Source organism: Megalops cyprinoides, chromosome 1, assembly GCF_013368585.1.
Source record: "Megalops cyprinoides isolate fMegCyp1 chromosome 1, fMegCyp1.pri, whole genome shotgun sequence".
Classification (NCBI taxonomy): Eukaryota; Metazoa; Chordata; class Actinopteri; order Elopiformes; family Megalopidae; genus Megalops; species Megalops cyprinoides.
The window spans coordinates 54,316,811-54,459,176 of NC_050583.1; the positions used below are offsets into that span (position 1 = coordinate 54,316,811).

Sequence of the window (142,366 nt, forward strand, 5' to 3'; positions counted from 1 at the left end):
GCCTGTATTTAGCTCAGCAGTATACATTTTATTTTGCATTGTTAAAGAGTCAGAGACTTATTAAAAGTTCTAGTGATTATCCCATGGTTCCACAGAGTCATTTCAATTCTCCACATGAGCCCTATGGCTTAAAAAAGGGGAGAGCTCTTTCCCCTGGAACATCTCGCTCATGGTTCAATTCACCTTCACGAACCACAGGACGACCGACGTCAAAGCCAAAGCAAACAAAACAGCTCGAAAAATGAGGGCGCCACCCATCCCCGGGCTGTTTTATTATTTTTTCCTCTCCCTCCTTTTGAAGATGACAGGGCAGCCGTGATTGGTGGAGCCGGCGGTATAGCAGTCAGTCAGGCCCGGCAAAGTGAAAAGATGGCAAGCTTCAAACGGACTGCTCCCCTTGTGGCAGCTGAGCCCTCCATGTCCCCTTGGTAACGGCTGGGGGCCTCCTGAATGAAGTCACAGCTCAGGGTCTAATATGATTTTTTACTTGTCCGCCGCGGAACACGTTTCAGAACCGCGGAGGAGAATCAAATCTTTGCCCGTGTCCTCGGTTGCCTCCCCAGACCTCTCTACAATTGCCTCCAGCGGAAACTAAGCACCAACCGTCTACCTGGCAGTGTCTTTAAACGAATCGGCGCAAAAAAAAACCTGTCACCTGGCGTGCCACCGCTATTTCAGACCGAGCTGCTTTGTCCAAATCGCACAAGAAAAAGGCCGATGGTGTAGTCTTTTCTCACTGTACACAGAGAAGAAAAAAAAACATCACATTTTCAACAGACAATGTAAAAGAAAGACATTGTAGACTTGCAACTTTGTAGAGAAGAATCAGGCAAAAATAACATACTTGGCCATTGATTTTCAAAGCTGTAGATGGCAAAGAGATTTGTAGACGATTGCAGGTTAGCTTGGGAAGAAAATACAGATATATGGGCAAATGCAGTAAAATCTGCTATTTTTCTTGATACGAATTGTTATAGCAGAAAACAGAAATGAACAAGATTGCCTGAAACACGTGTACAGAAAGTGACAGGTAAAGGCCCTTTTGTCCTGACACTAAACACCTGCCTGATCAGTAGCTGTGGGTTTGTCCTGTGGGTCCCCCCTTTGTGGTGCCTTCACTTAGAGGGATTGTTAGAAAATCCATTTGCCAGCTGAACAAGGGGAAGAGCTCACTTCAATTGCTGATTGGCCTATTCTAACCAAAGACCTTGTGAATGTGTCTGTTACAGTTCATTTTTTCAAAAGATGGCCACTGGGAGTGCCTGTGTGTGTCTGGGATGTGTGTGTGTGTTTATACCTCTGTATATAAACATTTCATTTCTTCTTTTCTATAATGTATTCATTGTTCCTGTTTTGGCTGAGCAACAATCCCCTCTCCCATCTAAGTACTGTAACACAGGAATGAAATAGTCACACAAACATTAATATTCCTCATCTTTTTCCCCAATGGATGACATGCAAATGTCACAAATATATATGGACAGCCAAAGTCTTTTCAAACAATGGTTCATTAAATAGTTATGAAAAGAAAGGGTAAGATTCTCTGTTATTCTTAAAAAACTAAGAGCAACACATTCCAGGATTAACTGTCAGCTTCTTTGTCTCTTTTGTAGAAGGAATGTATTGTAGAAAAGGGATTCACTATTGAACTGTTTTTCTTATCTGGCTATTTATCAATGTTGTGGTACTTACAAATAAGCACCACAGAGCAAGACGGTCAATATCCACATCCTGTGTGCAAATGTAAAATGAAACACTCAGGGATGAGCTCAGATGCAACAGCGCCCCCTGTGGTCAGGTCAGCCTCCATCAGTGCGACAACCCACCGCAGCAAGCCTGCTGACTGGAGGTCAAAGGGGAAACTGAGCTAATGGAGAGACTCAGTGACCTCTCACAAAAAGGGTGTCCCAGTAGCCCAGGGCAGTCCGCAGTGAGATGTTGCCACCCTGCAGGGGTGAAGGCAGTGAGAGATGGATTAGCCTAGTACAACTCTGCAAATAACATCCATTCCCTGTCCACAGGAATATATAGTCAACAGACGTGATGACTAGCTATATTCATTTATGGCCCTCTCTTGAACTGCTGAATGATGTCATCCCCCCAGCCTTATCACCTGGGTTACATGCTTATTGCAACGGTTTGATTTTCCTTCCCTAGGTTACCATTCATTCACCTCAGCTCTTTGTATTGAAATTCTGGCAAAGGCAAAAGGCAAGGGCAAGCAAAGGGCTCCCATCAAAATCACCTCAACAATCAAAAACCTGGGCACTGATGTTGGAGAGACGATATCAAAGAAAAAAAATGGAAAGAGATATTCGTTAATAAAGGTGAAAAAAAATGTTGTCCTAACTGGCACTGGCAGTGGATTCTAGTCACGTTCAGATTAACACATCAAAACTCCATTACCAGTAATCTAAAGCAAGCCATCTTCTGTTTACCTATTACTGCCAGAGTGGCCTTTATTAGTAATCGAAATGGGTTTTTAATGTAAGGGAAAACAAAGTCCGGGGGTCTCGCTCCGTCTGAGGAGAGGGGGCCCCTCGCCCGTGGCGATCAGCGAGCCGGTTCATTAAAAGTGACAGGTCCTCCTCAGGCTGGCCCGCAGCCGGCTGGCTCTGACGTCAGGGCCGTCCAGGGGCCTCTGGTGCGTCCCCTCAGCCTGACATACTGCCTTGCGTGGGTATCAGATTCGGCTTCATTAAGGGGGCTGGGCCCACCCCCACACCCCCAGTCCCCCCCCCCCACAGCCCCCCACCCGGGCAGCGCCTGGACAGGATTAGGCTGCTATGCTGGGAGAACCCCCACCCGTGGAGAGCTGAATCTTGGCCTTGTGATAAGGAGCCCAGCGGGCACCTGGCACAGCTTCCTGCTCCGCACGCACCCGCTCCCCATCCCGGCCGAGCCGCAGGGGCCGCAGCGCCGAAGCTCATGACGGCTGCTCCGGTCAAACACGCCCTGGCACTCCGAACAGCTCGATGGGTCCCAGCACAGCCAAGTGGAGTGCTAATTAAATACATTACGTTACATTACATTACTGTCATTTAGCAGACACTCTTATCCAGAGCGACTTACATGGGATACAGATTTCACGTTATCCGTACAGTACCAGTCAAGTTTGGACACACTTTTCTTTATTTTTATTTTTTCCACATTCTAGAATTATAGTAAAAACATCAAAACTATGAAATAACACAAATGGAATTATGCAGTGACCAAAACAAATAAACAAATTAAAAAACAAATCTTATTAGATATATTACATATTATTATTTTAGATTCTTCAAAGTACCCAAAAATATTTTTTAAAGTTAAACATGTTTTTGGAAAGAAATTCATACATAGACATAAATAGTAATTTTGATGCCTAAGACACAAATTAGAAGCATTTAAGCATGTCTTTTGATCCAGATCCAGACTTCATGTTTCCCATTGTCTTAATCATGTGTGTCCAAACTTTTGTGTGGTACTGTATATACAGCTGGATATTTGCTGCTCTTTACCACTATGTTACTCTGCTTCCCAACACACCACTCAAGTGTCGACTGAATGCAAAAGAAGGAGGCTGACGCAGCACTTTGGTGCAGTCTTTATTTAGTCTCTCCAACACATCGTCTCAACATGAACCAAACATACAGGGGGGGGAAGAAGACCGGATAAAAACAAAAACCAGAATCCAACGCCGTTTCTTTTCACTCCAGCTCCCAATAACATCAGTTAAAGTGCATTTCTGAGATGTTTTTTTTTTTTTGTACAAGTTTACAACTTAGTGACAATTATTACATATATAGTGTTGACAATATACATTTATAATTATATAGACAATGGGTTTCTTCCAGTATTGCACAAAACATAAATTAACAGGGATGTACAGGAGAACGCAGCAGGACAAGGCTGTGGCTTTGAAATGATCAGGTGGGACAATGTGTTTCTGTTTAACTCAGCAATACAATCCCCTAACACATCATGGTCTTTGTAAGCTGTCAGAGAGTTTCCTGCACATTTGGACTCTCCTGCCCTCAAAATGAGCATTTACGCAGCTCAGATTAGTGCAAGTGTGGCACTTACAGAGCACATCAGTCCTGGGGCCCATACAATACTGACAGACTGGATGCATTCACAAAGCTTAGGCACAGCCAGAGTGGTACAGAAACACGCCGCGGGCCAGGCCCATGTCCGACCTGTGCAGGACGGAACTGTCCAGACCCACAGGACGCACCCCAGAACTCTCCTTGTGCACCATCTTCACCTGGGCCTCCCAAAATCCTCTCCCTCTCCCAGTTTGTGCAAGCATTCTGTGCGTTTCTTGTGTACATTATAAAGTTCGTAACGGCTGTGTACCACCCCATCTCTTCTCCTAAGGCTGACAACAAACTTACAGTGTTCCCACCTCTTACTTCAGAGGCACACCTGACCAAGCAGGGTGTGGACAGTGGCGAAGTGATTGACAGGTCGAGGGGAGGGGCCTGCCTCCCACATCACACTACACCGTGGAAGAGCAAGGGGAAGTGTAAATAAGGCTCTAATGAGACAATGAGCATCAAGGCGGCACATGATAATGAGGAGCAAACATCTCCCGCTGCTTTAGCTGTTATTTTCTAAATTGGACCGTTCACCATTTCAAGCTCAAGCTCTTTTAAATAACCACCGAGGAAATTAATGGCGAACCTCTGACTGGGATTCTTCTCTTAGGCGAGAGGCCCAGTCACGGAGGCCAGCAGCATCTTCATACACAGGCACAGACACATACATACAGACATAGACGCATGCACACACACCCACACACATACCCACAGACACACCCACAATGCAGACATTTGTGGCGTATGAGGGCTCAGACGTATGGTGCAGTGCCTGCAACTTTTCGGAGAGCATCGTATAACTTCGCTGCTCTGGGCTTCAGTCCTCCAAGCGCATGTTCTTCATTCGAAACTCAGCATGCTGCTTAACAGATCTAAAGCCTCACAAAACCGTATAAATAAATCCTGATCCTCTCAAAGTCAGGAGCATGTTTTCTTCTTATTTATTATTTATTCCTCTATTGTTTTTATTCTTCTTTTTTTGGTGGGGGGGGGTTCTAAGGGACATCCCTCCTGAAAAATTATCAAGATTCAATACAGTCAGAGCAAGACTGCAGATCCAGAGCCCTCTGTTCAGCACTCTGCATTAGAGATCTAATTAATGGCTTAATTCATTAAGACTTAATTAAGACTTAAATAAGGAGGACAATATCCCCGCGATGCATCGGCGTACTTTGACAGGCTAGCACCTTCACACCGCAGCAGGGAACCCGGCATTTAGAAAGGGAGTAAATGCGGTACGGGGAAGGTAACGGGAAGGAACAGTAGGGCTGTGGCGGGAAGGAAGCACTTTAGAGCAGAAGTGTTGTTAAACCCGGTTGCAGGGATTATCGCGTGGCGGGGGTCTCCATCTCATCAGCGGGCGTCGGGGGGAAGCTAACGAGCTCCGTCCTGCCCCCCCCCGTCGCTAATCACTGTCGATGATAACTGCGGGTCTCACGGGAGACGGAGCCGGAGGTGGAGGCGGAGACGACCCGCACCGTTTCCTGCTCGAGTGGCGCAGACAGATGAGGAAACGCCACAGAGCTCGGACTCAGCCCTCAGCCACGGGCCCCCGCGTAGTCAGGGAGGCTTTTAAAGGAAGTGTACGCATATAACCATGAGTAGCAGTTGGGGGGGGTTTTTACCATCGCTGTAAAACAGCGGTCCACCACTAATTGCACTCGGCAGCCTTTTAAGACCGCAGCACCTGCTAAGGGGGGGCGGGAGGCAATCAGGCCTAGCAGAGCGGAGTGAGGCCCTGATTATCCCTCCAATCGCAGGGGCGCTGCGCTGCATTTGTTATGAGCCCGCTCGAGAGGGCATGGACCGGGGGGTGGATGTGCAGCCTCAGTCAGGAGCTGTGGCAGGGAATGGCAGTTACCTTGAGGCTAACTGTGGTGTCATCATCCCTGCAGAAGAGGGCAGGGGATGTTTAAAACCATAACGGCCTGCCTTCATCACCCTCACCCGCCGGTCCCTTTGCATACCTTTACATTGCATAGAAAAAAAGCTTTAATAGAATCGTCACCAAAAACCATCTGCCCTCGTAAGTCTCTGACAGGAAGCTGGCAATCAAATACCTTGAACAACTGCCCTCTAAATGCGCTCGTCAGTGCCTGCTTTGGAGTGCCCCTTCCCTTAAACCAGTGCAGTCTGAGAAGCGTGGAGTACCTCCAGTCTCGCAATGCAGGCACACGTGCGCGCAGGCACAGGTCTGGGGTCAGCGTCTAGCGACTCGGAAAAACCAGAGACGCGCGGCCCCGCCCCGCAGTTAAAAAAGCTGAGTCTGTGGCAACGGCGTCATAAAAAGCACCGCCCCCGGCAGCACACCAAACGGGGTTCGCTGGCCTCGCGCTCTGCCCCATGATGCCGGGGACAATGCAGCTGGATTAAGGGAAAAGGAAGGCGGCGAAAGGAAGTGATTACAAAATATGCTTGTGTTCACGCTGCCGGGGGGGAAGACAATGAGCGCATGGGTAATCCTGTGACGTTCCAGCTGCTTCCACGCTCCACCGCCTCCCCACCACCTCTCTGGAAACAATAAGTGGGGGGGGGGTTAGGGGGTGGGGTCAGCCACGTGGCGGTGAGGCTCAGTGTTGGGTAAGAGGGGAGTTTTTTTAAAGCATGACTATTTAAGGCTCCTGCCGCTTCCTCTCTCTCTCTTTCTCTCTCTCTCTCGCTCTCTCATCTCGGAGAGGACCTACACATGGGCGGCCGCGGTGCAAAGGCCAAGGCTCTTGAAAAGCAGGAGAGCTCGCCCGCCTCTCGGGGGGAGAAGGCCGACAGCGCACAGGCCTCCTCGGGGAGAGGTGAGTCACGGCCGCCTGGCGAGCCGCCACCGCCGGAGCACTCGGGCCACACGCTGACACGCCGGTGGTCCACAGAAGAACGCACTAGAGAGAGGCACAATGAAAAATAAAGAAAAAAGAAAACGCGCAGATGTTAGAAATTGCTTGACCCCTGCAGTAGCATTGCACATGCACGGATTCTCAAGAGAGCCAGATCCCTGAACTCACGAGCTGCGGCAGAGATCTCACAGACACAAAAAGAGAGAGAAAGAGAGAGAGAGAAACTGCATTTCACATCACACAGCTTCTGCTTGGGGAAATGTATCCGAGTGTACCGAATTAGACAAGTTTCCGCACTTTCAGAAAAGCTCTTTATAAGACCACCTTTGGGAGCGCATTAAGAGGTTTAATTCCTCCAAGGCTTACAACACGCTTTTACAATGTTATCTTGATCGGCCCCTCCTCCCCGCAACACGGCCGCGCTAAGCTCGCAGAAAGCCCGTCCCCGCGGTTTCGCCCGGAACACGTATGTGAAATGAATGCGTTCCGGCGCAAAAGCAATCGTGGCGGAGTTATGGCTGACTAGGGCATGCCCCGGGGGTCATCTCAACGCCCGCAGCTTGGCCCGAAAAGAAGCTCTGAACCCCCCCTGACAACAGCATGGAGTTTGTAAAGCGCCCTCGGGGTTTACGGATTGCGACCGCCCACGCCTGTCGTCAGACCACGGCCCAAGGGCAGCCCCCCCCGCCTCCTCTTGCGGGACAGGCGCTGCTTTTGGGGCGTCTGACACAGACAAATAGGCTGGCTCTCAAAACTCTTCCAACCCCACGGATCCGGGGGCTTCCTTAATGACCCCCCCGTGAAAAACACTTCACAGTAAACATTCACGGAGACAGGCAGGCGCTTTCAGGCATAGCATTAATTGCATACGCGACTAAGACAAATAATATTTCCTTACTCCTTTCTCCCGCTCAGGACAAAATCGCACTTGCTTTCCACAGTGACAGCTAGATTGGGCAGTAATGCACTGTTTGTGTATTCTGCATTGAGTTATGTTCATCCTTCAAGGGAAGACACAACCATATACAGTGCTCGGCACCGGGCGCTGTCTCCTTTTCAAAAGATATGTCTTGTTTACAGATTTATGCAGCCAATTTTACTGGTGGCATTGAATGCGTGTTATTCTAAGAATCCGATTTTCTACTCAGTTAAGCAATAGATTAAAGTCTAAATAAGAGGTGTAGGAACACGTTTCGTTCCCCCTGCAAGCAGCCAAAAGCAGCCAAATTGCTCTGGGGGAGCTGGGAGTACGCTGGGTCACCTAGGATTTTTGGGGCGCGTTGCGTGCCTGTAAGGAGAGTCAGTGGATCTTTGGTTTGGGGAGACGTGAGTGATTGGGAGGGATAAGACCTCCGGCTTTGGGTAAACCGTTCTCCGGTTCTCTGAGGCCCAGGGTTCGAGGCGGGGCGAGCAGGGTCGGGGCCCGGGCCAAGCCCGAGGCCTGGGACGCCGAGCTGAAGCTGGGCAGTCCCCGGGACGGAGGCGGCAACTGCCTCTTCTTCAGCAGCGCGGCGGAGCCCGGCATGGGGTTGGCCCTGCCTTCCACGGCCCTCTCTCCGGGAAATCCACCCGCAGCGAGGGGGCCGGCGCCCTCTTGGGGCAGGGTGGGGACGGACACCTTCTTGTGGAGGCGGAGGGACTGCAGGATGCGGGGCCGGCCCTGGGCGTGGTCTCTGTCCGGAGGAGGGGCAGTCGTGGGGGGCCTGGGCTGGGCCCCAGGGTGACGGACGCCCTCCTCGCCCTCTCCGAGCCTGAGGTGCGAGCGGAGGAGCAGGCTGACGGAGGCGTCCGGGCAGGAGACGGGGCGGGGACGCTCGCCCCCGGTGGGGGCGCGGGCGCGGGCGCGCTCACTGGGGTCCGCGGTGGGGGCTGTTCTTGCTAGTCTTCCCTGGGTGAGGCATTCGCTGGGCCAGGGGCTGGGAGGCTGTAGTACCTGAGGCTACAGAGGAAAGAGGGACACGGAAAACAAGTTTCAAAACACTGCAACTACAACCAACTCCTTACTGTTGCCAGCACCACTACTACTACTGACAGTAATAACAAGCATAATGATAAGAGCCAATTAAGAGCTCTGATGAGGGCTCAGATAGGGCTGGCAGAGTAGCATGTCGCCATGCCGAAGGCTCTCATCATATGAGAGGCCCAGGAGTGAGCCGCGGAGTGACAGCGCCGGCAGAAGGGCCCTAACGAGCCGTCCCCGTGCGTCCACAAAGCAGCGTGTCTTCGGCTCCGGAAAGGTTAAACCCTACAGTGGGGTCCTCAGGGTAATTAACATTTAACGCTGCTTGTTAGGTGAAAAACAGAGCACTCCACCACCTCCACCCCGGCCACCCCCCCCTTCCCGGCCACCCCCCCCTTCCCGACCCCCCCCCACCCCACCCTCCACACACACACCCCCCACCCCAACCTGTCAGTCACACGCACAAAGCCCGGGGCGGCTCAAAGAGAATAATTCTGTCAGATAATTCCTCATTTTCTTTGAGGGCCTCCAGGCACGCCGGACCGGCAGAAGACGGCCGGCTCGGCCATTGTGAGGGGGCCGTCTTTGAAGTTCACTGTGCAGTCTGGCCGCTGATTGAGCGCAGGGATGTGGAGGGAGAGGCGCGTCACGCACTCACCCCGCTGCACCGCGCCGTTTTCCTGCCGAGGGTCTGAGGGCAGACATCCCAACGACTCCCAAACACATCCCTGCCAATGAGGACTCTGCTTTGGAAGGGGAAGTCAGTACGTGGGAAAACCAGGTTTCATGATTTAGAAGAAAAATTGGATTTTTTTCAGGAAAACACATTCGAATGCAATGGACAGGAATTTTATCAGTTCCAGACTGAGCACATCCACGGTGCCTGCTCTGACTCTGTTTGGTATGTGTACGACAGGAATTAGAGCTGCAAGGTAGAGAGCCCTGCATGTCAACCCTGGCAGACTTAGACTGGATTAGACCGGATCTTTGTGCCTCGGAAATTAAAGCGTGGCCGTAGCATGTCGGCCATTTAATGCCCTCATCCGCGACACACAAATCTATGTACATAAACATCCACGGTGCGATCAGCTTCGGAGCTTAATGTCACGGCAAAAACAGACCGCAGTCCAGTCTGATTACTACAGTGAGCCGGCACTGGGCAGGATTTACTGGTCCACAGCACCACCTACTGGTGGCCACTTTGTACTGCAGCGCTCCGTTCCCCCCGTGCAGAGCAGGCCCAGAGGTAGCTTGGCTCAATGAAGCCTTCTTCATCGTTCGGGCCGATCGCTTCCTGCCGCTTTTGCCCGCGGCCTTGGCCTCTCCTTCCTGCTAGAGAGTCGGCACTGAGGAGAGAGGGCGTGGAAGGGAGGGATGGCTGGGAGGAGCCAGCAGCCAAGCAGTGGGCCGGGACTGGCCCCGCTCCTCTTCCGCAACTCCAGGTCCTTCTGGGTACTTTTGAAAGTACAGGGGAAGGGAGGGGAAAGGAGGGGAGGGGAGCGGAGGCGGAGCGCTGGCCTTTGGCAGGGACCTCATGAATAATTCAAGGCGACTCGCGGGGATTAGGAAGCGCCAGCTGACAAAAGGTGACACGGCGCTTTGCTGCGCCGACCAGAGAGCGAAGCCTTGTAAAATCCAGCCGCGGTCTCAAGGAGGAAGTCACCTTGCACGGCGCAAGAGCTCCTCCCTACCCACACCCCCCCACCACCCGCCGCCCATCCGCGGAGCGCCATGTCCCCACGGGCCAGACGCTGCGCCCACACACTCACGCCCCCTTCCAAATTCAACGCACCACCTCCCCTCCAACTGCTGACTCCCAAAAACCGCTGCCCGTTATACTCTATTTACAATGACCCCAAAACACATCTGAATAATAATAACAGGTACAACTGGACGTCCACAAGCACACAGAACAAACATTGGCATGTTTAAGAATATTCAAAGTAATAATGAAGATACAAAAACAATATCGAATGGAGGGGATAAAAAATGTTTTCTCAGTCAGGGGTGGATGCAGGAGAGACGGAAGGAAACGCTGAACATCATTAATATGTGGACTCCCCACAAACCCAAGGCAAAGACAGGGAAGCATAAAACTCAGAGGACGATACCGATGAGGAGAGAAGCCGGCAGTACTAAGGCATGTGAGGACTGTGTTCGTGTCTCCAGCTGAAATCACATTGCGGGGGCCCTGGGAGAGTGCGGCAGTCATCTGAAAACTCTTTTTTGAGTGGGAATAGGGCCACCGAACCCACTCGAGACGGCCATTTTCTTCCACGCTAATTGATTTCATTACAGCATGGAGCTAGATTTTCAAAGATACTGGCAAATGCACAAGAGAAATTAAAAGTTTTTTTATTCCCAGCAATAGTGCTGATTACATGTTTCTGGAAAGTTCTAAAGACTGTTAGCCATAAGTGCTACTTTAGCTGCTGAAGTTTAAGGGCACCGTGCGAGTACCTTCAGTGTCATAACACAATCAGCGTAATGGGATTTGTATCGGTAGATGGAAAAGGCAACCTGACGCAGTTTGCCTGAACAGCGATGGCAGTGCCATTTCCTCTCATAACCTCTGGCGGCGCATATGGTGCACAGCAGCGGGAGCGCATTTGATGCCGACGCACATTTCTCTCCATCCTAACGACGGGGTTCTGTGGGGGATGGAAGCCACTCGAGTCTCAGTGCAGCACTAACCAGCAGAGCACTGACGCCCGAGCACGAGAGAGGGAGACACTGATGGACACTCTGAGGGAGCAAACGTATGCACTGCACTCCATGAGCAGAGAGAGAGAGAGAGAGAGAGAGAGAGAGGGAGAGAGAGAGAAAGGGAGAGGGAGAGAGAGAGAGAGGGAGAGAGAGACAGGGAGAGAGAGGGAGAGAGGGAGAGAGAGAGGGAGAGAGGGAGAGAGGGAGAGAGGGAGAGCTAGCAGCAGAGATACATGGGAAGAAGCAGGGAGGAGGGGTTGAGATAGCGCAGCACATGGGCAGCTCTGGAGGGGAATGAGGAGGTGGGCTGCAGCAGGAGAAGATAGGCTGGAGAGGAGAGAAAGAGGAGGAGGAGGAGGAGGAAGAGAGGGGATGAATGCATGCTCATGTAGCGCACGTGTAAGCACCATCACAAGAGCAGCAAGGGTGGCACAGCATGCATGTGGAGGGGGGGTTGTATAAATCTGAAACGGTACTGTACCACGCTTTATCACTGAAGTAATGAACTAGCTGCTCCACTCCTTGACCAAGGCATTATGGGAGAGGCAACGGGGAGAGAGACGAGAAGGAGAATGTGATCACACACGCGCACAGAGGGCAGGAAGGCAGTAAGAGTAGCGTGCGTACACACACGCGCACGCGCGCGCACACACACACACTCACACACTCACACTTGTGTACACACACGCACACACATAAGGAGGGTATTAAGAGGAGGGGAGTTCTGGGAACAATTTATCCAGGACAAAAGCATGCTCTCACACATACACAGACACACACACACGGCCAAGCAGTACACACACTGTTGTTTAAGGGCTGCATTCTTGGTCTTCTATGCAGTGTGCAGGCATTCGAAACATAAACACAAGTGCAAAGCTTCCCAGCTGGATTAGAAGGCATGTACACAAAAGCCAACATCATATCAGATCATCTGAAAGCAGTTACAGGGGACTTCTAAAGAATTCTCTCCCCACCCCCACCCCACTCCCCCTCCTGTTCACCCTGAAACAGCACAGAAGATCGCTGTCCATCGTACACAACGTCGCCCTCTTCAGGCATGTTGATGTTGTGCATCGCAAACAGAGTTAACATTAAGAAAAAGCAATAGCGCACATCACAATGCGCTGCAATCCAAAAATGTTTAAAAAGTCACAGTTGCAAAAAGAAGTCACGCTGCATGCTGAAATTGAAATGTTCTCAGGTCATGGTCTCTTGTTATCATCATCCTCAAACAGGCTTCTGTGTAAGATCAGTGGGATCAGGGCCCGGCGGCCCGGATTTGCCAAGCGTGACAACGCGCCGCCGGCAGACAACAAGGAAAGCGGCAAAGCTTGAAAGGCGAGCACACCCCAGGTTCCGCCCTGGAGAATGGGAGAGCGCCCCCTGCTGCGCCGGCATGGCAGGCAGCGAGACCGCGGAGGGGGATCAAAAGACGGGAGAGACGAATCACAGGCTCACTCCGTGTCCCCCGGCTCCTTTTCATGGCATTACTAGTGCTAATTATTCACGCGGGGGTTCGGAGGGTTTGAACGCACCTAACGCTCACTTGCTTTTAATGTGTGATGCTATGAGATCTTACATAAGGTGCTCAAATTCAGAAACTCAAACATTGCTCCTGACGGGTATAATTTTACCGCCGCTGCTCTGACACGACATGAGAAGACAAAAAAAATAACGCGTGAGAGAAGACTAAAAAAAGATGGTTTCCAAGAATGGACCGACGTGAATTCGCAACAGAGGAAAAGCAAATCAAAAAGAATATGTGATTTCGTCTACCGCTGGCTGCCTGGCCAGAGAAACAGAGCTGCCCAGTAGCAAGTCATTCACTTTCAATTACAGACGGTCCAAGACGAACAGCAGCGTGTATGACGCACAGGGAAGGGGGAAAGGCAGCAGCCCTGCTTACAGCGGTGAGGAATGGAGCCGCTGTGAGGAATGGCACTGTTCTATGGCTGATATTGCAGACTGAACTGCCGAACACATTGTATTTTGCTCAAGAGTGGTGCAAATTGCTCTTTATAAAATCACTGGGTAATCACCGCTGCTTTTTTAAGGGTGCCTTTGGAACACAGTAGCATTTTCCACTGAATGTTTTTCTCCCTTTGCTTATAAGGGACCATCCTCACCAGCATCTAGGATAGCAGGTCACTGGGCGTTAGGATGGCAGGCCATTGGGAGTCAGTTGCTTGGAGGGAAGTTCTGTTATACACACATACACACCCAGGTATACACATGCAGTGTGCTAGCTAGAGGCTGTGTGAAATCTCTAGCATTGTGCTACCCAGCTGGGGCATAATTCATGCGCGACCAAACGCAGTCGCGTTGGCCGACTGAGTGCCTCTCTGGTTCCTTGCCCCTCCGGACCTGCAGAGGTCCCACACCATGGGGGGCATAACAGAGGTGGAGGGGCGTTATGGCAGGCACAGCAGAATTCGGGAGGTGTGGGCAGTGGAGCAGGAACAACCCAAGCCTATCGGCAGTGGCTCAGACGGGAGAGGCTGCAGAGACTCGCAGTTGGCCATTCAAAAACCATCGAAATGCACAACACGGTAATTACCGCTATCAGACAAGCACCACTTTACGACTTTATGAAAAGGCTAGTTTAAGAAGCAAGATTCTGTATCCAGATTACACAGCTATCCCCAGTACAGCACATGTTATCCCGGAACCAATATTTTCTTTTTTCGAATGATCAAAATGCAGCGTGGCAGGAGCAGGAGGACTCGAAAAACCATGTTCGGATTCACAAAAAGAATGTTGACTTTGGATGCATCCCACCTGCAGGCTGTTCCCCAAACTGGCGTGATGAGACTGAGAACAGCAATGGAGGGGGTGGGAACGGGGCAGGCTGGGAGCGAAGAGGGGAGCAGAGGAGGGGAACGTGGGGGGGGGGGGGGGTGTGAGAAGGGCCGGCGTGCTGGTGCTGGGGGATGGTGGGGGGCAGGGGGTTGTGTTAGCGACTCACTCTGTCTGTGATGGGGCGCGCTTGCCCTGGGGGTCCCTGGGTACGAGCGCTGGCAGGGAGAGAAGGAAGGAGCAGGCGACACACCCTGTGCAGAGAGAACACAAAGGAAAGGGAGGGGCGTGACACACACCTGAGCACGGAGCACCCGCAGCCACGCCCCCCTCCCCCCCACTCAGCCCCTGAGTTAGAGAGAGCAGACCCTGTCCAGAGCCAGCCCGCAGCATCCACACAGAGACACACACACACACACACACACACGCACAGGTTACCACAGCCATGAAACAATACACACACACACACACACACACACACGCACGCACGCACAGGTTACCACAGCCATGAAACAATACACACACACACGCACGCACGCATGGACTACTACAGTCATGAAACAAACACACACACACACACTTATTACTACAGCCATGAAACAATACACACACACACACAGACACGCACACACGCACAGGTTACCACAGCCATGAAACAATACACACACACACACACACACACACTTATTACTACAGCCATGAAACACACACACACACACACACACACACACTTTGAAATAAGCACACAGAGAGAAGGGATGGAACCTGTTACACCCAGAGCAGCCACACCCAGCGCAGTCCTTAAAGCAGGGTGTACGGTGTTAGCGAATGTATGCTAAAATACAAGCAAATGCTCCCATTAAGACAGGGGTCGGCAGCCTGCGTTTCTGAAGCCACATGCGACTCCCCTGCAGCTCTGAGGCGATCTATAAAAATGAGCAACTAGCACTCCTACACAATTGGCCTATTATCAGACTTTCAAAATAACCTCTTAATTCACATTTGAACAGCTGAATTAACAGAACAACAATAATAGAAAAATAATCGAAGTTGGCTACACATCCCTCGTTTAATTACGTGAGATTTTAATTTAGATTTGTCGCCAGGAACGCACCATCTTTTCCATCCTACAGGTTAAATTGCATAAGGTACCGTCCATATGCTGTTTATAAGGGGTGTGGCCCAAGCTCATCAATTCCTGTTGTAATCATAAACAACACAATGTCGGATAGTAAGTGTCAATATTTAGAAACGCACTGGTACTTTCACGTTTTATAATGCTTTGTTCACCACAAATGTTAGCACTACAAAATGTTTGATACTTTGCAGAAAACTGCGTCGGCCACTATACCGCATGCATATCTTGACCATATTTCATTTCGTTTATTTTAGTTTAAAATATAATTTAACTAGGTAGCAACTGAGGATGACAAGAATTCTGAACTATATGAGAAAAAGCAGAGCTGACAAATTCGTTTATCTGTAGCAAGGTGAAATGGAAAACGGATCTTTTAGCATTCATATAACCAATAATGTAACTATATCATTTTTTGGGGTTTGACAAGGCTAATTTCCAGTGTTTCCACAGATCCCTAAACTAACCAAAATTCCTGTGCTTCCACTCCCTGGCCGTCCTTGATGTCATCTTCCTAGCTGCTCTGGAGCACCTGTTGCCGTTAAACCTCAATAAAAAGTTCCGTATATCCACTTACAGAAACACAGAATTGTGATTGTGCTTGCTAGCAAGTTGTGTAGATCACCAACACTGAATCGTGGTAGCAAAACGATTCACAGCAGTTAACGTTAGCTTAGCAAACTCACTACGTTTGTTGATAATGTTGTATGACTACATGTAATGGCTTCCAAAACTTAATTTTCTCCTGAGTTATGTGGGTGGGTCTGGAACTTAGTATATAAGTTGCATATGAGTCTATCACGTCAGCTAAGACCATATATGCTACCTAGTCTGCCAGCAAGCCGGTGTGATTAGTTAACTTGCAGCTGCGTTACGACTGATACATCTTGCAAGCTAACTCACGTTTTGGTTAACTTACCAAATTGCTCCTACTAAAATAATCATTTTAGGTAGTTAACAAGTACATGTGTTGCATAACCAAAAACATCAGTAACGTTGGCAATTTTGTTCAACGTTAACTGGCGTTCAATTTGTCTTCTGCAACTTGTTGACCTGTTGATTTTGAGCGACTGAAATGCAGCATGCATCTCTCTGCGACATGGGAGCAAGGCTGACAGGGAGATATCACAATTTTTGCATTTTCTGTCATAAGAAAAAAAAAAAAAAAAACTTGTGTTTCGGCTTCTTTTCTCCCTTTCTTATGTGTGTGAGAAAAAAGTATCTTCCTGTCATTTGGGTTGCCGACCCCTGCACTAAGACAAGTACATACAGGCAAGCACGCTCAGCCCAGTGGAAATGTAATCTGCACACTTAACGCAAGAATGAAAGGAAGCTCTGTCTGTCTCCTTCATTTGGTCTGTGCACAAAGTGTGTGAGAGCAACAACAGAAGGCAAACGGCCGCCCTCTCAGAGAAGGCCTTTCCAACACGTCGCTCGGAGCCTGCGGGGGAGATAAACGCACAGGCTTTGCTCACCGATTTCACAGACACGGGCGGAGCGCCCCCTACAGGGCTGGAACAGGTGCCGCTCAGGCGTCTCCCATGAGGAGATGAATTTCAGTATCGTCCAGCGGGCGGCCCCACTTTCCCCACCCGCTGGCTTCATGTTGAGCCCTCCCTCTCACGCCCCCCCACCTCGCCACCCAGACTCCCTCTCCCCCACTGGCAGCGTTATTGGAAAACGGGCTTGTTTGTGAGTGTTTGCGAGCGCCAGCACTTGCCACTGATAATTGGGCGGTGGCGAGAAAGAGTCCTGAGCGGGGGGCCTCCAAGATTAGAGCATCATGGGCGAAGCGTGGGACGCCGGTGACAGTCGCAGGTAATCTCCTCTCGGGGTGTTTTTGTCAGCACCTTAAATTGAGCGGATCCGCTCCGGAGCAGGAGAGCCAGGGCCCCCGGGGCTCCCCGGAGACACCGGCCTATTTCCTGTACCCCTGGCTGCGGAGTGGCGGCCCATCGCGGCCCATTCAGGGGAGCGGAGTGATTCTGATAACCCCCCCCTCCAAACCCTCCCGAAATCCACCTCCCCCGGCACCGCAATAACACTTCCTTCCCCTCCTCACAGCAACCTGCCACGGCTTCATTTGCAGGGGGGAAGAACTGAAATGAAAAGAGAGTCCCTCTACAGCTCGTCCTCCCTGTCACACTCAGTGTGACAATGACAGGCACCTCGATCAGGCTTGTCTCCGGTACCTCCGCATCTACTCACCCACAGCCTGTTTGTGCAAATCTACATAGGGGCACCATTGTCACTCGGTTCAATTCCTATTAATACAATCTTTATCGCTGTGACTAATTTGTCTTGGAGTGTTTCACTGTCACTATCACCATCCCCCCAATTACCAGCCATGTTCTCATTATGTTTGCTTTTCACACAGTCCTGGCCACACTGTGACTTCTACCCCGACATTTTCAGTAATTAAGATATTTTAACATAGGGAAATAATATAGCCCCTTCTCACTGTTAGCTCTGTAATTAGACCAAAGGCGGCATGCTGAGTCGGTGTTGTGGCAGGGCTGCCATAAAGTCAAAGGTCATCCTGTGAGATACAACTTTGTTCACCAGCCAATCCTCACCAGAGCACCTCTGGACATCTCTGAGCCAGGCCTATGAGTGGTCCCTCGCTGTGATGCTCAATTACAGACCTCTGCTTGTGAGGTCGTCTTCAAGTTTCACACAACTATTTCAGACTATTTCTTTGAAGGGGGGATTACAACACATTTCATTACAAAGTGCAGAAATAACCTCATTTCAGTATTGTTAAACTGGAAGTGCTCAGCATAATCACAACGTATGTAATGCATGCCATGTGAGGTGTCATCATTCTTAGATCAAAGCAACAGCGCTTCAGCATCCGTGATATGTAGGCGCACGACACGTCCCGAGGGGGGGCTTGCCGAGGATTCAAGTAGGTCTGCATGATGCCGCCAATTTCCATGGAAAATGATACCGCTTCGCCTGTGATGGTGAATTCCCCTCAGTGTTAATGTGGTTTTCGAGAGATATGATGAGAAACGGCGGTCTGCCTCTGCAAAAGGGGTAGCTGCATACTGCACAATTTACTGGCCCGAACTGGAGTGCTGTTTGTCACATGAGCTCCGCTACGGCCTCTGTTCAGAAATGAATAACACTAGATAAGTGTTGCCGCAGCGGTGGTGCATATAGTGGCTCTGTTCTGGCAGGGCTGGGGGGTGGGTTTCATCCGCCAGTGCCACACTGCTCAACAGCGCCCTCTAGCAACTCATCGGGCACCTATGACTTCATCATGTGATATCACTGGGGAGTCAGGCCCTCCTGTTGTGCACCCTGAGCCGCAGCGTATAAAAACAGCCGCTGGCAGCGTACGGGTATGCCGAGGGACCACATTCGTAACGCCTCAGCGCTCATGCGTGGCTACAGGGGGTGTCGCAGGTCAGACGAGCTAAATGTGTGTACACTTGGCGATTCCTAAGCCTGAGAAGGGGGCAGAAGAGTGCCTCCATGAGAAAATAAAACTCAACAAAGGGATTTGCTGGATGTATAAGTTATTTATAAAATCACTTGTGGTGGCTTGGTGTGCTCAATTCTAGGTACACCGCCTGTGGTTCATTTGCAAAAACTTCTAGAAAATTCCATAATGTTCAGAGATTTGTATGTCAACAGACACACACATTACAGCACAAAGTAAATGGCTGCTGATTTTACTGGTAACAGCCAGAGATGCCCTTTAACATTGCGTGACCAGGAGGGCTCTTTGGCTCACCTTCAGTCAATACTCTGATAATCATATGAAATCAAAGAGGGTTTTACGCACTGCATCCCTTTTCTTGAACAGTGGTTAGGAGATTGGCCTAGCCATACTGTCAAGTTAGCACTCACACACCCCGCCACGCAATGCACATGGTGACGACGCCACTGATGTTTCAAGATGCACTCTCTCCCCCATCCCCTTGATCACCAGTCTCCAGGAGCGCAACCGCGGTCTGTTCCGGATGAAACGTGGCGTGAGTCAGCTAAGCAGCAGCAGGCGGAGATCAGAGAGCACTGGAGGTGATCTAGAGGTGCTCCACCCGCGGAGGCGGGGGGATAGCGGGTTCGCTCAGGCGCAGTGACAGACAGAATGGCGGCGAGCGGGGCGGCGATCTTCCCGCAGCTGTCATACCTTTCCCCTGTTTGTTTACTGCTTGGCCCGCTTTCTTCCCTTATCTAAGACAGACGCGAAATGATATTACTGTTTCCGCCCTAACCTTTCGGAGCAATCGCGCGCGGCTCGGCAAAATGAAATGTCAAAGCTATCACGCGCCACGTTTTTGGCGTCTGTTCACAAAGTCGGGGATGGGGGGGGGGAGGGAGAAAGGAAAAGGAAAGAAAAGGGAAAAAGAGCGAGAGAGAAGCGCTTTAATTTCACTTCACCTGACTTATCTTGTGTGTGCGCCACCGGGAGCCCCGCGTGTCTGGGCGGCGAGAAATTCAATTAGAGGGATGTTGCGCCCGGCCGCGGGGGCCTCGGGGCTGTAGTGCGCTATTACAAGCGAGGCCTTATCTGCTGCTCCCCGGCGTGCTTGCATCCCGGAAACCCCCCCCACACAATCCCAGAGAACTTTATCGTCCCGCTCAGGTGTGCAGCAAACGAGGCTGCAAATCTTAGCCCTGGAGCAAGAATCACCAATGCCCCAAAAACCCAGTATCGCACCAAGGCCCAATAAAATTAAGAGGTAAATAAAAACAACCGTGTAACAACACAAAAATAAGTAAGAGGTGCTCACCCCGCTCAACCCTGTTAACGATTAAGGGTCACAGTCGCCCTCTTGATTTGGTGCGGGCGGTGCGCCGTTTTCCTGGAACGGCCCATGAACTTTTCCCAATGCAAGGAATTAATGCCGGCCCTCTCGTGGGACATACATCAAGCGGAGGCCTCTTTTTAAAATCTAATCAGGCGGCGGTTTCCTCGCTGAGCACCTCGGTCCATCACGGCGGAGGCCGGGGGAGAGAAGGCATGGCAAGTCAATTTTCCCTGTTATTGCCGGCGGAGAGCTTGTCACAACTCTCAACGCCTGCTCTATCCGTGATCCCTGAACAAAGGCGACTCGTCCACACGGATTTATCCTCGTTTGTCATTCAGTCCTATTTCTGTGGTTGATAGTGCCCGCGGGGTGCCTGCAGCCTGCATGGGGTTTGATCTGCGGGCACCCACACCAGCTGAGCGCCCCTGGGGGGGGGGGGGGGGGGGGGGGGGGGGGGGGGGAGCGTAGCAGGGGGTTCTGGGAGGGGTGGCGGTTTAGGTGCCCGTTAGCAGCCAGCTTGGCAGGCGGCAGTGGCACACGGGACCCATCCCGCCTGGCGCATGCCGCCCACACTGCTTTGCTCCGACGCCATGCTCTGTCAGCCATGCGACGGGGGTTCAGGACCCGCCGGCTCAGGCACAGCGCTGCGCTTCTGGAGGGCGGCTGGAGAGACGGGAAGTGGAACTCACCGCGTGTCCTCGCCAGGGCGTCTGGGTGGCCTTGTCGTGGTGGCTGCGCCTCTCCCCTCGGGCCTCCGGCCTCCTGTGCTGGCACTGGCAGGTGGGGGGTGGTGTGGGAATGGCCTGCGGAGAGAGAAGCAGACGCTGTGGGTCTGTGCGCGCCAGAGAAACAGGACGACTCTGGAAGAGCGTGAGTGAGTGTGCATGTGAAAACTGTCTGTGTATTACCGGGGTGGGTTTGGCAGTATGGCATTATTCAGTAGTATATACTTTTGTAGCAGGGAAAGAATTAATTACATGCTGGAGAAAGGCAACATATGGAGGTGGTTGTGTGTGTGTGTGTGTGTGTGTGTGTGTGTGTGTGTGTGTGTGTGTGTGTGTGTGTGTACGTGCTCATTCCTCAAATTGTACTGTTGAGCTGTGCTTCCAGCAGGGGGAAGGGATCGTGGTTTCACAGGGACAGCACAGGAGAAATCACCCCAACTATTAGCCTCCCAATTAGGGCTGCCGGGAGACATTGATGTGTTATTATTTCAAGAGGCCGCAGTATACTGTAAAGATGAAAGGGTCTGTTAAAGCGTAACAAGGCCACAGACAGAGGGACGCAATCAGCCGCGGTCCATACGGTCACCGCGCAGGCTCTCCGACTGGGCCACCCCCACTACACACATACACCGGGCTAATGACACACTCTGTGCGTGCACCTTTAACTGCCGGTCCCAACTTCCAGCACATCCTACCGGAGAAGGCACAGAACCAGCGATGATGAACACACTCACAGCCCACCAACCTGGGCAGCTCCAACTCACGCCGTCGCGAGCTTAAAGTGGGCAGAGAGAAAAGCCTACAGTCTGCTCTGGGAGAGGCAGGAGTCCCTTGCGCTTCAGATGAGCGCAGCCCTCAGAGATTTCCCATGATGCACCACCATCTCCCACCGGCCATATGGAGAGAGCGGTAAGGACGCTGAATGAAAGCCTCCTTTGACACCATAAATATACCAAGGGCTCGCACAGTACACAGAACAACAGACCACCTCTCCCACGAATCCCAGAGCCCATTCCGGAGAGAGAGAGAGAGACACGCATCTCCACAAAACACTCTCCCTTCAGGAGGGGAAGAAAGATACCGTGACCGTGAGCTGTGGGTGATGAGAACGCCTACAGCAAACGCGTATATGGTTCTCGTGTTTATTTTAAATTCCTCCAAGTTCACATATATTACCCTGCGGTTTTTCCATTCAGTCTACAAAAATGGTCATTCAGACACTGGCGATACAAATAAAAAGCTGAGAACAAGAGTTAAAATGCAAAGAAATCTATTCTTAGGTTAGGCTGTATATCGAGGCAATAGATGTTTAATGATGTATGTTACCAGTTCATATAGTAAATGTTAGTGTACTAATTATACATATACAAACTTTTCATCACAACCTTGACATGGTTAATGTAGAGATTTGCTAGAAAATGCACATTCCTCCAATCCTAAAGGATGTCAGGTTAGTATTGATATAACATTGGTAATTTGGTTCAGGGCTGGTGTGCCATGTACATTTGTACATTTTGAAAGTGTGGTGTCCACTTGTTTTTTTTTACAATAAAACACAAATAAACAAGCACACCTAAAGTCACACTGGTGGATGGAAGAAAAAAATAAAAGCAAACAGACACTCAGATGCTGAGCTGGGCCATGACGCTTTCAAGAGCCACGCCACCAAAATTGAGCCGGCGCTACAAAACCACCATGTCTAAAGAATTACAGTACATGGAGAAAACAAGAGTGATGTTCAGAGAAGAAAACACCCTTACAACAACAGTGAATAAACTGCACTGTCTGAGTGCTACCCACCATACAAAATGGAAGACAACTGAATTGTTTTACTTCATTAGTGCTTGTACTCCGCACCGAAGCATAATCCTCTATCAAATGTTATACTTAACATGTGTTATATTTAAGCCTACTACATAATCCGTGACATTTTGGCTGGTTAAATATATATATATATCATATAAACTACATATTATTTATTACATATATTTATATATTTTACATATATATATACAGTATGTATGTGGTGTAATCGAAATAGCCTTATAATTCAAACTCATTTATGTTTTAAAGGACCAGGTGAAAAAAAACCAATAAGCAAACAAATTGAACAATTTACAACATGCTGGCTGATTAAATAAAAGCGCTAAAGTGGGAAGTTAAAATCAATACTAAATTTAAGTTGGCCTGATTTGTTTTTTTGTCTTAGATAAGCCATTTTTCATTTTAGCGTGCTCATTCCATTTTCCTCTGTTGGTCAGGGAGGAGGGATCAGAGAGATGGGGGGGTTGGGCCAGAGGCATGGCGAACGGCCGGGGGGATATTTCGCATAGTACAAGCCGAGTCCCAGTATAAGACAGCCAACTGTTAAGAGGTTTGATAATGACAGCTCAACTCCCAATCCACCTTGTAGGGATAGCTGGGGGGAGCGCGCTGAACGGGCCCCAGTGGTGCCCCCGTGCCCCTCCGAACCGGGCCTCAGATTCCGCGGCAACACAGCAGGGGGGAGGAGCCAGCACGCGCCAGACGGAAGGACGCCATTCGCTAATCACTGCTACGCGGACTCCATCGCAAAGTGTGCGGCGTCTCCTGGCAAAGGAAATAAAGAGAGGGGGCAGGACGCTGACATGTCCTGGGGACAGAATGAGCTGATGGGGGGCTTCTGGGGAGTGAGGTGTAAGTCCCCAATGAGAGGGCTTGAGCCTCTTTTCAATTTTGTTTCCTGAAGCCAGAGGCAAACTGCTGTGCTCGTGAAACGTGGCAAAAAGTGGATTGCTAAAGAACCACCTCTTTAAGTAGTCCTATGACCTGTCCAACTGTGTCATGGTGAGCTTGATGGATCTGATGTCATGTACACAAGATAAATAATCCCCTCATAACTGCTTTCTATCAGGTCATGTGTCACTTACGATTTCAACAGCATTGACAGCAAATTGGGACCTACTATCTGGTAACCATGGATACAACAACAGCTCTGCTGTCTGATGAGAAGCCCTTCGCCCTCACTGGATGAAGGGGTGAAAGAAAAATATTGGCAAGGTGCTGACAACAACAGGTATGTGCAAAACTCAGCTCAACTAAAATTCGATTTTCACTTTAACCTGCAGAGCCAACCAGCTAATAACTTCAGCTGTTTACTTCAGCAGAAGGTATAGCTTGTCAGCAGAAGGGACAGCTTGTCAGTTAGCTAGTTAGCCTGCCCGCCTAGGCATTTGTGTTAACCAGTTTGTTAGCTAGCTAGAACAAGGGGTGAAGGAATTTCCCAGAAAGCTAATATAACCAAATTCAAGGAAATAGAAGGGGTGACAGACTTGGGATGCCAGCAGCTTAGCCATAAAGAATAGGTTCCCATCTTTCCAGATGACCTTTTAATAGCCATCTTCCAACTATACATTTAATTACTATCAAACAGCATATTGCTAACGAGCAACTAAGTCAGTATATTTGAAGGCTAGGAAAAAACTACCTAATATTTTGATATGAGCCAACTGTCAAGACTGGTAATAATTTATCTGGTGAGATTTGTGTACAGAACACTTTTCTGTGGCACCTTCCTTTGCTTTGGCCCTAGAAACGGCCCCTGAAGGTAGCAGAAGCCTGTTTCAAAGAAGAGGACGTCCGACCAAGAACCCCTTGAAAACCGGGGCTGTGAGGACTGCCTTCATCCCCAGCTCTGCCCCTGTCACCCAGACACCTGAGGGCACTCACCAGCTGCTGGGTCAGATGACTGATGGTCTTCTCTTTATCCCTCAGCTCCTGCCTCAGCTCCTGCACCTCCTTCAACAGCTCCTCCACCTGCGAGACAAACAGCGCTCATCACTGGCGGAGATCACAGGGCCCTCAACAGGTCCCTCCCCACCCCCCATCCTTGTCGTCCAATCTCCCACAATCCTTTTCAGCTACTGACAGTCACACGGCGAGGACGTGGGGATGAGGAGAAATTTACCGACAACTGGAGAGGGAGGAGGAGGATGAGACCAAGGAAGGGACGGAGAGAGCATGCTTGGAGGAGGGGGGGAGCGGGGGGTCATTAACCGGACCTGTGTTTCTTTGCCGCAGCACGGCCTAGGAGCAGGAGGTACCTGCACCGCAGAACCCAAACTGAGATGTGCAGACAAGTGAAGGGCAGCACGTCTGAGCCGTTCCGGCAGGCCTGCCCATGCAGTTTTAATAAAGCCGAGCCGAACGCGGCGTGCTCTGCCCGTGGGGCAGGGGTGGTGTGGGGGAGGGCTGGGGCGGCGATGCGGGTGGAATTCTGATTCGCTCCAACCCAGCGAGGGACCCTGCCCGTCGGCGCGGCGGGCGCTTCATTACACGGCTCCTCCCGCTCTAATCTCGGGCCCCCGCCGAGGCGCAACGCTGCCTGTAAGTCGGAGGGGGTGAGGGCTTCCTGTTAAAAATTCATCCTGGCCTCTGCTCTCTCTCTCGGTGCACGGCTCTCCTGTCAGAGCGTGCGGAGGAATGCTTAACTCCAGTCACTCTGGGTGCCGGGGGCGCATCGTTAGCGCCCCTCTATCCCGACGTAGTCATACACAGGTTGTACCAGAAACAGTCAGTTGATTATCTTAGGGGAGAAGGTATCAGAACGTCCATAGTGAGTGTATCTCTGGCACAAACACACACACACACACACACGCGCAAGTACACAAACCCCACTGCCCCGCAAGTGCGTGGGAGGGCCCTTCCTTTGGTTGTCACATCTTGAGAAGGGAGCATGAGTGAATCCCATAACCATATGCCGTTAATCACTTGCTCTTCTGAATAAATCAGCTAAACAAAAGGCTCTACTCTTCACAGCGAAAACACTGCCACTGGGTCAGATCAGTGAGCCGTTCATCACACACGGCAGCTTCACCCCATCTGGGATTAGAGCAGCCTGACTCTCCCAACGCTAAGCTCAGTATGGACAGACTTCATGTGCAATAACTCCGCAGAGCGAGGTGCCATGACAACTGCCTCTCCTCCGGCCGCAGCCAATCAGGATCAGTTACGCACTGCGTGACCACGCGCAGGCAGTGTGACAGAGGTCAGCGGGGATCCCAGTGCCAGGCTGGGACTAGCAGAGGTCTCAGCGGGGCAACAGATTGGCTTGAGTTTACAGCAGATTCATTGTGCTGTGTACCGAGAGGGGAGGAAAGAGCTTCCTGTTTGCCCTAAAGGAAGTTAAAAGAAAACTGCCCTTATTCTCATTCAAATGCAGGGGTGTATACACACAGACACACACACACAGGGCAGAGCCAGTGTTTTCAGCCATGACCAGCTGGACCACAGCATTCCATTGGGGGCTCACCTGCAGGGCAGCGCTGGGGTCTTCCCTGGGTTCCGGACTCAAGACTCCCAATTCCAGAGCATCCTGGATCGTACCTCCATCCTCCATCTACAAGGAAACCAGGAGACAGATCAGATCAGATCCCGCCTGAAAACCTCACCAGTTCCTCCGAACCCCAACCCTGTATGCCGCCTCCTCTTTCAGAGGGAGAACATATATCTTCCACATATCTTAATGTTTTTCTGTACCCTGCTGGTTTGAAAGTACAGCACATCCCTCTTCTCTCTCCCCCCTTCCCCCGTCATCAGCACGCAGCCGAGTAAATAACGATAAAAACAAATCCATTTTCAGCCCTTCATTTACAGCACAACACTGCAGTTAAACAAATTGACATTAATGGTCTGGGGGGTTTGTAGCAGTAAGCAGCTCTTATAATTATAACATACAAAAAAAAGCACAGTCACTGTTTACTAATTAAGCCCTGACATCCATAATAAAGGGATGCGTCTGCGCCGCAGCGCTTGACATCAGCGCCCGGGGATGCGGAGGCAGCAGTCCGAGAGGGGGCCGCAGGCATTACCGCTGGCGGGAGGAAGGCCCCGGGCCCATCTCTACTCGGGACGGGGTGTCGAGACGGGCAAAAAACATGACCAATCACATCAAGTGACACCCTTTTAAAACACAGAAGATGCACACAATTACAGTCAGTCACTCTCTGACAAGCATGCATGCACTCTCAGGCACTTACACACACACTCACACACACACATACACACACACATACACACTCACTTACTGGACACATATAGAGACAAGCACAAACACACAAACACACACAGACACACAGAGACACACAAACACAGACGGACATTCATTGTCACCGCATCCTACCCACCGCTCCGACTGCCTGGTGTCATTAGTCCCTTTGAGAGCCTTAATGTCACCATCATCAACCGCAACACCGCGATGCGTCCCTGTCATGCGCGCCGAAAGGCGGCCAGCCGGGGGGACATTATGTGCAATTTACGTAAACAACGCACAGCATGGCAATTTAGGAAGGGGGCGATCACCACATTCAAGGGGACGGGGACGGGGGGGGGGGGGGGGGGGGGGGGAGGCATGCGGTGACTGGCGGCAAAAGGAACAGGGCTGTGAAATTATTCCCATTGATCAAGAAGTCCTGTCCGTTCCCGTCACCACACATCCCCCTTCAGTTAGGCCACGGCCGCGGAGCTGCAATCCATTTCTTTTCAGCCAGGGTTACCATGATGGATGGCATTCCGGCCCAGGACTGAGCAACACCGCACTTAATAAGAACAACAAAAAAAAAAAACAGACTCTGCACTTTTTTATTTTTCCGACCGAGGAGACGCACGTCGTGTTTAAGGACTCTGCCGAGGGTCTGCCACAGGTCTGAAATGCACAAGCAGCTGTTTGCTGTTTCCTGTAAGTCCTTAAGTATAACCATAATCCCTTCTAATTATGGTCTACTGTATGATACAATACTGTCCACAGCGGAAAAACGTTAATATTTTAATAATTATCTTCCAGCTGTACTGAACATGTTCATGGCTGCCTACGTCCAATCCATTTTAAAACTGAGGAGTGGGAAGATGTGGTGTGGTAAAGTTTGGGGAGGGAGGGGGGTCACAGGAGAAAGGAGGCCTGTGACTTCATATGAAACTTTATTCGCACATCTGCATCACCACCTACTCTCATGATGTGGGTGAGAGTGACAGACTAGAAAACCACCTTCCAAAATTCCTGGAAGACGGTGAACAATCCCTGTGAGGTTGCCAGGCAACAAAGGTCTGATTGGTTACACGTAGCGGGTGTCATGGCGCCGGGTGGGGAGGGAGGCGGCAGAAAAAAAAAGGTGAAGCAGTTTGCTTCTCAACGCTTGGCTGTTGTGCTGTGTGCGCAGCAGACTGCCTAAAAAAATGACAGTTCCTGCCTGTACTTTGGCCTTTTATCAGCGATAGCGCGAAAGACCTGTTTACAAGCGATGTATTCCACGCTTGTATTCCATGTATCGGTGTCATATCTGACAGGGCCTGATGCAAGGGAGATGTCTGACCCCGAGATCGCACACCCCGCGTGCGCACGTGTGTGTGTTTGTCGGACTGTCAGTATTACAAGCAGGATAAGCCGAGAGGGGTCTGGGGGGATTGCCATGGCATTCTCCCTGGATCTCCTCCATCAGCACAGTGTTGCCTCTCTCCCTCTCCCTCTCTCTCTCTCTCTCTCTCTCTCTCTCCCTCCCTTCCTCTCTCTCTCTATCTGGGCTCTTCCTCGGCTCAGCTTCTCCCCCGGGACACCACACTCATGTCGGTTTACCGGCACACAATTACCCATAATTCCAGAGCTGCACCAGTTTCAATCCCTGCCACTGCATTCACAGAGAAAAAAATATGTTGGAATTTGTGGTGGTGGTGGTGGTGGGGGGGGGTTAGACTGTTTCTCCACTCATTTTGTCTGAGTTCCTCAGCCATTCCCTCCAAATAAACTAAACTATCCACATTACCCCCACCCCCCCCCCCACCCCCAACACCCATCTCGATGACACCACTATCCGCCCACCCTGACCGCTGCCACTGCCAAGAGGAGCATCACCACCTCGTCCCTGCACATGCTCCAAGCCTACGCCGCTGCGCTAATCATTTCCGCCAGCTGGCAGCCAGGTTGCCGGTTAATTAGCCAATCTGAGATGTGAGAGCTTCACAAACAGGTGTCACGTGTGACTTTTTTCATAAAAGGCGTTAATTAGGCACGAGGTGAGAAGGGAGTGCAAACACCATGATGGCTGCCAGAAATAAAATGTGGGGCAAAAGAGGATTAGCAAGGTGTGGTCAGAGAGGTTAGAGGTCAGAGAGAAGGGCTGTCAAAAACACAGGGACACAGTGACAGAATTGGAGAGGAATGGAAGAGTGTCCTGGACGTCGAACAATGTGGTTTCAATCAAGTGGTTCCTGCCATGGCAGGAAAGAGAAAGACAGAGAAGACGAGAGAGAAAGAGAGAAAGAGAAAGCCCTGACACCCATAATAAAGTGACAAGTGAAAGAGAGAGAAAGGGAGCGCCCAGAAACCAGAACTCCGAGGATCAGCCCCGGCTCCAGTTCCAGCAGCACCGCTTTCATTGAGCCGCGGAGCGGACAAATTCTCATTAGGACGCGGCGTGCGGGACACACTCAAGCGGAAGCCAAACAATGCGCCCCGCTCCCGTATCCAGGCCTATCAATATTTAGCTTCCTGCTGCTCCTAGCCAAACACTTCCATGCACAGGAAAAAAGAAAAGCCTGCAGTGAACCAATAAAACGTCTGCAATCAAAGGGCTCCCAGAGCGTGCACATTAATCTCGGCAATGAGTCCTGCCTTTGACAAAGACGAATCAGGCCCCCGAGCCCAACCGTCTCACAGCCAGAGATATTTGTTGCCGTGTAAAGAAATCTGCAGTCTCCATTTTGATATAGATTTTGCACCAAGTGTGAATAATGATGGAGGACAGATCCTGTGATGTCTTGCGTGTGCGAATTCGCCATTTGGAGCGCGGGAGTGGAAGTGAACACTTCCGTGCCTCCTCCCCCCATGCTGGGTCCTGTGGTGCTGGGTAAGTATTCAGCTGGTGATATTACGTCCAATAGAATGCTGGGAAGCACATCACAGCACTTCCTTCCTGTTTACTTGGCTATGTAGCACGTGGCTGCTGCCTGGTTTCGAATTTCAAACGAAATCGTTTTAGAGAGACAGCCTGATTGAATGGCAAATCTTTCCGCAATCTGGCGTGAGCAATACCCTTGATTTGAGAGATGCCTTGCCTAGATAATCAGGGAAGTAAATATACTGATGTCACAGTGTATCAACCATATGCCAGATCTTACTAGCACATCAAAAGAACAGGAGCTCTTAAAAACCTTTCTCTGCAACAGCAACACTTATATGTTAATTTGTTGACACTGACAAATATCTATTAAGAGATTATAGATTCAGCCAGCAGAGTTGAATCTCATAGTGGCAGGAGTCTGCTGGAATATAGCCCTAGGCTCAAGAGCAGGCTCTGTGTGAATTACACGAAAAAGAAGCTTAAATAAGAAGTGCTAAAACACAATAATTAAAGCACAGTTCCTCTAATTGCCCCGTACATCAGATTCACTGTTCAAACTTTAATTAAGAAAGGCCTTCATTTCAATCTGAGGTACCGACCACAGCACGTCATGTACTTTTCCTAAACACGTGAAGACAGTAAGCCTCAAGCCATTAAGCTTTCACACTCTCACCTTTGACACGTCCCTCTCAGCCCCATCCTCGGCTCACCAGTTAGTCCTGTGCCGAATGGAACAAATTCTTGGCAGTAATATTATTCCTCTTGTCAGTAAAGGGGGAGGGTGGGGCTCAAGAATTCAGTCCCCTTGACTTCTGTAATTTGTCCTGAGGTGACTGCATTTGGGCAAATGCTAACACATGTAAATGTGATAAGGCTTTTGATCTGCCAGCAATTCACACTAGCATTTTCTTTGTTGTTGCTGAGCTCAGGTGTCAATCAAAAATTTCCAATACATATACCCGCAAAAGAGAAAAAAAAAATCCCACAGGGTTCCTGCTTTCGCAGAGCTATTCTCCTGCAGATTTAAAGACAGCTCCACCGAGCCCCCCTGCTAGGTGAGGAGAGGGTGCTTGTGGGAAAGCACAGGAAATCAATGGGAAGCTGTCTGAAAGCAGCACCCGCTATCGAGCATTGCTCCATTTCACCAGACTGCTCTGGGCCTGTATTAAGGGGAGGACATGCAGCTGGTCTGGCACCTCCGGAAGAGAGCCACTGATCCAAAATCCTAGCCTCTCTGAGTTCAATAGTTCTACTGTGAAGCCACAACAGTCTTCAGACATTATATAAAGCATACACTGCTGAAAATAGCATGATCTGTCCCAACGGCCACATCATGCCACACTCCAGAAGAACTCCTTGCCTGCCATGGTAACTCCTTATGGACAGAGACAACCAACACACAACGACAAGCGCCACACAAATGAGACGCTATATGAGCCACACCAATATATGCAGCTGTCCACAAAAAGTGAAGAAGATACCAATGAAACATACTGGGGCATCAGTTGCTATCCCTGTTATTAGCCCCGGGGGACACCTCATAATTAAACCGATACAAAAGTTTCCACAGCTAATTAAAAGGAGGCAGCATGTACCTCACTGACTGCTGTCACCGGGCCTACTGGAGATATAGTCAGAGTTAGCAGGGTGTGTGTGCATGACACATACAGTACCAAAAGTAATCAAAAGTTTTAACACACCTACCCATAAAGGGGTTTTCTTATATTTTTACTATTTTCCACATTTTAGAATAGTAGTAAAGATATCAAAATGTCTGAAATAACACAAATTCAATTATACCATCGCCAAAAAAGTGTTAAACAAAATCTTGTATTTTAGATTCTTCAAAGTAGCCAAAAACGTTTTTTAAAAATAATTTTTGCTTTTAATAAATTAATTCATACACAGACAAATATAAATAGTGAAGCTGATGCCTAAGAAGATTTCATGCATTGAAGCATAAGTGTATAGATCAAAAACTAATCAGGTATGTCCAAACTTTTGACTGGTACTGCAGTCAAAGTTATGGGTATGACTAACCTGCAGAAGTTTCTTCAGTTTGAGCAGCTGTGATTTAACAGAGGTGCAGTCCTCGGCCATGTGTCTAAGGGTCAGCTCGTCCAGCGCCACCATGTGGCCATCGTGCCGCCCCTGCAGCGGATGAGTCCCAGCCTTCCCCGTCCCTGGACTGGAGCGCCCGTCAAACTGCTGAAAGCCGCCTCCCCTTCAGGAGACAGAGGGAGAGAGGAGAGAGGGAGTCAGAGACAGGTGAGGCCGCCCGGCTGGCTGGGTGACGTGGCTCCTGGGACATTCGCCTCAGACAGGTAGGCACGATGTGAGACAGCGCCTCAGGCGGACGCCTTCCCAGAATGCCTCGGGGGGGGGGCACCCTCTCTGCCATGACCGCACAGCATGCACGTCACGTCCGCTTACGGTTGGCGCGCCCTCCTTTGTAACGTCGACCCCGACGCGGTAACGGTTTCAAGGCGTCAGGGAAGAGCTCAGACAGGACGTGGGGTCATGGATGTCTCTTGGCGGGGTCAGGCGAGATTGAAGACCGCCTCGGGGAGATTAGCTCACCCAATGGAGCGCAGGCCGCCCAAAACCACAGCAGCCAGCTCAAATCACCTTCACCTAAACCCAAGTCAAAGCAGAGACAAGGCCAGGAGAACAGTGGCCGCGTGTGTTTCCTCTCTAAAAAATGTTTGCCTACCACCTGACTGTAGAAAAGCTAACACATAGCTTGAGGAGGGAGACAGTCAAACAAGGTAACAGAAGTTCCACTGCTTGGAGTAGCAGTTTTTAAAAAAAAAAAAAATTTTTTACATCTCAACAGCTGTGGTGATTTAGGAAAGCGGAACGCCTAATAAGAGCACTTCTAACAGGCAACACTTGCAATAACATTAACATAAGAGGTGCCCTTATCAGAGCAACTTAACATAGCTTACATCACTGACATTTATATGGTTGGGTATTAACAGAAGTAATTCAGGTTAAGTGTCTTGCTCAAGGGTACGACAGTAGTTCCTGACCTGGGAATGGAAACAGCAGCCTCTGTGTTACAAGACCACTATGCCCCACAGCCGCACACGTCTGGCAACACAGTAAGGTATACGAGTATATAAAGTAGATAACACAGCATAATACAGCATTTTATTCCCACCTAATATGTCAGAGTCAGATCAGTGACAGCAAATGGGATTCTGTCCACAGCAACAAGGTCAAAGATTTGTTAAGTGGTTACTGTGAGATTGAGTGTGGGTTTGCCTGCTGGGTTATAGTCTACGCCTGCTCCTGCCGACCCCAGCTCCGCTGTTCACCTGTTATCATTGTGGAAGTGGTCCGGTCCGCTCCACCGGTGCTGCCGCCTCCTCCAGTGTCCCTGCCGGCCCCCCCTCTCGGTGCGCTCGAAATGGGACATCCCGTCAGCGTCTGCGGAGAGGAAACCAGCTCAGATACCCCAGGACATGGGGTAAGGGGGTCAGGCGGTGACAGTGTCTTGGTCATTCATCGTCAGTACAGGGCTCATTTTCCCAAAGGAAGGTCAGGTTCAGCACACAAATGAGGGGTCTGAATAAACCCCCTTCCGACACACACACACACACACACACACACACACACACACACACACACACACACACACACACACACGCAGTACCACTACCTTTTCCTCTGCTGCAATCTCAATGCACTAAACTACTGTTTTCAATCTTTCCACTCTTCCCTCCTGTGCTGTACTGTACACAAAACCTAATAAGATACCTTATTGGATCCTGATCCATGAGAATCAGCCTCTAGCCTGTATCTCACAGACTTGTATCACAAGATCTCTCATTTACTGGCACACATGTGGAGACAAGCACAAGCACACAGACACACAAGCACATACAAATGCACGTACACACAGACACACATACAAATGCACACATACACACAGACACACACACGGGCACACACACTCAGAGTCATACACAAATACACACACAGGAACGCATATACAAAGGCACACAAAAACACAGGCATCCAGCAGTGAGCAAGGTCTGTAAACAGAGACAAGACTAAGCCTCAGAGAACCACAAAATCTGAGACAAACAGTGACAAATTACAGCAACGATGTGTTGCTGGATTTCATCTCCAGCACAAAGGCCTCTCCCGTTTTACCGAGAGCTCAGAAAAACAAGAGCAAAAGTGACAGCAAAACAGAGTGGGGAAAAATCAGTCGCACAAAAGCCTCATCCGCCCAACCTCAACATACCACAACCAAAGATTGCAAATGAGATACTAACCCAAGTAGCTTCTAACCACACTGCTACATTCCTCTAGTCTCCGCTGTCTGAAATCCTCTTTGTTTTTTCTGTTTTTTTTCCCTAAGACAACTCCCTCAGAAGTAAGGAAAAACTTTAAAAGAAAACGTTTTAAAACAACAAAGAGGCTGCTCCCGAACAGAAATGCGTGTGTGAAGGTCCGCCGGGCTGTGTTCTGAGACGGGCCCGCCCGTGCTGCGCTCTGGCCGTCTGTGTGTGAAGTCAGCGGGCGCCGGGGCGGGAGGCAGCTGAGGGACTGGGCCACATCAGCTGAGACGGGGAGTGTTTTTCTGTTTTGGCCTCGCCTGTCATGGGAACTGTGGAAAGAGCAGGCCTTCCTTCCTGCCTGGATGACGGAGTGTCAGTGGGACGCCGGCCCAGCTCTCCCTCGTGCTGGACTGTGAAGGGGCCAAAGGGACCACGCCCCCCCCAATCCCCCCCCCCGACCATGCGCCACACTATAAATACTGACACCCTGACACAAACTCCTCAGCGGAACAGGGGACGCACAGTTGACTTGCATTCCTCTGTGATAAAGCCCTGCCCACACACACACACACACACACACACACACACATACACACACACACATACACAAACCTCAACAGCACAGGGGATGCTCAGTTGACTTGCATTCCTCTCTCTGATAAGGCCCTGCAAACATTTACACACACACACACACACACACACACACACACACACACACACACACACACATATAAACACAGGGGATGCTCAGTTGACTTGCATTCCTCTGTTATAAAGCCCCGCCCGCAAATGAAATAAATTAATACATCCATGAAAACACACACACACAAACAGACACACACACGCATTCTGACACACAAACCTAACCACCCTATTAATCTCCTCTGCAGATCTCGTGCTTGGTCATGGATGTCTTCCAGCAGACAGCGGTTTGTTACACAGCGGCCTGCGCAACTGCTGAGTTATGCGCCGTGCTGGGCTAGGCTATGCACGTACACGCGTCCGCATGCGCGCATACTAGACACACACAAACAGATCTTACGTGCATTGTGATGTCTTCTGAAAGACTGCTTTCGTTTACGGGGTTACACGCAAGGCGGCTCTCTTCACGGGGCATGGGGCACCAGGCGTGGTGCTCTGTGGATGACCCGGCTGTGCAGAGGGCCCTGGCGAGCTCAGGCCCGCTGCTCTCAGACAGAGGCGGGGGCCAAACTCCCAAAACACTGGGCCGCTGTTCCCCTGGGAGAACAGACTTCATTGTGCTCGCGTCAATGGGCCATCAGAGCGGTAACAAGAGGCGAGGTCACTCTGGGGAGGAGACATCCAGAGGCATGGGCGTCACCCCCCCCCCCAGCGCCCGCCTGCTCACTCACCGCTGTGCAGCGAGCCGTCTTCGGGGAGGTCCACGTCAAGCATGAGGTCATCGTCTTCCAAGTCACATGACTCCAGGTTGTCCAAGTTGTTGAGGATGTCCTGGGGAAAGAAAAGAGAGACAGCCTGAAGGTCAGTGTCCCCATCTTAACACAAAAGCCAGCAAAACACTTCACTCCCTATCCTTAAAACACAACCCATGTCCGATTTCTTTTCCAGGAATTTTTTTTTTAAATAACGATGACAATGCCAGGAACAACTGAAAAGTCAACTTAGCGCCTTTCAAGGGAAAAGTTCTTGTTTTTAGTAGAAATTTGGAAAAAAAGACACAGGGAGATTGACAGCTTTTCTTTTTTTTTTTTCAGAAAACGACTCCTGGTCAAACTGTTCGATAACACAGGAGGGTTAAATTTTCCCCTGTTAATGGTGAGGTAGTTTGCTTTTGTTACAAGAACTCCATGCTTTTCTTCATTCTAGCAATATAACATAAGTGAGCAATGAAGACTAAAGAAAAGAAAACTACAAATCAATAAGTTCAGACCTCAAAAAATAAGACTCTTCTCCATTATAACACAAAGTGAAAATGGATTGCCTGGGTTTCTTTTTTTTCCCCCTTAAATGAGCAGCGCTTCTTGCTAATGGATGTTGTTTTCTACTTTTAAGAAAGAGCGGGGCTACTGAACATGTATTGGAGAGCACTGAATTCGAGATAGCATGAGGTTGATGAAAACAGCTATTTGTTCAGTTCAAAAGGCACATATCCATAACAACACAGAAGGCAGTTATCTTGTGCCCTGGTCCCCCTTTCATGCCCCCCCCCCCCCCCCCCCCCCCGGCACAGTGTGAGTTTAGTCACAGCACACCGCTTCTGGGGAAATGACATTTCTCAATGGTAGGCAACCGCACGGGAACGGGCGGGATAATCTCCCAGCAGAGAAGCCAGCCGGGGAGCCGACAAGAAGGCTAAGATTCTTCCATGGCAAAGTCCCGAAAACCATCTCGCTCCCAGCTTGCCTGCTGGGTTCAACGCCCCTGTCCCCAGGGCTGGGGTCAAAGAGGGCTATGAACCCCCCCACCCATATCTGAACTACCCATACAAAGCATGCTGGGACTGTTTAACCTCAACAGGCCGCCACTAGTCCTCAAGGCAAAAAACCAAAACTACACCGGTATCGTGGGGGTGCAGAATTCGGCACCCAGTGGACCTGAGGCTGTGATGTGGTGTTTTCTATGCAGTCCTCCATGTATGCTTCACCTCACGCACTCTCACGTGTGCTCCACTCAGCAATAATGTGAGTAAAGTGAGGCAGCAGCCAGCTCCTCCCCATAACAATGGACAGGTCTGCATTTCTGACACAATAAGAGGAGTGTTTTTTTTTTTTTTTTTTCCACTGGGAAACAGAACCGAGACTGATCCATCCTTTATCAAAGGAAAAAGTCTACTGTTTTCAGACTGGAACTACTCCAGGCATAACACCGGCAGAATACAGTCTTGCACATCACCCTCTTGGTTCTTAAATCATATCCTCTTTAGATAATAAAAGGCAAGTGGTTTGCTACTGTAACTGCTTAGGAAAAGTACAAAGGAGCATGTTTGACAATAATTTCACACGGATTGACAAAAAAGACATGACTGAGCTTGCTAGTTAGACATACCAAAAAAAAAAACCAAAACAATGGACAGAAGAAGTAGGCCTACATGTTCTCCAAATATACACATCTATAAAATCATTAGTTTAAAACAGCTATTTTAGATCACGCTGGCTGGTATATCTACAGGTAGCTAACTCCTCAAACTGATTGCCTGTGATATTTTGTCTGCTGACTATATAAACAAAGAACTGTGAACCTGTGGGTGTACTGAAGAGTGTTTTTTTTTTTTTTCTTACTGTTGTTTCTCCACACTTACGCTCACAAACCAAGGACAGCTGGCCTCGCGTCCCTGTTTACGACCTCTTCGCGCATGTGCTAATCGCTCTTTCCGCTCAAAGGCGAGCGCGCTCCCCGCTGCGTAAATTCCTTCTCAAAACAGACACCAGACCGAAAAAAACAGCTGCTCGCGAAACCAGATTACCTTCAGATCGCCAGTTCGCCATGTTGTGGCCTGAGTGTGGATGAAGCGGCGGAGAGGCGATTACCAGGAGAACACAGCTGCGAGTCTCCCCCGGCCAGCCTACGCTAATCCCCCGCCACTGGGAAGCGTAGCCATCACGGGGCCCAGCGCTTCCCTCAACTGGGCATCCCATCCAAGCAAACGCTGCCCCGCCAGCCGGCTCAAACAGCGCCAAAAAATATTTGCCATTCGCGGATTCGTCTTCTCTTTAGAAGACGCCACAATCTAACCGCTGCCAGGGCACAATCGATCCTCCCCTTCAGAAAAACAGCAGAAACAGAACATTGCTGTCTGGGTCTGCCTTTTATTCTCATTTTCTTTTCATCAGATTTCGAGAGCGGCCTTGACACATTTGCGCATTTTCACTTGGATAACGTAGTAGAAAAAGACACGTCTCGTCCCTGATTGAACTCAGTTATTTTGCCTTGTTTCTTTTTTACTTAGTGGAGATTGAAAGAAGCAAAAAACACGTAATTGCAAATGTGCACCACAATCGCTATTCATCTCTACAGCTGTTAGCTTTCTGTTACTTTATTGCAATAAAATATAACGTAACACATACACGAATGAACCCACGCTGAAGACGAAGTACAGATTACCCTCCTACACCGAACTGTCGGTCACTATATAGTGCACTGTAGGCAGCCTAGCAGCATGGCTCCATACAGACTGTAGGGGTGACCTTTACATATAGTCTCTCCCTTCAATGACACACATGGTAATCCAAGCATGCAGGAATTGGGCACTCATGAGGATAAGTGCTTTTTTCCTCTCTGCCCTAAAATGACTGTTCAATATTTAGCCCATGGTGTTGAGGGCAAGGAATTCTTTGGATAGCTGCCTCAGTAGAAAACAGCCAGTGCTGGCTAAAGCACATGTGCTTCCAAAGGCACCTGAGAACATGAGAATATGTTCAGAGCATGGACTGAGCTCCCTAGTTAGAAAGGTGCAAACCCTTTTGGATGGTTCATTTACATTTACATGTAGTTGCTCAGCAGACACACTCACCCAGGGCAACTTACATAGCTTATAATTTTTGCATGTCATCCATTTATACAGCTGGATATTTACCAAGGCAGTTCTGGGTTAAGTACCTTGCACAAGGGTACAGCAGTAATGCCCCAGCAGGGAATCAAACTGGTAACCTCTACTACCCAAAGATGAGGATAAAATGACACGGAGATCTAATAATAAGAATGAAAATACTATCAAAAACCTTTGAACACAAAGGTGTACATGTTTATAACAATAATCAGGATAGATCTTTCAGCTCACGTATTTAAAACTCAAGGCAAGAAAACAGAAGATGACATTTCCTTGTCACATCTCTTAGATGGTGTTAAGTCTGAGGACTGGGGTAAGTTCAACAGGCCAACGCTTCACACACAGGCTGCTGGGAGGTGTTGTCCAGAGCTAGTCTAGATGTACTCCACGTTCTGGATTTCGCCTCATAATAGTCGGGAGGCTTTCTGTGCAATGATTTGCCTGTGGATATCACCCTAGGGTTCCACAAAAGCCATTCTCATTGCACAGCAGGTTTTGTTTGTCTTGTCTGTTTTTCTGGACAGCTTTGAGGTACAACACTTCAACAGGAGACTCAATGAGAGATGCAGACATACAAACAAACATTTAATATTACTTTTCAATGACTTGTATTACAAATTTAGTACAGTTTAAATGTAACATTTTCAAGGCTGATTTTTTATTGTTGTAGGCAAAATGTATGTATTAATGTATAATATATAGTATAGTATGTAAGTCAAGTGCAACATTAGAGGGCAAGAAGTGTAAAATGTAACTGATTTCATGCACAGATGAATCCATTGCCAACTGATATAAATACAAAATAAGAAAACAAATATAACAAACACCTAATTTGACTAACTTAGCCAGTTTACTTCCAGCTGCAATGTCTTCATCTGAATACACCACAACATCGCTAATGCATCATATCTCTGTTCAATGACTTCCATGTTTGAAAGCAGAATCTTGCTTTCATCTACGCTTTTATGTTTATTATTAGTTTTCAGCCTTCTGTCCATCTAAAAATGTATGTAATCTAATAATGTATAAAAATGTATGATTACCCTAAAATCATGCTTTTGATGTTATCCCCACCCCCCCACAAACCCACCACCCTCTTTACACATGATATCTACACTGCCCTAATTACCTTTTTAATGTCAACTTCCTAGATGCCCTCTTCAATCGCCTTTAATTTCTTGGCTTTTTGGTCATCAAGATGACCAAGCCTGGGTACAGGCATAGCCTTGTTCTTGCAGCTTTTGGGTTCCATTTTAGCTTCAGTGGTAATGGAAATCGAGTAATAACAGGAAGTGCAGATAACATGGAAGGGAATATAACATCCTGCATAAACCCAGATCATTCTTCCTGAAAATTTTTAAAAAGGAAACCCATTTCCACTGCTCATGCGATGTCTGTCCATGTGAGATGGTAAGTAACACCTCACAGACCTCCCAAAACTTCCTGTGCTTTGAATTCTGGGTGTACTGCTCAAAGAATCCATCCAACCTATTCACTGTTGTCTACTACAAAATTCATGAACCCTGTGACGATGTTCCCCTTTCATCTCAAGTGAGAAGGCCTTATAGAGAGAGAGCAGTTCGCTTTGCTGCTTACCTGAGAGCTACTTGCCATTCAAAAGAACCTGTAAGGCCTTCTCAAAATTTGTGGCAGCATCAGAAGATTATACAACCAACTGCTGAAGGTTCAGAGAAGTCGTACCTGAAGGTACTTTAACGGGCAACTCTCTCTAAGGAAAAAATTCTCTAAGCTTTCCTGTGAGAGAATCCATGAGACGGATGCATTCGGCTTTAGATAGTAGAACCTCTCAACCTCACCGACAGCTCTCAACAATCGATTGCACTCTTCAGTGACTTCTGAGTTCAAAAAACCCAAGTACCCATGTTCTTGGGAGCTTTTTGTGAATGTCTCGGATGAAACCCCCCCCCAAAAAGTCTTAAAAACACTGCCACAGAAATGGTACCATGGGTGTATCTGACTGAAATCTGTCCAGAAACAGATGCGCCTCTGAGGCCACGGAGATGGAGAACTGACTATCTGCTTGTGTCAATGGGCCTAAAGATCCTATTTTGACTTGCTGTGAAGGTGGCTGTTGGGGCATCTTCTTTGAGCCATGTGTGCATCTTCGTAGTGCACATTCAACCATGGGCATTAACGTGCCCAATTCCATAGAGTGTAAAGAAGGCAGATGGTCACTTTCACAAAAATCTGCTCTCCTTCCTGGTGATTCTGTAGGAAGCTGCCAAATTTATTTCATTCCAAGCTTCCATCCCGTTTCAGTAATTCCCTTCAGGAGACTTCCATGAACAATGAGACTCCACAGTTTCCAATGTTTAGAAGCTAAATTATATTGGGACGCTATGTTGCTGGACATGCTCATCGCTAAATCTTCAAGAAAACACGCCAATCAAAACACAGACATAGGTAAGCTCACAGAGCTGTTTGCAGGCTGCCGCCGCCACCATTGACTCATCTTTTCCATTTCAGAAGCTGTCGCATTTCTTTCAGTTGAGCGCTGCCTTTTGCCTCGGAGTTCGAGGCTGTGCGTGCGTTGCACCAGTCACTGCCTTTTCTTGCTTGCTCATTCTGGCTGGGGGCGCCTGTCTGGCTAAAAAGGGAGGTGGAGGGGGGGCGGGGGCTCCAACTAGGATTCAGAGCCCGCCCCCCCAACACACACGCAATGGTATTTGGTGTTGTGGGGAGGGGGGTTTGGCTGCCGCACGGCGACGGCCGACGCGGGAGACCAAGCTGGAAGGGTAATGGAATTGTCAACTAATATCAGTAAAGCAGGGAAAGGTCAGGCCCATCAACGCTGTGATTAAATCTGTGGTGCGTTTCACACAGCGACCCCGACCGGCGTGTGTCACAGCAACAACTAACAGATTTGGAAGGGAGAGGGTGGATGGCTGATGCTTTGGAAATTTGCTGGAGAAATTTCATCTGTATTTTCTTACAAACAGAAACATCCAGACGGTGAGTTTCACTGGCGCACGGCTCTCCAACCCTCTAGCCTATCAGCACTGCAGGATGCTCCTCTGGTGCATCAGAAGACCTCCATATGACTCCCTTCAAGGCATGGCAGAGTGGGTCCCAGCTGATTTTTTTAATCAGTGGAGAAGAATACAGACTATACACCATGCTTCGAATCCACACACTTTGCTAATGCACTTGAAAGTACGACAGTAGTTTCACACCGACACAATGGCTGACTAAGCTCAGCTTATCCTAATGACTGAAGAGGGTAAAACAAAAGGCTAAAGCACCTACTTCATTTAACCGGCTAACGAAAGGCTTGACTAAAGCCACTGCAATCGGACAAAATTAGAAACAAATGATAGAATAAACAGGCTATTGATGTATGAGTGAGTGCAGGGATTAAAGCGGGGACTCTTTTAATGGGAGTTTCTCTGAGATGATACCACAAGGAAACACTGGGGAGTCAGGGATCCACACAATAGTCCAAGTGGAGGATCTCCAGCCCAAAGCAGAAAGAGAGCAGGGGATCTAGAGTCCTTTAAAAGTAGGACATGAGAGGAGGATCTAGTGTTCTCTGCAAGAAGACAGCTGGACATCTGGCGTTCTCCCACAGGTGGAGAATTTGAGGTTTGCAGTCCCCTGCAGGAGAAGAGTTGGGGCTCGAGCATTCTCTGCAGGAGGAGAGCTGTAGATCTAATGTCCTCTGGAGGAGGAGATCTAGGGGTTGAGTATCATCAAGAAGAGGAGACCTGAAGACTGAGCATCCTCTAGATGAGGAGAGCTGGGGATGTAGAGTTCTCTGCTGAATGTGAAGACACATGATATTCTATAGCCCTTCTGAATTAAACCTTTTTCTTGAAAAGCACGCAGTCCCATAAGTACACCAATACAGACATTCTTTGAACGTCAAATAAGCACTGCACCCATCTTTTTTAAACACAGATACTCACATATTTCTGTAACTCATATGTGATGCCTGAATGCTTTCTGTTTCAAATGTAGAATAAGTATCAGTCTCATGCCAATTTGGGTTGCTCAGAAATAAGCATGTGCTTTTAAACTTATTCTGCTGATTTAGCAGCTCCACAAAGGTCACTAGGCTGATTACATCACAAATAAAAGGTAAGACATTTGTCCCTCTAAAAATATCCAAACTGGAACACTTTAAAAGTGGATACTGTAAAATGCTGCAGACGACAACAAAAGGGCTCCCCAGAGTGACTTTAGTTAGCTCAGTTCTTGTGCTGATAATGTGCTCTGCCTCCACACTCTCTGCCCTGCCAGTGCAGATTATGTAAAGCGCGGGGAGTCTGGGAGCCCAGTGGGGCACTGTGGAGAGACATGAATGGAGTTTAGTGTGACGTCCCGCGTGCTTCTCTGCCAGCGCTCGCTCTCTCTCTCTCTCTCTCTCTCTCTCTCTCTCTCTCTCTCTCTCTCTCTCTCTCTCTCTCTCTCCCCCTCTCCCCCTCTCCCCCTCTCCCCCTCTCCCCCTCTCCCCCTCCTCTTCCCTCCCTCCCAGCTTTTCTCCTGCTGCAACCAGCCTGCCTCACTCTGGAGCAACACTGCCACCTGGTGGACAGCGGCCTGCAACGTTCCATATTAGCTGGATTCAGCAGGGTGATTGCCTGAAAATTTTCAATTTTCTTTAACAATAAAATGAATATTGTTAAAGTGAATGAAAAACAGCTTTCAAAGGAATGACAATGGTGGTGAGATGTCGAATTCAGTTACCAGGCAGTTCCTGGCTGCATGTAAGTGATTACTACGCCAGCAAACTGTTCTTAAGATAAGGTATTGTCTGAAAATCTGATATAAAAATATTACGCAGCCCAAAATCTGGATCACGGTATCACTGCTTACACATAATGCTAACAAGTGAGCGACACGGTGAGGGAAAGGGAGTGAGTCTGAGAACAAGAGAGAGAGAGGAGGAGAGAGAGCAAGACAGAGTGAGATATACACACAGACGGAGCAAGAGACTGAGGGAAAACAAGAGCAAGAGAGACAGTAAAAGTGAGAACAGGAGAGAGAAAGAGAGAGTGAAAGAGTGTGTGTGAGAGAGAGAGAGGTTACGGCGTGCAAGGGGATCTGAGAACGCTGTCTGCCTGGGTTTAAACGCCTGGCTGACTGCGCCTTATCTTTGCCACTGCGCTGCGGTGTACATTACGCCCATCTCCTGCCAGGTAGTTTTCCACACCACGGGCCCTAATGCAGTTTTGCTTCACTCACCCAGACAGAGGAAACAGCTCCTCCCACTCCGGTCTGGCCATGTCTGGCCTGCAGATTACTGCCAGGGACCACGTCCACAGAGGAAAAGGAATTAAGAGGCCCTGCTTGCTCCTCCCTCTATCCTCTCTGACCTCACAACTTCAAGACAGGCCCATCCCCAGCTGACATCATCAGAGGGTGATGTCACCGGGGTAAAGCGCCAGTGACTGACAATCCATTGCAAACAACAGAGACAGATTCCGATTCAATGCTGAATCCTGGGGGCTGACTTTACTGACAGATATGATACCCAACAGACATTTAAGTTGTTTTCACCTCAGGCTGTTAAATGCAGCATCGGTCAATGTGAAACCGACGCTTCAGCTCACACTGATGTTCGGAGGGCTCTGAGGATCAGCGCCATACCTCCAACACCCCTTGCTCACCCACAGAGCGGGCACTCACTCTTTTTTCAACAAAAGATGGCACATTTAGAGAAAGGCTTGTTTCTCGGAAACTAAGAGACAGCTCCCATTAAGGAGGACTTGAGCCCTCGGTCTCACTCAGACCTAAACTTATTTTGCCTTTTACTAAGCCACCGGATATTCATATTAAATTCAATTTAAATGAAAAGGCAATTCCCCCTCGCGTCGCACAGCAGCAGACTCGACAGAGTTAGAGCAGGCATCTGTCTCGGTGACTGTATTAACACCCCCCCCCCCTCCTGGCACCAGGATACAGATAGCTCCTCGGCCAGCAGAGAGGGCTACACATTCAATTACCCACTCAAATCCCTACCTAATGAGCTCCATGCTTCTCCCTTTAACACAGGCCATCTTTTCTGAAGGCAGCTTAATGTGCCTCAGAGCCGAGGTCCCCTCCGTCTCCCTGTCTCTCCCTCTCTGTCGCTGAGCTTGTCTCTCTCTCTCTCACTCTCTCTTTATCCCTCTCTCTTGCACCAGAGGGAGACAAGCTCTAATCGACACATGGGACGCCCGGTTTTAAAGCAATCCCATCCTCTCGGCTCCTTTCCTTTAAGCGATCGATTTACAACTTCGCCTCTGATGTGGGATCAGAAAAAGCGTGGGCTTGTTAAAGAAGAGGCACTTCAACGCTTAATGTATGAATGCTAAGCATGGGAGATTCCAGGAGAAAATGGGTTGCAGTGTCCTCTGGTTTTCAGGCTGCCTCTACTCCTGAATTTGAAGTCACAGCTGGACAGGTAAGCCACTCATGTGGCGTACTGGGCACGAGCATTTTGTCAGTCATAAGATAACCGCAACCAAAAGGCCTCTGAACCTCGAAGATTGGCACTGTCCTTGTCTGGACCTGACTGGCACACTAACCATGCCACAATGGTCAGCTGGACCAAGAAGCTTGTTCCAAGAAGCACAGGCAACACTGTGGTTTCTTTGAAAAATTACCGAAGATTTGTATAAAACAAGAGGGCAACATACAGAAATTATGGGCAGATGCCTACAACCACACGTAGCCAAAAGCATAATCGCCCTAAAATTGAAAGCACTCTCAATCCTGCTGTCCAGCTGGAAAACAGCCCGGAGGTCAGGGCCGAACGGGAGCGATGAGGCTCATGTGCCCTGGCGGGAATCCGTCGACACAGCCACACCCTGTGCTCACTCAATCTGCAGTGCTGTCTTTCATCTTTGATTCAATTCATGGAGCATGTGCCATTCCAGCCACAATTCACTAAGTCATTCAAAAAGACGTTAGGCCTCAACAGACATGTGAATTCCATCAACAAGCACAAATGCAGCCTCTTGTTAAATAAGACCACAAAACTGGATTAAACTCATAATAAAACTCACACTAACAAAAAAAGGCTTGAAAGGAAGCAATGCCCCCCAGTGAAACCTCACAGTGTTGTGTCTGTGAGAAAGGGAGGGTTCAGATAGAGAGTGCTTCAGTTCAGATGACTGCCTGCTGAACAAGCATCTTGTTGAAGGAAACTCTGTCTGTCTCAATGGCCCTGAAGTCGTTCACTCTGTACAGCCCTGAAAATGCACAGCACTGACACTGTGTAATGAAAAATACAAAAAAGTAATTATTTAATGTTTTATTGGTTATATCTCAACATCTCTCAGGTTAGAAAACGTATTCAAAATTTGACATAAATTCTGGAATGCACCAGTGGTTTTGAGCTCGGCGGAGTCAAAGGAGTTTGACATCATAGCGATGTTTTTCAGATTCTTGTCTTAGCAGGCGCAGCAGTGTATAGATTAGCACTATCTGAGTGAGACGCATCGACACATGGCTTCAAACAGCACAATTATCAGAACCTCCAGCACTCGGACCACCGTGAAGTCACAGGGCACAGCCAGACACATACGCACTGCTGCGCCCACGGCCTCCTATACAGGCCGGGTACAGCAAGAATGCACCAACAGCATCCCAGCCCCTGTAAATCAAAGCCGCTGATTACAAACTCGGGCTAAAAAAAATCGATGCGCTTCCATTATTTCCAACTTCCTGCCATTTATATGCAATTTCTTTCATTGCTGCTCAAAGGCGGCGGGCCATCTGCATTGCCTTTAGTCAGCAGGGCTGAATCCAATCTCCGCCGAGTGGGAATGCTAAAGCCGGTAGCAGCTAGCGGATCAGTTTGTCAATACGCTGCGCATCGCATGCTGTGCAGCCTCTAGTCAATACCCTCAGCGCCTTTCAACCGCGACGCCAGAGCAATCACAGAGGCCTACTCAATCCCTCTTCCTCTATCGAAAACATTGGCATTATCAGTGAAACACAAAATCGCCAAAAAAAAAAAACATGAAGCCACTAACACTGCTGGAGTGCCCCCTCCCTGATGTTCCAAATTAAACCCTGGGACCTACCCCACCCCCTCCCCCCAGTAAAACTAATTATGTGGAGATGTTGTATTTGACAGTGGGTGTAGATTTCAACAATGAGCAAAGAAGTGCCTTTTGGAGGCGATTCTGGTATCAATACAAATATCAGTTTTTATATAGTTTTCACTTTTAGAGTGTGTTCAATGGTCTTACTGTTCTGTATTAGCAACATGTATACCAGCTGGTATACATCAGTATTATATTCTATATAGCCAGCAATAGTCTTCATCCATTGATACCCTGTTACTGACAGAGCCTAAGACCTTAGGCTAGCCAGTGGGGCAGCGCTAATTTTTAGCTTGCATACCATGCAGCTCTTCATATTTCTTCATAACTGTAACACTGTTAAAAACCTAAAACAAGGGAAATTCAACCAATGGACGAGCCCCCAGCGAAAAGGTGTTGCCTGAAGCCACACAGACTATTGCACCTGTTTGCAGTGTAAGAACATTGGTCAAGAGCTGCACCGTGTTGTAGTTTGAATTTCTTGCCCTATTCAGCATTTGCTCACTGTAACTGGTAATTTAAATGTATTTTGGTGGTGTTATAAATTTGCATTACTGTAAGATATGCCCCACTGTACAACCCATTTTCAGCTCAGTTTAAATAACCAACACAAAAAATGTGGAAAGATTGTGAACTGGTTCAATCAAGACAGCGATTAACCAAGCTGGGTGTGTCTGGGTTGAATGAAAGCCTGCAAAAACAGTGGACTGTGGCTCCGCCATGCGACATTGAAGACATGAGCCTGTTATAACAGAAGCCTCCACAAGGGGTCACCCTAGCATCATGTACAGCTCAGCCTGTTGCAGAGGCTCTGTACTAGCCATACAGCTTCGCCCTACATTCAAGTGATTAAAAGCAAAAGTCAAATGTCTGGGTGCATACAGCGAAGAACTGAATTAGATATTAGACAATGAGATATTTTTGTTTTAAAATCCATATGTCATTACCTAGGGAGGCTCATTAGCTGACAGACAGAAGTAACAAGGACGAGCATGTCTGGCATTTGAAAGTCCCCTGTACAGCAGCAATAAATGCACTGTCATCCCGTCTGTGACTAATCCCGTATCAGCATCCATTTCACCACTGCAATTAATGGATGTCGTGACTGTTACGGGAAACCACCAAGGGCAACGGCAAAGGAACATCCTGGAAGATGCTGATTTTTTCCACTGACAGAAACAACGGCCTACTTCCAGGAATTGGGGCACCTACTACTTGGGGCACCTATTCCTTCCAGGAATTGGGACACCTACACAGTGGTACCCCCTACCTTTGGCAGGGGGTACCACTGTGCCAAACACAGCAGCGTAGCACACTGGAAGGTGTGCTGTGTGACCAGCACTGGACAGGAGTGGTCCGACTGTCAAAAGCGTAGGAGCCTCGAATAGTGCGTTGTGGTTAAAGGGTTACTGTAACAGTCCACAGGAGTCCCTTATATGGGGAATATCAGTAAAGCAGAGAGCAAATGATTCAATATCGTGGAAACAAACTGGGCCAAATAAAGCAGCAAAATACAGAAACAGCCATGTCTGAGTAAATGCAATGCAATGTAATGTAACCCCTGAGATCCAGCATGCAATTCTGTACAAGTCCTCAACCGATTGATTTCTCCAGGGTTTCCCTCATACGGAGGAGGTAGCATGAAAGCAATGTTTAAATTACATTACTTTTGAAGAAAACACCAGACTATTGATTCCACCCTCGGAACCAACGGAATCATAGTATACGATTAAGCGTGTGTTAGCCGCAAACAAGCGTTAAGTTATCAGTAGAACAAGCTTTCAAATTGGCTCATTTACGGCAATACAACAGCTGTACTGTGTTCTGCTTCCCAATTCTATGTGCTGTTTTCTCAAACATAAGCAGCAAGGGGCTGAAAAAATGTTCAGCTCTACTTACCACGGCAAGTCATGGGGGCTACAGGAGCAATCACAAACACACGCATGCACACACGCAAACACAAAGAAAAAGGCTAAATACGACCCTTTCCCCCTAAACATACTGCAGTTTCTACACTGTTCCCATTATCCAACAAACACCCCATTAGGTCAACAGTTCCAAGGCCGATTGTAAACCTTGCGAGGAAAAGCCGATTAGATCTCAAATCCCAGTCACTCATGGTATTAAAAGCGCTGTGGAAGTAAGACTCTGAGGAACCACAGGGGTGTGCTTTCTGGGGAAGGGGAACAGGGAGGCGCTATAGGCCCTGACCTCTTGCTCTGCTTCCCCTCTGTCAGGAAACTTTGCTCCCTGTAATTCCTGATTGGTGGTGACTGTCAGAGGCAGGAGCAATTAAGAGAGTAAAGCAGGTCTGGCGCTGAGGCGGAGTGGGGCACTACAAAAGCCAGGACCAGGACTATTTCCTGTCTTGTTTACATTAACGAAACAGTTCTATACAAATATCAAATAGTAAAAGCCAATTATAAAATTGTAAATGGGTGTTTTACAGCAAAATGACAGATCCCGCTTTCCACAAATCACATTCTATAGCCATGATTACATGCCTTAGAAAACTGACTGGTCAGACAACTTGTAAATTACCTGAGATTCATACTCAAGCAAGGTATTCCCACCAGACTTTTGTTCCAGAAGTCACTTCTTGATAGGACTGCCCCCTGCTGGCAGCACCTCAGCAGTGAAACTATTGAATGAGCTTTCTCATATACAGACGAAGACTAAGTTGACAGTATCATTTTAAATCTTCTATAAGGACCTAGGCAGACAATTGGTTGACCATAATCTCACTGCATTATTTAATATTATTGCTTTTCCATGAAAACAGTAAACATCATTAACATGCTGCAACATTTAAATGGTGAAAAGTATCTTTGTGTGCAGGTGTGAGTGTGAGTGTGAGTGTGTGTGTGCGTGTGTTTGTGTGTGTGAAGACTGACCAGACTGTTGAGATCAGAGTCGTAGCTCCCGCAGGGGTGTATGGTGGTGCCCAGGGGCTCCAGCCCCTCCTCATCCCACATGTAGGTGCCTCCCGAGCTGTCTGAGGGGGAGAGGTCCAGCGAGGAGCCGTGGGGAAGGTCCCTCTCTGGGGACTGGGACCGATCGTCATGGCCACATAGAATCCCATGGTCCTCTTTACCTCCTACGGGGGACAAAAGAGGGGACATGGCACACGGGTATGACTCATCCAAACTCCAAATGATATAGCACCCAAACTCACACATAATCACTTCCAACTGACATAGCACACAGCCGCATATATTGTCACTCCAACTGATATAGCACACAGATTGATACATTATTACTCCAAGTGACAGTTTGCCTCACACTTTACCACTCCAACTGATATAGCACAAACATATCCTCAAACATTATTAAATAATCACTCCTAACTGGCATAGCATACATCTTCACACATAATCACTCCCAAATGACATAACACACATCCTCACTCATAATCACTCCCAACTGACAGTACATAGTCTTATACATTATAATTCCCACTTACATAACACACAGCCTCACACATCATTACTGCAACTGGTATCCTGCTGTATGCAGCCTCAAAAATGATCACTCCAACTGAGGAAGCACACATCCTAATATAATTCCCCTTTACACAGGACACAGTTTCACACATTATCACTTCAGCTGCTGTACTGCTGTACGCAGCCTCACGTAATCGCTTCCCATGTTATAACATACAGCCTCACACATTATCACTGGCAGGCAGCTCACCTCCCAGTGCCCTCCCTGCCCAGTCCACAGTGTCCGTCAGGAAGCTACAGAGGCGCGTCTGAGTGGGCGCGGTGCGCTCGCCGTTGGTGGGGGCATTGTCATTCGCGTGAGGCTGGGTCTGGAAGACCCCGTCGTCGTGGGGGGGAAACAGCAGCATGCCTCCGCCGTTTCCGAGGTTATCGAAGTCGTCCATGTACTCCTCGCTGGTGTCGTTGCGCTCCAGGGAGGAGGTGGAAGACAGCGACATGTCCTCCAGCCCCTCCCCCAGGTAGCGTGCTGAGAGCTCCACCTCCTGGTGTGATGTCAGCTCTTCCAGGTGGATCTCCGGAGCCGGAAGCTTCTCCGCCTGGCTGGGAGGGTCCGGCGTGCCTGGTGACGTCTCCACGGAGTCCCCGCTCCCTCCCTTCGCCCCCTGGTCCCCCCGAGCTTGCCCTGCGAGGAGCGGGCGTGCCTGCTTGACCAGGGAGGGGCGGGTCAGCCTGTAGGCCAGAGCCGGGGACTTGCTGGGCAAGCAGCTGGGCAGCAGGGGCTTCTTCAGGGCGCCCCCTCCGGGTCGGGCGGCAGGGCTCTTGCCGCACTGGGCGCCCGGCGCTGAGGTGGGCTTGAGGAGCTGGTTCTTGGTACGCACCAGGCCGCTGGCCGGCGGCCTGGCCAGCTCCGCCCTGTTGAGGGAGAAGGAGCGGGTGATGGGCTGGGCGGAGGGGGAGGGGAGCTGCCTGAAGTGGGTGAAGCTCTGAGAGCGCACCATGCTGTCCGAGGACAGGGACTTCAGGCTGTCGGTGGACTGGGACAGGCCGTCCCGTAGCCCGCCGTGAGTGCCGGCACTGGGGCCAGAATCCGGGTTGGAGCCCGTCCGCTGCAGGCCAAGCCCGAACCGCGAGGCTACGCCATTCAGGACCGGTCTGGGGGCTTGTGCGGACGCCCCCCGCGGGCCCGTCCTGGACGGCTGGGGGATTGTCCTCTGAGCGGTGGGATTGGCTGACGGCGCAGGCCGGCGGACCTTGCTAACGGGGGCGGAGGGCTTTTTCAGCTCCCTGGCCGCGGGAGCCTGCTGCTGCGGCTGAGCCCGGAGCCCCGCCCTTCCCTCCTCCCCCTGCCTCTCTGGCCCCGCTCCCTCCGTGGGGCTTCCGCCCCCCTTCTTCCACCTCAGAGAGAAGGCCGAGGGCAGACGGGCCACCCCATTCGGCTTGCCCGGGGCCACCCCCTTCCCTTCCTGGCTCTGCAGAGGTGTGGCCGTCCCATTGGGGAGCGCGCTCGTGCCACCCTGGGCGCGGGCGCCGAATTTAGGCAGCCTGGAGACCATGGTGGGCTTGCTGAGTGCCTTCTCTTCCATCAGCTGCCAGCTGGGTCATTGATGTGAGCAGGGCGGACAGAGCTGCATGGAGAAAGAAAGAAAGAGAGAGAGAGAGAGGGATTTCATTTTAGAGTTCAACCCAGGAACCCCATTTCACTGATTAAGGCTGATTAAGGAGAGAGAGAGAGAGAGATGACACACAGAGGGGGAAGGAGACCAGGAGACAGAGAGAAAGACATAGAGAGACAAAGAGATGAAGACACACAGAGGAGGAGGGACAGAGAGAGAGAGATTACGTTTTAGAGTTCAATGCAGTAACACGATTTCACTGATTAAGGCTGCATGCCAAAATGCTTGAATTTTCAGCCTCATCTAATGACAAATGCTATGCAGACCTTTTATGAATGTAGTTACTGAAATTCTGACTCATGCTCCTGTACGTTCTAAGCTGCGGGCTGAAATAGAGTGCAAATTACTTTTATTAAAAATCTATTCAAAATATGGGCTATTTCATTAATATCGTGTGCACATTCAAACCTCTTCCTTGCAGGATGAAGAAGCCATAAATACTAGCCCAAGAGGCAGTTTTAAATCATTATCTGCACTCAGTGGTGCACTGGGTAGAAAGAGAGCCTTCTGCCAGCACACCTGCATCAGTGCAATGTGTGCTATGACTGGGCGTGGCTGCACTCATCGGTTTGTGACTGCCGGCAGCCAGCAGCGCGTGGGAGTCCGGACATGTCTGGACACAGACACCCCCGGCATCTCACAAACCGACACGACTAACCACAAGCATCACGCCCGGTCTCGTCGGAGCACACACCGGCCAATCACGGCGCTTCTGCTCTGACTGCGCCAGACCGCTGCGGTTCAGAACGGGCGTGCATCAGCTGCTAGCGGTGACGCAAGTCTGCCTCGTTCCTTTCCACCAGAGGACAGCGGAACAGAAAACAACAGCCATGAATGGCTGCTCTGTGGTCTTTTTTGCTTAACCAAACTGTCAGGGCTTTGTGACCTACACCGTTTGCAAACACGCCACACCCGGTGTCCTCATAGCGCGCCTCAGCCAATCACGGCATCCCTGCTGCGACCACATCCATCCAGCAGGTCCTTTAAAGTTGACTGCCCCGCCCACCAAAATATGTTAAACTGCAGCCCTGGCGCATCTCACCATAAATCTTTCCCTGCATACATACAACTGCATGTCATTCAATTGTTGCACTACAGCTATGTGCGGTATGTGCCACGCTCCTTGCATACTCGCCGTGTTTGAGTGATTTAGATCTCGGAGACGCCGTTCACCCGAACAAGGGAACTCAGAGCACTAGAGCACTACAAAACAAACCAGACAGCTGTGAGCTGAGGAACAATCGCCATTCCTGTGAAAGGCTCACAATAGACAATGCCCTGCGCTGCCAACCGTGTGCCATGTGGCTCCGGGCCTGCAGACGGGGCCGGTCCCAGATCAGGGTGGAGCGAGACAGGGGCCGCTGTTCTTAGACGGCACGAGTTTAAGGAGTCGGCTCCGCGCTGAAGGAGTCTTCTCTTCTCTCCATTGCTTGAAGCAACAGCGTGACCCGGGAATAGCTGCTTCTGTGGGCTTTATTAACAACCAGAACATAAATCAAAACTGACTTAAACAGATATTGTCTTATACCTTGCAGATGTCCCCAAAGATAATTCCAGTCTTTCATTTCTTTATTGCAAACACCAGGGGTGAACTTAATTACTTAATGCTCCGACAGCTAATTGGTACTCTGTCGGGTCTTCACTCCAGAAGGTGAGAGTCACTTTGAGAGAGGCGTGATTAATGCCAAATGCTAATTAAACCTCTAATTACTCAAACCCCAGCATCTGTGATTCACAAGAGAAGACAGCATGGTATTGTATCTCCTTGTGTCTTTACACAGCAAAAACAGGAGCTGACGAGAGGTCTGCAGGTTCAAATCCTCCAGCTGGGGCCTTCAGCAGGCTTTGAGATTTATCACAAACGCTTCACAAAATATCATAAATATAAATACAATATTAAGTTCTGAAGCATTATACAGACGGTGGGAGAATTTTGGAGAATTGTTACGATCTCAACAGAAATAACTTCCGGGTGTTAAATGGCATGAAAGTGAGGAGAATAAATCTCAGCATTCTAGTGACACATTCTAGTGTCACCGTCCTGTCACTGTGTGCATGTCCCTACGTCTGAGCTGGGATAACCATTTACCCATGAGGGGGGAGAGAGGAAAGCGCTTTGTCACTGAAATCTGTCCCCATTCCCTGTCCGCCTCTCAGCACGTGCCCCTGTGTCCCAGATAAGAACCAGAAAGCCTAAAACTACTGGCCCGAGCACAGATGTTGGAGACACTCACCAAAATTGTTGTATTACATTACATTACTGTCATTTAGCAGATGCTCCTATCCAGACCAACTTACACTGGTTACAATTTTTACATGTTATCCATTTATACAGCTGGATATTTACTGAGACAATAAGGTTAAGGTAACTTGGAAGAAGTTGGTACCAAGGTTAAGTACTTTGCCCAGCAGCGATGCCCCAGCAGGGTATTGAACCAGCAACCTTTCAATTACAACCCCTGCTCCTTACCACTATGCTACACTGCCACTACAGTTGTTGCAAACCCTTCTGTATGAGACTTATTTTATGCTATGTAGTGTGCGTGTTACGTTACATGGTTCAAGATGTTTTGATTAGCATTATTAAGCTTCGCATAGTTTTCACTGCCGCATTTGCTGAACTTTGTAATGTTAAATCTCTGTGTCCTCAAAGCTAACGTTAGCTAAAATTTTTCCATTCTAGTGTTCTAATCACACCGGTTTGACCGTACGCGCGAAAGGGTTAATCACACCGGTGTGACCGTACGCGCAAAAGGGTTAATCACACCGGTGTGACCGTACGCGCTAAAGGGTTAATCACACCGGTGTGACCGTACGCGCAAAAGGGTTAATCACACCGGTGTGACCGTACGCGCTAAAAGGGTTAAGAGCCATTTTGTTGTTCTGGTCCTGGGGTAGGTGGCTTGTCCAGCAGGTTTCTCCGCAGTGCAGGGAGTTCAAATGCAAACATCAGCAGCACACAGGATGTGCTCTTAATGCTCACATAGAGTACACACAGACAGACAAGGGAGACGCACAAGCACAAAACCACGTGATCCCAAGCACAGACACATACTCACTCATACATTCAAACGCTTCCTATACAGATTCATACACCCAGCTCGCCTGGTTGTGGTGCTCTGCTACTGTGTACCACCTCGTTGTAGCAGCAGTGTAGCATAGTGGTTAGGATCGGGGCTCGCAACCCCGCTGGTTGGATTCTCCACTGAGGCACTGCTGCTGTACCCCCGGGGCAAAATACCCATTCTTCACCCAGAATTGCCTCAGTACATATCCAGCAGTATTAATGGATACCGATGTAAAAAACTGTAACCTGTGTAGGTCGTGCTGGACAAGAGCGTAAATATGAATGTGTATGTAAACGTAATGTAATCTCAGAGTTAACTGACGAGAGAGAGAGACTCTCCGCGCAGCTCTCTGCCCTGTGAGCACCAGGGAAGTTTTTCCGTCGTCCATCCAGGCGGGAGCAGCAGCAAGTGCTATTCAGGGTCTTCCAAGCTGAAATAAACAGGCGGAGGCGCAGAGCTCACGGGGTGTGGACATGGACTGTGCGAGGCTGAGAAGGGTGCACTCAGCAATCAATGGGAGCCTGGCTCCGCTCCACGGAGGGGCCCCATGACTGAGGGGCGAGGAGAGAGGGGGCGACGGCCTGCGGGCATGGAGGCAGAGAGAGTCTAGAGCCTAGAGCCTGGCGCATGTGCACGTGTGTGTGTGTGTGTGTGTGTGTGTGTGTGTGTGCGCGCCCGTGTTTGCCGATGCTCTCATATGCGTTTGGGTGTGTAAGTGTTATCTATCAGTGCAGGTGTCTACCTGTGTGTTTTGTGTATAAGTCTGTGTGTATGCACCTGTGTGGCTGTGTATGTACATGATTGCATTGGTGTATCTGTGTTTTTGTGTGTGTGTGTGTTTGTATGCATGCATTTGTGCATCTCTGTGTTTATGTATGTGTCTGCATCTGCATCTGTGCATGGAACAGCGGTTTCCTGCATCCAGGGCACAGACACACCTGGAGGACAAGAGCGCCCGGCCTGTGGGTGGAATTCCACATGACTGGCCAAAACAATCCTACCGCAATGCCACCGTTACCAACACATCTCTCTGCTAAATCTGGAAAAGTATCTGAGGCGGGAGAGAAAATCCGGCTTTTATTGAGATAAAGCTTTTTTTGGCATCCACGCTGTGCGGATGATGACTACTGAGCTGATGAGAGCAGCTGCCGACGTTAACGGTCGCCCTCAGTGACCCACGTCCAGCCCCCGCTGACCCGCCGGACACCGAACCGCCTCAGAAGACCCACCACGCCGCGTGGGTATCTGTTCTCCACCCAGATAATCTCCCCCTCCGTCAGTTGATCGGGTCAGCCGCCACAAGCAGCTCAGGAAACGTTTACAGACAGCCAGGATGGGCACTGTGCGGTTCCAGCTGCATCTCGGTCATATTTCCATGGTGCACCCCCCCACCCCCACCCCCACCCCACTCCCTGCACAGATCGCACACGCTGATCTAATCCGATGTGTGCGGCAGTGTGCTGGTACGTCACACTCAACCCTGCGACTGCTACTGATCTTCAAACGACCAACGTGATGCATTTTTAGTCATCAGGCCTTCTGAGCGGCCAGACACGGCGCGCCTCAAAGGACAGCTCCTCGCAGCCAGGGCACCGAGTAACCTCAATAAATGGAAATCTGAGGGTCATAAAACCTCCCACCCGCCAAATCCTCCCCAGGATGATGTGCTAGCGAATATCTGGCAACCCTGCCAAGCACATCACCAGGCCTTTCAAAGACAACAAAAACAACAACAGGCATGCTGGGTGCCCCCCTCCCTATCCGCATGGGTAATCATGCCACACAGTCACATCAGATAGCGCGCACTGCGCTGGCACGAGAAACAAAGGGAGCGCAGAGGCATCTGATCGGAGATCAGAGACGGGCATTCGACACGCTCCCCCACCCAGGCCGCTGTGTCGAGTCACGCGGCGTGTTTCCGGGGGCACCTGGGGGCTGCTTTCCGAACATAATAAACCCACATATTGTGCTCAGCTGGTCACACTGTGGATTATTAAAATACCAGCCACCTCATGCTGCGTGCGGTATAGCTGTAACTGCTGTTTTCTCCCCTTTGTTTACGAGGACTTGCAACAACATTGAGCACACCGCCACTGCGCACACTGACCCTCTTTTCCTGGGTTTAATCTTCTATACTTGATTTATTTTTAACAGTCAAATTGAATTTCAAACCACAATAATGGCATCTCAAATGATAACTGTGGGACGTTCACACGCATTCGCTAATGCATTGTGTAGTGCTCACAATGACCTTCTTCAGCTCTCATGCAGGACCCTTCAGAGTGTTCTCTCATGGTGTCTGGACATTTTAGCAATGTGGCAAAGTTTCAGCCTGCAATGTGAGAAATAAAGTGCATCCTTACAATACATTACCTGCATTTAGCAGACGCTCTTATCCAGAGCGACTTACATAGGTTACAACTTTACATGTTACCCATTTATCCCAGGCTGGGTTAAGTACCTCGCCCAAGGGTACAGCAGCAGTGCCTGAGCGGGGAATTGAACCAGCAACCTTTCAGTTACAAGCCCTGCCCCTTACCACTGCACCACACTGCCGCACCTTACACTAAACCCACCTTGTTTGTTCCGATGCAAATAAAGCAGGAGTCCGAATGCCAGGCCGGCTCTTAACAAATCAACCTTAAAAGCCCCAACAAAGGCAGTGCTTCTCTGATGCACAAAGAAGTAAGATAATAAGGTAACCATAAAGACACGCTCATGCACACGAACACAGACACATGTCACCCACATGGATGAGCAAAGGTCCCGCCAGCAGCGCGCCATCTGTCAGCCGCTTCGTGTCTGCATTCCAGGCCGACTGCTCCGAATAACTCCTGCGCTCCGAGCCAGCCAGCGCACCGAGATCTGAGCGAGACTGCCTCTTCCATCACATCTAAATACAAAGCATGCTGACCAGCAGTGCACTGAGGCGATATATCCACCAGGCACATCCACCCCTTTGAAATACAGGGAAAGGGCCAGGCATGCAGAGATGAACCAGCAGCTCTCTCTTTAGTGCAAGTCCTCTAACTCCACTTGGCACTTCCAACACAAGAGGGCGGCCACAAGGACTACAGCGGTTCACCCATGCATAGAGGATCAGTCCTCAGTTTCATAACGTACCCACCAACGGTAACATTTCTTACAACTTTTATACGCATCGAAGCTAATTCCGGGGGGGGGGGGGGGAGCTTCAAAGCATGAGCTCTCTGCTGCCGTGTACTGAACTGTTACTGAACTGACTGACCTTGAAAAAGCTAGTTATCTAGCCAGCCGGTAATTATGCTGAGTGGTCAAAAAGAAAGCGGCTGGTCTGAAAGTACCCGATGTGCTTTACAGTGACAACCCTTGTGGCTGGTTGATGTTTTACTTTCTATGGATTTTTGTACATCTGGCATTCTCAAAACATTTTCAAAGGAGCAAGCAGCTGGTCGGCAATCTACCTTTTTACTGGGTTTTGTCATCAAAAACCAAGCTTATAAAAATGTTATGTAGCTGGACAGACACTGTGGTGACTGTGCTCTTATGCTAGCTATTTAGTGACAGCTAGGTAGTACATTTCTTCCCAAGAACATTGCACTTGAATCTTAACACTGCAAAATTCAGCTAGGCAACAAAACACATTAGCACTTCAAAATTATTCTGCAAATAAAAAGTCATTTAGCTCTTATCCAAAGTGACTTACATACATGTAGCTTACAATTTTTATCCATATATACAGCTGGATATTTACTGAGGCAATTCCCGGTTAAGTACCTTGCCCAAGGGTACAACAGCAGTCCCAGCTGGTAATCGAACCAGCAACCTTTCAGCTACAAGCCCTGCTCCTTACCACTACACAACTGTCCTATGCATCACATCAATGACAATCATCCTGAATATGCATTATCATAATTGCCCATCCAGTCCACCCCAAACAACCTTGCACTGGCTGGGCAACATCCTGCTGTGTCAGATCATAGGCAGATAATGTTACGCACCCGTGGCATATCATTTAAGCAAAGGGACACCAGATAAGGCCACGACGTGCACCTGTCGCCATGCCAATCTGTCACTGACTGTCACCTTACACAGCGGCGGGGCGTCACACAGACACCGTCTCCTCTGGTGCGGAGAGGCGTGACTGATGATCAGATCTAGGGCACCGAACGAAGAGAGGAGCCCCCTCGACCACCACAGTTCATCCCAGCATGCACTCCCATTCATCATCTCTGAAAGTATGTGTCTCACCACAGGGGACAACTGGTCCCCCCCCCGCCCCCCGACCCAAGGACAGGCAATTACAGAGTGAGCTATGTCCAGGACATAAGGGTTACAAGAGAAAACAAAGGTTCCAGACCTCTGTAAAACTAGACAGGACAAATTGTTGGATAATCTTCAGTACAAGGGATGAGAATGAATGTCTGAATATTCAACCAAGATATAACTAGTTGTCTCAGTAATTGTATTCTTACATACACCTGGAAATATTTTTTTTATCAGTAGTCTTGGCAGAGAACCTAAAAACCCTGCAAAAAAATAATGTAGTTCACTGACATACATTTTCCTGCGTGAAAGTGTGAATGCAGTGAATTATTTATACATAAGGAAACTGGACTTTCATTTGCAGATTGGAGCTTGGAGAAAAATTGTGGCTTTTGATTGCTGGAATATTCAATCTAGAGAGCCATAAAATATTCAGATATGAAGTTCTAAAAGCACATCTCTGTTGGGTGCAGCAGTTCGTGCTTGCTGGCGCACTTGTGTGGATAGTTTTATTTAGCATTAATCAAAGGATAATTACAGGGCAGGACACAGGCATCACAGGGCTATATGCGGAATAGGGGGAGCAGAAGAAGGGCTGGCAATCATGGAGTCTCAGCTCAGGAGACACACACACACACGCACACGCACACGCACACGCACACGCACACATATACATACACATGCACACACGCATGAACGCACACACATGCGCACACATAGACACACACACACAAATAAACACACAGACACACAAATACACACATACGCGCACACACACACATCAATCCATCCAACGCAAAAATATACACAGCATCACCACAGACAGAAACTGCAGACCGCCATTCTTCAAAAGCAGCAAAGTGCAGCCAGACCCGCCAAACACGCCAACGGCCCACGGGCAAAAACCAATCAGAGACGGGCGTCTTTCAAGCGCACAGGGACGGCGAATCAAAGCACGCTCTGTGAGCTTGCCTGCTGAATGTATGTCACCGCTGAATGTATGTCACGGCCCATCTCGGATGGGGGATTCAGGAAAGGCTGCGGCCGGCCCTGGCATTGTGAGCGAGAGGTTAGCTGAGTGAAAAGGGAGTTCCTGATTGCTGCTTATTGCCACTGGAGAGCAGGGACTGAATTCAGACTAAATGCAATGCAGCAGAACCCTCGCTTCCGGTCCGCTGTGTTCTTTGAGGGACGGCAATGCGTGCGAGAGGTGCGTGTGCCGCTTCCTCGCACTGAGTGATCCCCGCCTGAGGACAACAAGACCCACCAAGCCAAAGTCACTCCCCTGGAGAGGAAATTCCCATGTCACAACAGCTGCTGGAGGACCTCCGTTTGAGAGATTTATTGAAGGTCGTGTTAAAAAGCCAGTTAAAGAGCTCCAACACTGCGGAAGCACTCAGGGGTGTGTAAATGCAGGAAGAATTTTCAGATGCTTCAAAGTAGCCAAAAATATATTCTTTTCATTAATTTTTTGGGAAAGAAATTCATACATAGACAAATACAAATAGTGAAGTTGATGCCTAAGAAAAGCCTTTAGATCAAAATGTATTTGAATGCATGTTTCCCATTATCTTAATCAGGTGTGCCCAGACTTTTGACTGGTACTGTATTCTTGCAGGTTTTGGGCTGCTTTCACACTTTGATCGACAGCTCAATTTACGTGACACGAATTACAGTGAACCCAAAATGGTACTATAGAGTGCTGAATCCTGGAGCATTTAAGCATGGTCCAGAGTCTGGGCGAGTCTGGCTTATGCAATTTGATGCTGGCCAAGATATGTTCCCACCCTCATGAAGTGTATTCTTCTAAAAATTATGGGTCCATCGTTATAGCCGGCAGTGTAGCATAGTGGTTAAGGAGCAGGACTCGTAACCAAAAAGTTGCCGGTTCGACTCCCCACTGGGGCACTGCTGTTGTACCCTTGGGCAAGGTACTTAACCCATAGTTGCATCAGTAAATATTCAGCGGTATAAATGGGTAACTTGTTAAAAAAATAAATAAATAACCTATGTAAGTTGCTCTGGATAAGAGTGTCTGCTAAATGCCAATAATGTCATGTAATATATCTCTGAAAGCAACAAACATTACATTGCTTTGTGGAAGCACAGGGGGAGGAGCTGGTGGTTTGTGCAAGCGGATAAACAATTAGCTAAACTGCTGAAAAGAGCAGGGGTGTGACACGGAGAGGAAGAGAGAGCAAGTGACTTTCAGCTGTTTGAGATGAGCGCATAAAAGAGCAACTGGAGGTGTTCCTGTGATGACCTCGCATCGTGCATCATGCAGGTTGTTCCCATATTGTGGCATATTTGGATTTTCCACTCATAAATCAAAGCATGAATTTGAATCGATCTAAGTTCCCTCACCAAAAATTGGACAGTAGCGTGACAAGTATCTGCAAACCTCCATTTTAATGAGCGTATCATGACAGATGTAACAAGAGCTGACACAGAATAAACCCGCTGAACACTGCAGCCCTCTGGGACTGGGTCCGCCCCTCTGTGGCCTGGGATTTCCACTCCGAAATGAGGAAGTCGCACAACAAATCTGCTTAATATGTAACATTCAGAGACGCATTCAGCCTTTTTTAGACTGCTGAAGACTAATGCCTTTCCACCAGAAATGCTTTATCATGCTACAGGCATCTCTGTGCTAATTTAGCCCCACACAGACACACACACACACACACACACACACACACACATTGCCCAACACCCCGAAGTCAATTCATTCTTAAATGTAAAATCTATTACTTAAATTCTTAAAAGGTTATACATATCCCAACCAGAGTAGCACTCTATATAGTACACACCTCCACCAAAATCTAGCCTAATCATTTCACCAACATTCATCATTATCAAACCATGTGTTTTTAAGGTACTCGGTTCACAGATCAATGGGCAGACACAAGAGCAGTCAATTAGTCCTCCCTCCCCACACTGGTGTCAGAGATTATTACAAACCCTACTTTTGCTCAGGTCCTTACCCAAAATCCTGACTGCACCGAAATGTCAAGCCACTCTGACTACAAATAATACAATAACCAATTAGCACCACAGAATATCACCTCACAGACACTGCACCGCCTCTGATACAGAAACACAGAAATTGCTCATGGCTAAGAGCCAAGAGCTGAGCAGATCTCCCATGTAAATTCCACTCCACACTTATGTCACAAAACTGGGAGGAGGGTGGAGGACTTGTGCGGGCAAATGTCATCCACAGTTGGAACAGAGAAGGGAAAGGAGCACCTTGCCTGCTGCCTGTTCAGGGAAAGAGAGAAAAAGCAGGAAAGAGAAGCATAACGACAAAGAGTAAGAGACAGAGTAAGAGGGGTGGGAAGTACAGAGACCAGAGCCAGCCCCTCTGAGAGCCCTCCTCTTCTCTGTCCCATGTGACCGGCTAGGTGAAAGACAGCAGACATGCAGAGCCTAACCCTGTACTCACAAAAGCTAGCCCACACACTGCGCATCGCTCTAAGGATGATGACATTTAACTCAGCTATGGACCACACCCAGTAACGGGCCCTGGCAACAGCCACTCTACAGAGTAGGGCAGGAGCCGAGGGCCACCGTAAAAAGCCCAGATCAATCGCGCTATCGGCAGCCTCCTCGTTACACACCTGCTGGAGCTGCGCTTTTCCCAGAGGCTCTGGGAGATTTACTGAGTGAGCTGACAGAGCCACCCGCTCACCCAATAGCAGAGCAGCCCCGCGCCGATCGTTAGCTCACGCTAATTAAATTAAAGAACAGAAAAGGGCCGCATTACACCGTGCTCCAACTCCCAGGACAGCTCTTGACATAAACGTAAATTGCCCCACCCCCCAACCCCCCAAGGCCGGCATTCAGTGATGTAAAACGTTACCTTAAAGCTTTTTCTTTCCTCAGATAAGATTCCCAGCTCTTGCCACTGAAACTGAACTGCACAGGATGTGTTAGGGCTGAGAGCGAGCCGACCGACCCCGTCGCCGTCGGAGGCGTGCCTCTCTCCCGCGTCTGGGACAGGGCAGGGTTCCACCACGCGGCTTTCAGAACCGTGGCTTTTAATATTTGATGGCCCGTCTCCGTCAGAGCCCCGCCCGGAGTGGAGCCGGAGCGAAGGATGCTGGGAGACCCTGGCGTGCTTCACACAAAGGCCCCAGACCTCCTGGGACACAGAGCTGTCTGACTGCGGGGCCGTCACACATCAAGCGTCCCAGCGGTGACCTGGTTTCTCTGGTGGGTTTCTCTGTTTTCAGGGTCAAGAAACTGAGAGAGCCTGCTGGCTCACTGAGCGTGCTACAGACTGAATAGCAGCGGCGTGACAAGGAGTGACACAGGAGCAGAGACAGAGAGACAGGCAGAGACAGATACTAGGGCAGGGATGCACCAAGAGACACAGGAACAGAGAGACAGATAGAGAAACACAGTCATATGCTAAGGTAGGGACACAATGAGAGACAGGGAACAGACAGACAGATACTAGATCAGGAATACAGTGTGACACACAGGAACAGAGACACAGGTGGACACAGAGCCGGAATGTGGCAGAGACATGGTGAGAGAAACACCAGGCTAGAGACAAAGTTTAGAAGCCTGGCAGCCCTGTGTGTCTGAAAGTGCAGTGCTTTTCACCTGCAGTCGCACCCATTAAGCCACAGGCAACCAGTCACTACCGCCCTGGCTGCGCTACCACAAAAGCATTCCCTCTATTCACACCCTTCAAAAATATGAAAACCCTGCTGCCAGTCAGTAAAAATAACACAAATAATGGGACAAACAGTCAGCACTGATTACTGTTTTCGATCCAAGAAACAGCCTCAAACTGCAACCCTCAATTTTTCACCTGGCCTTGACATTTTGTTGCTGTGAAGGTGAGCCTTCACCTGTGCCTTAGAAACAGAATTTGAGTTTGGTAATTGTTAAAATGGCAAATGTTCAAGAGCCCTATTTCTTCCATCCAATAAAAACCTACCAATAGAAGAGGATATTTCATCAATTGTGTCAAAACCAATCAGGCAAACAACAGGCAAACAATCAATTGTGTATTGTTTGCCTGTTGTCAACGTGATTGCTTGATGTGGGGCACTGCTACTGTACCCTTTGGCAAGGTACTTAATCCAGAATTGCCTCAGTAAATAACCAGCTGTATAAATGGGTAACATGAAAAATTGTGACCTATGACAATAATGTAAAAAATATAATGAATGTTTATTAACTGTTAGCTTGTATCAGTCATTTAAATGGTGAATGTTCAAGGGCCCTTTTTCTTCTATCCAATTCAAACCTACCAATAGCAGATCATATCTCATCAACTGCAACGATACCTGTTAATTATTAACTGTTTGCCTGTTGTCAATGTGATTGTCTGACATGCATGTGAAGCCAGCCATTGGTTAACGGGCCACACCTGCCTAATCCTAAGGCACCTTGAATATAGGGGTGTGGCTTTTACTGGAAGCATATTTTTGTGAGCAGTTTGTGGTACTTGTGTCCAAGGCTGCTTGCATTTTACTTTTTTTTTTTTTAAGCTTGTTCCTTCTGTCCTTTTGTTTTGTGAGAAGCGTTGGCCAGCTTCTTCGCAGCTGCGCTGCAAAAGATTAACGAGAAACACTTTTTCGATTTCTGACCAAGACTATGAACTCTCACACGCAAGTCCAAAGTGCTGACTGAGCCATACAAGCTAAAGTTCCACCTCTGCTCCCAGCGCTAAGAATGGATGACCCGGAATGCGATGGTATGCGGTTGTTTATGTGTTTACTGATCCCGCTGCTCGGCTGAGCCAGGGTAGCCCATCGACTAGATCAATCACTGCTGTCCAGGGGTAACCGAGTTCACTGCAAGACCACCAGGAAGGAGCATACTCAGCTGGGGCAGAACACAGACGAGAAGCATGCTCGGTTAAGTCAGAAAACACAAGAGGAGCAAGAGTGATTGTGATTTACTGTATAGCCATGTTGTGTAACATCATCCCCAATCACTGAAACTCTGAATACATCAAATCAGTTACATTACATTACATTCATTTAGTAGATGATCTTATCCAGAGTGATCTCCAGCACACCTGAATAGAAACGAATCCATTCAGATTAAATGAGCAACAGTGTCAGACCAGGTTAACAACACTCCCAGACCAGTGAGTGTGAGCATAACACTATTCAAGCCCCACCACAAGTTAACTTGTGCAGCCTGACTAGACAAGGGAAGCCAAGTATACTACCATACATCAGTAACTACATGACAGTTCACTATGTAAAGTGAAGTGCAGTGCCTCTTTATCACTCAATATTATGACGTGAGGAGGAACAGCACTAACGTTTTCCCTCCCTGCATACAGCTGACCTTTCAGGAATCCTGTCTGAATCACAGTGCTGTGTACCGGCATGTCGGCGGTGAACTTCAGAATGTGCCTGCCACGCAGTCACTGCACAGTGCTGTGCTCTGATTGGCCGAGAGAGCGCTAAGCCCTTCTGTCATAAAATAAGCGGTGCCACTCTCCTCTTCCAACAGGTAATTACAGGTGGGACTGCAACAGCAAATACCAACACAACCTCTCCCTGCAGCAAGGGATCAATACTGGGCACAGCCCAAAACATTACATTACATTATTGGCAGCAGATGCTCTCATCCAGAGTGACTTACATAGGTCACAATTCTACATATTATCCATTTATACAACTGGATATTTAGTATATTTACTGGATATTTAGAGGCAATTTTTGGGTTAACTACCTTGCTCAAGGGTACAACAGCAGTGCCCCAGCAAGGAATGGAACTGGCAACCCTTTGGTTACAAGCTCATTACCACTACATCAGGCTGCCGCACTAATACATAATCATTTTACCCAGTGAACTATGTAGAGGACCCAGGCCTCAGTGACTGTGACATCACTGTTCACTGGGGCAGATGGTCAGTGCCCCAAGGGGAGGGGGTCAGCAGGCTGCGGTGCCAATTCCAGGGTCACTGATGTGTGACCCCCCACTTCCTGAGAGAGCGAAAGCACTCTCCCTGCTCCAGGGGAGAGCCGGAAGCTGAGGTAAGAGAAGGCCTTCAGCCAGCACTCCACAACAAGCTACTGCCATCAACGGATTATCTTGGCAGAGTAATCAGCTACGGTGTGGATCAGCTGCCATTTTCTGCCTTAATGGGAAAAAAAATCAAATATTTCCAGATTTTTTCTTATCACTAAATACTCACCAAATATTTAACATGGAATTATCAATAATGCCTTAATTACTTCAGAACAGCATCAATGGAGCCTTTAAAATGAACAGAGAGGCAAGCCAACATGCTTCTGCAAGACACAATGAGGTGAAAGGGAAACAGTAGCCAACCGCTGCGGATTAGTCCGCTAATGAACTGCTGCATTTTGTAATCCAGCACAACAAATGCAAACATGTTGAGAGGCATGATAAGTTCAAAGGTGAGATCTGAGCTCATGAAGCTGTGGGCCAATGGAATATGCAATTCATCTGCTCCCACTATGCTGAGTAAAAATGCAGGCAATTTGATTTTAAAAAATTACAAGGGAAAAAAAAAATCAGTGAACACACTTTGTTATCGGTCATGAAATATGATAAAAAAATGATTGTTCCATAGGCTGTCCCAGACTTAGTACCAAATCCAGCTAATCCATGTTTTCCATGTTTGTTTGCTCTACGCAGACAATAAGCTCTATGCATATCCTGTTTATAAGTCCATGACACCATATCCTTCTCCTTTTATTCACATTCATGTGACTATCACAGGAATATACTCGGCTTTTGCACTGGGCCTCAAGACCAGCAGTCCAGCATAGATCCATTAAGTCGGTAAAGCTATTTTTGTCATAAAACCTGACAGCTGTGCGCTGTGGGCCCTCCCAACCGCTCCGCACATCGATCTCTTCCACTTTATGGCTTGTATTTCTCTCGGACCACGAAGACACACGCGAGGAACTGCACAACCAGGGGGAGGGTCACTGGCAAATTCTACCTTTGAAAGTTGCTTCAAAAGAGAGCAAAGATAATCAGGCTAATTAAGTTACTGTCAACGAAACATGATAATGGTAATGAACATGACTGCACTCTTGCATGCATGTTTAGAACTTTCCCCATGTGGCCCAGGTTTACGAAAGGAGGGAGGCCACCATCCCTGTTCCAGCCCCCCCACCCACTCCCCACCCCCGTTCAGCCTGCCTGTCCGTTCATCAGTTGTGGCAGCTGCACTGGCACTTGCAGAGATGACCGTTTTAACAAGCACAGCTCATTATATAATGCAATAAAACAGCTCTTTCTTATTGGGCAACACACAGCCAACAGCTCTCACCCAGTAAGACCGGGCAGCCTGGAGTCTCCAAACACAACACCGGGGCTATACAGATGTACAGAGACATGGACCACACACACAGTTATATGCACACATATACACACATATTATATTACATTATTATTATTTAGTACACCCTCTCATCCAGAGAAACTTACACAGTTTATGGTATACATTTTACAGCTGGATATTTGCTGAGGCAATTCTGGGTGCCCCAGCGAGGAATTGAACCAGCAACCCTGCTCTTTACCACTACGCTACACTGTCGCCCAAGTGTACATACACACACACACACACACACACACACACACACAAAAGTACAAACATACAAACTAGCAGATACAGGCATTCAAACACATAAATACACACACACAGACACGTAATCACAAACACATAAACACATACACACAATATCCACACAAGCACTCCCAAGCACATAAACACATACACATACACAAGATATATTCATTCACACACACCCACAGTCTCTCCCTCACACACAGACACAGAGTCTGGCCCCTCCCTGAGCCTGAGGGAGGTGATGAGAAGTCAGTCGGCAGTGAGGCACGCAGCTGTCCACCGCAGTTGGCATTGAGCTTACCCCCCAGAAGGGCTGCATCAAGGCCACGGAGGCAGTCATGCGCCACGCCCCAAAGCCCAGAAACGGCAACCCAGGCCAGGGTCGCCCTCATGACATGTAAGCCACCCTGCACGCTTCTCCTATGGGTGCTTTAGTCAATACCATCAATAGGGAATCCATAACAATAGGGTTCTGTGCTTCCCCCCCGCAGCAGAACGCTCTGGTTTTAAACCTACTCCGCGGCTCCCTACACCTCCTCCGGGGTCACAGCAGCCAAAGGACAATGCCTTCCTTGTGTTGCCGCGTCCACGGACACACGCCGTTCCCCCACTGGCGGATAAACTCCCCTTCACTGGCCGCGGACAAAGGGAGCCATTTGTCTGGCCCGGCCTTGTTCTCCTCCTCTCTCTCGATTCCGCCCAGATCAGACCGATCGTTATGCGGCCTGCTCTCCCTCCGGGTCACACCGCTTCCTGTTCCTTATGCACAACAAAGACACACTGAGGGAGAGAGAGAGGGAGAGAGAGAGAGGGAGAGAGAGAGAGAGGGAGAGAGAGAGAGAGAGAGAGAGAGAGAGAGAGAGAGAGAGAGAGAGAGAGAGGGAGAGAAAATAGCATTCCTGGGGCACTCAATCCCAGCAGTCCTGTCTCCATGCTGGTATGGTCTGGACCAGGCAACGGCAGAGGCTTACAGCAGCTTTTGCGGTCGCCGCATGTTTTGCGTGCATGTAGCCACACTAGGGTAAGGGTCAACAAATATGAACATACTGTGTGCTTGGTGGCGACAGAGTGTCAGGCTGTGTCAATACCACTGTAGTAGAAGTGTGTGAAAGATCACGTTTACTTTATTCAGACAATGGGAATAATAGACTGTTTTTTATGTTAGTCAGCATACAGTGAGAATTAGTGCATTCCCAAAAGAGCATCTGCTTATGCCTCTGGGTGTTTAAACTGTCTCTGTGTATGTGCATAGGTGAGTGTGTGTGTGTGTGTGTGTGTGTGTGTGTGTGTGTGTGTGTGTGTGTGTGTGTGTGCGTGTGTTTGCAGACATGCTCCACAGAAGCAGATAGGTGCAAACTGGGACAATGTGGGTAAAAAGAGGGGCTGTGATGTTGGGGTGAACCAGGGGTCAGAGTTGCCGTGGGTAACCACCCTTTCTCTGAAAAAACCCTGAAAAATAGACCCTAAAGTTCAGCACAATACCAAATGAAAGTCACTCTTTTCAACAGCCGTTAGCAGAAGCCAGGGCAGACGGAGACACCGTGGCCGCTCAAAAGCTTCGGCAGCTGCCTGCCATCAAAACAAACACATCACAAAGGCCTCACCAACACACAGACAATGGAGAGGCCATCCAGGCTCCAGCTGAGACAACAGGGGGAGGGAGGGGTACGAGGGTGTGCCGGCGCACACCGGGTCACAAGGGCTCACCCTCCCCTAAACTAAACAAGGTGTGGCCTGACTTCCGTCTGCAACCAACTACCTTTAGCTACAGGGCTAACTGCCACGCTGAGGCTAACTGCCAAGCTGTGTGGCCGTTAGCCTGGCGTGCTAATGCCAGCATTCCTCTGTAATGAGCCGCCTGACAGAGCCCTCAGCCCAATTACACCTTCAGAGGGTGACGGCGGGGTGCTGTGCACGCCTCTGCTCAGGGCAGGGGGAAGACATGGGCTTGCTGTAGAGCAAGCAGTGCTCACCCGTGACTGCAGCAGTAGGAGGAGCGGATCGTAGTGCCGTGAAGACTGCCCTCCAGGCTGGCCTGGGGAATCCGAGATGAAACTTAAAATATGCATCGGCCCACGGATCCTGATGACCACGTCGTGCGGACGATGGCCTGATGTCCTGCCAGCACCAGAAAGACCTTCAGTGCTGAATTCTACCTGCTCTGTTGAGCAGCTCCCCACTGCCTGTGGCTGCCAGGGAGCCATACGCAAATAGGGAATGTTTACCTGATTTCCATCTCTTTAATGCAGGGGCTCACAATCCCGGGCTCTGCAAGCCTAGGGCTAAACTGAACCATCCCCGCAGACTGCAGCTCCGGCAAAAAGCCACACCCAACGTAGCACCAAGCAGGGCCCAGCACAAAAGACAATGAATTATACATTGATACCAAATGCTTGGAAGCGCCACGCAGAGCGGCTGGGGGGAGATGGCCCATTTTAGGGCAAGGCTATTCATTATTCATCGGGTGTTTTTTAACAACACTGGCGGCAGGCCAATAACGCATCTCAGGTGTTTAAAGTGTCCGTCATTTAACAGTCCATTGCTTAAAACACATGAAGAGCCCACTGTTTTTAAGACTGCATTCATGATGGGGCCACAAACACAAAGACCCGGAGAGTCGCTGGGGAGGACAGCGTGGAGGCGCTCGGGTTTTACCTGACACATGACGCTCCATTGGCACGTACTTTACATTACATTCAGATCCACAGGCAGATCATTGCATTTACATTATTGTCAGTAACATTTTTTCAATGTTATCCATTTGTACAGCTGGATATTTACTAAGGCAATTCTGGGTTAAGTACAATGCATGAGGGTACAACTGCAGTGCCCCAACAGTGAATGAAACAGACAACCTTTTGGCTACAAGCCCTGCTCCTTACCACTATGCTACACTGCCTCCCCTTTATGTGTAACTGTTCACAAACACTGAACTGATAACATTTCTTTATCTAAGTGCTAACATAACAAGCAAGGAAGTACTCTCCTGGAGCCACAGTGAGGTCCCCACTGCCAAAAGCAGGGTGAAGTAAAGTCATTTTCAAGTGGATTGAAGTGCCACCATCCATCCTGCAACAATAGCCCCGAAAACGGACTCGAGGGGGTGCATTAACTGGCCAAGCATGTGTAAGCATCCATCTGCCCGTTCCCGAGCCAACAACGGCCACGTGGACACACTGCTGCAGGCCAGCACCTGCGCAAACCCCCACCCCGCCCCCTCCATGCCGCTCTCTGCGGCCGCACAGCGCATTAGCCACAGCTAATTGTTAATCTCGTTAACGAGCACAGTGAAACCGTTAATCACATTCCTCTGGCGATTAAAGCCGTTGGGCTGCAGTTTATGGATTACCAGCTCCCCCCCCCCCCCCCCCCCCCAAGCTCCCCAAACATGGCCTGCTCTGCCCACTCCACTTCCACAGTGGTCCTGCACCAGATTCTGCCCTGGCTAGACAACAACTACTTAATCCGTGCATTACTGAACTATCATCCACACTGTGCGCAACAGTGTAGCCATGAAATGGCAGACTGCATGGTCAGTTTGGGGGCAAACAAAAAAAAAGAAAACAGAACAAGTCAAGGTCTCCTTATCTGGAAAAGACACTAAGTGGTCTTATCCTGGAGGTTTTTGCCCAAAGGATCACACCATCCGGGGGCCAAAAGTCAGTAAGAAAGCGAATGCTTACTATGGATTTATTTGCTTTGCGCTTCTGGGATCAACAGGGGGAAAACAACCCTAAAGGCTGGCAGCTACACCACACTGAATGAAGGTGTTTACACACATCAGGGCAAATTGATGGGTGTCCTGCTGCCAGCTACGCTGCCTTAGAGGAAGGTATTTACACACATGGGGGTAAACAGATGGGTGTTTTACTGGGTGCTGTGCTGCATTTTACAAATGCATTTACACACACATGGGTGTGTAGATGAGTGTCTTTCACACAAATTCAGGTAACGGACACACACACACACACACACACACACACACACACACACACAAAGGGCATGTGCCACATTTTGTTTAAGCTCATTACAGGCATGAACAACATGACAATAAGCTGGACTTCTTGGCTTTGTCCTCTCACTGCAATGTAACTACAGTGCTTTGCATTTGCAAATAAGAGCTAGACGAAAACAAATCCAAAGCCTGCGGTCATTAGAAACATCTGCAACAACTAAATGACTCTGTGTAGTGTCACGCGCACGTACACACACACACACACACACACACACACACAAACATAAAGATTAGGCCTACGCTTCACAAAAGGTAGAAAGGTCTCACAGACCCAGGGTAGAATCTATAGAAATTCATGAATATACAGTTAAACAAAGTGACCATACAGCAAGGCATGCTGGGTAACACCATGCCTGTTCTCCTGCATGTCTACTGGGGGTATCACGTTACACCGAGGCCGCCTGTCTCCAGCAGTGCTGACCTCCATTACTCAATGCACAGGCTTTTATCTCCCTCTATAATGGATCATCTCCTACAGAGAGAGAGAGGGAGGGAGGGAGAATGAAAAGGGGAGAGGAAGAACAAATGAAAAGAAGAGAGAGGGAGGACCGCTGGAACATTTCTCTAAGCTCTTTGGGACTCAAAGCCATAAATGTATACCGACGGAGACTTAGGCAGTGTGGGTAAGGCCAGCGCTCGATCATGTGATAATGGGATAAAGAAGACTTTCACATTTGTTCAGTCTTCTGGCAACAGCAAGACCTCAGCACTCAGACCCCCCAGGCCACTGTGCATCAGGAGGGCCTAGACCATCTCGAACGCTCCCCGTGACAGGAGCAACAACGCAAGCAGACAAAGCGCTTTGATTGGGCCTCCACACCCCAGGCTCCTAGTGCCATGCACGCTCAGCATATTCTTTAACAGTAATTTATTGTCATTTAGCAAACACTCTTACATAGGTTACGATTTTTACATGTTATCCATTTACACAGGTGGATATTTAGTGAGACAATTCTGGGTAAAGTACCTGGCCCAAGGGTACAGCAACAGCGCCCCAGCAGGAAACTGAACCAGCAACCTTTCACTTAGGAGCACTATGCCACACTGCTATGCTTTTCTCCTTAACAATAGAAAGCACTTCTGAGAGTGTGTCCTGCTCGGGGACAAGACCGTGGCTGTCCAGGGCTCACCTCGTGCCCAGCCCCCTGAGGTGAGCACATCAGCTGCCATTTCTCCGCGTGACGGCACACGCAGTGTGACCGGGCAGCGCCCAGGCTTGTCGGCCGACGGGGCACCCAGGGAGAAAGGAGCTGCTGCGGCGGGCCTGGGGGCCAGAGCGCGTGACGGAGCGGCCCGGTTTCACCGCGCCGCGTGCCTCGCTTTGTCCCCTCCACCCGCAGACTGACGAAAGCGCGCTGCGTTTGAGCGAGAAGGCGGCGGCTTGGGCCTGCTCATCGCTCCCTGAAACCCGAGGCCCATCTGCCCAGCGCTTACCCCCCATCCTCTGCCACCAACACTGCCCCCAGAGCTGACACCAATCCCCCCCCGCACCCTGAAAGCCTTTCCCCCCCAACTTTTTTGTGCTCTGCTGATTTATGGAGCTCTGGAACACAGCTAGGCCTCGCACCCATCCCTCTCACAGTTCAGTGTTTCTGATGTGGCCATGGTCTCCCTTCAGCTCCCGTCACTCCCAGCAGATATAACCTCTACTCATTCATTTTCCTGTTTTCCCCACTGACTGTGAACCACAAATACACTATCATTCCAACAATCAGGCCTCAGCGCAACCCTGCCATTAAAATACCAGCCTTAAGAAAGCGCGTAATAAGACATGTGAGACTTATAAAAACACTGCAGTACATATTACACTGAAAGAGCTCTCTACAGGTGCCATTTTTGGGAAGAGATTAGTGGCTCGTACAGTACAGTTGCAGCATGTGGTAATTCATGAACTTGTTGCTTGAAAAACAGCAGACACAGCAGCTACACACAACTCATGTGCAACTGCTTACCTAACAGGGAGTACATCAATCAGCAGGGACAGAAGGTCAGGATATAGGGCGTTCTGTCAGCCCACTGCACCAATTCATTAAAAAGATTTAAAGTTAAGTTATTGGAATCATTGACTGGACGTTTGATTCATTCTGCCGGTTTGGTCACACATAAACATGATAGTCATTCTATGCTAGCAGCTGCACTTTCTCTCTCTCTCTCTCTCTCTCTCTCTCTCTCTCTCTCTCTCTCTCTCTCTCTCTCTCTCTCTCTCTCTCTCTCTCTCTCTCTCTCTCTCTCTCAACAAATCTGATGAGAACAGCAAGAGCCTTAAGGAACGACAACCAGGGTAACAAACCAATCCGAGTCTTGCAGAATGGGTTTGTGATCCACACAACACCCCACAGAATTAAGATGTACCCCACTCTTACTCGCTGAAATAACAATGAATGAAAGACATGCTTGATCAGATTTCCCGAGAAAGCCGGAGTAATGAGATCTCTGAGCATTTGTCCTGGACAATTACCCAGCAGAGTCCTCTCGAGATAGTGAAAGACTTGTGAAGGGCCAAAGATAAAAGCACACAGAAGCCGGCGAGCTCGGCGGCAGCACTAAAAACTTCCAGGTGATTTAAGCAGAGGGAGGTAAATCTCTGAGAAACTCTCCTTGCGGAACCTTCTTGGAACACACACACATGGCTCACATCTCAAATTTAACAAGCCTTACTAACAGCTGTCAAGTTCTAATCACGCTTTTAAGATACACCTATAAACTATTTCTCAGTGTAGACGAAAAAAGTATGCGGCGGTGGAGCTGATTTAGTGTGCTCTGGAAAGGTTCAAAGGTCAGGCAGTTCTCAGAGTCAGAAACCTTGGAGGGGTAAACATTTGCTTGGTGCCGGAAATATATAGTCCACTTCAAATCATATCGCGATCCTCAGAGGCCCCATGGCAGAGAACTACAACGTTATTTAAAACCACAAATGTCTTCTGAATGCCTTTTCCTTTCTCGACAAAATAAGCGAACCTGGAAAATATCATTCGTGCAAAAGGAGTTTTCCACCGCTGTCAAAATGTATACAGTTGACAGACGCCGCTTGTAATGACGGAGGACGAATGGATATTTAGAAAACATTTGACATTTCAATATGATACACTCGGTTGTTTTCGGGTTTACGGTTTAATGCAAAAACAGTACTGCAATATGCATCCAAACGAAGCCATGGCAAGAGTTGGGCCATGTCCCCTCCAAACGGCAACAACGATATTGGATGAGAGTGCAAAAATAGCGATGCCTCAAGACGCTGTCACAGGATGTTTTAACATAGCAAAATATGTGTATCTAGATATGTATCTAGTTCACTGCCCTGGGTGACGACCGCAAAAGCGTCCGACTTATATCGGCTACAGTACGTATCAGTAAGACTGAAGTGATTAATGGACAAGGATATGATCTTACCTTATAAAACTGGATTAGTCACCATTTTCATCATAGGTCTAGTCCAGGCAGTACGCAACAGCGAGTGGAAGGTCAATGTGTGATATCAGATGCAGAGATCAGACTGTTCCCTGGCTATGCGCTGAAAACAAGCATTTATCACCAGTTATTTACCATCAGTTATACTTCAGAAAACATGTTCTTGTTTGATGGGTTTAACATTTGATAGGCTATATATACTGCCGAAGAATTCCAAATTATAGGTTATAGGACTGGATCACAGAACAGGTAGTGCCTAAACTGGTAAACTGGTTATTTGCTTCCACGTTAGCTAGTTAGCTAACTGCGAATAAAATTTTGTAGCGAATCATTTTTAACCGGTGCTACTTTTGTAATTGCTCGGAAATGTTACTTGCAAGAGAGCCACCCTTGACTGTGTTAGCTAAGTAACATTAGCCGGTTAGCTAGTGTATTATTCAAAAGCATTAGCTAAAATAACACAAGTGTGCCTCTATCGCGAGCTGTCTCGCCAGCTAGCTACCTGTCAGCAAAATACCACCTATCTAGCCAGCTTGGTGGTTTACGTTTGGTTGGGCGTTACTTCTAACGGATTAGCGAATTTAGTTAAATTACACCACAATCCTAGCTAGCCACCTTGCTATCAATGGTGCTGACACAGAAATGATGTTTTCGTGAGACTACTAGCAATTCAGCTAGTCTAGCTAGCGTGTTGCATACAAACATACCAGCATGCGGAAGGATGGATGTCCACTTTGCAGCTCCTCGAAATGTGCCGTTTTCTCGCCAGCTAGTTAAAAGATACTTTGGTAGTCAAAGATATTAGTCTAGTTAGCTAACTGCTACGAACTGACAGCGCCAACATCCTCTTCCCCCTTCTCCCGGGGCGTAACGTAATACAAATCACCTGGATTTTACTAAAACCGTGAGACTTCTCCCTCTCTCATCGCGTCATACTACCTGGCGAACAAAATAAAGCATGCTGCGCTCGATCCGCCGATCTCAGTGTCGCTTGAGTTATATCCTTTCAGCGCTATTTTGCTGGATCTAAAACTAACTCGTATATTCCGCTTTGAAGCCGGTGCGGTGCTGTGTTTGCGTAGTTCTGCCCGGTGGCTCCCCAACCCCGTCGGCTCACGCTGAATCATTCACACGCGGCCACAGCTGACACTGACGTCAGCCGGGATGACATGCCCCCTTCTCCCCGCTACCCCGAGCGCATACAGTGCGTACAGATGCGTGTGCGCGAAGGATCGCGTTATTTCACATAGGTAACATAAACATAAGCATCCGTCTGATTGTGATTATATATAGAGCATGTTTTACTCATGGAGCATGTTACGAATTAACGCATCTGCGATGGTCAAGAACAAAGCGATAAACTTCTCAGAGCAGAACTTTAAAGGAATAAGGAATAAACGCATACATCCTGAAAAGCACAACATGAATTAGCCACTATTGCATCTGGAAGTTAAATGAATTCAAGTCAGTGGAAGGAAGAGATAATTTCTCAGCAATGCCTTAAAAATACATTTATTGCAAGAACTATGTATGACCACAAGACGGCAGTATCCAGTTATTTTTGACATGTTGTACCCGTGGGATTACAAAGGCAAAATTTGTTGGGTTCTTTCGTTAGAAATAATACTTAGAGTAAATGATGACGATGCGAAGGGGGAAATGTTCATTTGCAAGTCAAAATTTCACCACTTACTTTTCCGAAATTATGATGATAACTTAATAAGATATGTGCTCGTAAGGAAAATTGCAGTTAGAGCGGCTATGGCAAGAATAACAACGCGCATCGTGTTCGCCCCCTTCTGCAGAGGACAAGAAGCGTTGTGTCATCACTTCATACATTGACATGTATACCAATGTGCTACATTTATCTAGAAGCAGTGAGAAATTTTCAAGAAACATACAATAAAAAGACCTTTTAACCCCCCAGGAAGCAAACTCCTGCGCAGTTACATAAAACAGTCCAATAGTCTTTAAAATAGATTTATTCATTCATCAACACACTTGTGTAGCCTTAGGTTTTTCTGATCACAGTAACTCCTCCCACATTTATCATAGATGTGCAGCTTCTCTCCTGTGTGGACTTGCTTGTGTCCCTTAAGATGACTACCTTGAATAAAAGTCTTGCCATACTTGTCACTGCTACATGGCTTCTCTCCTGGATGAATTCAGTTGTGTAATTTAAGAATCTTTAAATGGCTGAATTTCCCTCCACACACATCACAGCTGAACAGTTTCTGTCCTGTGTGAATGCGCTGGTGTGCTGTCAGACCAGCTTTCTGAGTGAAACTCTGCAAAGTATGCGGCTGTGTGGTCTTTCCCCTGTACGAACACACTGGTCCATTTTTAGACCATTTCATGTGTGAAACTCTTTCTACATTTATACAGATGTACAGATTATTTTATGTGTGAATACAGCAGGGTATTTTTTATATTAAATGATGAAGGGAAAGCCTTTTTGCATAGATCACAGCTAAATGGTTTCTCTCCTGTGTGTGTGATCTGATGTGTCTTGAGATAGATTTCCTTGCTGAAGCATTTACCACACACACCACAGATGTATGGTTCCGTTCTCCAGCATGAATTAGCATATCTCCTTCTGAAATCCTTCTCAGAATACATGCAACTGAATGGTTTCTTTTCAGTGTGAATGACTTGGTGTCTATTACATGACTTTGTTTACAAAAACACTTTCCAAAGTCTACAACTGAACAGTTTCTCTCCTTTTCCAACTGCGCTGAGAATCCCTCTGTTCTTTGCTTTGCCAGAAGTCTTGCCACTTTGGATGGATTTGTTTCTTTCTTGAGCATCAGACTTAGACTTTACAAGTGTGGGCGGTATGTCATGGTCCTCACTGTCAGCAACAGCAGCACAGCACTGGTGATCCAAGTGAAATCTCACTCCAACATCAAAACCAGACATGACACCTCCTACAGAGAAAAAAAATGAAAGACAAACAGCATTTTAAGCTGTATAATTAAATGTAAACGCACACCCTACTGTTTCTAAACCAACAGCCTGAACAGAGACTGGAAATCCTGGTGGTACAGCTAGGTGTGGTAGGATGAAATGGAATGACTCATCAAACGAGGGAGATGTCGTTCCAGTGGTGAGAATACTTCAGCTCTCATAGGTTGCACACACTGCTGTAGTCCCCCCTACAACTGTGTGAAACCATAGACAATTCCCTGCGATGCACCTTCCTTTACACCCCAAAAACTACTTCACTTCCAGTGCCTTTGCCCTCTCTACTTATTGTCCCCACTGAGCTTCATTCCACCACCCCCCCACAAACCCCCGGCCCGCCCATCCTCCTCTATGTCTGCATTCTTACAAGGGATTAAGACTTGTTTATAATACAGGTGTCAGCAACATCTCACAAAGGTCATTTCATTCAAAGAGAACAAGGAACTCACATGAGGTGAAGATGGGTTGAACTTTAGAATATGACTTGAGAAGTTCCCCAATCTAACCTGGATTTGCCTGAGATAAAGATGCAAATTTTTTGTTTCAATTGATTCTATTACAGTACAATTTACAGAATTCTCATACAGTGTAACCTGCATCAAGTGAAACTGGACACTGTTTGGAATACTTTTGTCTTACACCATTTAAAAAACTACTTGTTTTTTATATAATTATTATACATTATAAATCCAAAAATATAAAATAATTAAAATGAAAAATAAAACTGTAAAAATAAAAAAATAAAAAACTGTAAAACTAAACAAATTACTTCAACAAAAAAGTATGAAAAGACCACAAATGATTTTTAAACAGCTATCAGCCACCAACTGAGAAGTCCACAAATACTCCACACACACAATGTCCACTTTTCAGCTTGCTTAAAGATTAAATATTAACTGCAGGCTAAGAAATATAACACAATCTGTCTCAAATCTAGTTTAAGGGTGGTCATAGACTACATTGGGATATAGTACTTTTCCTTAATTGTCCATTGACAATGTATAGACAAAAAACTTGTTTCAAGGGCATTTACTGGAGGCAGCAATCAAGTCAAAAAGGGTTTGCATCCTCTCAGCTCCCCATATGCATGTTACAGTGCCATCTGTCTCTCCCCACTCTGCTCTGTGGTAGCCACAAATGACTCAGATACAGCAGACTGATTGCTCCAACATTTAAATGCTGTTCTACTTCACAGCACATTCACTTTAAGATGGTACAATAACATGACATGCTCCAGTTGCATGAAGGGATTTTGGAAAAAATTATGTAGCATTACTGCAGAACAGTACTTGTCTAGTTTGTGTGAGGTAATGTGTTATAAATTGTTCTACCATAATTTTGCCATTTCACTTGTACATTGTACATGTGAGCTTTTGCGTGTTATTTTTTTGTTCAGTATGCCAGCAGGTATTATTACTACACTTAAGCAAATGACAATGGTGGTGAAACACACAACTGTATTTAATTTATAGGAGCTACATAATTATGGACAGGGCTTTGACCATCCTTGCCCCTTTATCATTAAATTGTTAAATCAACTCTAAAAGACAGCTTTACATACTGAGCTGGCTTTCCAGAGAAGGGGGCTGCTGTGTATTGTCCTTCACGTACAAAAAGGAGACCTCCTTTTCCCTCCATTTTGATGGCCTGGGAATTTCCCTCCTCTGAAACAGTGTGGAAAAGAACTGAAAGTGCAACACAGAAAAGACTGGACCAGAAAACGATCATGTCCTGCCTTAAAATACATATATTGCAATTTCACACCTACCCACTTTCCATTTTCATCCACAGTCAGCATGGTTTCAGGAGTCTGTACAGTGCTTATTTCATACAGAGTGGTGCTATCTTGCTGACAAGCCTAACAATTTTGTCCATGGCCTCTTTAGCCAGAATACTCATGATGGAGGTAAAACATGTTGTAAAAGGAGCAAAGTTCATTTAATCATCCTCTTGAATTTTTTTAGCAAAAACACAATTGAACATAAAAAAATCAACTGTAGAAATATATTTGCTCTTTTATACTCAGGTTCATTTATTTTTACACTAGGGGCACAACACCATGTAACATCATCCTTTTCACAAATAATTATTTTTCAAAAACGCAGTGATCACATTGACATACATCACTGCACTGAGTATTCTGTGTGTCCCCCTTTGACCTTGTTGACATTGAAGGTGACACTTTCTGTAGTGTTTTAAAGGTTAGGCCATTTCTCCTTTGGTGTTCCCAACTGTTTCTTCAGGAAGAATTTTTTCAGCTCCTTCAGCTTCCTTGATTTTCTTTTGTTTACCAGTTTTTTAGCTCAAACCATAAATCTTCTGTTGAAGGTCTCAAGATTTCAATGACTTCATGTTCATGTAACCAGATCTTTGCAGATTTGGAAGCATGCTTTGGATCATTATCATAATGTGATGTCCGTTTTCTAATAAGGTCAAACCTCCTAGAAAACCTCCTCATTTTAGCCAAAATGTCCTTGTACCTATCTGAATTCAGTGTTCTCTCAAGTCTGGTATACTAGGACCAGAAGATGTAAAGCTACCACAGTGTAAAAGAGACTGACATCCATATTTCCCTGATTAGAATCTGTAGTGGATTTAGAATGCTAACTGTTATTATCACACAAAAAGGTGAATACCATTTCCTGATGTACCATAGTGAAGCAGAGAGAGGCAAGGGGTCAGCTAGACTCCCATAATCCTGTTGCAAAAACATAAAAAAAAAAAAACATTTTATGGATATGTTGGAAGCAAAAGGATGTAGCCACTAGCCTCCAAAACAAACAAACAAAACGTTTACAAGACGTCCTCCCATTCCCTAACATCCGCTGCCTGGTCCTGTCACAGAGCAGCTGCTGAACAACAGAGGGTTCAATCGTAAAAGAAATTAAAAAATGAATTTGATGTCTTCCTTTCCATATTTTAATTTGCTTCTGCTGAATCCCTATTTTTAAGACACAGCTCTTCCACACTTACCTGATCACCTGAATCACTACTAACTAAAGCAATTTCTTATGTCCTAAACTGTTTTCCTTTGAAAAAAAATGGTTTAATGCACTTATGTCTCTACCAGCTAGCTTGTACCTTATCTGGCCAACTATTGAAACTTGGTCATGCAGCATTTCTAATATTGTGTATAGCTTTCGCTTGTGTTGTATTCTGCCACACTTGTAGGTCGTTTTGGATAAAAGCATTTGTGAAATGAATGAGTGTAAATGTAAATGTAAATGCTTATGTATGTGAATTTTTAAAACTGCTCAGTAGTATTTCCACACCCAAATGCTGTACATGTATGTAGCCTGTTTAAAAATGTGCATAAACCCAGGAAGCCACAAAACCTGGAATTTGTTATATCTACCAACTCATTTGTGGTATATACCAATATAAAATACTCAATACAAAATTAAATGAACAAAATGATTTTATTTTTTATGACTCAAAAAAGCCTTATTACAGTGTCACTTCAGGTACTTCTGTGCAAATATCATTTTGACACACAGTAGATACATGTATATCCAATATCAAACATTTCCACAGAAGTATTTATGCATTAAATAGCAATGACTTTACGCACCTATAGTAATCATGTCTCATGTCTGTGTGGACAAATTCAGGGTCAATAAACATTCTATGCACGTATTTCAATATTAAGTGGTTGTTGTCAACATCATTTTTATGTCATGAAATTATGAACTGCAGGTTTTCAAAATATTTGTGCAAGCAAATCTGTGTGATGTTAACTTGAAAAAATCCCCCCTGCAAAAGAATGCCAAAAAAATGCCTATCAACTGACCAAAATGCCTGAGATAAAAAAAAAAAATAGTGTGTCAAAAATTGATAGTTAATGCATACTTACGATTCTGTTAAAAACAGAACTGTGGAATTGTTTTAACAATGACATGCACTCAAAAGTGCTGTATTCATCCTCCTAACAGAAGTGAAAGTAGCCCTGCTATATATGCTTAGAGTAAATCTTTAGAAACTTCTAAAGTTGCACAATCTAAATAAGAATAAAAATGTCCCTTAGAGAAGGCAGGTATTGTAATGGATTGAAGTGATTAAAATAAAGTCCTTCTAGACATTCAGAGTAAAAACTTCATTCAAACAAACTCTTGTGTAGCCTTAGATTTCTCTGATCAGTGACTCTTCCCAATTTCACCACACATGGTTTTCTCCTGTATGATTTTCCTCATGTCCCTTAAGATGGCTACCTTAGCTGAAGGTCTTGTCATGCAGCCTTACAGCTTCTCAGCCATGTGGATTTAGTTGTGCACATGGTTTTTAAGACCCTTTGAGTGAATTTCTGTCCACACACGATAGCAGTATTGTTTCTCTTATGTGAAAGCACATGGGTGTACATTCAGACTACATTTCTGAGTGAAACCTTTTCCACAGTGAATACCCCTGCAGTTTCTCTCCTGTGTGAATGTGCTGCCATAATTTCACACTACACTTTTGTATGATATTCTTGCCACATAGTATGCAGCTGTACATACGTGTGTAATGTGCTGGTGTATTTTGAGATTAACAGATGAAAAGAGAGCCTTGTTACACAAACACAGCTAAACAAATTCTGTCCCACGTGAATGCGTTTGTGTACTTTAAGGTTAGTGGTCTGGTAGAAACACTTCTCGCATAATAAATGCGTGAGCGGTTTTCTGCCCATTATGAACAGTGTGTTAACAGAAGCAGCATACGAGATGGTCTATTGACATGTAACACCGCTAAAAGTTTTCTCTTTAGTGTGACCTTGCTGGTGTCTTAAAATAAGCGGTATTATTTAAACTCTTCCCACATACAACACAGCTAGAGGATTTCTCTCTGGCACAAATGATACGGTGGGTCTTGAGATGACCTGCCTTGCTGAAGCACTTCCCACATACATCACAGATGTATGGTTTCTCTCTGGTGTGAATTCACTGGTATTCATATATTGTGTATGAAGTTTTTCTTATAATGTGTGCAGCTGAATGGTTTCTCTCCTTTTCTGGCTGCACTCTAAATCCTCTGGTTCTTGTGGTTCTGGTGCTGTGCTGGCGCTCCTGCCACTCTGGACAGAGTTGTGTTTTTTTTCCTTTCATCAGAGTAATACTGTGCAAGTGTGGGCTGTGTGTCATCTTCCCCATTGTCAGCAACAGCAGCACAGTATTGATGGTCAAAGTAAAATCTCACTCCAACATCAGAACCGGACTTAACAGCTCCTAAAAGAAACAATGAAAGACAAATATGATTGTAAACTGCAGAATTACAATGCAAACACTACTCCTAACTTTTCATTAGGAATGCAACTGAAAGTATACACAGCCCTAAAACCGACAGCAGAATTCAGTGATCTGACATGATTAAGCAGGACTGAATTCACGTTTCGTCAAACGTGACAAACCACTTAATATTTATCATTAGGCCAAATCATGTAGTCCTCTATACTTACTGCCCTCACTGATTTTCAGTCCTTCCTGCTAATCAGTGCTCCCAGGGTCATCTTCAAGTCTCTCCTCCCTGATCAGAGGAGATTCTAACCTGTTCTCCTCCAGATCTGCGGACTAACAGGGGAGAAAAGTGAGTCCTCAACTAACATTCTCACACGTGCATGCACATGCGCGCGCGCGCGCGTGCGCACACACACACACACACACACACACACACACGCATGCGGATGCACAGCCACAAACTCATAAAAACTGGATGAAAACACGCTGCAGAAATGGGCTACAGGACAAGTTTTTTTAGTTTGATGACTATGACAGAGAAACTATTTGAAGAGAGACCATATTGAGGATTCCAAGGATTAATCAGACAACCAAGTAATCCTTAACCTCTAACCTCACAGAACTCCCTCTCAGACCCTGTTCTGATCCTATATCATTATAACTCTCCAGAACACTACTTATCAAAAGATCATGTCTCATGCAATCTGAAACCTGAAATTTTAAGTTCTGCAATGACATAACATGATTTGATCATCTTAATCTAAGAAAATTCAAAACAAAACAAATACAGAGCCACCATCAATCCACCAACCCCGCAAGGGAGGGCTGAATTGTTTACCAATTCCTCCATCTTCATGCTGACTTCAAAAATATGACCAAAGGCCTGCATTCTTAAATACAGCTGAAATCCACTATGTGTCACTATAGCCATTCTATTGACTACCTGCAATTAACTGTGATTAAGCTGTGATTAATTTAAGGAGAGACATCTCATGAAACACATGCAATCCAAACATACTGCCTCAACTGCATGAATTAGCCAGTGGCAGAAGTAATAGCATCTGAATAGCTTTCTTTGGAAAAAAAATTAATACCCACCTTCTGCAATATATTCAGGTGTATATGAATTATTTTGTGCAAAATGCAATTTAACTTTCAGACTTTGGCAAATTTTGGCAAACCCAACTACAGGCTCAGATGATCACCAAACTATGACACAAGATTCAACTGACCCATTTTTTTGTGTAAATATTCCCTTGGAAAACAAAGGTAGTGCAGTGGGGTTCAAGTCCTACAGCAACATATTAGCAACAGCCAATTTACACGAGTGGCTCAGTAGCTAAGGCACTCGTTTTGAGCACAACCTGAGCTCTCTGGCCTGGGTTTAAACCCGGGGATGTCATCTGCCAGCAACAAACTGGCCTTATTCCACCAGGGATATAAGGTAGGTAGGTCAGCCAGGGATTGCTCATCTCACTGCACTGACAGGCTGTTATAAATTACCTTTCTAGTGATCATGGGCATTGAAAGTAAAATACTAATTCATAATTCATAGTCATTTAATGATTAATGATTTCGGTATTGCACAGGGAAGGCTGTTAATGATTCCCTAAAAGGTGGATACTTGAGGGGGCTGTATCTGCCTCTTGCTACTGAAGGACTAAATTACAGGATAAAACGTCCCGTCTCTGCATAGCCATTTGCAAAATGTGCAAAATGTACACTGGTGACAAGTGCTGATGTTCTGCCTATTAAAAAGAGGCATTCCGCAAGTAAATCCGCAGACATGGTCCATAGCCAATTTTTCACTAACATGTTATGCGTACAAACGTGTGTATCCTCCCGCCCCCCACGCCTTCCCTTCTCTACACAACCCAGAAACAAAAGATGGCCACCTCTCCTTGTTATAGCAACAGCAGCCGTGACTGACAATGCACGAGATGAGCGCCATTCTTCGGAGCAGGTAAAATACTGACCCATTTATCATTTCAAGACTTTTAAGTGTTGGCACTGTAATGACACTAAAGTTCCTGAATATGCTTTCCCGAACTGATTCATGGATGAACTGATGGGTGGATGGGTTTATACATGGATTCGGATTCACTGATCTTCACACTACAGAATCTTGTTCGAATGGACAATGCACATATTACTATTATATATGAGCAGATTCTTTCACAACAAAGGTTACATACCTGATTCACTGTGCGCAGAAACACCAGGAATGAAAGCAGTACCGCACTGGTGTACGCTGGGGTGCCTTGACCTCAGATGCCGCAGCATCCCAGATGTGTTTTTGTTATAGCTTAGCATGTTGTTGCAGAAAACACACTGCACCTTGTTGGGCGCAAACAAAGTGAAGTGATCCCATGCCCAAGACCGGCCTCCTCTGCCTTCAGATATACCCTATAGATAAAGAAAGTTTTCCCAGATTTATCTAGCTAAATATATACACATAATGCTTCAGTTCTAATGGAGACTACCCTTGCAATCGCACAACCTATGGTGTCACTTGATGTGGGAGGATATGATTGCTCTATGATTGCTCTGTGAAATACATCAATTAAATTATGTTCTACATTTTGAATGTGTGTATAAACTAAATGAACACAGATAATGCAGTTAGCACATTTCTGGAGTTCTGACCTCCTTATGGCACAAGCTTTGTATTGTGAAAGAGATTTTATCTGAGATGGACAAGGTGCATAAATTATTTTAAGTACATTTATTCTAAGTGATTGCAAGTCATGCTGCTGTGATATCTTGTGGGCATAAGTGTTTGAGAGTGTGTATGTTAGAGAGAAAAAGAGAATGGGCAATACTTGCCGTGAGGGAATATCTGTATTCATGCTAAAGGACAAATTCTCTACACCCTTCATACTCAACAACTGAAAAAAAGCTTAGCATTTAACTCAGCCATACTTACCAGTTCCACTTCCAGTTCTGCCTGTCCAGTGAACCTCCCTAAAAATACAAATACATCACCTTAGATCTGCTGAATGATGCTCATATCCTTACACAGTTGCAGCTTATATCTATTTTTGAACTTTAAATTATACATTAACTTTGAGATTCAGGAGGCATTCAATCCAATTGCTGTTCGCCTTTTTTGGCTTTGTCAGTATAAATCCTCAAACAGTCTGCTTGTTATCTTGTCATGACTTCAAATCTATGGGCACAGTTAAGCTCAGTAGTGGCCAGGTAGCTCTGCCTTGTAATATAGCTTTAAATAGTTCAATTTTTCAAGTTTCCCATCATCGTCACACATCTTTTACAAATTGTTTGACTCATTCACTAAGATAAAGGATACAACTGAAATTAATGACAAAAAATCATTACACCATGGTATTACTATATGGGGTAACTATATCTATATATAAAACAAATATATCTGTAAATGGTGCAAGCTACTGAATGCCTTGAAACAAAACTGTTTGCTGGTTAATAAACAGGAAAATCAATGCACTAATTAGCAAGCGAATAGTTTATCATTAGCATTCTAGTTTTGTGTATAGGACTGCTTGCTAGCAAAAGGAATTGTGATTATTGCAACCAACAGTGACGATACTTTGCTTGCTTGTGTAATGGGTACAGCTCCACTGCAGGTTTCCACCTGCAGCACTCTGGAAAATTAATTGACACGTCTTAGCTAAACTAAAGACCCCAGCTTAGGAACTACTTTTGTTCTGACTTTAGGTGATGAGTAGTCACTGAACTATACTACACTACTGCCCACCTTAACTCCAGCATCCTTGGCTGACTGATGGGCATCATTACCTCAATGGTCTTCCCATTACATACTCACATTCGGTCAAAAAGAACTGTGTTACAGATGCTCACAAATACTTTTTCCTTTATGCCAATAACAATGCAAGATACCTGGCTCAGTCGGTGCGGCAGCACCAGCAATGAAAACAGCACCGCACTGGTGTACGCTGGGGTGTCTTGTCCTTATATGCCGCAGCATTCCAGATGTGTTTTTGTTATAGCTTAGCATGTTGTGGCAGAAGCCACACTGCACCTTGTTAGGAGTGACCAAAGTGAAGTGGTCCCACACCCAAGATCGGCCTCCTCTGCCTTCAGACATATCCTACAGATAAAGAAAGCTTTGAGTGCCTACCCTGTTAAATATTTAACAGCATTTCCGTTTATCAACAATATCTCCATTGTTTACCTAATTGTAGGAGCTTGGACGGGACAATGAAGATATAATCCTTTTGCACAGAGGTAAAAATGTGTCGCAGAATTGACGCAAAGCAACATAATAATGAAAACATTTGCATTTGGTGTGCTAGCTATGGGTTCGATGCACATGAATCGTTTCCTACAAAGCTATTAAACAATGATATTAGACAGGCATGCGAACTGACCTTGCCTTTCAGAACAACAGGCTGCTCGGTACTATCCTCCTCATTCACAACTATAAAGGGCTCGTCTTTTTCATCAACATTGATGGGAGGAGAAACATCATCCTCTGAAACAACGGGCAAGATGCGAAAAGTTAATGTTAAACCAGCTAATGTAGGCAGATTACTTAAATCATTTCACTGAATCCAATCAAATGCAATCATGCATCAAAAAATTAAAAATGCAGGCATGCAATCGTATACATGACACACGACATTTCAATGTGACACTATGCCACCCGCAGCAACTTACCAATTTCTTCCACGATCAGCATGTTTTCGGAACTCTCTGGCGCCGTCCCGTGTTCGCTGCTCTGGTCACACTCCACCAGCTGCGGTTTCGTCTCGTCCACAAGTTTGATAATTTTCTCTACAGCCTCTTTGCCTAGTATGCCCATGATGGAGGCGAATCGTGCCTAAAAAAAAGTGACAAAGTGCAACTTTATTTCAAAAGCAGTTTGTTTGTGCTGTGCAAAGTGGCTAACGTTAGAGTTACGTTTTGTCACCGTTTCTGTTGGACTTGGCTAGCGAACAAACACACTAGCAGCTAGTTAAAACACGTTTGTTTGGAGTTAGCTAGAAGGTTGGACAACGGATTCTTAAGGTAGCAAAGAATAAGTCTTATTTGGTGGGTTCTGTCTGGTCTTACGTTTACTACCCATTTAGCTGCACTTGCTAGGCATATGGCTAGCCGACGTTTGGGCCGGTTTTGGCTTCAGTAGCTAGCCAGCTTCAAAATACGAGTAGATAACAATTGCAGTAGCTTCCTCCTAACATGCAGAAGTAGCAAGCTAACCTTGCCAACCACTTCATGTTCCTGCAAGCTAACTAGCCGAGTTGATGCCACCCATAACTCACCGATATTAGTTCGTTCTGTGTCTGTATTTTTTTCTTTAGCTCTTCATTGTCCATTTCATCCTGAGCCACTTCCAACCGTAACAACAGGACAGAGTCCTCCTCGACAAGGTTGTCTATTACTGCCACTGCCGCCTGAACCAATATATCCACGATGGAGGCCAGCCGAGTCTGAAAAACAACACAATTCGACATTTTACCAGCAATTTCACCATGAAGGCTAAATAGGAACGAACACAAATAGATCTGACGCGGCTTCAGGCCACGAGTGTGATTACTGGCCACAATAAGGAAAGGACTTCCGACGACAACAAGGGTTGACCTTTTCAAAATAAAAGAACAAATGTGTTCTTCCAAATTCAGAGTAAGTGGCATTAGGTGCCAAATAATGCGTGATTTAAATATGATATAAATAAATCACGTCATTGCAAAACCCTACACAATTTGATGGTATCATGTACAGTATGTGCGTAAATACATATCTCCCTCATGCGCAAAACAGTATATTGTCACTGAAACAGGTGTGAAAGGCATTCCTCTGGATGTCTACATATTCATACAATGTCATATTACATCACTTGTTCAACATATGTACAACAATTGTTTGTAGGTGTTCATAGGATTGCTGCTGCCTTTTAACTCGCAAGTGGTCTGGCTAGCAATATGGCCAAAAGTAGCACTATATGGCCACAAGTATGTGGACACCTGACCATCACACCTAGATGAGCTTATTGGACGGCTCCAGCCATCACTTGGCATTGCACAGTGATGTTGGGCTTGTGTGGAACTACTCGGCCATGGAAACCCATTTCATGAAGCTCCCAACGCATCGGCTTGTGCTGATGCTGCAGCCAGAGACAGTGTGGAACTCTGTAGCAAGTGATTCAAGAGAGGATAGGCGGTTTTTACGTGCTACATGCTTCAGCACTTGGCAGCCCCGCTCTGTAAGTTTACGTGGTCTACCACTTCGTGGCTGAGCTGCTGTTGCTCCTAGACGCTTCCACTTGACAATAATAGCACTTACATTTGACCAGGGCAGGTCTAGCAGGGCAGAAATTTCACAAACTGTTTTGTGGCAAAGATGGCATCCTATGACAATGCCACATTTAAAGTCACTGATCTATCCAGTACAACCCATTCAACTTCCAAGGTTTGTCTATGGCGATTGCATGGCAATGTGCTTGATTTTATGCACCTGTTAACAATCGGTGTGGCTGAAACACCTGAACTCAATAATTAGAAAGGGTGTCCACATACTTTTGGCGATATAGTGTATATACATGGAGAGGCAGCTATCCTCTACTCAGCATTTGCTCTCCAAATGATCTGTGTGACCTGTAGTGTGAAAATGAGTTGTTTTCATGCAAGCATATCAGAAGATTGCATTTGCTATACCTCTGCACCTCTGAGCAAGTGCAGAGAATGTTATGGTGAGACAAGTCTGATGTGCAATGGGTAATGCCAGAAAGGGGAGAAAAAGGGAACAAGATATTATTATTATTGACACATTATTAATGATAGCTGTATTCATGCATCACAGGATGTACCCACATGGCTACAATGGACATTGTAGTAACACATGATAGTGCATACTTTCAGCACATAATGTTAAATTCCGGAGGTGGAAAACCCCAGCTTCAGAAAGTACAAGTCCTGCCACGTATTTGTTCCACCCATGCACTACACCAGCTGAATTTAATTAGCACAACTCCTCAGCCAGGTAGAGGAGCTAATTAGCGAAATCACCTTGTTTAGTGAATGGCTAGAACAAATACATGATAGGACTTTTACTTTCTGAAGCCAGGTTTTCCGCCGCTGTTAAATTCCTTGAATGTGCTGTAATGTGTCACAGTTGTACAGTACCTCCTAACAAGCATTTGTGGTAGCTGTATGACCCGAAGTTGGCAAAGGAATTGAAAAACCTTTATTTTGACAAATAAGGTCCAAAATGTAAACCGGAAGTTGATAACCGGAACTCTTATTGTCGCTCGCTGAACTCCGTGGAGGATGGACAGTGCCAGTGCCACTGAAGTGACTAGAAAGCGGTGATCGTTATACCGTTGACGAAACGTCTTTAAGGTCAGTAATGACGATGACGTATTTTAATTACATACGTCATCGTTTATTCCTGACCTTAAAGACGTTTTGTCCAGATCACCTTATATTTGTTTTAGTTTGTAATCATTACTACTACTGTTAAACTTACTAAAACAGCTGGAACAAGAGTCATTTTATATAAAGATAAACCTTTTTTTTCTTTTAGTAACTCTTCGATAATAATATACTACTATTAAGTCAGATGTTTAATACTCAAGGGCTTTTATTCAATTGCTAGGAGTTTGTGCCAGTCTTTGGAGTGCGATTAATTCCAAGGAGTTTGCATGGCATTTGTTGCTTTACCTTCGCATGCTATCATGCTACGTAAACATTTGGTCAAATTACAACCTGCTCTCTACATCCTCTCGAAACCCAATTGATACAGTCTTAAGAAAAATGGGCTTTCCCCTAATCCCACAAACAACAGCAGGGGAGTGCATGCATTGTTTCAAAGAGATGTAGTTTCTATTCCTTGTAATGACTAAAGTTGCTGACTGAAGTAACTGTGTTATAATTACATCATAGAAGGAATCTTGCTCTTCATAATAACAAGAAATAACAATTACTCTTTATTCTGGCAACACAGCTTTGTGTTTAATTTGGATGGCTGTTTTTATAGTTCATTAAAAGTCTGACTGGTCAAGTGAGAACAAGAGACAGCAATATTTTGACAGAAGATTAAGGGTTAGTAGACTTTAGCAGACATCATTGCAGAGGGAAATGATAACTTCATGTCACATGTTTAAAAAAAACTCCATGGCAATATTTTTGTAATTCTATAATTATTTTTATTGTCATACGAAGTAAAGTAATACAGTAGAAATTAAGTACTGCATTTCATGTTCTAATAATGACAACAACAGCATATTTAACATATATTTATTTAACATATTTAACACTGTCAGCAAGGGATTGGTTTTATAGCAGTGTTTTACAGTTTCTTGATAATCCTAAAGGGATTAGAACACCTCTTTTAGATCAAGGATGCCATTCTGGAAATTCCCTCTCTCAAAATTTTTTATTACATGTCAAATTCTATGGACATCATCGCAACCTTTACAGGTCACCTCATGTGAGGAGGCTGATTCATTAGGATACCTAAATCAATGAAAAGATGCATGCCACCTCCCACTGCCCTGGAGGGTGGAGGAAATAACAGCAGGAGGTTAGATTCTACACCATAGTCCCATTACAAACAGAAATAGCAAGTTTATGGAAGCCCTTGATAAAATTAACCAAAGATGTATTCAGTACCTAACAAACCTATCACTTCCACCCAACAGAAAAAAATTGGCACCAACATCCGTCTCCTCACATGCATCCTATTTTTATCAGCCACATCCAATTAGAGTTTGACTATTGCTTCATATATGTTAAAAAGTCCCATACAGTCAGCTGTAGGTGGGGTGGAGCCACAGGCAGGTCACTCCAGGTGCAGCTTCCTGTACAGTAAGTACAGTCTATGTAACCAAGAAATTGGTTCTCTAGCTATGGCAACAATAAGCCTGTTCGTGGATTTGAGAAAGGAGGAAGTATCCACATACAATGACTAATAAATCACGCAAAGCAGAAATAGAAATAATTTGTTTTGGTGAACATGGCCAGCCAGATGGAGACAATGTTCACTGCATAGGAGGAGGAGGGAGAATTTTCATTTACATTTAATTGACATTAGAGCCTTTTCTGCACACTTAATTATTAGCAGCAAGTGAATGAAAATGGCAAAACACAAGGAAGGGAAACTACCAATGATCTAACATTACATATGGAGCTATGCAAGAGAATATTGAGATCCGTTCAGTCGTACTGTTTGTCTGTCTGCCTTGCTAGCTTCTAAACGACCGGATGCTAGTTTTTTTTTTTTTTTTTTTCTCTTTTCATCTAGCTAGCTAAGAGTTGGATTAGTTGGTAGTAGTTTATAACTGTGAGACAAGTGGTGGGGAATTTGGTTTATTGGAAGAGGTTTGTTACAATAAATGTATTACTATTCATTTAGCAATTTGCCTATGATCCTGATCTTGACAGCTGTAAAACAAAGCTCATGTTGGTCACATTTATAAGTCTACCTGCTGGGTTTTTAAAACCTATTTTATCTTAATCCACCATCATAAATTAATAGTTTGAAACCACGAAGGGGGTGGTTACCTTTAGCTGCACCAAGAATTAAAGTGCATGATTATCTTGACATTCGAACTATGAGGTGCATGCAGAAAAATTATGATTGTTTTCTTGACATATGTTCTCTTTGTTTTTGATTATGAATTGTTTAAATGTGTACCTCAATGACTGATGAGCAACTCTTTCTTGCAATGTTGAATACATTATACAGTATAGTTTGTCTTTGGGTGAGTTTCTGATCTCTTCATCAATACATAATACTTTTCTTCACAGATAAGGGGTTACTCTTGATGAGAATGATGTCTGTGTTGAGTATGTGAGTTTGATATCAGGAGTGTATCAAATTCTGGACATCCAAAAGAAGACACAAAAAAACAGCTGGGTGAAATTCAATTTCCTTTTATATGACCCTAATTTCACCATTAAAATAGTAGTCTGTAACACCACGTATTCTGTTAGAATTAGCATTGTTTCTTTAACGTTAGGCTCAGGGGTAAACAAAAATCATCAAAATAATATTGTTTGCTTGTAAACTAAATTTCTAAACAATAGCCAGGAACATTTTTACAATAGAGATTACTTATTAAGGAACGAACTATCCTAGACCTACTTCTCGAACAGAAAATCAATGAACACCTGAGCCATGTAAATACACTGGGCCTTTGGAGAGAGATGATGAACCTTCGCTCAACGTGCAAGTGGGCTTTTATTTTTAATGGCTCACTCCCCGATAGCAACCGGAAGTGGGACAATTGCGAACTTCGCCGCGGTTGGTGTTCGTGGAACAGAATTCACCAGCTTGCTGGTCATTATATCGAACGTCGTACGTCAAAAATGAGGGATCTCAATAGGTTGCACGTCCTCCTTTGCTAAGATTAGCGTTTGGACATTCAGATCAATGCTTTGCAACAGCTCTCGTAAGGGGCCGGTTTGAAATCGTGGGCAAAATGTCGAATTGTGTGGCGTTTCAGACTCAGTTAGCCTCCATAATGGAGATATTGGTTCAAGCAGCCGTGGCAGAAATGGGCAACCTTGTCGACGAGGACTCTGCTCTCGTGTTGCGTTTGGAACTGGCCGGAGATCAGAATGACAACGAAGTGTTGAAGAAGAAACTGCAGACTCAAAACGAACAAATGACGGTGAGTTGTGCACGTTTTTCCTTGCGCGGAGTTAGACGAGGTGGTTAGCTGGATATGTGTCTTACTTAGTCTATATGGCGAGGTTTCTCTTTTATAGCTAACGTTAGCTAGCTGCAAAAGTTAGCGCTAAAATATGTTTTGTTTTATTTTTTCCCCCAACATTCTGCCGCCTATGTTTCGCTCAGTTTAACGCGACAGGACTCTCCTAAAATGCTAATGAAGTGAAACGGCTAAAAATTTCTTCATTAATTATTTTATAATTATGTTAAGGTCAGCTATAAAGAAGGCCTCGCCGCGTCCAACGGTGTCTGGTTACCCCGAAGTGTTCAGGAACTTATGTGAATGAGACCAGACACTGAATACTGTCATATGTTATACTAATTTTACTTTAGTGCTTAAATGTCTGTAGTCTAGCATGCTACTACAGACCTTTACAATATTTTAATGAAGTATATGCAGCTCGTTAGCTATTTGTTGCTATAGCAATTTGAAGAGCACATCCCAGTCTAGCTAACTAATAAGACAGCTGTGATCATGTCCAGAAGGCATGTAACTTTGTTGTTAGTATTATGTGCTATAGAAAGGTGAAGACATACGCGTCAATTGCAGTCTGATTAGTAGGGTCTGACCACTGGAACACTGAACTCTGACTCCTGGACTTTTGTCCCTGATAACATTTAAGACCCTTCTAGTTCTAACATATTTCTGTGGTCACGTGGTTTAAACTTGAGATGTAATCCACTAAAGTTGTTGCAAGTGCAGCAGTGTGTCATAGTGGTAAGTAGCAGGGCTTGTAATGGGAAGGTTGTTGGGTTCAGTGTCCTGCTGGGGCACAGCTGTTGGACCCTTGAACAAGGTATCTAGCCCACAACTGCTTCTGTAAATATCCAGCTGTATAAATGGATAATGTGTAAAAAATTGTAACCTATGTAAGTTGCTCTGGATAAGAGTTTATGCTAAATGAGAATAATGTATTGTAATATAAGCGGCCTAACACTATTAGACTGGTGCTTCCACAGATCGATGTGTGTTAACCTTTTTTACGCTCTTTAGACACGATTCGCCTCCATCATGGGGGTGCTGAGTAAAGAGGCCGTGGACAGGATTACCAAATTGGTCGATGACACCAAACCACAACTGATGGAGTTTGAAATGAGGAATCTACAGGAGAGAGCGCAAGACCATTCTTTGAACATCCTTATTGTAGAAGAAAGTGGTAGGTTGCTGTCATAAATGGTTGTCAGCTATGTCTTGCTTTTTTCTGATGGTCAGAAATACTCTTTATAGATACCTGGGTGTGTGTAGCTTTTTAAGTGACAATTTGATTACATTTTATTCAGTGTAGTACTGTTCTTGATGGATATGGCATGAATGTGTTACAAACTTAATGGTGCCTCCCCCACATTGTTTCAGAAGAAGAGCGTTCGCCCTCTACTGGGGTGGAGGATAAAGAAGAGCATATTATAGTTGTGAAAGAAGAGAACAGTCCCATGCCACCTGTTGCCCTGAAAGACAAGGTCAGTTTGCATACCACATGCGTTTCATACGCGGTACCAGTAGTGGGTATTGCAACTTATTCTGTCTGCTGATATAAATATTACTGAAGAGTTCACTTCTGCAATGTTTTTGTATCCTTTTGCCATCATCGCCTCTTGTGCCTTTTTTCCTAAAAAGGGTTCAATGTCTGGGAATATGTGGAAGCTATTCTTTTTTTTTCATGCAAAATGTTTGCAACTGCTTGAACTTCCTTGGTATTTCCAGAAAGCTATATTTAGTATACAATTTTAAGATGTAATGGTAATATACAGTAATGTAACATCCACACTTATTATTATCCTGAAAAAAACTTTGTATTCCTAAAAAATCTGTGTAACTTATGTTGGTTTGTTTCCTTACAGATAGTTCCCCTAAGAACATTTTCACTTTCATATTCATCTAAACAACATTTTTTGCTTTTGTTAATTCGTATAGGATTCTTGCCCCCAGTTTTGGCATGTGGGTATTTGAGAACGATAGCCTAGGACTTACCTTACTCCCCTGTTAGTCTGCAGACGCAGAGGAGGACGGGCCAGAATCTCCTCTGATCAGGGAGGTGACACTTGAAGATGACTCTGCAAGCAGTGGCCCACAGGGAGGACCGAAGATTAGTGGGAGCAGTAAGTGGAGAGGGCAAAGACACTGCAAGAAAAGTAGCTTTTGGGGTGTAAAGGAAGATGCATTACAGGGAATTGGCTATGGCTTGTCTAAGTTCTAGGAGGGCATACGGCAGCGTGTGCAGCCTGTGAACACTGATATATGCTCACTGGAAGGACATGTTCCCCATTTTGAAGAATCATTCATTTCATTCTACCACACTTAGCTATAAGATGACCAATATTTTTGGTCCCTATTCTTGTTGTGGGTGTTTTCCAGTTGCCTATTTTAAAAGAAATGCTGGGAACAGCGTGTCTGCCTTACAATGCTCACAGTTATGTTTGTCTTTCATCCTTTCTCTGTAGGAGCTGTGAAGTCTGGCTCTGATGCTGGAATGAGATTTCACTTTGATCATCAGTACTGTGAAGATGCCGACGAGGACTATGATTCGCAGTCCACACTTGCGGAGTCAAACTCTGATATCAAAGACAATGATGGCTCTGAAGAGACTGGTAGGAGTTCCAGTGCAGCTGAGAAAGGAGAGAAACTGTTCAGTTGCCCACAGTGTGGGAAAAGTTTTTGTAAGTTGAGTCGTCTCAATGCACATCAACGAATTCACACAGGAGAGAAACCGTTTAGCTGCATGCATTGCTCAAAGACTTTTACGCAGAAACACAGTCTCAATGAACACCAGAGAATTCATACAGGAGAGAAACCCTACAGCTGTGATGTATGTGGGAAGTGTTTCAACAAGACTGCTCATCTCAAAACACACCAGAGAATTCACACAGGAGAGAAACCATTTAGTTGTCTTGAATGCGGGAAGAGTTTTAATGTTGCGCAGAATCTCAAAAGACACCAGCAAATTCACACTGGAGAGAAAGCTTTTAGCTGTGTTACATGTCAGAGGAGCTTTACTCGTGCTGTCACACTGAAAATACACCAGTTAATTCACACTGAGCAGAAACCGCTCAGCTGTGTCATATGTGGGAAGGGTTTCCGCCAAGCCGTTAATCTTAAAACACATGAGCGCATTCACACGGGACAGAAACCTTTTACCTGTACTTTGTGTGGAAAGGCTTTCCGTCTGTCTGTTAATCTTAAAATACATCAGCGCATTCACACAGGAGAAAAACCATACAGCTGCTTACTTTGTGGAAAGAATTTCACGCAGAAATGTGGTCTGAAATTACACCAGCGCATCCACACTGGCGAGAAACCATACAGCTGTGATGTATGTGGAAAGAAGTTCAATAATTCTCAGAGTCTTAAGTTACATCAGCGAATCCATACTGGGGAGAAGCCGTACAGTTGTGACAAGTGTGGCAAGACTTTCAGCCAAGGTAGTCATCTTCGGACACACAAGCGAATTCATACAGGAGAGAAACTCTACATGTGTGATAAATGTGGGAAGAATTACTGTGATCTGAGAAATCTTAGGCTACACAAATGTGTGTATGGTTGAATGAAACCATTTTCTGAATGCAGCATACATGGAATTAAACATCTCTGATTACTACAAATCTGCATGTGCTTGAATGGTGAATGACTATGCACTGCTTGTCACTTCTGCTAAACCGTTGTGTTTTTAAATCTCAGGTTACACATCAAATATTTACAAATAAAATACAGTCTATGCATTTCAGTGAATTTTAAGTGGTGAATTGTAAGATAATCCTGCGGTTACTATATATAAGTGCAATTTGTTACATCTTGCAGATTATTTGGTGCCTGAAGATTTTGACAACCCATTCATGATTTTCTTCATCTAAAAACTGAAAAAATAAAATTAATTGAAATGCATGAAATGTATTACTGTTGACTTAGAACTTAGCAAAACTTGAGAAATTATGACAGTGGTTGCATAGTCATTACTTAATGCATTCATGCACTCACATGCAAATTCCTGATATTGAGTATTCATTTTGTATTGACTTTATATCAAGAAGACAATACCCAGAAGTGAATTAAATGTAAAAAAATAATGCTTTCGTGGCCATCTGAATATGTTTTGATTTGTGCATATTCCTAGAGTAATCAAAAGAATGTTAGTCACTTTAAACTGGAAAATAGGACTTCAGGAAATGTGATTTCTGCTTGGTTTTGGGAAAGGCCACACCTGTGTATATATTTCAAATGGGCTGCACATGAGGCGTAATGTAAATTTGTATGTATTTGAATGATGAATAAACATCCACATGTAAATTCACAGCTCCTAGGTTAAATAAAATACATGAACTTCGTTTGTGTGTTTCTTTTCTGTTTGTTTTTAAACCTATTCTACAGCACATCTGTTACAATCATTAGCAGCAAGTGTGCTCGGGTAAGCGTTCCGAGTGTAATGGTATGTGAGGTCATTGTCCCAAATGAGTCAGAGTCTAATCAAACACATACGGTGTTTACAGGCTGACTTCCCTGGCCTGTTTGTCCAGCTGCCAGCGAGCATCTGAACCCTAGAGATGCTGCAATGATTTAATTGTGGTCACTGACTTGGATAGTGTGTGGATTGAAAAGTTGGGCAGAATGAATGAGAAGGCCCATCCAGATGAGTTAAAGATCAATGGCAAATGCACATATTATGATTCCCTAAAACGTGATCATGCATGGGAGTGTCATGCATTGCAATTTTGTGCCTAGTCCGTTACTAATGTTACCCAGAAGAGTCAATATCTCAATATCAGCCTACCCGTAAACTGTAAAGGTTAGGAAATCTACACAATTTTGAAAGCTTGATGCTATCCGAACACATCTACCGCTAACTGAAGTTGGGCTGCATGGTTGGGAGGGTGGTATGTCTGTATCGGGGATTGCATACGTTGTTGATTGCGATTGGAAATCAGCGTAGATGCAGAGAGGGTGTCCACTGACAGGGTTTGGAGATAGGCTGTCCTCAGACAATGGAAGAGCAGTCAGTTTGATCAAAGATAGTCACAGTCACAAATTCACAGATTACGTATGGGGACTGATTCCTAGACGCCGACGACTGAATGCACACATTTAGTGGAAAGATTTGTGGATCTGTAATAGTGCCTGGAACTCAGCTCCGGAAACAGGCAGAGTAATCGACACCCTTTGTCCGCATCCATTTCCTGTGTTTATGCTTTGTGACGGAAGTGAACCGCAATGCGTGGTGGCGCGCTTTTTAGACGTATCGCGGCAAATTTTGGTGGTGGAGAGGAAAGTGGGCAGACTCACAGAAGCTGATACGAACAGATAAACTTAGCAAATCAAGAAAACATCTTGGTTTTACTTTTCCGATTTGTTAATAGGACGCCTGGAAGACACGGAGCAGACGGTAAGTTGTTATAATCATTATTTTAAACGGTTTGTGTTTTTGACGTACCATAACATTGCGAGTTGATTTAGCTCTAAAATACGGGCTCCAGCCAGCTAGTCAATTTGATATGCTGTCGCTTTACTGTTCGCATTCTGTGTGAGGTTCGTCAGTCAGCTAGTTGTGTATACCGTTAGCATTATTAGTTTTCACAGGAAGATGTGCTCGCCAGCTATCCGGTGGGATTGCAGGACTTGCTAAACCGTGCTAAACGACTAAGTGATTTGCAGAGTTACTGATCGTATTCGTTCGGTTCGCCGGATTCATCTATTTTTCAGCAGTACGAGGTGTCAAAATGGGTCTGCTGGAGCAATGTGAGAAACTGTTCAAAACGTCAAACCTCTATGAGGTGCTGGGAGTCGCCAAGGAGGCGTCGGAAGCAGAAATCCGCCGCGGTTACTACAAACTGTCCTTACAAGTCCACCCCGACAGAGCCCCCGATGACCAGGAGGCAACCACAAAATTCCAGGTACCACTGCGTGACAGAAAACGCAAGATCTTTCTCGCCATCCAGTCCATTAATGTTTAGGCCTCTTATGTGGTTAGGTTTTTGTGATGGCCGCTGTACCTGGGTATGGTCAAAATTCAGTTTAATTTTTGTCAACAGTATTGCGCGTTTGTGATGACTGACAGGCACCATCGTTAGCGAGAGCCTTACGCCAGCTGCGGTGCTTTCTTTCAGGCTTTGGGCAAGGTGTACGCAGTGCTTAGTGACAAGGAGCAACGGGCTGTGTACGACGAGCAGGGAACGGTAGACGAGGAGACGGACTCACTGAAACAGGAGCGCAACTGGGAAGAATACTGGAGACTGCTGTTCCCCAAGGTAAGTCCTTAAACGGCTTCATTTGTCAGGCGTCCTACTCGATTGCCACAAAACGTGGAGCGTTTATATCCAGACAGATCCATTAACCCGGGTCATCTTCTTTTCTAATGTATCCCATGCTGTGTTTTCACCTGTGTTTACGGACAATGCCTGTTTTAGTTAACCGAATCCTTCCTTTTAAACTCAACTGTAAACTGACCGAAAGTACTGATGTATGCAACCATCCTCCCGTTAGTACTGTCTGATCCATAAAGTATTCTAATCTGGTGCATACAAACAAACACATACCGATTCACATAGAATCAATGACCTTGATATTCCTCACTGCTCTTCTGCACTGTCTCTGCATGGCATGCCAAACGGATATTTTCTTCTCCTCATTTTGAATGGAAGCTGTTACTCTGCGCCCCACTCTGTCTCAGATCACAGTAGAGGACATATTGGAGTTTGAGAAGAGCTACAAAGGCACAGAGGAGGAGAAGCAGGACCTGAGCCGGCTCTACCTGCAGTACGAGGGGGACATGGACATGATCATGGATTCAGCCCTTTGCTGCACCCAGGAGGACGAGCCGCGCGTCACCGAAATCCTCCAGGCCACCATCGACTCTGGCGAGCTGCCCACCTTCCACGCCTTCGCCCACGAGAGCAAAAAGAAGAAGTCCGCACGGAAGCGCAGGGTAGCCGACTCGCCCCCATCCCTACATTAGCCCCGACCGTGCTGGGGTAGCCTGTTATTGGTGTATTTGTAGATTGTGTGCTTCCTGGTTGTTGTTGTGTGGTACTTAAGATTGTGCCTGTGTTGACCAGGCTGATAAAGAGCGACAAGAGGCTGAGGAAATGGAGAAGGAGCTGGGGCTTAAGTCTGGTGACAGCCTGGTGGCAATGCTGAAGGTGAGATGGGCGCTTGCCCTTTTACATTGCATTACATTACATTACCTTCATTTAGCAGACGCTTTTATCCAGAGCGGCCTCCAGCACAAAAGAACAGAAGTGCATCCATTCAAGTTAAATGAGCAACACTGTCAGACCAGGCTAATAACACTCCCAAACCGGTGCGTGTGAGCATAACACTATACAAGGACTTTTACCAGGGTGCTATGAATTATTAGAGTATGAGTATCCTTGTTGAGTTTTTTTTTGTCTTATGGTATTGGCACTGGTATGAGGTCCTCTGTCTAATAGTGTTTGTTACCCTTCCAACTCTTACTGTTTCTCCAATTTCAGCAAAGGCAGAAGTCCAGAGAGCAGGGGTTTGACTCATTCCTCTCCGACCTGGAGGCCAAATATTCAAAAAAAGGAAAGGCTGCCGCTGGAAAGAAAGGAAAGAAGTGATGCTGGACTCACAAAAAATATAATGCTCTGTCATTAAAAAGCTCTTTTCCCTTTGGATCCAAGCAGTGGCTGAAAGTGCTGGATTGAACCTTCTGCAGTAAATGTTACTCTTTAAACGTTTGTTTAGCACTAAGTGAATGCCTGAGACTGTATTGGCTTAGACCATATTGTGTACAGAAGAGGGAGTGAAAAAGTTGTTCCTCTTATAGGAATTATTTTTTTGTCCAGTGAAACTTCACTCCTAAGAGAAGAATCGGGAAGACTGTAGCTACTTTCTTTTCCTTGAAGTTAATATAGCTTTGGAAAACATTATCAGTACCCTAATAAAGTAAGCCATCAGCACAGAATTACTCTCACAGTGCAGCAGTTTGCCATTGTGGTTTGCTATTGTGAGGTTTTGTTTGGCGACATTCTAGTATATACAGCCAAACTTTACATTTTGAAGTTCAGACTGTTATAAATATTGGGCAGTTCAGTGCATTTAAAATGTAATGGTGGTGACAAACAAGGATGTGTGCATGTTGGTGGCACTTAGCCAGTCATATTGGATGTATAAGTGATCTTGATCTTTTAAAAGGGAGCAAGTTTGAATGGGTTCGTACTGTATGGTTTTTGTCCGGGAAGATATAATCAGAAAGAGACATTTCTTAGTACTTCACACAAGCAAGCTATATTGTTTTAATCTTTCATAAAAAATGTCCATTGTGCCCAGAAATTAATAACCCATGAAGGCTATATTCTCTTACTCCCTTTGAAAATTATTCTTTTGTCATTTGTTGACATCTGTTTTATTGCCCCTAATGTGTTTGTGTATTGTGTCATTCACAGACACCCAAAATAATTAAAGTTAAAGCTTCATTCACTCAAATCCTTGTATGTATTTCTTTGATTTTGCTGTGGGGAAAAAAGTTCACTGACTGAAAGAGTTTGTTGCATTACAGTGGTATATTTTGTACCTCAGCTGGTGCACTGCTTGACTTGTGATGGAAAGGAGTCGGAGCAGTTCCGTCCTAGGGTGTCATCAGTTCTGAGGGTCTTTGTGCAGGGGCCGGCAGCAGAGTGCAGCTGACAGGTCAGCCTGAGCCGAACACCCTGAGCCTCCAGACAGTGACGGTCTCCCGGTGGTGGAGGTGCCAGTGGATCTGAGCCCAGGCTCTAACCTGCTGGAATCCCACAGCTCCCAGGCTGGCCTGCTACCTGCTGTAGAGCATTAGGGTCAACCAGCCGTCTATCCCAGAATGCTCCTGGTGCACCTGAAAGCATGCTGTTCAGAAATCCCGCTTCAGCTTGTACACGCTGCTCCAAATGCATATGACCAGCAATGGAACCCATTGCTCCCGCAACATGTGACATACCTGCTCTTATAGATGTGAGTCCTGGGATCAACACAATCCACTGATGTAAAGCACTGTTTGTGTTCTCTGTTCAGCTCTCATCACATATGTAGCCTCAGAAAGCGCTCCAAAATCAGACTTGGACATGAAGAATATACAAGATTTTATATACTATGAAAATTTATTTCTAATTTGGATTCTTTCTCCGAATGTAACTACGTGTAGATATGAGTTTCAAGTAATTAATCGCAAAAAAATCCTTATACATATTTGCCTTGACAGTTCAACAAAATTTTATATATTACTGGCAATAATTTATATAATATTGATAGTATATTACATTTTCAGATCTAATAATAGTTGATATTTGTACACATTCCTTCATTGTACACTTTAATATGTGCCCTCCATTTGCACTAATTTATATCAGCATATGTCTGGTTATATTTTTCTCTTTAATATTTCTGAAGAATCCCAACAGATCATGTTGTAATGTTCTGACATTTTGCACATGGATAACAATGAAAAGAACAGTGGTGTCCTTTTCTGGAGCTTATAAGGTAATGAAGTATGAAAGACAGATAAAGACCACGGATGAATCCCTGGTTGTCTGAGTTTTGCCCCTGAACGTTGACACTCGGGGGCAATACCTCAGAGAAAAATTTTGCTTGGATTCACTGATATTTATATTATCTGGATGGCTTATCCCATTCACCAGATCAACCATCATGTCAGCCAATCCACAAGGCAAAGGTTAGAAAATCTGTGCAGGAGTTTGCTTGCCGTGACAACTTCAAAAACAACGCGCACCTCCCCTCCAGCTACAGCAGACTAGTGAAAGACCGAAACAAACCATGCCCTGTGTCAAGGAGCGATGCAGCCAGTGGGGTGCAGTACAGTGCTGTGAGGGCCAGCAGGAGGCGCTGGAGGGACCCCAGGAGCAGCATAGCTAGCAGGTATCCAAGGAACAGCAGGCTGTGCCAGCAGCCCTCACCCAGCATTCGCGGGGCGTCCGGGTGCAGCAGGCACAGGAAGCCCAGCACCAGGCTTTTGTTAACGGTTAGGGAGAAGTACAGGTCAAAGGGGGATACCCGCTGTCCCTTTTGCCCCGCCTCTCTGTTCCCCACACAGGCCAGCCAGCAGAGAGACAGGCTGTGCAGGAGGAGGCTCAGCGGGGCGTAGAGGCACACCAAGGGATCAGCCAACAGGAAGTCACGTGTTCCTGCAGGACAGGGCAGAGGACATGGATGGTACATGTCACTTCTGCGGAAACGCAGACCAGGGACATAGAGAAAGAACATTTGGTGAAATCTTGATTGGAAATGGAAGATTCTAGTAAATCTATTCGCAGGGGTCATGCCTACCCCTGCCGGCAGGCCGTGTCCTTATAAATAGTGACATATTCCAGCAATGATTAACTGCCTGTCACATACATTTGCATTAATTTTTTTCTGCACAGTTACTACCATTACACTACCTCTGGTGCTGAAAATAGTCACATTTGTCTGAAGGAAATATACTTGCCAGTTTGAAAAGTAGTAAATTAGAAGCACTTGTCAATTGGAAAAATTTATATACAATTTAATATTTATTGGACGGTTGATTTTTATGGCTCTGGTCCAGAGTTTCTGTAAGGACAGAGGACAGCAAGTACACAGGACACGTGCTGGCTCAGCCACAGTTTTGTATGCTTCAGAACAGTCCTTTTTTGGTCTTTGCATGCATGCTGTCTGATAATTACGTTTCTAGCCAGTAAGCTCACAATACCCTGCCTGATGGTATATACCCAAGCTTCTTATACTGGTCCTCCACATACACAGAGAAGTAGAAAATGGGACCTAGACTTGTCTTTGATAGTTGAGAACTATTATTTTATTCCACATACAAAACTTACCTGTTTTGGCTCTGGGTTGACACACTCACACACAGAGTGTTGTACTTTATGTATCTGTATATATTTGACTGAAGATATTAGCTAACAATGAGAGACACATTCAGCGCTAGGCAAGACTCAAACCCAATTGAGGAACTGACATGTAAATGCTCAAAGTCCAGTCACTGAAAGAAGTCTCATATAGTGTAGTAATTGGGCACTGCAGCAGTGTATTGTGGGTACCTGTTATTGTCACAGACGTGAGTGTAACAGCAGCCAATAGAAAGGTGGTATGGCTGGAGGGGGGTGGAGTCAGGCCGAGGGCATGGGTCCAGCCCACGCAGGCCAGAGGGAGCAGGTGCAGTGTGAGAGGGTAGAGGCCAGAGGGGGCGCTGATGTCTGCCCACAGTGCCAGCACTGTCTGGATACTGTCACAAATGGAGGGCACCAGTAACCATTCACCCAGCTGCAGAGAGTAAGGCAGCAAAGTGATGCATCCTACAGCATGCAGCGTCTGTAAGGCCAGCAGGGTCACCACCACCTGAGGAATAAATGCCCTGTTACGACCGGAAAGGAATACATACCCTCTCTGACAGAGACACACAGGAACATGCACAAACCCATACAAGGACTACATATGAACTTGCACTCCACCCTCTATGTGTTGCTGGGAGCCCATCCACACAGTGATGAACAATAGAAAGAAAAGTGGGCTGTCTCATATTACAGTTCTCTCCAAGATCATTTGTCGGTTATCGGCTTTTCATCTGTAAGATCTGTTTAAAGTTGTACTAAGAACAGAAGTCTTGATCCAGGTCTTAGTCAGTTATGAGATGGATAACTGGGAATTTTACTGGAAACTATCCACCGACAACTTACTAAAGACCAACTAATCAATTAATGGATGGATTCTGTTACGCATCATTTCAGACATACAAAACATGCACTCGCACTGTCATTTGGCCTATAAACACACGTTTGGCACACATAGACACGTCAGATGAGGTGAAGAGGTGAGCATTTGTCAAGATAATGAATTCGATTATTAGATGAGCAGACTGAGACAGCCAGACTGGGAACTGGAACGAGATATCGGACAATACTTGTGCAAACACAAATGAGTTCCTCCCTGTAACGCACCTGTGCAAACGAGAGGGGTACCACATAGGGAAAGCGGTACTGAGAGATGAAGATGTGTGTGACGAAGCTATAGAGCCTGTTACTCTGGGAATAGATCAACAAAGCCAGCAAGGCAGCCCCAATGCGAATCCAAGCAGGAAGAGATTGCCATAAGTCCAGTGGAAGTGCACTCAGCGTTGAAAGGCGCTGACTCCACTTCCTGTTGAACCACGCAGGGGTGCTAAAGAGAGAGATAAATGGCATCACAACATTCAAGGTCAATATACCAATAAAAACTCATCTGTGACTATCAGTGTTGATAGAGAGGTTATGTTGAAAAGCAACATTAGAAATGTCATTGTCAATGTCATGTCCCACGAGCAAGAAATAGAGGAGATCAAGAGCATACCATTAAACTGATAATCATCATGCATCTGCTATTGATGACCTTTTCATGATTGGCAATAACTTGCATTTTAAGGTGCAGGTGAGGTGCACCCACCAACAGCTCTCATTCAAAACCACTTTTTTGCTGCAGCAATTTCATGCAACGTGCACACTGGTAACACCAGCTCAGATCCAATCGATTAAAAGGCAGGTGGCTGCTGATGGGTGATCCCTGTTTAAACTTGCGTGCTTGTTGACCATGCAACACAAACCAAAAGAGGACTGGGACAGGCTCTCTGCCACCCCCATCCGAAGCTCACCCACTGCCACAGCCTGTCATGAATATCCATGAAAGGTAGAGCCCTTTTCCCGAGGTCACATTTGGGTGGAGATCCGCGTCTTCAAATTAAAACATATACAAGGTGAATATTTGAATTGAGAATCCACAAACCGCATTCTGTGATATTGATGGCCATTTAGTTAAGGTGGCATAGAGGATGTTAGAATAGAATAAGTATGTATACCATTAAATAAATTGCAGCTCAGACAAATATAGATACATCACATCAGCATTTGAGCATGAAATATGGATCCCTTTTTCACTGATCATTGTTCCAAACCTACTTTTTAAAACTATTTTTCATTAATGACAAGCTTGCAGATCTAAGTATGGATTATCCATGAGCTGCTGATACCTTTCTACTAAATTGGTCAAATGTTGTAGCAGTACCTCACATGAAATTATTGTAATTACACGAAAGTGATGAGATGCATTTTAACTGAAATGTAATTGTCTTTGTTGTAATTGAAATGGCTGTGATGTGGAAAATGGTAAATAATTACAATAAATGAACAAATAAAGGTAAAATCCCTGCATCTCTCATTTGATGCCCATCTGCCCTTACTGTGATAAATAACCAAAAGCAGAGATTTGACAAGAGTCTAATTACAGAATTAGTTTCACGTCTAAGGAATAATAAAATATCTTTAACATAGCGGTCTTTAAATATGTCACCGAGCAGTTTACTGAGAACATCTCCTAGCTATTCTGTAGAGAGTGGTGTCGTAATTGAATGCCAGTTACAATTATGCACAGTACAGTATCAAGCACTGTAGCTGTACACAATTTACTATTGTGGGGATGAATGTCAGAAAATATATTTTAACCACATTGTGCTGTGCTGTGAATCTGGATGTTTAGAAGGCTCACAATAGTCCCAGCCAGAGAAGGGTTATTTAGCTGTTAATAATTACGCAGGGGATTAATGTGGGTGGGGTCTCTATAAAACACTGTCACCAACCATTCTGGGCTATGTAACAAGAAAACATGGGGACTGGGCTTATTTTATAGCTGTGACAAGGTATAAAAAAGAATTATTTTTAGTTATATTTTAGCCTGGTAACTTTGGCAGCCCTACATTACCCTGCATTATGCTTAAAAAATCACCTAGACAGCCACATCACAAATGACATTGGGTGATTATTCATGCGTTTGACCAACCATTTTACCTCTATCAACGCAATGAGGAGTACCGTAATCACATTGTAATGCTTCCTGTTCACAAAATTTAAATGTGTGAGGCAATGTAGCGTATAGCAGCAGAGACACATAAAGTACAAAAAGTAAGTTTACTCACTTTCTGGTGTGTTTCCTCCGTTCTGAATCTCCAGTGTTAGTCATTCAACCCCTCAGATTCCACCCTCTCTGTCTTCAGCTCCGGCACTCTTCCCCCACCAACCTTCGTCAGCACAGCGGGAAGATCCAAAGTTCATGATATTTATGACTTCAGTGAACTGGACTCCCTTGCAAACTGTCTCTGTGTCATGGCTCCGTGTGTGAATATTTTTTTTTATCAGTCTCTGCTTCAGCCGCTTAAGTCCATGTAAATGCAGTCTCAGCTTCTCCGGTTACTGCAGGTTGTTGGGTGCACGGCACAGATGGGTACTGAGGGGTGGACTTTGACCAAATTGCCCACCCCCTTCCAACCTCAGCCTTCTCGTGCCTGAGGGAAATTTATCAACTGTAACATTTGCTCAATGAGTGATCCTGACTGTGGAAATGGCCCTCACGCTCACCATGTAGTACAGCGTCACTGCTGTTGCTAGGTATGGATGACGAAGGACCTGGATCACTCAAGATGAGTTGGGGACACTGTGCTTGACTTGATGGTTAAGAACCGTGTTTCAAATATACATTGCCTCTGAAGACACTTCACGCCTATTCTGTGGAAATGATATTCAAACATGGAGTTGGCAAGCTGGTCAAAGGCTGTCAGTTAATGATAATAACAGCAAAATAAGCTGTTAATGATTAGGCAGAGCAACAAGGTGTGGCTTGTTTTCTTTCCTTGTGATTGGTCTATAGCTCCCTTAGCAATCCCTCTTATACAAACTTCACCTCAGGCCAATTGTTAACATCTGAGTGATGAACATCTTCCTTGATGTCACGTCACACTGTGGTCTTTAAACTTATTTGATAACTGCTTATGCTCTCCTGGTGCTTAATCATTTCGAACCTATAATAAATGAATGAAATATGAATCAACCTAAATAAAATTAATAAAAAACAATGCACTGTTTATTGGCTGCATATGAAAACTCTGAAGATAGCTACAAAATAATTTCTTTGAAATAAGCAGGACACAACTTATAGTTATTTTGGGTCTGTTTCATTTCATATCGTTAAAAGCTATGTTATGTTATGTCCCCAGCATTTTCAAATTAGATTAATAGGCTTGTGTTGTTTTCAGTCAAAGAATAAATATGTATGTAATGTTTCAATCATACTACACCAGATACGTACCAGAAACACTTGGTGATGGGGGGAAATACTTTGTCAGGAATTGCAACCTTCCTTGGCACTCTACAGGAGGTTTTTATGTAATCATCTCTCAGCCATGAAAAAAAGATGCTAGGGAAGGATACTTCACACAGTATGACTCAGAATGAGCTTGTCTGATTGGACAATATTGCTTGTAGTTGAGGAGCAGGAGTCTTATGAAAGCACTTCCCAGAGCTGGAAAAGCACAACACAATCTATAGACCTGTTTCTCAGTGCAATGCACAACCGCTGGTGAAATGTCTCCTCCTTTTTTGCATACCAGTACATTACATTATTGTTTTAAGGTCCATGGCGTAATGATATGGATAAACACAATTTCCCTCTTTATTATATGATATATTGAATACAGAATCCTAATGAATTTGTTTTTTTGTAGAATGTCTGTGATACAGCGGTAAAAGTTATTCCAAACTTGCGAAGACCTTCAGACGTATCTTAAAGTTACATGGTAACAGATTAAACCACAGTCAGCACAATAAGTCGGGTTGCAGTCTGAATTTAACCCAACAATTACAGTTCATGTGTCGGTCAGATACTTGATGACTGGCAGTGGCGATGTGCAAGGCTGGGGGCTAGCTAATTTACTCCCATCCAGGAACTGAGTGATGGGGGAGGGGTAGAGACGTGGCAGTCTACCCCCCCAATCCCCTTTTCTCCGTATCCGAATGAATGGCTCATGGTCTACACTACAGTAGCCAAAGTTTCTGTGGTCGCTTGGAAATTTCTTTGCACTGCCCACTCTGTATACCACTGTCACAACAAGTCCAGAACAGCATCCAAATGAGGTCATTTCCACGGTTCTTGAGTCTTTTGTTTTGTGCCCTCCAGAAAGAAGGTGTACTCTAGCAACATATGTTCGACAAGTGCATTTGAGTTGGGTGTGGTTGGGCGTGGGTAGATATACAAAGACATCTGGGCCTGTCAACTCACGTCATTTAAATGCAGGGCACACAATGGCAGACCGCAAAAATAAAAAATCAAACACAGCAGAATCATCAGGGAAACGATATCTACATGCAAATATTTATAAAAGATATGTGCATGAAATCCATACTCTGGCTGGGCAAACAGAAATTTTAAGGTGGTGGGGGGGGGGGGGGGTGCATAGTCTCTCTGTGCCTTTCTGTCACTTGCAACCCTTATCAGTACACACATACACACACACATTTGTTAGCGCATGTATGTGCTAGCGTTGGCAGTAAGAGCAAGACCAGCCCCAGGCCTTGAGTAAATATTTAACCTGAATTGCCTCAGTAAATAACCAATGATATGAGTGGGCAATACGTAAGCTATTTAAGTTACATCTGATAAGGACACATATCCTACAAATAATGTTATGTGTCCTGTTATTTTGTTAAGGAGAAATGAAACTTTAGGTTCCCTAGTAGCTTCTGCTACTGAGGAACGTACAGTACTTCCTCTGTTGCTAGCAGCTGGAAAACAGATATATGATGTATGTTGTCTAGACCTCACTCTATATCCAGCATCTCTGAGAGGAGTTCCTGAGCATGGCTTTTTTATATGAAGTCAGTGTGTGGAGTACTGGTAGACATGTTGTCAAGTTATTGCCGCATACTAGATGCTCATACACAACCTTGCAAATGAAATACTAAAGAAAATTTTGGCCAGGAGGGTTTACTGTAAAGGTTTATTAAGTGGTTATAGTTGGTAAGATTAAAAGCACAAGTAATTCACCTTAACTAACAAGCCAGGGGTGACACAATCATGTTTGCTTGCTACATTACAGTGTCAGTAGTTTTAAACATAAGGCAAGGTAGAGGCACTGAACAGCACATCAGGGTTATCAGTTCAAACCTGACACTTTACTGAGGTAATTATTTATTTAGAAACCTGTGGCCCGTGGTCATCCAAGACATAACTGGATATTGTAATTCCATTAAAATGAAAATCAGAAATAAGGACCACACCCCCAAGAGGTGCAAGCATCACTACAGGATCAATTTAATAATTTGCTGACAGTGTTTCTTAGTTAATTACATATCTATATTTTCTTCAACTACAACACCAGGAAGTACATCTGTGAACATCTGTGACACACTATTAAACAGCCAAAAGTAGAAATCTGATGTCACAACCCTCAATCTATATGTGACGGAATGCTTTGACTGTCACTTTATAGAACAGATGTGCCCTTCTCTGAACCATTTCAGGACAGCTCCACCTGTCTGGAATGACACTTGTATGGGTTTGTTGCCCCTGTCAATCCAGACATAGTCTGGATGCTGCTTCCCTTGAGAAGTAAGTGTGGTCATTCCAGCAAGCATACTTCTAATACTGTGACTGCATTAAATTCTCAAGACTCTGCTCCTTTAGCTATGACTTCTTCTGCTGGTTCGCCCACTCCTGGATGAGTTTATTGGCTATCGCATAGCTAGGGGGGACCCAGAATACACTGGGCTCTCCTCTTGGGTTTCGTGGGGGTGTCTTCCTCTGCAGAGCCTCTTCAATTTCATCGAGACTGAACCATCGTGCATCCTCCAGCTCTGCCCCATTCAAGTTGATCTGTTGGAGACAGCCATTTTGACATGCATTGACCCACTGACTGAACTTATACTATTTACTTTGGATATAGTTTGGGCAATAACTGTGTCCCAATTAATTTTACAATGAAAAAAGTGGGGGTTGTTTGTGTTGTCAGGTTTAATAGTGTGTCAGCATTTAAGAAGCAAGTGATAATACTCTGTGTCATTCCCCTAATAGAAGTGTATGTAGCGGGCAGTCTTCACACACAGAAGGTATATAGTGAGCTCGACACCTGCACACACACACAAACACACTCTGGATATGTATGAGGCTGTGGTCTGTACCTCTCCATTGTCTGGGCTGACGGTGGCATGACAGGCCACCATGAAGGAGCTCTGTGGAAAAGGCCAGTGCTGGGAGCCAGAGTACTGCAGGGACTCCACCTCCAGTCCCACCTCCTCTGCCACCTCCCTCCTTAGCGTCTCCTCCACAGTCTCACCTGCAGGAGGCAACACATTCACACGTCTGCGCTCACATTCTGCAGTGGGCGTGACATGCTCCTCTGATCAGGCCCAATAACTGATGCCAAATGCTCTTTCCTTATACTGAATGGACAACTGATGAGAAGGAAATAATAAGCGTATCAATAAAGACGCATTAGGAAAGGTGGTGAGTGTCGGACCAATCAGAGCCATGCGAAATACTGCTTCATACATGACTACGCCCTGACTATATTGCTTAAAAAAAGAGAAATGTAGAGAGAATGTTTGTGAGCTCGTGAGAGGGGCAGAGAGAGTTAGCCTCACCTATGTCACAGAATCCTGCCAATGCACTATACATCCCCCGAGGGAAGCCGGACTGTCGCGCCAACAAGCACCTCCTGCCGTCAGACACCAGCACTATTACCACCGGCGCCATCTGTAGGATGGACAGAGCAACAACTACAACAACCCGACTCCATCCAGTATCCATATCAAATACATTTTCAGTTCAATTGATCTGACACTCTTGCTCATTCAACTTGAATGTACACATTTCTGCTCTGGAAGTTGCGCTGAATAAGAGTGTCTGCTAAATGAATGTAATGTAATTTAATACAACACAATAAGGCAATAATGAGCTTGGAAGTATTTGGGGTCCTAAGATGCTTTCAAATTACATATGGGAGCTCTTTAACCAAAGAGCTACTAAAACAGCTGAGTGGCTGAATTTCTTGATTAATGGCAACAGTATTGTCAAACCCAACTACAGTACTGATATTGCATTTGCATTTTTCCTCCCTGCTCACACCTGGGGGTAGTAGGTAGCCCCGTTTGCTAGACACACACGCTGGCTCCCAGCCTGGTTCCGCTGAGTGGGCTGCCCAGTGGTGCTGCAGAAGCCGTGGGTCTGGTGCCAACGAAGCAGGGCCTGTCCCTGAACACAACACACCCACAGAGTCAGAACCGGAAATGGCCAACACCACATGCTGGCTTCACATTTTCACATGCACTAAATCTGCTGTGTCCAAAAATTGTGACAAAAGGAGGAATCAATGACCTAAACACCACTCAAAAGTCTGGACACACCTTTCTTTCTTTATTTTTACTATTTCCTGCATTTTAGAATAATAGTGAAGACATCACAACTATGAAATAACACAAACTGAATTATGTGGTGACCAAAAAGTGTTAAATAAATCATAACTATCTAAACTTATATTTTCAATTCTTCAAAGTAGGCAAAAATATTTTTAAATTATTATATTTTTTTAAAAAATTCATACATAGGCATCAACTTCACTATTTATACATGTCTAGGAAACAAATTTCAAGCATTTAAGCATGTCTTTAGATCGAAATGTCTTTCAATGCATGTTTCCCTTTATCTTAATCAGGTGTGTCAAAACTTTTGACTGGTACTGTAAATAGTGCAGAAGTAGGTACCTTGGACACCAGAGGGGCTTCTGGCCCCTTCAGTAGGAAAAAGGCCTTCCTCAGGTCAATGAAGACGCCCCCACAGAGCTCCTCCACAGCGGCCTGTTCCAGACTCCCTGCAGCACACATCAGTCACATCAAAGAGCAGGGAGACGGACAGCATCTATTTTTGGACAAGATAAATCTGCTGATCATGGCTGGAGTCTAGTGGTGACTTTACTGTAAATCTAAGTACAGAGCTGGGTATCATGCATGGGAGAGGAAGGTGACATTGTTTTACTGCTTCTTGCTTCAAAATATCACAAAGTCAATGTCTCCACATGTGAGTTTAACATCTGACATATCTTATATCAGACTGTTATATCATGTAGCTGATATAGTCATTATATCAAACCTTATTTAAAATAGGTTGTTTTCTGTTTTAAATCAAATGTCTAGTATATATGATTCACAGCGGATGTAGGAGGTTAGTGTTTGGATTGCACTGCTTAATATGGACCAGTGCTACCGTTTTCAAAATTTCCCGCCTGAAGGGCATTGCTCATTGCAGAATTCCATTATCATCATTAACAACAGTCCATGGGTTTAATGTTTGCGACTGACATCTCAGTTTATTTTGAAGAAAAAAAAATCGATCTGTTATTACCAACATCAAGGGAGAACTGTGGCACATTATCATCCGAGCAGCCAATGAGGACAGAGCTGTTCAACAGCTGTTCATCCTTCCCAAGCTTTCCCAGAATTCCTTTTACATCTGGTGAAGAAGACACATAAAATCTCATCCGGCTTTCAGCATAAATATAAAATCAAAACAATCCTGGGATTCTAAAATATATATGTACAGATTTTTGAAGAAGTAAGAAGATTGCTGAATGGGCTGTATATGAAATTGCAGGACTCCTTGGAATTGCTTCAGCAATTCATCAAGTGAAGATTAATTTCAATGTTAAGGAATTACTTGACTGTTACAATACTTTGTGTGCATACAGAGCCTCTCATCAATGGAGCTCAAGGCTCATTACAGCACGGGAGAACCTATACTTCATCAATATGCAACACCCGTTTGCTCCTCCCCTCACCACACCTGTGGCCTGGAGGGCAGGTAGCTGGTACATTCCTCTCTCCGTCTGCCTCAGCAGCGGTGCCAGTTTGTGATAGAGCAGCACACTGCCAGACTGAAGGGCTCTCAGACACGCCTCGTCGTCCTCCTTCAGTCTCATCAGGTACCTAAATTGGACAGATCAGGGGACGCTGAGATCAGACAGAGAGATAATGGACTTTCAATGGAAGAATCATGCTCACTCAGAATGGAAAGAAACGGTCCTAAAACCATGGTCCATCCTTCTCAATTACTTCCAAAGATTACGCTGAAAAACAAAGCAATATTAAACTGCGTCGGTGAACTACTATTGCATCCTTAAACTGAATTGGCAGAACGCCGAGTGTGAAGGAACTGACCTCATCCGGGACACATAGCTGGAGCAGTCACGTGAGCCAAACAGCTGACGAGTTTTGAAAGCGCTCCGTACCAAGCAGCGCATCACCGCTACGGCCTCTCTCTCTCCACCCTGCACAGACAAGAAACGGGAGCATGTAGGAATGAAGAAAAGTTCAAAATGGCCAGTGGAACATTTCTGACAGCGAAGATACTCTGTGTTATTGGCACTTATGAGCACTTTATAGCGTATCACATTTACCTGTAAAGCAACCAATCAAGCTTGCTAGCCTGGCTAGCTAGACAGCTTATACCTCCTGGAAAAAGTTGCATTCCTCATTAGTTGGATAATCATTATTCGTTATGTGCAAAATGAGAAACATGGTAACAATTTAAACTCTCTTAACAGTTTAAATTGTTACACTATCTTTTAATAAGTTAAATCAACCATATATTGCGCCCTATAACAACTGAAGCCAGTGGAAACTAGAACATGCATGTTAAACATCAACGTAAACGCTTCCAAACAACTCTCGTTCACACAGGTTTCACAAGAGCCTTTGAATGAACCTTCCACGCGTGCAAAAAACTGAGTAGCACTGCCTCTTTAAGAGAAACAAAAATGGAGGCTGTTTCGTAATTCCGATCTGGAAAGGTTTCCTGAGTCTTAAGTATTTTGTTATGCTTTCCAAATGTTTACAGTACCGTTATAAAGTAGCAGTCATGTTCGTTAACCGAGATTAGCATGAGCAGTAGGATATTATTGTAGGGAATAATTTGCGTCACCGAACCAAAGACCAGCCGCGGATCCAACGCGCTGCGCTCGCTGGCGAATCTCTGAACAGAAAGCACAGCGACATCTGCGCAAGTGAGGTGAAGTGCATGTGCTCTGCAGATGTTTTAACCTATGATCAACTACAGCAGTGATTTTTATTTTGGCACACACCTCAGGTTTTTTTTTTTTTTTTTTTTTTTCGTAAACCACTACATTGTTAGAATTTCAGTGTAGCGTTTGTTAACAATATGGGTTACATGTTCAATTCACAGTCGAGACAGTTGTGTTCAACGTGAACACACTATTTACTCAGTTTGGTTCCGTAGGGACCCTGCAATGTCTTGTTTGTTTGTGACAGTAGTCTTAGTTTATTTGAAAGGCGAGGGCTTAAAATTGTTGCTGCAATCCACAACATGCTGCTGCAACACTTTCCGTGAAAGTGTCGACCTGCGAGTCATTACGTAATTTGGAGGTACAATTAGGCATATATCCTTGCCAAACTCTCACTACCTATATCTCATAATGTTTCGCCCGTAAGATAACATATTGTTATACATAACTGAATAGTAATTATCGCAAGTAGACCTATATGTAATGCGTGTAACATTGTAATACCATAACAAGTGAAGTAATTTTTTAATTCGTGGGGATAGTTCCCTTGAAAATGCCCACAAAGGAGTTAAAATCAAGGACGTGCAACCACAGTGATTTTTCTTGTGCACTGATGACAGTCATACCGCAGTCCAGAAAATGGTTATCGACAAAAGACTGGTGGAAGTAAATGGTGCCAGTAGACCTTGCGGTGTATTTGTGTTTTCAGTTTCTGAACTGTACTTGTTCTTTAACAATAGGTAGAAGTAATAATAATCCATTGGCATCGCGATTTTCTCGTTATAAAACACGTTTAATGCACTTTCTTTATGTGTATAACAACAAATTATTTATAATTTAGCGCCTACAATCATATGTAATTGAAGCAGGGTTTATTATAGGCAAAATAGAGTGTACATGTCAGTATGCATGGCGATAGGCAATGTACATGTCAATATGCATGACAACAGTCTGTTTAAATGTTTGCATTTACAACGGATTAATAAAAATATCTTTTTATCATGCTCAGCAGAGCTGGCGTAGGCAGCTGTAAGATTATAATGCCATTATCAGTTCACAGCCCTGCCTTGCTACAAGCCGGCTATTTATGTGGTTTAGTCGTCGTTAAAAGCTAAACCCTTTTCAAAGTCGAAGAACTCTCAGAAATTGCCTATGCAAAGAATGGGATAATTGAAGGGGGTGCGACTTGCAACAGCGCGTTTCACGTTCACAGATGCTTACTAAAAGCTCGCTGTTACGTGAACTCCGGTGATACCAAAATTGCGGAGGGTTGTGAGCTTCTGCACGTAGTTCTGTTTGACTGAACCACCAGGTGGCGACACGAATCCCAAGGATTCTGCAAGTCGGATATAAAACCCAGCATAAGCGAGAGAGGCGAACTGTCGCGTAAATTGGCCTTCGAGAGCAGACCCCGGTGGGCTACGTAGAAGCAGGGAGAGAGAACGGGGATCAGGAGGTAAAAAATTACTTGCGATTGTACTGTTATGATTCGGGTGTGAACGTTATATGCTACAGGTCGTATTCATGCGTTGATATGCATAACGTATTATTTTGGTTGTTATTTGGAATTGCTTTGACCACTACATTTATGAGGAACAATCTAGAAATTTCCTTTGGCAGCAACAGTGGTTTCTCGTTTGCGGACACTGCTCAGTATGCGTTTTACTCTACTGTTCTCGTATCGATTGAAAGTGGTATGGCTGTAGGCATATCTCAAAATCGTTATTGTTGCCAGCCTCAGGAATTCTTGCCCATAGCTAATGTTATCCCTCAGTTTTTATCTCTGAGTTCGAACAGCTGGCTTAGGTGGAGGTATCCAGAGGTTGCAGTGGAAAAGTTTTACTTAGTGGGGGTAGTTCGCTCGGAACATCGTAAATGGTGATATAAAGAGAATATCTGATATCTTAGACGATACTAACAGCGCAACACGAATAGTGTCATTTTCATACTTACAACACAAATTACAGTTTATTTCACCATCAACTTAACTAGCTGCTATAGTCTGCTGTATTGTCTCAGTATGCATATACATACAGCATTCTTGGAAGATGGGTTGCATACCAGTACATTACGTTATTGCGTGGCGTAATGAGATGGATAAACACAATTTCCCTCTTTATTGTATGATATATTGAATACAGAATCCTAATGAATTCGTTTTTTTGTACAATGTCTGCGATACAGCGGTAAAAGTTATACCAAACTTGCGAAGACCTTCAGACGTATCTTAAAGTTACATGGTAACATTAAACCACAGTCAGCACAATAAGTCGGGTTGCAGTCTGAATTTAACCCAACAATTACAGTTCATGTGTCGGTCAGATACTTGATGACCGGCAGTGACGATGTGCAAGGCTGGGGGCTAGCTAATTTACTCCCATCCAGGAACCGAGCGATGGGGGAGGGGTAGAGACGTGGCAGTCTACACCCCCCCACCCCCAATCCCCGTTTCTCCGTATCCGAATGAATGGCTCATGGTCTACACTACAGTAGCCAAACTTTCTGTGGCCGCTCGGAAATTTAAGAAGCAACGTTGCCCAGCTCAATTTAGACTGACCCTAACGTGTGATTATGTGAAGTAGCTATGTTTGTCCTCGCAGTCTCGTTTGGTTTTCATCTCCGTTGCTCGGTCAAAGCTGTTGTGATTCTGTAAAATTTTGGACGAGTTTCACAGTGTAACGTTTAAAGGAGAATTTCTCGCACTTACTAATAAACAGGAACTTGATGGATGAAAATGGTACGTGTTTTAAATATTGCAATTTAGTTAGTGAGGAGAAACTAGTCATGCCACTCATACTGCGTTAGAATAAACTACTACGTCAGCATTATAGTTAGGCGTCAGTGTAGAAAGCAATTTATTGTTGCAATGAAGGTGTTTAAGTCGGCAAAGCTGCCCTGAATAATGCAGACTAACAGGAAATGATGCATTTATTGTAAAAAGATTTGTTTCCTGAAGTAGAGCTTTCCCTTTATTTCAGGACAGCGTCATCACATGGTTTTCTTTTTTGTGTGTACCTGTTTTTTTCAAGAATATTTGCTCACCTCATCTCACCTCAGTACTTCCATAGCACCTTGCACCCAGACCTAATGACCTCCAATCAGCTGATTATTCACTAGGCCAGCATTTCTTTCTATGGGGGGGGGAAATCAGGCAGTGAATTGAACTGGCATGATCCACCATTTGGCAGGCACAGCAGTGTGCTGAATGCTACCTCAAGACAGGTGAAACATTCTGCTTCAGAATCCAAGCTGCAGGTGTTTCAGTCAGAAGAGAGGATTATAAAATAAGTGAAAGTCTGTTCAGAACAGCTAGTAACATATTATCACAGTTTTCAGTTTGTATTTCTAGCCCATATCCCAAGTAATAATAATTATAATTAATATTCCTAGTAATATTACCCCCGTCACTGTTGCTTCTACTAATAACACTAATACTAGTTATTGTTGATATGAAAATGTAAAAACTTAAGTCATTTGCAGTTTTTAGCTTGTGCTCCATCCCTGTGTCCCGAGTGCATGCATTAATATTAAAACCGAGTGCAATACTCTGAGCAGTTCTTACTGGCAGAGTGCCTTGGCCTTTAGGAAAGTTTTGCTTCACTTGCTCAGAATTTTAAAGGTAATGTCAACAACTGCTGTTGTGTAATGCTGCCAAAGTAATGATGCCAAATGTAATGCATGTTTAGTTTTGTTATTCAAGGGTATGGCCAAAGTGCATGGTTGTAATACTGAATCCGAATGTGAAATGTTTTGATCTGCAGAAAACCTAATACCATGGTAAATTGAAAAAACACTTAAGTATTTATTTGGAAGTTACTGCTTTCAAACCAAGACAACTGGTTAGCTGACCCCCCTCCTGTATCCCCAGCAGAGAAAAGATAATATTTCTGCTACTATAGGCTCACTGTTGACATAACTCGAACTGAATCTGACCCATAGTGCTCAGCCTTGCATTTGAGACATCAAGCACTTTTACTGATTGAGCCACAGAGTGTCCTCTGGAAATGCTTTTAACACTAAGCGTGAAAGCATCTGAGCAGACAAGGACAGTCAAACTTGTTCATTAGCCATGTTCCCCAGACATAAGGGAAAGCCCTCAGAGGATCTCCATATATCCAGCCCCTGGAATGGAAGGGACCCTGGAAGGTCTTTATCAGCTGAATTTTTAGGAGAATGTTCTGCTGGAGCGTAAACCCAAGCTGATAGCCAGTGCAGCTGTGGGGAACAGGAAACAGGAGGTTATGATTCCTGTTTTTAAGAAAGCAGCATAAAAACACTATCTTATTGAGGGAAATTCTGTTTTACAGAATATTCCATGGGCCAAAGTAAGCTTTTCTGATTAGATAGGTTGGCATTTGTTTGGACGAGGGTACTAGAATCTGCGTATTAAAATGTTTCACAACTTTCTATTGTAATGTAAGCAAGGGCCATGAAGGGAAGTCCAATCTCCAGCACTAGATCAGCCAGTATAGAGAGGCCTATGTGCGCATAGACAGAGCCCAGTTTGCAGGTGAGGGAAGGCCAGACAAGTTTGAGTAAAAGCAAATTTTCACAAGATATTTGTCCCATAGCCATGATTTTGTCAGAAGAAAATGTTTTATGCTGTAGCAGTCCTTCTCAAGCCGCAGGAAGAAGATTCCAGAAGCAAACCCATTGAGATGAATGCATAATGTCTCAATGCAGCCTTTTTTTTTTTTTGAATAACATGTTTGGAATTTGATGTGTTGTACAAGCTGCCTCTCTTTGGGATTTCATTGTGTAAATACAATTTAATAGAAAAATGCATTCTGGCATAGACAGTGCAATGACTGCCAGCTCAGCGGATGCAGGCATTAAGTTTTGCAGTTAGTATGAATATGGTAGAGCCCCTTACTCTTCTCACTTTAGAAGCAAAGTCACCAGTTGTATTTCTAACTGAGCATTGTAAATGTACTAGTTTGTATGAGCAACTGTTCCAGCAGCAATGGTTGCTGCAGAAGAATGACATTAAAGTTGTGTCTTACTTCACAAATCACATTTTGACAGTTAAATTACATTCTTCTTGACTGTAAGATGACCATTCTTTTACCCATAGTTAAAACATGGCTTGTCCTCATATGGCACCCAGAACGGAGTTCACCTGCAGTGATCAAGTTCTGATAGCTTTGATTGTTGCTTTTTGCCCTTCCACGTCCGAACCGTGAAGCTCGGACGTTATCTTGGTGGGACTGTGAGACGCGTTGTGGCGCTAAAGAATGGATTCTCACCCTGGTAGGTTAGAAGGTGCCAAATGGCACGGGGGGTGGTTGTAGCTTAGCAAGCTGTGATTGTACAGTGGTGGGAAAGTCAGGTGACTAAAGCAGGGGTGGTGTTCAGGACACTGTAGTAGAATGCAGTTGTGTTTCCTTAACTACTGTGTAAATTACCTTTTGTTTTGAAAGGCAGGAAATGACCCTTCTATTTTAGGGTGGAAGGTATATTTATTTGCTTTTGCTTAACACTGTTACTATGTGTATTTGTTTTGCATATCAGGTTTTCTCACTGGAAGTCTCATTGAATGCTGTTGCACATTAACTATAACAAGTAAAATGCAGAAAGGTCTAGTATTATCATGCAGGTTAAAATGTGAACCCCCACGTGTTTACAGACTAGAGCGAGTGTCTACAGCAAGTGTGGAGTCTGCTGTAATGAGCACATTGAACGGTTTCTCATTTTGTCCACAAGGGTCACTTCCTCCTTCATTTAGTATACTGCTGCTTTGGGAAAACTGAGAATTAGGCTAAACCACACAGGTCTCTACTAGTCTCCTTTGGCAGGAATTACAGTCCACACACTGCACATTCCTGTCTCCCATGTGAGTGGTCTAAAGCCTTGACCCCCTGCAGTGAGCCTTCTGTTGGGGGAGGGGACACCCTCATTGGGAGTGGGAAAAAGCCAGAGCAAACTGTCCCTCTGTAAACTGTGTGTTAGTTCAAAATATTGATCTCTCCTCTAACATCAATATAAACTTCAGCAATTCAGACCACCGTCCCATAAGTTGTGTGCTCTAGCTTGTTGCCTCAGTGCAGGTGACCTGTACTCTTTTGTGAGAGCTGGAGTTCCCTGCAGCTCCGTCTGTAATTGCATGACGTAAAAATTCCATCAGCTTCTTTGTCTTTTGATGCTTACAGTTCTTGCAGTTTCCACAGCGTAAGGCTGCACACGACGTGGAACACACATAAATGTGCTGACTAGTTTGTCTGAAGTATGGTCCTTGGACAGACAAGATGTGATGCTGCTTCATAAAATAAGACTGTTTTATGCAGGGCGCAGGAACGAAATACACATGCCTTTTAGTGAAACAGGAAGTGATTACTGCTCTGCATGGGCTCCTAGGTGAAGTGGAGACACCTGGTTAGTGCAGAGAGTACACATGGATGAGGAATTGGGGGGAAGGGTGGTGGAGAATTTTTTTTTTCTGAAAGAAGCTATTTCTCTGTGAAGTACATCCTTCACCTAAAGTCTAAAGTCTCCATAATGAGGCTTAACAGCAGTGGGTCTTTAGGACATGGAGTGGGATTTTCGCCTAATAACGTGTTCCTCTGGAGGGGGTGGTGGAGCTCACCGTTTGAAGTTGTCCCACTTTTCAGAGCTTTTGTTTTGGTCGAGCACATGCGCTGTGAAATTTCCCAGTGTTCATTTCAAATGCTTGTGAGCACCCTGGGTTGTCACCATGTGTCCCTCCATCACCATTGGGTGTCTCTAGCTTTCTGTTAACTCTGAGTATAGTGCCAGCCTGGGATAGCAGGGTAGCGGAGGGTGACAGGAAGATTTTTAAAATGAGCTCCAGTTTCAGTGCGTGAGGTAGTGTTGGTCATGTAGTTGGCTGTGGTTGTGGTATTCCCACAGAATTGTTTATTTGGAGGGGATGCCTGAGTAGTGTGGGTTCTTCTCAGCATCTTTGTGAGCTCCATGCATTTCAAGCCTTGAGTGCGCAGTAATAAAAAATGAGTACTTCTTAATATGTTCATTTCAGTTTAAAGGTTCAGCTGCATAAATCCTGACAGAGTAATATTTTTGCCAACTGTTTTGTTAACATTTTTTTGAGTGCTCAAATTGTGCCAAACTAAATAAAGCAGTCCACCCAAATGCTGTGTAAGGCCTTTCAGTTAATATCACTAGTAAAGATACTGTTTAAAATGTTTTGTTGCTCCATTTATTTAAGTCATAGACATGTATAGACACCTTTTTCTGTATCCAAAATATTTCAGTTGCTGAAATGTTTTTTTTTCACAATATCAGCTTGAACAATTTGTGAATAAATCTTTCAGGTTAAAGGCTGAAGGCCAACATAATAAAATCTGTCCATTTCCAACTGCTATAGAACACTTCAAGACAATGTGAGAGCTTTTGTTATGCTTTATCTTCTTAAAGGGCTGTACTATCTATTCTTGGAAGACACCACATGTAAACAGAAAAGTAAGAGTAATATTTTTATTTGCTGACCCATTTAACATACCTTGTAGTAAAGCAACATCTAATAACCATTGTTAGATAACTTGCTCTGTTGATCAAGCATTGAAAGTTCTATTGCCCACTCCTTCTTGTAGCATAGTATTTGTCAGATGTGATAGCTGTTCTCCCTTGTAAATTTAGTCCTATTGCACATTTTTCTTCTGCAAACCTTAAGACATCTTTTCTTTGTAAATCTACCTCCAGTCTCTGAAAGAGTTACCCGGATAGCGGCCTTGGCAAGGATGGGTAATTGGCAGTTAGGCAGGTGGGCTTGCCCTGGCCTGTACTGTGACAGTAGCCTAGCCAGACAAGGCCACATGGTGGTGTTCACACATCCAGGAGAGAGGAGGTGTGCCGCTCGACATCTTGGCGCCGGTGGCAAGTTTGTGTCACCTTTTATCCTCAATCCTTTTATTCCGCTCGGTCCCCCAAATTGATGTGCTTGAGGACCCTGTGGCTCAGGGGCAGATTTTTTTGAAACTCTGTCTCAAACGCCATGGATTCCCTTTCCACTGCCCGGGTGCTTTGGTCACCGGTTTGGCTTTTCAGTCGGCTGCCAGCTTTTGATGCTCACTTAAGGCGGAATGCTGTTTGCTCACCTCAACACAAACAGATGCATGGAGAGATCGACCTCCTGGGACTTCAGTCCAGCCTGGAAGACGGCATGAGCTGACGGATGGCACAGGCTGTGTGGTGATAGATTTGAACCTCGCTTGCATGGGGTTTATTTAATCCTCAGGTCCACTTTATGGTAACTGCAGGAAGCAGGATATTTACTGAGCAATTGTCTGGCAATTGTAGGTGAAGTACCTCGCCCAAGGGTACAACAGCAGTATCATTCCATGAATGTGAAGTCAGGACCCTCGGGTCCACAGTATGGCAGCTGAACAACAGAGACTCACAGAAGTACAACAGCAGTGTCTCCCTCTGAATGCAAACCCAGGTTTCCCTAACGCAGAGTCTGTGCTGCCATGCATCACTGCTAAACCAAAAAGTTGAAGCGTGTGCCTTTGCTGTGGGTCTGCGCGGCAGTATCGGAGCGGGGGAGTGTGTTTGGGGGTCAGATGGGTGTGTAGATGGGAAGAGGAAGCGCTCGTGTTTCTGCCCCATGGCTGCCGCCGCAGAATGTTGGCGGAGCGGGCATCGGCGCCGCGGGAGGAGGAAGAACGCAGCGGCATGCCGCGGGGGGCGGAGGGCACTTGGCGTGTTGCCCTGCAGTGCCAGCTCCACGCCGGCTCCATGCCGCGCCAGCCCATGCCTTCTGGAAGCTGCCGTGTCAGTTGGCCGAGCTAGGGGGGGGGAGATCTGGACTTTCGTCACGGGGGCCCGCGCTTAATCCAGCTTTGTGCATTTCCTCTCTTCCTGTTCTGAAATCCGCTGCAAATTTTCCATCCGGCGGCTTTCGGAAAAGTAGGACACGTGCGTTCACCTGGTGCCGCTGTTAGAATCCAGGAGCTAAGCGGCAGAGTGGTAGAGGAGAAGGTGTCGTGAACCGAAAGGTTGCTGGTTTGTTTCCCCGTTGGGGTGCTGCTGTTGTACGCCTTGGGCATGGTACTTAACCTACAATGGTTCAGTAAATATCCAGCTGTATAAATGGAGAAAATTGCAACCTGTGTAGGTCACTCTAGATAAGAGTTGTCTGCTAAATGTAATTCAATGTAATGTAACATAACTGGTGGGGAAGCAAGGTTAAAGAGAGGTGAGAAAGAGACTGGGAAGTTATCACAGAGCCTTGGACTGCTCGGCCGTGGGGTAGCAGACATAACATAGCCAGGGCCGCCAGGGAAACAGGTGATATCGGAACACTGCTCCATCCAGGTGCTTTAAGCCACTGAAGGTTTCGCATCGCCAAAGGTGGCATGTTGAGACCGCGATATCGGGAAGACGTTGCGTCCCTCGTATCGGGCCAATCCAGGAAAGACATTCCCAAGTTGCGTCTGACAGATTTATGTGCCACGTTCTCCCTGGAATTCTCCTTTATGGCCGCAGGTGTTCTTCATTTTTACCCCTCCCTGATTTTCTCCCGCTACAAATATACCGCACCACTGCTTTCCCCCGGATAGGCAGTCTGGTTGAAGTTAAAGCGGCTCTCACTCTCTCTTATCAGTCTCTGCCTGTTCCATTCCGGTTCTGAAAAATTTCAGATGTTCACTCTCAGAACCACCACATTCTCTCTTTTCCTTTCTCTCTCTCGTGTCTCACTCCATTTCTTTTCAGATGTTTTGCCACAGTAGGATGGATGCATCCTCTGTCCCCCTCTCTTTCTCTCTGCCCCTCTTTAGACTTTTTCCCTTCCAGTGGTGCTCATTTAATTACATTATATTATTGGCATTTGACACTCTTATCCAGAGCAACTTACATAGGTTGTAGTTTTTTACATGTTACACCATTCATACAGCTGGATCTTTACTGAGGCAATTCTGGGTTAAGTACCATTCCCAAGGGTACAGCAGCAGTGGTCCGGTGGGGAATCGAACTGGCAACCTTTCGGTTACGAGACCTGCTCCTTAACTACTATGCTACCCAGCCGCCCTGTGTAGAGTTCACTCTCAGTGCTGGTGCATTCTCACGTTCCCTCCCTCTCCCTCTCCCCCTCCCTCTCCCCCTCCCCCTCCCTCTCCCTGCAGGCTGAGCATGGATCCGCGTGCCTTCTGTGCGTTGGTGCTGAGCTGTCTACTCTGCAGGACCTCTGCGCACAATGACTTCTTCACATCCATTGGTGAGTTTGCTCAGCTCCGCAGCCTCCCTCTCTCCACCTCATCCTCCGTTCTGCCGGGGCCCTGGGAAGCTTTGGAAAATCCCAGCAGCGGCTCCACCGAAGCCTAAGAGCCACAGGAGCTGTGGGGATTTCTGTCGGTCTGCAGTGCGTTCTGTTGTGGCAGGTGCTGGTCCTCTGTGACACTGCTCTGATTTAGTATTCACAGTCTAACCTGATGCAGTCCCAACCTCCCCCTGAAGTAATACTAATCAGTAACATGATGCCAGCACAATATTAACAAGGTGTAGCCCACCCTCTGACTCTACCTCTCTGGAGCTTGCAGCTCAACCAACTGTGTTTGTGTGTGTGTGTGTGTGTGTGTGTGTGTGTCTTTGCTGTCCAGGTCAAATGACTGACCTGCTGTTCATCGAGAAGGATCTGGTCACCTCCCTGAAGGATTACATCCGGGCTGAAGAGAGCAAGCTGAAGCAAGTCAAAAAGTAAGTGATTGCACGCGTGTTCACTGCACACACACACACACACACACACACACACACACATACATACAGGTAGATGTATACCCGCATGTACACATATGCACTTACATATACACATACAAATGTATTCAAACACACTCACATGCCACACAGATGCTTTAAAACATTCACATTTACATTTTGTCATTTGGGAGACACTCTTACCCAAAGGGACTTCCAATGCACAAAAATGCATTTCACAAAACATCATGAAATGTACAAAGCAAGCACATAAACAAGGACTTTCAACAAGCGCGCATGTACACAGATACATGTGTGTACACAGATGCAAACACACATACACACACATACAGACATGTGCAAATGCCAACATGCAAGCACAGTGTCCCAAGTGGCTGAGTTCTTCAGTGCTCTTTGCTCCCTGGTACAGTGCCAGTACGTATCATTTACAGGGTTTGTGTGTGTAAATACTGGGTGTGGCCTCTGTTTTGAATGACCCAGTTCTGAATGGCCCACGTTGCCTTTTCTTTATGGGAAGTAAACTGACCCTGGCAAAGGGCGCTGTGGTCATAGGGTGTGGCAGAGGCTAGAGAAACAGAGCGTATTTCAGTCAGCGTTAAGTTGTTTCCCAGGACATGTTGACTTCAGTTCATATAAGGTCATTCTCTTGTGTGTTTGTAACTTGCCTTGTATGTGTATTACTAATTGGAGCTTGACATCGAAGTTTTCTGTAGAAGTATTTGGGAAAAAACTCCAAGAGAAGTGTTTCAGTAAACATGCCACGAGGCATGGAGTCGTGGCACTTACACGGTTGAATTATTGCATGATATAATATCATATACAGTACCAGTCAGAAGTTTGCACACAACTTTCATGCTTTATTTGTACTATTTTCCACATTTTAGAATAATAGTAAAGACATCAAAACTATGAAATAACACAAATGGAACCATGCAGTGACCACATAAATCAAATCAAAACTGTCTTATATTTTAGATTCCTCAAAGTAGCCAAAAAAATTATTTTTGGAAGGAAATTGATGCATAGGCACCAAAATCACTATTTATTTTTGTCTAAGAAACAAATTTCAAGCATTTAGGTCTTTGAAGCATTATAGGTCTTAAGATCAAAATGTCTTTGAGTATGTGTTTCCCATTATCTTAATCAGATGTGTCCAAACTTTTGACTAGTCCAACCAAACACTTTCCCTGGGTTGTGTTTTGTCATAAAACAATACAGCGTGCCCTTTGATAAAGAGAGCCTAATGAGGAGTTTATATGGAGCTCAAAGTGTGTTTGCGTGCTTGCCTTCATGTGTGTGTCCATCTCTTCCTAGGTGGGCGGAGAAGCTGGATGCGCTAACAGCCACTGCCACGCAGGACCCCGAGGGCTTCCTGGGCCACCCGGTGAATGCCTTCAAGCTGATGAAGAGGCTGAACACAGAGTGGGGAGAGCTGGAGAGCCTGGTGCTCAAGGACATGTCGGATGGTCAGAACCGCAGCTCTGTCTGTCTGTCTCTCTGTTTCTTTGTCTGTCTTGTTTCTCCACCACCAGACAACCACCCGGTGATTTGTCATTGTGTTATCAATAAGAAAGTGTGTTTGTTCATGTGGCAACATCGGGCCCGTGTTTGCTCTCTCGCAGTAATGGTCAAGTGAGGCTTTCTTAGTCAGCTAATTTGTGCTGCCAGTATTTAGATGATTGGAGCCAATTGGAGCCACATTATCACTCTCATTCTTGTATAAATGGGTGGTTTAATAGCAAGAGATGGCTCCACCCTTTTGTCCAAGTTGTCCATGAAGTCTCTGCAGAAGACTTTAGGACCTTTAAGAGCTAGTTAGGCCTCCTGTTGTTTTATAGTAACCCTATCATGAAGGGCACTGTCTGTGAAACACAAATCACACCCTCTGTCGCTGTCTCTCCCTCCTCTCCAGGGTTTGTCTCCAACTTGACCATTCAGAGGCAGTACTTCCCCAACGACGAGGACCAGACAGGGGCGGCCAAGGCCTTGCTGAGGCTTCAGGACACTTACCAGCTGGACACGGAGACCATGTCCAATGGGGACCTGCCTGGTGAGTGGCCCTGGGAGTGGCTGGGAGTATGGGGGAATGGGTGAGGGGTGTGGGCAAGGATGGGGGAATTATAGGGCAGCTTGTACTTAAGTGGATTGGGTAAGTGAGGGCGGCGTGAGCTGTGGCAGTGGTGAGTGGACTAGGCGTTGGGTAAACCTGGGTTTGCATTCGATGGGAGACACTGCTGTTGTTTCCCAGTCAGGCTCTGCTGTACAATTGCCATAATCTGCATCTGAGGGTCCTGGCGTTACATTCGATGGGAGACACTGCTGTTGTACTTCAGTAAGGGCTCTGCTGTACACTTCCTTTAGTATAAATGTAGCTATTTTAAGTAGGGTGCTGAATGCTGATAATGTAAAATTGTACGCATTTTAAGTCCCTAATTAAGCGCTTAAACAATTACACTTAATTTATTCATAACACTTAATCAGATTAAGTAATAATTAAATAAACAAAGTGGTATAACGAAAAGCCTCTAAGTTAAATCTTTGATTGTTAAAATAAATTTTGCCCTGTGCTTGTATCTGCTCCACAGGGGTGACGTACAAGTCCACCCTGACAGCGGAGGACTGCTTTGAGCTGGGCAAGATTGCCTACTCGGATGCCGACTACTACCACACAGAGCTGTGGATGGCCCAGTCCCTGAAGCAGATGGATGAGGGGGAGGAGTCCCCCATCGACAAGGTCACCGTGCTGGACTACCTCAGCTACTCCATCTACCAGCAGGGGGAGCTGGAGAGAGCCCTGGAGCTCACCAAGAGGCTGCTCAAGCTGGGTGAGTCCCCCCCCCCCACACACAGGCCAATTGGAGGAGTTAACTTTCGGGTTTGGAGTCCGACTCTTTCTGTTTACTGAGTAATATTTAGCTGTGGCAGGTGTTCCTAACAGATGCTTGCCTCATTCTGACATGCCCCACTTATTTTGAAGGCAAATTGGATACACTGTGGCAGCAGTGTAGCATAGTAAGGAGCAAGACTCCTAACCGAAAGGTTGTTGGTTCAATTCCCTGCTGGGGCACTGCTGCTGTACCCTTGGTACCAAGGTACCTTAACATAGAATTGCCTCAGTAAATATCCAGCTGTTTAAATGGGTAACATAAAAATTGTAACCCGTGCTTGCTCTGGATTAGAGCGTCTGGTAAATGCCGATAATGTAATGTAATGTTACAGAGTTTGTGGTGAACACTAGAGCCTCTGTGGAGGTGAAAGCTTTGTAATTTGCTTTTGCAGACCCCGAGCACCAGCGTGCCAACGGAAACTTGAAGTACTTTGAGTACCAGCTGGCTAAGCAGAGGAGGGCCGAGGCGGAGCAGAGCACCAGACAGAACGACAGCAAGGAGCGCGAGAAGAGGGAGGCGGGCGCCAAGAAGGGCCGGCCCGTGGACCACCTCCCCGAGAGGGCCAAGTATGAGAAGCTGTGCCGCGGAGAGGGGATCAAACTGGTGAGAAGCGCAGTGCTCAGTCAGAGTTGCTGTGAAGTTACTGTGCGTGCATGCACAGAGATGGAGAGAGGGCTCCGTGCCTTCGTGGTCACAGGCACAGTGAAACTGGTGCACTCAGTGGCACACTTAATGCCTTCATGGTCAGCAGCACTAGTGAAATTAGTGCACAGACACATGGGAAACTAGTCCACACACGGACAGAGACACAGAGAGACTAATCCACACACAAGGACAGACACACAAAGACTTGCCCACATACATGGACAGAGACACAGATAGATTAGTGTACAGAGGTAGAGAAAATGCATATTGTATTTATGTGCTCAGTACATGGCTTTGCCCAGGCCAAATCTCAAAATTCCATTTGTACAGGCCTTTGAACACAAAGGTGGTGGCTCACTGAGACAGGCCAGGTTAAGTCCGCTGCTCAGGGCTGCTGTTACTGTGTGCTCTGTGCTCTGGATGTGTTTGTGTGAATGTATGCATGCATGCATTTTGGGTATTTCGCCAGCCCCGGGCAGTGCCAGTCAGCAGCGGGGAGCAGCGGGGTTGGCACGGACCCCGGAATGCCCCGATCGACCCTGCCCACAGGCCGCACCCTGCTTCCCGCCGACTCAGCTGTCCTGGGCCATGCCTGTTTACTTACTTCATTATATTTAGCGATGGAGCGGAAGGCCCGGGTGTGCGTGCATGCGCGCGCTGTGCACCATCCCCTAATGCCGTCGAAGCAAGGAAACGTCCCGAAAGCTGTGAGAACGTCCCCACTCCTCCATTGGTCTGGTGGGGCTGCGGGGTTGTGAAGGCTGGGCGTGGCTTATTATTCCCATCTCACCCTCTCTTCCTCTGTTTGTACCCCCACCCCCTTCCTCGCCCCTTCCACAGACCCCTCGCAGACAGAGCCGCATGTTCTGCCGTTACTTTGACAACGGCGGTCACCCGCGATACCTGATAGGCCCAGTGAAGCAGGAGGATGAGTGGGACCGCCCCCGCATCGTCCGCTACCACGACATCATCTCCCACAGCGAGATCGAGAAGGTGAAGGAGCTGGCCAAGCCCAGGGTGAGTTCTGCTCTCAGAAGCAAAGCGGGGGGAGGGGTTTGGGGATTTGGATTTGGGGGGGGGGCAGGATCTAGAGGCAGAGGTCCCCAAAATGGGAGGAGACTTTCATCAAGAAGCCACTGAACGGCACCACTGCCTTGAGAGTTTCATTACATTAAATTACATTATTGTCATTTAGCAGACAATTTTTACATTATCCATTTATACAGCTGGATATATTCTGAGGCAGTTGTGGGTTAAGTATTTTGATCAAGGGTACAGCAGCGGTTCCCCAGCAGGGAGTCAAACTGGCAACCTTTCAGTTTCGAGCCCTGCTCCTTACCACTATGTTACACTGCCGCCTGCAGGTTTTGCATCTGATACTGCAAATGGCATGCATGAATAAGGATGCTGCAGAAACAAAAATCTGTGCTGCCAGCCGGTCAGATTCTGGGCAGGGACTAGAGCCCCTGCAGAGCTGGGGTTGGCAGCCCTGGGACCTCCCTCCCGTGGTCCTGGCTCCTCCAGGCCTGGTCTGTGCTTGCAGTGGAGTGGAAAGGAGGAGGAGCCTGGTTGGGTGGGTGGGGAGGGAGGGAGGGAGGGGGGTGCAGCATGTGTGAGGAGAAAAGGCTTTCCCCAGCGGAACGGCCATAAGAGCCTCCATCCCTCCCTGTTGACATTGCATGTGGACACTATGCATGCGAACTATGCATATGTGCTGCACACCATATGCGTGTGGTCACGTGCCGTGTGTGCGCGCGCACCGCTTGTCTCGTGTTTGCACTCTGAGCTTTTGTGTAGCTGCGGTGTGTAAGTGCTTTGCCCTGCTCCTTGCTGGTGTCATTGCATAGACCGGCCGCAGCTCTGAATGTCTGTCTGGCAGGGAGTAGAGCAGGTTAGGAGTGTGGAAAGAGGCGCAGTCGGGCTACAGAGACATGCAGATAAGAAGAGGAGGGTCAGAGGGAGTACAGTAGAGGATTTTAACCAGATGCCTGTGGAATGACATGTCGGACCTCTTAGAAATTCCCTAAATATGGTAAATGACTTATTTCATATTTCATAGTGCATAGTGCCATAGCTAACTGATATGTTTTATACATACGTAACCTCCAGAACCAAAAAATTAATATGCAGCATGCAGTGGTGTCCATACAGAGGGAAAGAAGGGCAAGTTATATGCTGCAGCTACGCAGTTAACACTCAGATGGCATGCTTGCTGCCAGTCTGTGCGGGTACTGATTCATGAAGTGGCTATTAACTGCCAATGTACAAGCACAGTTGGAATAGGGTGGTGTACCGAGAAGGAGCCAGTTAGGAGAAGGTGGTGTGCAGAGAAAGACAGCCAGGACAGGGTGGTGTGCAGACAAATAGTGTCAGGAGAAGCTGGGAAGTCCAAACCTCCTCTTAGGTGACATTAATTATCAGCTCCATTTACTTAAGAGTTGTGGCAGTGTGACACTTGTGCTTTGGCTTTGACCAATCGCTGAGAAATCCTGATTATCGTGATGTAATCAGTCACTGGTCATTGGAGCAAAGCTGACAAAAACATCAGGTAGAGTTTCTGTGGTCAGTGTAAGAGTGGAGGACTGAGACCAGGCAGAGTTTCTGTGGTCAGTGTAAGAGTGGAGGACTGAGACCAGGCAGAGTTTCTGTGGTCAGTGTAAGAGTGGAGGACTGAGACCAGGCAGAGTTTCTGTAGCCAGAGTAAGAGTGGAGGACTGAGACCAGGCTACAGACCAGGCAGAGTTTCTGTAGCCAGAGTAAGAGTGGAGGAGTTAAACGAGGACAGGATGACTCAGAGGGTAGTGGAGCCCGGAAGGGACGCACAGTGCGGAGGGAGAGCAGGTGCAGTCCGGGTGTGGGGAGTGCCCTGTAACCTCTCCGCCGGTTGGCTCCACAGCTGCGCAGGGCCACCATCTCCAACCCCATCACTGGTGTGCTGGAAACCGCCTCATACCGGATCAGCAAGAGGTAAGGTACACGGGTGTGGTGAGAGCGGTGGGGGTGGGGGAGGGGACCCCAAGTAGTGGAGCCCCTGCCCCCCCCCCTCACCCCTGCCATCAATCCCCGCCTCCTTTCTGCACGCTTGGGCCAGAAGTCTCCTTAGCAAGAACAGATGACACCACCACAGGACTTAAATGTGCACTTTGAGTCCAGACTGCACTCTTCAGATTCCAAATAACAGGGCAGTGCAGTCTGTCAGTCTGCCGGGTCAGGACCTAAATTACTGCAGACACTAAAATGTACTTCCTGTTGCTGACTGCATAACCATTTTCTGGGCAGTGATGTTAGCATAAAATATTTCTATGACATTTTGTGTCTGGTAAGTTAAAAAGATGGATGAGCTCTGTACCTAGTCAGTGTAACTCCTGTAGGTGGTGCTTTCTCTCTGTTCTCAGTGCTGGTTGAGGAGCAAGGAGCCCACAACTCCTGGAGAGAAAGTGTTATAAGATCCAACTGTTTTATATTTGGGAGAATAGGGGTGCACAGTCTGTTCCTCTGGTCACACTCTGTTCTTGCTAAGGAGTACTGGCTCTGCTTTGGAATTTAACACAGGGGAAGAGAAAAGGTAGCCTTTACCTTTTTTGCTGTGTCTTTGTAAATTAACACTAGTTTGGGTACGACGGGGGCAGGCATGGCAGCCCTCACCCTCCACTGTTGTCATGGAGTTTGGCAGAGCCAGCCTGTTCATTGGCTGCGCACACACTGGCCGGCCAATGAGCAAGTCCTACGGCGGAGCAGTTTGGAAGGCGCGGTCTCAGGGCGACCCCTGCAGTATTGGCCGTTCCAGCACAAAAGCCGGCCTCCTGTGGGGCGTTGCATTGCCAGCCAGTGACCGTTTCTCCCCTTCCTCTCTCTCTGTCTCTCCGCTGTGCCCGCCCACGGGAACTAGCTAAGGCGCGCCACCGTGCATGACCCCCAAACTGGGAAACTCACCACCGCCCAGTACAGAGTCTCCAAGAGGTAAGGGGTCAAAGGTCAAGGGGAGGGGAGCCGGGTCCCCGTCTGTTCCTGCTGTGCCTCACACCCCGCCCCCCCCCCCCCACATCCTCCCTAATCATCATGTGATCCATGATCCATCATGGATTGTAACTACTCCCTACACTTCTTGAGCCAGGTCTGCCTCGGTCATCTGCCTTGGTCATCTTCCTCTGTCACGCCTCAAACCCCTCAGGACCCTCTGGCCCTCCATGCCCAGGTGGGACACCTCCCACAGGGTACACGGGAACGCATCCTCTGCCTGAGGCAGTACACGGAGACGGCAGTGCCATGATGTCATTCACACAAGAGCTACATTCTCCAGATGTTTGCTGGATGTGCAGTCCTTATATAATGCACAAGGCGGTGCAGTGGTCTTCCTTTGAAGAGGTCATATTGAGCTGTGGGCCTGTTTCAGGTCAGGCAGACTGGTGCTGACAGCTGATCGTATGGAAGAATGGGCCAGCGACCCTGTATATTCACTTCCTGTGTTCCAGGCGGGTCAAGGAAGAGACGCCACCTTTCTTCTCAGGAATCTGACCTCTGACCTCAGACCGGTGCAGACCTGCAGGGGTCATGCCATTGTCAATATTAAGGTCACTCTGGGCTTTTCAGCCTCCCCCCCCCGGCATTAAACCAAAAAACGGTTAAAAGCCGTTTGACCTCCCTCTCAGATGGTTAGCAAAGCTTTGAGGTCTCACTGTAGTCTTTAAAGAGAAAAGTCCTTTATTTTCTCGGGCTGTCTTCGTAAAACTGACATAAACAACAGCTAGTGTTGGGACACAAATGGCTTATGATAGATTTAGCAGATTGTGCGTGTGGGGGGGGAACTTGAAGTCATGGGTGCCTCTGATCTGCTGTCTTGAAGGCTTAGGTCCACTGCAGGAAAGGTGCATAGCGCCCTCTGGTGGGGCTTAGAACAAAAAACACCCCTTGGGCATTAACTACAAGTCAGCATCTAGAATAAACCACTTCAACTTTTCGTTTATGCCAGCTATGATTCATCCCATTTAGCTGTGTTCAGTGCACTTGCCCTGACAGAGCCTAAATGAATGCCAGTTATAACCAAAGCCAGTAGCTGGTGAATTAGAGAACATGGGTTGGTAAGTTCTGCTTGTATTCTCCGCTTTGATGTAGCTCTAGGGAGACTATATTTGTTGAAGCAGATGCACAGCCCCCTCTCACGGCGCTCTGTAATTGGGATCGGAATAGCTCGTTATCGTAAGATGTGGGCCAGCGGTCATGCCATCCTCATTCATTTCATTCATTGTGACGTACTTTTATAACCAGCCCAGCATAACACCCAAATACACACACACTCTCACACACTCAAATACACATACACACACATTCACTGCAGCCCTGTGGCTTTTCTCTCTCCACTCATTACCCCCTGTCTGTGTGACTCTCCATCAGCACGCAGTTGCTGGGGATTTTGGGTGTGGTATTACGGGTGGCTGCAACTTTAGGTGTGTGTGTGCGTATGTGTGTCTCAGCACGCATAGTTCCGTTGGAATGTGTTGGAGACTGTTTGGAGATAGCCCGTGGCAGTGGAATGTACGCACGGATGTGTCTGTTTCTTTAAGGTAGATTTTTAAAGACTCAATTCACGTATTGATTTTTTTTCTGGATTAACAACTCAATGCCCATGCTGAGCGCTTTTGCAGTATTTTCATGAAACATGCACAGACACACACACACTCCTGCCCAGAGTTGGTTTGCATTCACGCTGAGGTCGTTAAGTCCTCATCTTCCAAATTGACGGAGGTTGGGCGGAGGCGGTGCCTAGAGTGTATTCAGACCTTGGGGGCGAATGGGGACATCTCTCCCCCTCCTGCTGAACTCCATTGCTTTTAAATTCTAGTCTGTGTAAGCGGTCATTTCAAGGGCATTTTCTCTGCAGATGAAGCACAAGGCAACGTTCCAGTGAACTGCGGGGTGTGAAGAGACAGCAGATGTGTTTTTTTTTAGCGTGCGTGTTGGCCTGTGTCTGGCCTCGCGGACCATAAACAGGGCTTCTGTTGCCGGCTGTCGCCAGCCCGGTTATGGTATGGTTATGCTTTCCGGCTTCACCCCTGCTGAACCGCCATTAAAGCGGCATGTTAGAGCCGAAGATGTGGCGTGCGGCTGCGGCTCCAGGCCACTGCTGGGCGCGGCCAAGACCAAGGCCCTGGAGGACCATCTCTGCAGACATGTGTGCCTGCATAAGAGCAGCTTGAGAGGCCAAAAACAGCCTGAGCCAATTGGAGATTCTGTCAGGGCCCCGACGCTTCTGTGTAGATAGATTCCTGCACCCAACCACTGACCCTGGGTCAGTTTCAGCCTTTTCTTACAAAAGAGGGATGTACTAGGTTTAAGGCAGGGTAAGTAGATCCAGGATCAGTTTGTGGGTGCAGAAAGTCACCAGAGCCACCATCACCACAACCCTGCCTCTTCCTCCTTCTGATTCTCATCTTTCATCTTTTTGGATGCTCCTGTTATTAACCATTAAAATTGCATGCTGGAGGTTGCGTTTCTTTTCTGTCTGTTGATGTCATTCATGATTTCCCACCACTTGCTGTGATGGTTGAAAGAATAGGTCACCTTGACTTCTTGGTGGGATTGTGTTGGACGAGTGTCTCGGTTGCATGTGTTGGCAGGCTGACATAGGCTGCCCATAGTCTTGTTCTCTGTTTGCCCTCTGTGGTGGCACCTCCCCCTTGCCGTGCTGTGCTCTGATTGGTCGCGTCTCCCCCCTCCTCCCCATGACAGTGCCTGGTTAGCAGCCTATGAGCACCCTGTGGTGGACAAGATAAACCAGCGCATTGAGGACCTCACAGGGCTCGACGTCAAGACCGCGGAGGAACTGCAGGTAATGGGGGGGGGGGGGGTGTAGCAGAGAGTGGGCACACTGGGAACAGGGCAAGATGAACTTGAAGATGGGGCATAGATAAAAATTATTCTATTTTCCTACATTGAAAGCTATTGAGAGCAGTGATAAAAATGCCAGCGTGGAGCATTGGAATGATTTGGGAACGTCCCTCAATCAATGAGAATAGGGGTGTTTGGTTGCCTTTTAATGAGGCTGCCTCTCCTCAGATTTCTATTGTGATTATCAAACACAATGGAATCCCTCACATCTCTCTCTCTCTCTCTCTCTCTCTCTCTGTTTCTCTCTCTACAGGTGGCAAATTACGGTGTGGGTGGACAGTATGAGCCACACTTCGATTTTGGACGGGTAAACAAAGGCCTTTTGTCTTTCAATGTGATAACTGGAGCATAGGATGGAGAGCCATTCAGTTTGAGAATGGGATGCTGGTTGTGTGTGTGTGTGTGTGTGCGCCTGTCTATTGGCTTGTATGTATGTGTCACTGTATGAATGGGTCCCCGTGTGTGTGTGTGTGTGCGCGCAATGGGGACATGAGTGAGGTTATGGAGTGTAACTGAACCAGTCTGTCTCTGCCTCCTCTGACCCATTCTTCCTGCTTGCCATGTGAAACCCCACAGAAAGACGAGCCGGATGCCTTTAAAGAGCTGGGCACTGGGAATCGCATCGCCACCTGGCTCTTTTACGTGAGTGTCCCCAGTGTCTCTCCCTCACCTCCGTCTCTTTTCCTCACGGCTTCTCTCCACTCCCTCCCCGAATTCGTCCTCCCTCTGTTCTTCTCTGCTCTAGCTGCATTCCCTTGGATTCTCTTCCAAACGCAACAGTTTTTCCCACTTTGTTGCAGATGAGCGACGTACCAGCAGGGGGAGCCACAGTGTTTCCAGAGGTTGGCGCTGCAGTCTGGCCTAAAAAGGTAACATAATTACTGGTGACATCTTACTGAGGGCAGCGTTCAGTATGCAGGGTTGTGGCAATAACACGGATGTACACATAACGTGTTAGTACATGGTTGTACATGTGCTGTGTATGTGTGCTGTGTTGCAGGGAACAGCGGTGTTTTGGTATAACCTCTTTCCGAGTGGAGAGGGAGATTACAGCACGCGACATGCCGCCTGTCCGGTCCTTGTGGGCAACAAGTGGGGTGAGTCAGCTTCCCGCTCACACATAATGACATCATAATACACCTTACCTCAGATACCCATCCTTAAAGATGGTATATCCATAAAGCCACCACCGCTTGTGAGACCAATACAGCCACCACCACTTATGGTATTAATACAGCCAGCACTATTCCTTAAAGAAGTGATATTAATACAGCCACCACTTCTCCTAACAGATGTGACAGGTTTGTAGTTAAGCACTGTGTGAGAAGTAGTTGGACCTCCTTAACTCTCTTCTCTCCTCCTCTAGTTTCTAATAAATGGATCCACGAGAGGGGTCAGGAGTTCAGACGACCATGTGGCCTTAATGAGACGGACTGATGAAAGGGGCGTGCTGCTCCCCCTCTTTCTCCTCCTCCTTCTCCTCCTCATCCTCCAATCCACAGAAGTGTGGCTGTGAACTGCAATCAGCTCCACCCCTAGTCCTGCCCCACCCCTCCCGGCCCCGCCCCGTGTTCACCTCTGAGAGCTCAGATCGGCGTGTGATCTGCCAGGTGTATTTTACCAAAGAGCAATGAGTGTTACAGCGGTGGGAAGATTTCAAAGTGCCCTGAAGGGAAGTGATTGAGACTGGCACCCCAAAAACCAGTTTTAGGCAGTCACCTCTTCACATCATTATCATTTTCCGAAATTCAAAATAACCATTTTACTCAGTAACTGGCTGTGGTCAGCTAGTGCCAAAATGTTACCCTGCCCCCCTTCAGTGCAGTTTGAATTTATCTTGTGGTCTATATTGGAGCAGAACACGGTCACAAGCCTTTTCTTTTAAAAAGCTGGGTTTAGAAGCATACATAGCCCCGCTTTATTGTTACTGTGGTGGGTTTGCTTATATGAGTGCGTTTTTTCGTGGTCTTGCGCATTGTGATGTGAACTTCTCGCCCAATCAGCACGGGCCTCATTATGATGTCAGCAACTCCACTCTAAGCCAGAGGTGAAATTCACACGTGCTTCCTTCTTCCGTGCCACTCCCACCCCTGGCTTGACACCACACAGCCTACCCTCCCAGCATCCTTTGCTTTTGCTCCTTCCTGTTTGGTCACTCCTGGTTTCTCCCACAGATGGCTTGCAGTTCAGGGAACAGGACTCCACCTTCTGCTTTTCTGTCTGTCACTTCCAATCTCCCACCCCCTCTTTTCACTTCTACCCAGTGTCATCGGGATGCTGACTCAAACTGTTAGTGCCTCTGACTGTTAGCCAAACAGGGTACCAGTGGGTCTCCTCCACCTCCTCCATAACTGCATACGGGATATCAGTTCTGAGAAGCAACAGATAGCCAGGTCTTAAAGCTCTGTGGTGCGGTTAGCTGCCGAGAAGCTGAAAGAGGATTTACTGGCTTAGTGGTGGTGCTGGTTTTACTCTGACTAGATGCTGTGTCAGATTTTCCCATCATCCCTTCCAACCCCCTCCCACCTCTCCACACCATGTCAGGCTGGGTAATATTGAGGTCAGTCACTGTGGAACAAACGCTGACTGCTGCACAGATAAACACTGATATTTAATACTCAACATGCGCCTCATTTCCCTGGAGCAGGGGCCAACTTTCTGAGAAGCCATACGCCAGTTTCTCCTGAACACTTTCTCCAACTGACAAATGGACTGACTCTGAGGTCCCTGTCCCACCGTTCTGTTAATCAGTGATGCGTTGAGAAGAAATGGTGAGAGGAAAGGTGTTGCATTCTGTTGCGTTCTGTTGGTTGTAACGTTCTCATGGTCCTGACACTTGCCTTCTCAGGTTTTGTGCTCAGACTCAGAATGGCACCTAGAGCCGGGTCTATTTCAGTCTCAGATTAGCCAGAATAACACTACGCGGGGGGGGGGGGGGGTCGGATGTGTTGTACACAGCGGTTTCACCCAAAGATGCAGAAATCTTAACATCAACATCTATCGGTTTAACACAAAATTTAGCCCAGAAACTTCTAAGGGGACACTTAGAAGTTAGGCCATTTTTTTTCCAATAGCTTTTTTTCTCCATATCTTTGCAATCAGCAGTTGCACAGCTCCCCTGAAGAACGGAAGTTCTGCCTCTGTTTGCCTTCTCACTCCCCCTGTGCTGTCCTGCCCCTCTCATCTGTGGGAGAAAGATGCTATTTATATCTTCGGAGATGTAGTCCTTCGATTTCGTATGTTCTATGAAACGCGTTGGGGAATATTTTTTTTTGTAAGTGTGTAATGTTTTCTACAGAAATAAATTCTATGTTGTTGATAGCTACTTCGAGTTTTCTCTGTTTGTGCAGTATACTGTTACCCGTTAAAGAGAGATGGAAGGTTGTCAGTTTTTGACTGTCTGGGGGATGCTTCTGTGAAATTAACATTCAGACTGATGACAGGTGTTATAAAAAATGCATTGGTGTCACAGTCGGGGTGTGGAGTAGTTACAAATTTGATAATTAAAAGGTCAGACCAATGATTTCATCAGTTGAGTTCTTCCACTACTTGGTTGGAATTTACAATATGGTGTGACTATATATGTTATTAGGTTCCAGATTCTTCCATGCTTTGAAAATATTGTTTTATGTGTCTTTAATATGTGGAAATTATTCACAAATAAGTACACAATACTTTTTCTTAAAATGTATTTTAATATGTAAAAAAAAACACATATTAAAATGTGCCAAAAAACTTATTGCACCTTTCCATGATGTATAAGCAATGTGTGATATTCAGTACAAAAGAGTTTCAACAGCTTGTTAAGAGAAAAAGGGGGCACATTTTGAGGTGAAGAGATGGGTGTTTTGTCGTCCATTGCTCAAGGCTGGGGCATGCGATAGTCTGGGGAGTGGTTCCCCTCTCGAACCCGGCCGAAACAGGCCAGCAGCACGTCGACAGCGGCTTTCACAGTGGAGCTGATCTCGTCCTCGGTCCTGCCCCTCTTCGGGTTCACCTCCACCATGTCTACAGCTGACAGGAGACCTGCACACATACACCGTGGTGAACAGGCCTCTCAGTCTTCCTTAGCCTCCTAGAAGGTATACTTTTCTGTTTATTATCAGCAGTGCGGTGTCATGGTTAGGCAACTGGGCTTGGAGCCAACAGGTTGCTGGTTTGAATCCCAGATGGGACCTTGCTTTTTTTAGACCAGAGCAAGGCCTTTTAACCTGAATTGCTCTGCTGAATATCTGTAAGTGGTTAATCCACAATGAGACAAGCGATGTAAATCTTGGACAAAGGCATCTGTTCGGCTTATTACAGGGTTCCCACGGTCCCTGAAAATACTGTCAACCTGAAGATTCATGGAAACAGGTCAGTTTTCCCACCACCATGGGAAATTGCCAATATTCGATAAAAGGGTCCATTCTTTTTTTTTTTTTTTGGCAACGAGCAAAATGGGTCAGCCTTTCTTGCTAATGCACTAGCAATGGAAGTGTTGTGATCATTATCAGTATGCTGGTATCGCTAACAAATTGGCTGTCTCTGGCTTGTACATTAAGCTCACTACCAAAAGTCATTCGTAACTGAAACACATCGCAAAGACCACCTGCATCCTGCAATATTGTTCTGCAAAGAACAATATTTGAATGTAATGTGTCTGGAAAAGTATTTCCCTGGCAATTCTTTTCCAGCTTTTATATATGTGCCAGATTTCACAATTTCAACAAAACAAATCCTAAAGATACATGTATTTTTTCCTGAAAACATTGTTGAAAGGTTGTGAAAGATACACATATTTTTAGAAGAAACATCAAATTATTATTCTTTCTGATATCTAAATGGTGTTGAACGAATTCAAAGGCCACTGTTTCTTATTTCTTTTGGATAAACAAAATATGTAATAAGAGTTTTCAATCTTTCTTCACTTCCCTTTATCTTATTGTGGCCTAGGTATATGCTTAATACAAATGTATTACAACTACTGGTATCTTTTTATTATTCAATCAATTAAATGTCTTTTCATGGAGGAAAGAATGAAGGTAACTATATATCTGTATTCCACTATAAATTTGTGTCTTGTGTGGTTTTGGGTAGGTATGTGGTGTGTTAATGCTTTCCCTCACCTGTTTGACAGATCTTCTCAGCGATGTAGATTCCTTCTCTGTAGGTCAGTCCTCCCACCACAGGGGTCCCCGTTGCAGGAGACACTGAGGGGTCCAGGGCATCAATGTCATAGCTAAGGTGGATAGGCCTCTTCACTCTGGGTTCACAGTAGTGCAGGCTCTTAAATGTAATATACGAAAGACTGAAAATACTTTTAAATGGCAAATTTTCCTGAATGTCTTACTGATTATTGTGCATGATCAGATGTTATGTATTCAGTATGCTCTTTGAAATAGGTTTACAGAGCTAATATGT

The 142,366-nt window shown here is 46.3% G+C and overlaps 8 protein-coding genes across 15 annotated transcripts in view; 3 read left to right on the forward strand and 5 right to left on the reverse strand.

Annotated features, from left to right (window-relative positions):
• Window positions 1–3,584: 3,584 nt before the first annotated feature.
• On the reverse strand, window positions 3,585–76,295 carry LOC118772585 (serine-rich coiled-coil domain-containing protein 2-like). 6 transcript variants are annotated; one of them, XM_036521090.1, is made up of 13 exons: window positions 75,880–76,295; window positions 75,155–75,275; window positions 50,430–51,804; window positions 49,631–49,833; window positions 35,528–35,627; window positions 33,183–33,294; window positions 31,903–32,086; window positions 26,283–26,369; window positions 24,701–24,787; window positions 20,957–21,070; window positions 14,539–14,623; window positions 12,055–12,094; window positions 8,694–8,846 (listed from the first exon to the last, which is right to left on the reverse strand). In XM_036521090.1, exons 3-13 carry the CDS (start codon window positions 51,760–51,762, stop codon window positions 8,786–8,788), a joined length of 2,406 nt encoding a protein of 801 aa, XP_036376983.1. In that variant the 5' UTR covers window positions 51,763–51,804; window positions 75,155–75,275; window positions 75,880–76,295; the 3' UTR covers window positions 8,694–8,785. The 6 variants fall into 6 exon arrangements, with proteins under 6 accessions (XP_036376946.1, XP_036376956.1, XP_036376965.1 ...); XM_036521098.1 differs by lacking the exon at window positions 12,055–12,094 and having other exon boundaries at window positions 8,670–8,846; XM_036521081.1 differs by lacking the exon at window positions 8,694–8,846 and having other exon boundaries at window positions 11,772–12,094.
• Window positions 76,296–82,891: 6,596 nt separating this feature from the next.
• On the reverse strand, window positions 82,892–88,860 carry LOC118772640. The gene is made up of 8 exons (XM_036521159.1): window positions 88,608–88,860; window positions 88,003–88,165; window positions 87,714–87,817; window positions 87,223–87,433; window positions 86,270–86,307; window positions 85,539–85,749; window positions 83,565–83,676; window positions 82,892–83,334 (listed from the first exon to the last, which is right to left on the reverse strand). The coding sequence occupies exons 1-7, from the start codon at window positions 88,797–88,799 to the stop codon at window positions 83,618–83,620; spliced, it is 978 nt and encodes a 325-aa protein (XP_036377052.1). The 5' UTR covers window positions 88,800–88,860; the 3' UTR covers window positions 82,892–83,334; window positions 83,565–83,617.
• Window positions 88,861–93,600: 4,740 nt separating this feature from the next.
• LOC118772612 (zinc finger protein OZF-like) lies at window positions 93,601–97,689 on the forward strand. The gene is made up of 5 exons (XM_036521112.1): window positions 93,601–93,958; window positions 95,012–95,174; window positions 95,372–95,475; window positions 96,003–96,114; window positions 96,457–97,689. Exons 1-5 carry the CDS (start codon window positions 93,767–93,769, stop codon window positions 97,554–97,556), a joined length of 1,671 nt encoding a protein of 556 aa, XP_036377005.1. The 5' UTR covers window positions 93,601–93,766; the 3' UTR covers window positions 97,557–97,689.
• A 1,558-nt stretch (window positions 97,690–99,247) lies between these two features.
• Window positions 99,248–102,399, forward strand: dnajc9 (DnaJ (Hsp40) homolog, subfamily C, member 9). Of its 2 annotated transcripts, none has more exons than XM_036521185.1 (6): window positions 99,248–99,386; window positions 99,704–99,894; window positions 100,108–100,248; window positions 100,671–100,925; window positions 101,056–101,139; window positions 101,473–102,399. In XM_036521185.1, the coding sequence occupies exons 2-6, from the start codon at window positions 99,721–99,723 to the stop codon at window positions 101,578–101,580; spliced, it is 762 nt and encodes a 253-aa protein (XP_036377078.1). In that variant the 5' UTR covers window positions 99,248–99,386; window positions 99,704–99,720; the 3' UTR covers window positions 101,581–102,399. The 2 variants fall into 2 exon arrangements, with proteins under 2 accessions (XP_036377078.1, XP_036377086.1); XM_036521193.1 differs by having other exon boundaries at window positions 99,707–99,894.
• Window positions 102,400–103,247: 848 nt separating this feature from the next.
• si:ch211-248a14.8 lies at window positions 103,248–108,206 on the reverse strand. Its single transcript, XM_036521170.1, has 5 exons — window positions 107,931–108,206; window positions 106,614–106,692; window positions 105,928–106,147; window positions 105,031–105,328; window positions 103,248–104,136 (listed from the first exon to the last, which is right to left on the reverse strand). Exons 2-5 carry the CDS (start codon window positions 106,631–106,633, stop codon window positions 103,736–103,738), a joined length of 939 nt encoding a protein of 312 aa, XP_036377063.1. The 5' UTR covers window positions 106,634–106,692; window positions 107,931–108,206; the 3' UTR covers window positions 103,248–103,735.
• A 2,568-nt stretch (window positions 108,207–110,774) lies between these two features.
• Window positions 110,775–115,296, reverse strand: nudt13 (nudix (nucleoside diphosphate linked moiety X)-type motif 13). The gene is made up of 8 exons (XM_036521205.1): window positions 114,994–115,296; window positions 114,620–114,762; window positions 114,182–114,289; window positions 113,545–113,651; window positions 112,910–113,035; window positions 112,426–112,537; window positions 111,964–112,118; window positions 110,775–111,658 (listed from the first exon to the last, which is right to left on the reverse strand). Exons 1-8 carry the CDS (start codon window positions 115,074–115,076, stop codon window positions 111,470–111,472), a joined length of 1,023 nt encoding a protein of 340 aa, XP_036377098.1. The 5' UTR covers window positions 115,077–115,296; the 3' UTR covers window positions 110,775–111,469.
• Window positions 115,297–117,242: 1,946 nt separating this feature from the next.
• On the forward strand, window positions 117,243–138,536 carry p4ha1a (prolyl 4-hydroxylase, alpha polypeptide I a). Of its 2 annotated transcripts, none has more exons than XM_036521134.1 (15): window positions 117,243–117,312; window positions 125,957–126,048; window positions 126,431–126,527; window positions 127,860–128,011; window positions 128,458–128,595; window positions 129,131–129,370; window positions 129,825–130,036; window positions 130,919–131,095; window positions 132,975–133,045; window positions 136,805–136,904; window positions 137,217–137,270; window positions 137,540–137,605; window positions 137,764–137,832; window positions 137,964–138,060; window positions 138,330–138,536. In XM_036521134.1, exons 2-15 carry the CDS (start codon window positions 125,964–125,966, stop codon window positions 138,398–138,400), a joined length of 1,629 nt encoding a protein of 542 aa, XP_036377027.1. In that variant the 5' UTR covers window positions 117,243–117,312; window positions 125,957–125,963; the 3' UTR covers window positions 138,401–138,536. The 2 variants fall into 2 exon arrangements, with proteins under 2 accessions (XP_036377027.1, XP_036377018.1); XM_036521125.1 differs by lacking the exon at window positions 132,975–133,045 and adding an exon at window positions 133,968–134,038.
• A 2,174-nt stretch (window positions 138,537–140,710) lies between these two features.
• The window catches only part of arg1 (arginase 1), a 5,568-nt gene continuing 3,912 nt past the window's right edge, over window positions 140,711–142,366 (reverse strand). The window contains exons 7-8 of the mRNA XM_036521147.1: window positions 142,072–142,208; window positions 140,711–140,989 (exon numbers count right to left, since the gene is read on the reverse strand). Coding sequence (XP_036377040.1) covers window positions 140,826–140,989; window positions 142,072–142,208 — 301 coding nt within the window. The 3' untranslated portion in view covers window positions 140,711–140,825. The remainder of the gene's footprint in view (window positions 140,990–142,071; window positions 142,209–142,366) is intronic.

Bases quoted from the DNA above. Each gene is read 5' to 3' on its own strand.
- LOC118772585 (XM_036521063.1), bottom strand. From the start codon at position 51,762: ATGGAAGAGAAGGCACTCAGCAAGCCCACCATGGTCTCCAGGCTGCCT. The intron at 35,628-49,630 runs GTCAGTCTTCAC...TTCTTTCCCCAG, and splicing joins ACTCTGATCTCAACAGTCTG to GACATCCTCAACAACTTGGA. The intron at 24,788-26,282 runs GTGAGCCCCCAA...TTTGTCTCGCAG, and splicing joins ACCCCAGCGCTGCCCTGCAG to GTGGAGGAGCTGTTGAAGGA.
- LOC118772640 (XM_036521159.1), bottom strand. From the start codon at position 88,799: ATGTCGAATTGTGTTGTTTTTCAGACTCGGCTGGCCTCCATCGTGGAT. The intron at 87,434-87,713 runs GTCAGTTCGCAT...CTTTATCTGTAG, and splicing joins CTGTTGTTCTGAAAGGCAAG to GATATGTCTGAAGGCAGAGG. The intron at 85,750-86,269 runs GTAAGTATGGCT...CTTTATCTATAG, and splicing joins CAGAACTGGAAGTGGAACTG to GGTATATCTGAAGGCAGAGG.
- LOC118772612 (XM_036521112.1), top strand. From the start codon at position 93,767: ATGTCGAATTGTGTGGCGTTTCAGACTCAGTTAGCCTCCATAATGGAG. The intron at 95,476-96,002 runs GTCAGTTTGCAT...CTCCCCTGTTAG, and splicing joins CTGTTGCCCTGAAAGACAAG to TCTGCAGACGCAGAGGAGGA. The intron at 96,115-96,456 runs GTAAGTGGAGAG...CTTTCTCTGTAG, and splicing joins ACCGAAGATTAGTGGGAGCA to GAGCTGTGAAGTCTGGCTCT.
- dnajc9 (XM_036521185.1), top strand. From the start codon at position 99,721: ATGGGTCTGCTGGAGCAATGTGAGAAACTGTTCAAAACGTCAAACCTC. The intron at 99,895-100,107 runs GTACCACTGCGT...GCTTTCTTTCAG, and splicing joins AGGCAACCACAAAATTCCAG to GCTTTGGGCAAGGTGTACGC. The intron at 100,926-101,055 runs GTAGCCGACTCG...TGTGTTGACCAG, and splicing joins AGTCCGCACGGAAGCGCAGG to GCTGATAAAGAGCGACAAGA.
- si:ch211-248a14.8 (XM_036521170.1), bottom strand. From the start codon at position 106,633: ATGACAGGCTGTGGCAGTGG. The intron at 106,148-106,613 runs GTGAGCTTCGGA...CTCTCTCTTTAG, and splicing joins ATGACAGGCTGTGGCAGTGG to CACCCCTGCGTGGTTCAACA. The intron at 104,137-105,030 runs GTACCCACAATA...CCTGTCCTGCAG, and splicing joins CACGTCTGTGACAATAACAG to GAACACGTGACTTCCTGTTG.
- nudt13 (XM_036521205.1), bottom strand. From the start codon at position 115,076: ATGCGCTGCTTGGTACGGAGCGCTTTCAAAACTCGTCAGCTGTTTGGC. The intron at 114,290-114,619 runs GTGTGGTGAGGG...CTTCTTCACCAG, and splicing joins ACCTGCCCTCCAGGCCACAG to ATGTAAAAGGAATTCTGGGA. The intron at 111,659-111,963 runs GTACAGACCACA...TGTCTCCAACAG, and splicing joins TCAGCCCAGACAATGGAGAG to ATCAACTTGAATGGGGCAGA.
- p4ha1a (XM_036521134.1), top strand. From the start codon at position 125,964: ATGGATCCGCGTGCCTTCTGTGCGTTGGTGCTGAGCTGTCTACTCTGC. The intron at 130,037-130,918 runs GTGAGAAGCGCA...CCCCTTCCACAG, and splicing joins GCGGAGAGGGGATCAAACTG to ACCCCTCGCAGACAGAGCCG. The intron at 137,833-137,963 runs GTAACATAATTA...GCTGTGTTGCAG, and splicing joins CTGCAGTCTGGCCTAAAAAG to GGAACAGCGGTGTTTTGGTA.